The sequence below is a fragment of the Xenopus tropicalis genome, chromosome 5 (genome assembly GCF_000004195.4).
Source record: "Xenopus tropicalis strain Nigerian chromosome 5, UCB_Xtro_10.0, whole genome shotgun sequence".
Lineage (NCBI taxonomy): Eukaryota > Metazoa > Chordata > Amphibia > Anura > Pipidae > Xenopus > Xenopus tropicalis.
Window position 1 is genome coordinate 40,643,054 of NC_030681.2, and position 144,179 is coordinate 40,787,232.

Sequence of the window (144,179 nt, forward strand, 5' to 3'; positions counted from 1 at the left end):
GATTCCCAGACTGACCAATCTCCGCAGAACATGGATATCGGTCAGGATTGGTTGGCTGCTATATATGTACCAATAATTGTACAAAACATACTGTATATACTCGAGTATAAGCCTAGTTTTTCAGCACCCAAAATGTGCTGAAAAAGTCGCCCTTGGCTTATACTCGAGTCGGGTGCCATGGGTCCCTCTAGACTAGCACCCACTCTCCTTTGTGTGCAAATTAGGCCACCTGCGACCAGACCCTCCAGTGCGCTGGCCTAGGCTCCCACTAGCAATACAATAATTTCCCCTTACATCTCCTCCGGGACTGGGTCTGCTGCCAGTTTGCCAATGTGCAATGAGCGTGGGGTAGTACTCATATTGTTTTTGTTGACCCTCTTCTCCACTTACAGAGCTAGTTTACTGTTTTTCTTTGAAATAAATATTGAAAAACATATACCCCACTGATGCCTCAATTAATGTAATTTTATTGGTATTTATTTTGATTATTAAAACTTAGCAGTAGCTGCTGCAATTCGCACCCTAGGCTTATACATGAGTCAATAAGTTTTTCCAGTTTTCTTAGGTAAAATTAGGTACCTCGACCTCGGTATTGGTAAATGTGTGGACAACTATAGTTATACTGGCGAGAGATTTAATAGAGCTGCTGGAGAGACACAGCTGTAGAATGGATTTACTAGTATGTTCAGTGCTATTATCCTGCTTCCTAACCTGATGCCCTTTTGCTAGGATTGCCACCTGGACTTTATTTTACTGGCAACGTAGTAGCCATTTTGCAATACCCTTAAGATAAGTCCCTGGCTTGCCCCCAATCCTTCCCTGAACCACCGCATTCTGCCCAGATCTCACCTTATTTTTTATGGATGCACTTAATTATCCTCCCTCCATCAGTCTCAACATCATAGCTCAGCCCAAATCATCATTCCATCCATTTTACTTTATCACCCCACCCCCTTTTGTGTCTGCCCCCACCAACTGATAAAACACTTTCTAGAAATTTGGCATCCCTACCTCTAGCAACAACCCCAAGTAGCTGAGAGAATTGGGCCTGTTTCACTTTACCAAAAAATTTGTGATACTGTCAAAAATTCATAAAAAAATTATATATTTTTTTCTTGTTAAAAATGCATTGAGGTCAAGTTTTTCTCACTCCGAATGCATTAAAGTGAATGGTGAAAAAAATTTTGAAGCAATTTTTATGCCTGGCAATAAAATCTGCTCATCACTAACCACAAGCAGTTCAAACAAACAAGCTTAAAACAACAGTAGCAACACCATGTGGTGGTGATAGGAATACTGTACCAGTGGCCCACTATAAACTGTTAGTTATACACAGACAGTGGGGGCCATTTATAAATACTGGACACATTTGCACCTGAGCAGTAATTCATGGTAACCAATCAGATGTTCAACCTGCAGCTGGCTGGAGATATCTAACCACTGATTGGTTCCTATGAGTTACTGCCCGGGTGCAAACTTGCCCAGTGTATATAAATGAGCCCCAGTGTGTTTACACTATTAAAAATGTAGAAGAAATATTTAGTTCAGTACCCTGTCTGGTGCCCCAAATTACTGGTGATGTGAAACCACACAACTTTGCTTTCTGTCTAAACTCTACTTGGCTCATTGGTATGTACCTGTAAGGGCAACACTAGAAGGCTTCCTATGGCTGAGTATAAGTTGAGTAGATCTTCCTTATACAAACAGTTTCACGCTAAATTCCGCTTTATGTGCCTGCACACTGGCCGGCACATAGCCTCTGGGTACAGGCACAACAGCTTCAGCCTAAGGGAACAGAAGTGCTTAACCAAACAGATACTAGTGTCAAAACCTGGGGATAAACGAATGCAAAACCGATGCACTAGCCAGGATCAAAATCAGAATACTAACTGTTCAGTTTCAGAGATGCAGGAGACCGGTTTCCTTGGGGCCAATTCACTAAAGGTCGTTAGCGCTTAATGCATAGTTTTATGCGTTAAAAAGTGTTTGTTAATTAAGTACCGATTCATCAAAGTAATTTCGCATGCGTTACTAATCATATCGCATGCGCACTAACCCCAATTATCGCAAAGCATTATCTCCATCGCATTGTGGTGATTATCTAATAGAAATATTACTAAAGCATAATTCATTGACATATTTAAAACATTAAAAGCATAAAATGTGGCGATAATTACTGTGAAACTTAATGCCTCCCAGGAGTAGGCGTTACTAAACAAAATTGCAGCTGGTGATTGTCTGTGGTGACAAGATGGAGTTTGCAGTCAGATTTTTTCAGGAATCTGAAGAAGAGAATCAAGTTATGTGTTCGGTACAGTGATGCATCATCCAGTTTTGAGGGAAATGGTAATTTTTAGAACGATAGTTTTCAGAAAGTAACGGTTACGTGCGTAATAGCATGCGCTAATATCGTGTGCTACGAAATAACGCATAAATACATTGCATGGTTTAAAATAACACTTAAAAATAAGTCATCGCAACATGACATATGTACTGTAGTAGGTCTGGTGGGTGAGCACAGTGGTGCACAGGCAGCAAAGCTATACTGTGACAAAGAACTGAGACATGGCACAGCGATGTGCATTGGCAGCATAATCAGCTGGGGCAAGGGGGCCCTGAGAAGTAGTTTGGCTGAATGCCCTGTGATAAGAAACATAGACCCCCAAAGGAAAATCACTGTAAGTCGGAAACCTTATCTTAACTACCTCTCCCAGGACACTCCAACACATGTTTAATGGTTAGCAGTAAGATGAAATGTAAAACATTCTTTCTGTATGTTAGGTTACAGCAAGATGACTAATGTAGTGCGATCAGAGATGTTTTTCCTTGGACAGTTGTTTGGTGTCTGTAACCAAACTTGGAACACCTACATTGAGACCCAGGAGAAAGGTTTTAAAAGGCTTAGTTCCACTTTAAATCCATGGGTGTTATTGTGAATCTACTTGTTCGGGCACTCCTTTAAAAACATGCGCATTCTATGTTTTTATTTTATTTCTGTTGCTTTGTTTTCTTTGGCAAAAGTTGTTTTTATACCTACTAAATACTTTCTTTTCTGGTAGCACAACTCTGTTTATTTTCTAGGGTTTGTATATTTACAAGCTGCCGGGTTCTCTTAGAGAAGCACCTGTGGACTTCTGTAGTATCTCTTTGCCACACCTTGTCCTCCTCCCTTCTTCTCTTTAGCACTTGTTACAGCACATGACACTATTAGGTGCAAAGGGGTAATGCTGATCTTAGAATGTTGAAAAACAGCATTAACTATTTATCACACTGTCAATCTATCTTCCTATACATCTCATCTTATACAACCAACGGATATCTCAATTTGCAAGCCTTTTCAAATCCTGTACTAAGTAGAGAAAACAATATGATTGATTACTCCATAGAGATAAAAGGCAGCAATCAATAACTGGCAAGGTGTGTTGTTACCAGGTGGAGAAATAAGGAGAAGGTGAGACAGAGATATGGATAAATGAGGTTGGGAGGGAAGGAAGGAGAAAAAACTAATGTACAGTATAAGTGAGAAAGGAAGGTGAAAAAAGGGAAGGTACTTGGGTATACGAAATACTATAGCACAGGTTATCAAATTTTAAGCATTATTAGTTAAGACCCTCAAGGTGCATCTTATTTGAATATTGAGTTGCTTAGTTGAATGAATTGTGGCTTTTTTGAAACATAAAGACAATAGGCTATTGGGTAATAATCAACTGATTGTAGATATGCGCTCACCTACCATAGGAATTCAAGCTCATATTACAAACTGAGGTGGAGCAAAGTCAACATCAGCTTTAGAAAAAAAAGGTCTTTTCAGCGAGGTATGCACCAGAAACAGCAGGATTTGGGAGGAAGATCACAACCTGTGCTTTTCCTCAGCCTTGAGGGAAGAAGAGGGAATAGACCAATATATCTAAATCACCAGATCTGCAGTAATTGACATGGCAGCCACAACTCCTAATGCCCCAGTATATGAAGATACATCTTCTTTGCCATCTGGTTTCAGAGTTTTGGCAACATTTCCTGATGTGCTGATGATACCAGATTTAGTAAGTATCTGCCTTTCTTGTGCTTTAAGTTTTATATTACAGATAATTTCAGAATATGCAGCTTATCTGGTGAATTGTTTGATAAGTGCTATTAATGATGAGTTGAACGCATGCCTATATCATAACATTCTGGAAGTAATTTACGGTAAAATGTGATTTTCTTGCTGACAATACTTTGTATCAAATAATATTCTGCCATAGGCAGATCAATACTTTGACAAAAGAACCACTGCAGCAAATTCAATATCAGATCAAGAGGTCACTATGTATTGGTTCCAGTAGGTAATAAGGTGTGATAAATACAGTAACTGACACGTGCATAGGCACAATACTAATGAAAATCATTATATGGCAGTATATCACAGCTAACAGTTAGGTTTTTCAGACCTTTCAATTAAAGTGACGATGATCACAGTAAAAAAAAAAGTCAAGGCAAGACCAAGTCATGGACAATTTTATAGGTAGAACCTAAAATCTCAGATATCCGAGATATCTCAAATATTTAGCCTGTTACCAGTATTATATTTATATATTCTATACATTCTTTATATACATAATTGTTAATGGCACTTGTTCATTTATCTAAGAGACTGAGTTATATTTAATGGTTTTTAATAATTTTGATGGTCCCATTTTACATTATTAATATTAATAAGCAACAATTTTAGTTTAGTTACTGTGAACTGACTTGTTGACAGTTATTCTTTAGAAAGATTTATTTTTTGGCAACTTTTTTACTTAAACCTTTTAGAATATAGCTGTTTTACTAGTGACTTGCAGGTAGCTGTTGTGGTTTCGAAATAACTGTCCTATGGGCAAGATAGTCTTAGGAAACAAAGGAAGCATGATTTTTTTTTTTTTTTAAAAAAGAGATTTTTTTATTGGTTTATTACATTACACAAAATCAATCCTGCCACAGGATGATGTTGTTGACGATGTGGTTGGTAATAACTAAACACTACAATGTTCGGAACAAAATCCTAGAGCGCTTTTTGGGGATTGGGAAAACTAAATATTTCTCTAAAATACTCCAAAGCACAGCAAGCCAGAAGTTTTAAATTGATAGGCTACACTGAAGTAAATGAATGTCATGTGCTCCACCTGCCCCCATCTCCCATACTGGTCTCAAAGTACACACATCCTATATAATTTGACTGGAGTAAATTAGAGTAAATTGTGTAGATTAGGAAGGGATAAAGATTATCAGTGCCTTAATCCCATTATTACATCATCATCCAAGATCAGAATCTTCTCCCTCCATTTTAATTAAAAATGCAAGTCCAATACTATAGCTGAAGTAGAAATGGGTGCCACCTCTCAATAGCTATAATGTTTCCTCTAAGCTGTGCCCTCCACTGCACCACAAATTCTGAAGGGCACAGGAAAGTTTGCAGGAGAGCACACAATTCCATACTTGCCCTTACAAATGAAATACTTTGAACACCATGTTTTTAATGAGAACATGGTCTATAAGGAATTGTATCCAATTTCTATAGGTAGTCTGCAAGCAGTACAGCTAGATTTGCCCTCCTAATACTGTCCCCTTGTGAGCTTCTTTTCCTTGACACAGCACTGTCTCTTATTAAGGCAAATAGCTAGAGGAAAACAGGACTCTATAGAAAATTGAGACCAAATTGATTCCTAAATCCTTGCATAGTGTATTGTGAAGCATTTCACCAAATCTCAGCAAAATGTACTTTTGACCAAAAATGTGCATATTATTTATAGAGGCAATATCAGAAATGTAACATACAACATTAGAGTTGTATAATAATAATAAAAAAATATGTTCTTCCAGCTAAAATGTATACTGGTTTCTTGGCAGATGCCTCCAGTTGACAACCCATCAGCTGTTGTTAAACCATAATAATTTGTAGTCAAATTATTCCATGTAAAATACCTACATGACAAATAATATTTCTATAAATGTCTGTACATAATAGCCTTTGTATTGCTTATCTGTGGCATCAGCAGTAGACAATAACATTTCAGTGGCAGTAGTTTAGTCCCTGACCTACACGTTATTCAACTTTCTAACAGTAATGAAGTAAGCATGTGAATCTGCGACGTGCCAGGGCATGGCTTATAATCTAATGAGGTACTGGGTCACTTTACAATAAGACACTGAGGATGAATGGTAATATATGGTATTATTAGTATAGGTGTTAGGTCAGCAAACAATAGCGATTGATTCTTTAAAAGGGAACCTGGTCAACCCTGCATTACCTAATTGTTGCAGGGCTGCAAACTCTACTTTAAGGCATACTTTAACATATTATCAAGGTTAAGGCATGCTGGGAGCTATAGTCCAGCAATATCAGAATTGTATCATTAATGTAATAGAGCTTTTCCCCAACTATCCAGACACAAAAGCTGCATTAAAATGCAAATCAACCCTTCAATGAAAATCCCACCTGCTCTGTGTAAATCTGGCTCGGTGTTCTTTGTTTCTCCAATTAGAGTTGGAATAATAAAGCTCATTTTTCACAGAACGGAATGAATATGTCTGTTTATCCCTGTGTTTTATTACAGTGTAATATAATGATGCCAAAATAACACAATAATCGCTGGGTTTATGATAACAGCAAGATACGGCTGGTCATCAGCATTCCCATTGGTGAATGCTCTGAGATTTGTCAGTAGAATTCTCATTGGTGAACTGGAAAAAATATATTTGTTTGTTTTTCTAAGTAAACTCCAGTAGAGAACTGGGGGGGGGGGGCAGTGGGGCAGCATACTAATAGGGTTAAGACTCTGTTTAAAGAAACACAGCACAATCAAACGAGCCACGTGCTTTATGGCAGGTGACCCAATGTACGCATAAAGGGGCCCCAAAAAGCTAGGGGGATAAAGAAGCACCAGAAGCAGGGTACTGTGGTGGGTTGATGGGAATTGTAGTTTGAGTAAGGAAGGTAGGAAAGTGATGAGTATAAAGAATGAGAGGAAGTGAGGTCATTACCTTATGAAGGGTAGACATTCAGGCACCTTCCTGAGGGCATTCAGGCACCTTCCCACCCCTTAAAGCAAGGGGGCAGGAAAAGTGCGTCAGTATTTGATTTTTATATCACGGCTAATAGCCGGGTGGGGCTGCCCTAGTGTGTAATTAAAAGGAGGGTGGGGGATGATCAAGGTGCAGGTGTTTTTGGTATTTGCAGGTCTGGGGCTAGGCTTTGGAAGCAATGGGGCACAGTAGGCAGAGGAGTAGAAGTTTTGTTCAAATCTTTAATGTATTGAGAATCCTTGCTGCTTCATTTATACCTGACACTTTGTTTCTATATGATCATCAGAAAAGCCATTCAACATTTGTTCAGCTCTAAACACCTACATTTCTACATCTGCAATATCTTAATCTCAGTAAGTTAGATAACAGTAAGATGAGGATGTTGTAGGACTGGCTGGGAAAATTCTCTTGTTTATTTTTTAAAATTAAGTTTAAAATAGAGGCATCCATACAAGTCCAGCTTTTCTCCCTGTAGCATGCTATACTGGTAGTTCAAGGTAAGGAACCTGTTACCAACAATGAGCCTTCTGGGAAACGCCTGTTTCACATTTAGACCTAATCTGAGGAACACCCATACTCATATCAATATAGTTACACAACAAACTGGGCTTGTTGTTGGTTCAGTTCATGGACAGATCTGACAAAAACTCCAGCTCTGTGAGTTATCCCATGTAACAACTTCTGTCATCACAATAAAGTCAATTTATTTCTGCCTTAAAGTACTCCAGTGCCATTTTACTATCTTCGGGATCTTTTTACAAGCAGTACTGCTTGTTACAAGATACCAACCTTTTTAGTATTAACTTATTTTATGAGCTAGAATGTTTTGCTTCAGTGAGGATAACAATTATTTAAAACCTTTCTCCCTGCATGTTGTTTGCTTGGGGGAGCAAGCATCAGGAAAGCTGCTGAAAGGCAATGGTACTACCACTCCACAGGGCAGAATTGCTTGTGACAGAACACAGCAGTTAAACATACTGTATAGCAAATTGTTGGTTAATGAGCCCCATTGTCTCCTCATCTAATTTCTGTGCAAGTCAGTTATTACAATAATTGCTCAATCCCCTTAAAAAGGACTTTGTTCTTAAAGGGTGATTGCACGTGGAGACATTTGTCGCCCCCGAAGGAAACTACAAGCGACTTTGAGAACAAAGTGCCACGATTCACTTTATTGCCAGTGGGAAAGCATTTCAGGAAGATTAGTAACAAGCAGTAACCCAGATTTAACCAGGGGCAGGTAATTTCCCCATGTACATAAGCCTAAATGCCAGGGCATTCCCATACTTGCCACATATCTATTTAGTAGCATGTATATGGAGTTTTATGGAATGTTTCTGTATCTGTGTCACTGTTATGTATAATATAGGACAGTTTTAACCATAGCTCATTTGCCAAATGTTTATTTCTTCCTCTTGGGTGTGCATTGGAATGTTTATTACTATTTTATGATCACAATTATCCCTCTTGGTTAATTTGCTTTCTTCATTCTTTGTTAACATCCTGTAATACCTTAGGCCAGTACCACATGAGGTGGATTTTCAGCCTGTGGATAAAAGCAGGCCGTTAATCCATCTCTACACTCAAAACAGCTTTTGGTAGTGTCTGCACCCTGGAGCCATTATGTGGGCCCGGACACAGACACACACAGCGGAATCTTGCGCAAAACTCCTTATGCAAGTGGTTTTATACCAAACCTCTGTGTTCCTGCACCCTGGCCAACAGGTGCAGGAACAACCAAAAGCTTTTTTGAGTGTAGGGACAGATTCTCACCCTGTGTTTATCTGCAGCCAAGAGTCTGCCTTGTGTGGCATTAGCCTTAAGATCCCAGAGTTAACTTTTGAGAAATTAAAGGAAAACTATACCCCCAGAATGAATACTTAACCAACAGATAGTTTATATTATGTTAAGTGACCCATTAACGAGTCTCGGCAAACTAGAATATACATAATCAATAAATATTGCCCTTTTACACCCTTTCCTTTGATTTACCATTTTTAGATGGGCTGTATGCTCCCTTAGAGATCACCTGACAGGAAATAATAACTCTAACTGTAATAGGAAGAAATATGGAAGCAAAAGGCAGAACTCTGTCTATTAATTGGCTGATGTGGCCTAGCATGTATGTGTGCCTGGGCTTCTTTGTGTGCACTGTGAATCCTATGATCACAGGAGGCGGCCCTTAATTTTTAAAATTTTCTATTTAGGAGTACCAATGGCCCATACTACTAATAAAGTATATTTTTATGAAAATGGTTTATTTAGATGAAGCAGGGTCGGAACTAGGGGTAGGCAGAAGAGGCAGCTGCCTAGGGCGTAATGATTGAGGGGCGCCAGGCAGAAGCCTCTCCTGCCTACCCCTAGTGCTACTTTGTCATTGCCTCCGCCGCTTGTCATTAGCGGCGGAGGCAATGACCGATCTAATCGCCCCCCCCCCCTGCACCTCCTCCTGTGCTTTGGCACGCATGCGCCGTTCGGGGAGGTGGGCGGAGTTGGCCGACCGGGTTGCCTAGGGCGCCCGGTCGGCTTGGCCCGCCCCTGCTTACATTCCAGCAAGATGTGGGCGTGCTTAGGGCACATCACCTATGTGCCACTCGTCCTATATGGAGAACAGCAGGGTGCAGGAAGCACTACATACAGAAATAAGTGCAATTTTTTTTAGCTACAAAGAGTTGTAAAAAAACGTTGTACATTTGATCATTAGCAACTCCTTGGGGCACATTTACTAACCCACGAACGGGCCGAATGCGTCCGATTGCGTTTTTTTCGTAATGATCGGTATTTTGCGATTTTTCGGAAAATTGTCGCAACTTTTTCGTAGCCATTCTGAAACTTGCGCAAAATCTGGCGATTTTTGTCGTAGCGTTAAAACTTGCGCGAAAAGTCGCGCCTTTTAAGTTTTAACGCTACGAAAAAATCGCCAGATTTTGCGCAACTTTCAGAATGGCTACGAAAAAGGCGCGTTTTTTCGCGCAAGTCGTAATGGCTACGAAAAACTCGCGTTTTTTCGCGCATGGGTAACGAAAAAGTTGCGACAATTTCCGAAAAGTCGTAAAGGCGCTGAAAAAATCGCAAAAAATACGAAAAAGTCGCAAAATGTTCGTTTTCCAATCGGAATTTTTCCAATTCGGATTCGGATTCGTGGGTTAGTAAATGTGCCCCCTAGGGTAACTCCTAGGCTACATTAGCCCACTCAATTTTGATTAGTGTACTTTTTTGGCTACGAGATAGAGGTCCAGGTTGCCATTTTTTTATGGGGAAGTGTACCTTCATACAGAGATTCTTTTGCAGTCCTAGCTCATCAGTACAGGCCTATCATGCAGATGCATTCTGATTATCCAATGATAATTATGCCCGCTCGCTCTTTGTTACTCATCTTGCTGATATCTAACATATTGAGATGTTCACTGTGCAGTGTTGCTTTAAACAACCACATCTATGGTTGCTGGACTATAGCTCCCATCATGCTTTAATCCTGTACTTTAGACTGTTCTACCTTAATGTGGACTACATACGTGTAAGTTTATTCCATCACAGTGGTGTAACTATAGCGGAAGCAGACCCCACTAGTGATGAGCGAATTTTTTCACTAGGCATGGATTTGCAGCGAATTTCCACATTTCGCCATTGGCAAATTGTTTGGCAAAACCTCAGAAAAAATTCATTGTGTGTCAAAAAAGTTGCGGCCTTATCAAATTGGGTGTGACCGCGTCAAAATGGGTGCAACCATTTTTAAGCAACTGCGCCTATTGTGACGCAGGCGACAAACAGGTTTTGCAGATTTTCTGCCGTTTCACTAATTTTCTGGTTGTTTGGCAAATTTGTAATGGGACAGATTTGCTCATAACTAGACTCCGCAGTTGTGAGGGACCTGGGGGACAGGGGGCCTGGACTGCTATAAAGTAGTCCCAGCCGATCTCTTACCCCCCCACTCGATGCAAGCAGCTGGAGCAGGGGATAAAAGCAGGAGGCAGCTGTGCGTGCTGGGCCCCTCTGAAGATTTTTTTGGGGGAGGCAGTGCTCTTGTCACACCACTTGCTCCAACATACTCTTAAGGGTTAAAGCACACAGAAAAGTGTTGTCAGGGCTGGTTTCTTAAAGCAACAGCACTTGATAAAACGCTTCTCCAACTCTCCAGGTTCAATGAAAATCCCACCTGGCTCTCTGTTCCTTGGTCATGTATTGCTAGAGGCAATAAACATATTTAATCTAGTCTTAACCACCTCAGCTGTACTATATCTGTATTTAGGCTGTTTTATTGCACTGTAATTTTGTCAGGCAAAAATAGCTTCATCATCTCCCATAAAGTCTATTAACTTCTTGTTTTCAAAAAGGATCCCAGACACCGTACAGCAGAGCCACGGATCTCTGAGGTGACTGCAGGGAGTTGCATTTGTTATAATACAGCAGCAGTAGACACATTGGCTATAACCTGCTGTCTTAGTAAAATGCAAAACCACAAAAATGTGTTTGTAATTCCAACAAAAAGTTAGGGTGCTTGCAAATAAGAACTGACAAAGCAGCACTCAGCCAGCATTGTTCCCTTCCATTGTATTCAGTCTGGGTGTGTTTCCTTTCTATCATGTTAGGTTTTACTGCTGGTATTTTTACAGACCCAAAGTGGAATGACAGGTTTTGCTCCAGGTATAATGCCATTAAGGAAGCATATTTACAGAGGGACATGCTGGCTTGTGAGCATATACAGTAATTTGAAATGGCATGTGTGAATACATATTTTAGTTTGCATGCTTGTAGTCTCAACACTTAGGAATTATCAGCTGGACAAAAGGTAAAGTACAAACACTGATATTAGTGTACACTAGATGAATACTTTAGCCAACACTTTATAAAGCAGACAATTAGGCATTTCCAGTTTTTAGCTGCTGTTGAGTTATGATTGGCTGCCTCAAGGAGATAGACACCTATTATATAAGGCTATGTCATTGTACTCCTCATATCTCATTATTCATTATTCTGACCTTAGAAGAGATATAAAACGTGCCCCAAGTGCTTCAGTTTAGATGCCTTTACATGTATCCCATACTTAATTGCAAACTGCATTGGTCATATAAGTTCTGTATCGAATCCAGAGTACCTGGGGGCTGGGCTCACGAGGTATGCAATTCAAGGGTCCACCACCCAGCCACCACTGCTCCCCGATTCCACTCTGCCCTCAGCCACCGCTGTGCTGCGTGCATACATCCATCTTTAATTTTTAACAACAAAGCAGAGCAGGGAGCGGTGGTGGCTGGGGCGGCTGGCTTGCAGGCAGGTTGCACGGCTCAACAAGATTAGGGCCCACTGGGATTTTTCCCGGTATCCCAGTTCAACCCTGACTATTATGCTAGCATTGCCTGGCCGTATGACAGGTATGAGATCCCTTATCCAGAAAGATCTAAATTATGGAACATCCACCTCCCATGGAGAATTTAATTCTTTTAAAATTGATTTCATTTTTCTCAGTAAAAATAAGATAATACCATTTACTTTATCCCAACTTAGATATAATAATAAAAAGATCCTTTATCCAGAAAACCTAAGGTCCTGAGCATTCTAAATAAACAATGCAATTGTTTTTTTTTTAAATGTTTAAATGATTTTTTTATAGACAAAGTATGAAGATACAAATTACGGATAGATCCTTTATCCAGAAAACCTAAGGTCCTGAGCATCCTAAAGGCATTATATTTAATGGAAGTTGGCCATAAATAGCACACAGACCCCTCACACCTCCTGCCATATGTGTAACAAACATCGTGCAAATACAGTACAAATGTAAAAGCTCATATAATTAAAATGAAAGGCAGAGACCACTACACACATAGTAGTTTAAGTGAATAATATACACATGCACGTCTATATATACACATATATGGAATGAGTTAGTTCTATAAATTCCTAGAATTCCTAGAATCAGGAATAAGGAAGGATAAGGATAAAGTACGTCCATAGCTGGACCCCAAGCATGTGTTCCTACTGCACCCCTGTATCCCAAGAAGAGCACAATAAAACAGTAATGTAGCAATAGGCATGCCGGGAACTATCTCACCACATAATCCAATGCAGGCATCACAGGAGACAATAAATACAATAGGGCTTATTTAACAGTGAAGAAACAGGGTGCAAAAACAGGTACAGGCCGCCATGTTCTCATACTTTGCACCCTTTGCGGCTGTAATCTCCTGGGGGCACAGATCTTTGTGCTACAAAATAGGGCGGAATCAGGGACAGAGTGCAGAAACCCCCCCCCCAAGACGCAAGTCCTGGGTATATGAGGAGTGCAGTTTCATACCCCTTAGTGTTAGTGCTGTACAGCAGAACAGTAAATTAATACAACAAACAGGGGTTCATGACAAATACAAATAAATTCAAATTACAGTTGCATTAAGGATTTCACAGAGTTAAGTGTCAAAGAGACAAAAGGATGGAGGTCCCTGCCCCCTAGAGCTTACATTCTAAATGACTGTGTATACAGTGTCATAGCCTTGCCGTCCACTTTGCACACTTACCCGCACATTTACCCACACACATACCCATAGTCTGCTGTACTAACTTTTTTTGTGTTTTTGACTCCTTACAGGTTTTTGGAAGTCTTGTATGGATTTTGGTGGCTTCTTCAAGAGTGCCATTTCCCATTGTACAAGGATGGGTTATGTATGTCTCCGTATCCCTTTTTTTCTTCAGTGTGCTCCTCATGCTGCTGTATTGCGCTCGTGCACATGGAGGAAAGTCATCCTGGACAGCAGTTGTGAGTAACTTTATTTATAAAACGTTTGCTGCACCTAGTTTTCTGTTGTATGCCACTGAAGGACAATATGCCCTATGTGTAATGGCCCTTAAGGCTTGCTGAGCTCTAAGGATTCTTGCTCCTGGGTGCTCCAATGTTACCCTGCCCTGTAGAGTGTATATGTTTATATTTTTCTTTAAAACTGCTAGTCACATTCACATCAAGGGATAGTGAACCATTCCAAGTTTTTACAGTTGTGCCCATCACTAATCCCACCTTATAAAAGTGCCCCTATACAAAGTGGCACATTCCTGTTGAATCCAGGAAGATATTACTATCTTCTAAAAATGATGGAAAAGCACAAAAGATACTGACAGCAAGGGAGACGTACTGCACCATGGGAAGGCATAGGTACAAAAAGATGCGTAGGAGTCAAAAGCCAATGCACAACCCCAACATGGGATGTAACAATGAATGCTAAGTTTGCCCAGGTAGAGTAAACCATAGCAGCCAATCAGCAGTTAGCATTACTGGTCACCTGTTTAAAAGAAAACATCTTATTGGTTGCTAAGGGTTAGTGAACAGGGACAAACTTTGTGGCTTTTATTACATATAGGGGTTACTGTTCGGAGAATGACCCCCAAGCACAAAGTAAAAACTTGCCCCGCCCTTTTTTTTTTTTATACCAACCTTTCCTCTTTTTGGCAAATGCTTGATCGGTTCTGATCTCCTTATTATGTGTATGTGTGTATATATTCTTTTTTCTTCTTCTTGTCTTTGACCTATAAATGATATATGGGTGTTCTTTCTCAACCAACCATTTGTTTTGATTGCCATTACCCATGCCTAAATACTGTTCTTTAATTTAGGATGCTTTTTATCACTGCGTTGCTGCTTACTTCTACTTGAGTGCCTCTGTCCTAGAAAGCTACAGCACCATTGCACTGAGTAATGTGACCATATATCAGCTTTATCAAGAGAATATTGCAGCTGTGGTATGTATAGGAAATCAATTCAGTGGCCTGCAAGACATTTAATATTTTGAAGCCTGTATATATGACTATTGATATTATACTGCATGCCTGAGATGAGTAAATAGGAGTAGGCATCTTTACTTGTCACCACAATTAGTCTTATACATATGTTCTAAAATTATATAATTAAATTATATCATTATTTCTTATCTGTTATACATCTCACCATCTTGAAACTTGAACTACTTTTTGGCTACAACCAGTAGGTGGCCCCTGGCCCATGCAAACTTAACTTCCCATTCTTTGTTCCCATTCTAAAAGCAGTAACCCTGTCTTGACTCTTAAGACCTATCCACATCATAGAGGTAATTTACAAAGCAGAATCCAGTGACTGCATGTGTTAGTAAGTGCTCTATCAAATGAGCAGTTGGGCAGGGGGAGGCACATTGGTGTACCCCATCCCACCCCCACCCATTCCCTACCTTACACATCACTGAGACGAGCAACTTAGGGTGCGGCAAGAGTCACAGGCCCCAATGGAGCCCTGTCCTTACCCATTGCCCTTAGTGCGCTTGTGCCACCGGGGATCGGTAAATGACCCCTCGTGTGTTTTAAATCGTTGCACAAACCAAGAAAAAACCTTTAGAAAAAAGTTGAAACGGATGAAAAATGACGCCCACCTAGCTTGTCTTGCATTTAATCGTTCCACAGATTCAATATTTATTTATTTCACATGCTTAGCTCACTCACTTTCTCAAAAATCCACTTAATTGCCAGCAACTACCTGTTACTAATATCATTTGCTAAATTTCCTAATAAAGATGGGTGAATGTACCTGTAACAGAGTGTCATTGTCACAAAACTGCTCGAGCTTCAGTTTCAGAAGCATCTACCTCAACAAGAAAAGGAATAGCAGAATCCGGGTTGCGAAAAACCGGAGCAGAGGTTAATGCCGCTTAAAGGCCCTCACAGCTTCATCAGGCCACATACTCAGATCTGCTCCTTATTTGAAAAGAGCAGTGATCGGGGCCACCAAGGCGGAAAAACCTTTGATAAATTGTCATTAATAACTAGCAAACCCCAAAAATCATCAATCAAAATATATCAAAATATTGTCCAAATATTCTACCATGTAGCGTCCCAGAAGATCATGAAAAATATAATAAGCAAATTCTTGGAAGACAGCTGGAGCATTACAAAGCCCATCAGAAGGTATTCATAGTGCCCATCACAAGTATTAAAAGCTGTCTTCCATTCATCCCCTTCCCTGATCCAGATTAAATTATATGTCCCTTTGAGGTCAAGTTTAGTGAAAATCCAGGCCTGAATCCAGCAATTGAGTTTTGGGACTATCTAAAGGCAATTGCACACTCAAAGTAGGCCAGCGCCAATGTGAATTCAGTGTAGCAGATGCAGAACCAGCAGTATGTATTTAATATATGTTAACTCCAACACCAATGTCCACACAGCACAGCATGTAATGGAAAGAGGATTTATTTAGAAATCACATAACAATTGAGTATTAAAGGCATTATAGGCCACCCCTTTTCAGGGCAGTCATGCAAGCAGACAAATATAACGTAGAAACAAAATGTATCATATGTGGGTGTGATGTACTGTACAGGTTGTCATGGGAACCAGAGTACTGTAAGCAAAGAAATACACCTGGAAATCTTTCAACTATTTTGGCCCCTGTTTGGTATGTGGATCACGTCATCGAGGGTGCAGAAATGAATCTCATTTAGTAGCATTCCAACTCTGGGCACAGTCGAGACATTTACAGTATGTATAAAAGTTTAGTCTAATATGGTTACACTAAGCCACAGATTATTGCCTACTAGCCCCTCTACTGGAATCATTTTAGGCTTATCCTCTATAAATAGAAGTATTTTAGATCTCAATATACCATGTTATAAATTCTATCCAATAACTCATTTTGCAAAGTAAGTAAATATTGATAGACCCTAAATGGTAGTGATTCCAGAGAGGGTCCAACACAGAAATTCTGCAGATACAGAAATTCTGATATTCCAACACAAAAGTATGTAAATACAATGGAAATCAGTCAGTGTCCAGGCCTACATGCAGAGGGGAATAGTGAATATGGGGTAAGTGAAGGCAAAGATTTTGCTGTGGATATGTCTGTGAAGGTTCTCATTCATTCTGGTTATGGTATCTATATTAGGGCAAATCAACTGGTTTGATCTGACTGGTTTTCTTAGTTCAGAATGACTTGTACAAAGAACTTTCTGGAGTTAAATACCCTGAAAAACCCTGAATTCTGTAAAAGTCGTTCTGAATTGAAAAGCCAGTTAGATGACTTATGAAATGTCTTCAACAGAAAAACAATACAGCAAGTCCAGTTGATTTGACATATTGACGAAAGCTCCTGTGTGGAGCTGAAACGTTGGAACTAATAAACCTCTGATGTAATCAACTTTCGTTTGATCCAGTGACTTCTATTAACAAATCCTGAGTGTGCCGTCATTTGAGCCTGTATACTGTTTTTTCGCACAGGCACCCAGGTATTATCTTTACCTTATGGTGTGCTGCTGACTAGCACTCTATCTATATATATATATATATATATAATATATATACATATACTGTGGATACAGATTCAGAGACAGCACAGATGACTAAAAAGACAAACAGGATAAGTACAAAATAACGTGCCACATTGGGTCTCAGCATAAGTGATTATCCCAACTGGCCTTTCAGTTGCCTTTCCAGCATTCTGAGCTTTTACCAACTGAATTGCCTGGGGAGATGGATGAAGAGAATGGCAGGGCTAATAGCTGGGAAGGAGAGCAGACAGTAGATGTATAGACTGGAGGTGCATGGATAAAAATAGAAGGTTTGAGAGTATAGAAGTATAGAGGGAAGAGGATTTCATTTGGGAAGGATGAACAGGCACAATGCCTCTGCCCTTCTGGCAGCTCAGTGGTGTGTCTCAGTGGTGGAACCTACACAAAGTTTCTTTTCTACGTGTTTTTGCCAGAAAAAGTCTTTGGTTTTATAGTGCCCCACTCTACCTTAGATTACAGAGCAGGGTCGGACTGGGGGGTGAAGGGCCCACTGGGGCTCCCGCCCCACGGGCCCTGCAGGCGCCGCCCCCCCTCACAGGGCCCCCCACCCGACATCCTCCCCCGAGCGCATACATTTAACATGTCAGGGGAGGAGCGTTCGGGCAGGGGGAGCGCAGGCAAGGGTCGGGTCTGGACCGGTGTCCCGGCAGCCCAGTCCAACCCTGTTTCAGAGCAGGTCTCAACAGGGTTATGGCAAAAAGGAGTAAAAAAAGTAAGAAAAAAATATAAAAGTAGGAGGAAATGAAAATAAAAAACAAAACAGACAAGGATATTATGGTCTAGTATTTTTTATACAGTTTCTACTCCTACAGTAAAAACCCCTCCTTTTACGCCCCTTCAGTTGCAGGTAGGAATAGCACTGCGCTGGACCTTCTCTAACACCTTTGTGTCATGTTCTCTTTCAGGTGTTTGCCTATCTTGCCACACTTTCCTATACAATTCATGCTATTTTCTCACTGATACGGTGGAAAGGATCATCCTAATACTGAAACATGTGGTAACGATTCGGAGTCGCACAATCTACTTGAAATAAAAACTAAACTACAATATGGACTGGCAGAGACACTAGCAAAATACTTGTCCCATGTGTACGTACTATGTTAGGAATATATTCGGATTTAGCATCAGATTGCACAGATAGTTACACGCCCGAGCCCCTGCGCCGATCAAAGTGAACACATCACTAAAGATACATCTACCAATGTCTTCCCTTCAGTTACAAATGTTTGTGTTTTTATTTGTGTTTTATAGGTATTTTTTCCTGTAACAGTTTGAGCAAATGTATTTAATGTTAATGTGTGTTTACAGTTTACAGAATGTGATTTAATCTCTTATTTGAATTGTAAATATGCAGCCAAAAATTAGTCACATACAAATCAATTTTAGAGAACAAATAATAAAATAAATGTAATTTTCACTTAAAGAAATACTGTCCTGGGAAAACAAGATTTTTTTTTACAAAATACATCAGTTAATAGAGCTTCTCCAGCAGAATCCTGAATTGAAATCCATTTTTAAAAGCATATATATCATATTTAATTTTGAGATTTCACGTGGGGCTAGCCATATTGTTCATTTCCCAGGGTGCCACAGCAATGTGACCTGTGCTCTGGTAAACTTCAGTCACACTTTACTGCTGAGTTGCAAGTTGGAGTGATATCACCCCACTCCCAGCACCTGATCAGAAGAACAATGGGAAGGGAGCAAGATAGCAGCTCCCAGTAGATATCAGAATAGCACTCAATAGTAAGGAATCCAAGTCCAGCTTAGAACTCCTCCAGTTACATGGGAGCAGGAGAAACAATATGTTACCTGAAAGCAGTTCTAATGTGTAGCGCTGGGGGTATTTATCTTATGTTTAGATTTTTTCAGATGTTTTGTTTTTCTGGCACCAGTGCCAGACTGGCCCATTAGGATACCAGTAAAGTTTCACAAGGCACAGCTGTCAGAGGTAAAGTAAATCATAACAAGAGGAATGCAGGCTGTCAGGGGAGGACTGCATCAATTCACAGACATGGTCCTTATCCTACAGCAAAATCAAACCTGCCCAATTGATATATCCCCAATGTTCAGGTAAATATCAGGCCAAGTTGACCGGTGTGGCAGGACTGTGAGACGGCATCATACACTGGCTAATTAACTTCCGACTTGCCACGGAAAGGACCGTGTTGACGGCTTTTATTGGCCCATATATGACTGCCTCTCTTGCTGGGAAAAAAGTGCTCGACTTATATCTCCCAGCTCCATCTGAATTATAGACTGAATCAGGTAAATCATTTGCTTGTTAGAACCAACATATCTTTTGGCCTATGGCCCACCTCTGTCCCCCAAAGTTATTTCTCATTCACTTGTGAATTAGCAGATCCCTTGGCAACTGTAGCAATATTATTATGAAATAAAAGGAAAGCAGACGGCCTTGCCATGGGACAGGTTCCTAGGGAGAACTGGTATCAGTCATACTGCACTCAGTTTAAAGGAGAAGGAAAGGCTAGTAAAGAGTTAATCTCAAGCTGCAGGCATACCTTCAGTTGTCTCAATAGTGCCCTTAAGTCTCCCCATATTTCACCTGTTCAGATGATCAGAAGCCAAACAGGAAGAAAAAATGCTTAGCTGTGAAAAGAAAGTTCCCATAATGCCTCCTGCACCGAGACTAACAGACCAAGTGAATATGCTCAGTTAGTTAGACCTTGGAGCCGATTCATTAAAACGCGAGCTCGAATCCCAAATGGGAAAAATTCGGATTGGATACGATAATTTCTGATAATCGGAAATATCACAAATATGCTTACAAAAAAATCGTATTTGACACGATAATATCGTATTGGCGATCCGAAAGTCACAAAATTTTCGTATCCGAATGATCGTAAAATGCAGGAAAACCTTTCCGACTTCTGTGCATGATTTTGGAAGCCTCCCATAGGAATCAATGGCACTCTGCTGCTCCAACCTGGCCCAAGGAAAGTCTCCCATAGGGCTCAATGGCACTCTGCAGCTCCAACCCGGCCCAAGGAAAATCTCCCATAGGGCTCAATGGCACTCTGCAGCTCCAACCCGGCCCAAGGAAAGTCTCCCATAGGGCTCAATGGCACTCTGCAGCTCCAACCTGACCCAAGGAAAGTCTCCCATAGGGCTCAATGGCACTCTGCAGCTCCAACCTGGCCCAAGGAAAGTCTCCCATAGGGCTCAATGGCACTCTGTAGCTCCAACCTGGCCCAAGGAAAGTCTCCCATAGGACTCAATGGCACTCTGCAGCTCCAACCTGGCCCAAGGAAAGTCTCCCATAGGGCTCAATGGCACTCTGCAGCTCCAACCCGGCCCAAGGAAAGTCTCCCATAGGACTCAATGGCACTCTGCAGCTCCAACCTGGCCCAAGGAAAGTCTCCCATAGGGCTCAATGGCACTCTGCAGCTCCAACCCGGCCCAAGGAAAGTCTCCCCCATAGGGCTCAATGGCACTCTGCAGCTCCAACCTGGCCCAAGGAAAGTCTCCCATAGGGCTCAATGGCACTCTGCAGCTCCAACCCGGCCCAAGGAAAGTCTCCCATAGGACTCAATGGCACTCTGCAGCTCCAACCCGGCCCAAGGAAAGTCTCCCCCATAGGGCTCAATGGCACTCTGCAGCTCCAACCCGGCCCAAGGAAAGTCTCCCATAGGACTCAATGGCACTCTGCAGCTCCAACCTGGCCCAAGGAAAGTCTCCCATAGGGCTCAATGGCACTCTGCAGCTCCAACCCGGCCCAAGGAAAGTCTCCCCCATAGGGCTCAATGGCACTCTGCAGCTCCAACCTGGCCCAAGGAAAGTCTCCCATAGGGCTCAATGGCACTCTGCAGCTCCAACCCGGCCCAAGGAAAGTCTCCCCCATAGGGCTCAATGGCACTCTGCAGCTCCAACCTGGCCCAAGGAAAGTCTCCCATAGGGCTCAATGGCACTCTGCAGCTCCAACCCGGCCCAAAGAAAGTCTCCCATAGGGCTCAATGGCACTCTGCAGCTCCAACCTGGCCCAAGGAAAGTCTCCCATAGGGCTCAATGGCACTCTGCAGCTCCAACCCGGCCCAAGGAAAGCCTCCCATAGGGCTCAATGGCACTCTGCAGCTCCAACCCGGCCCAAGGAAAGTCTCCCATAGGGCTCAATGGCACTCTGCAGCTCCAACCTGACCCAAGGAAAGTCTCCCATAGGGCTCAATGGCACTCTGCAGCTCCAACCCGGCCCAAGGAAAGTCTCCCATAGGGCTCAATGGCACTCTGCAGCTCCAACCTGGCCCAAGGAAAGTCACAATAACGAAGTTTGAATGAATGAAACTCGTTGCGACAATACGATTTTGTCACTTTTTTTTTACGCACAGTACGAAAAAGTTGTGCTAAATAACGAAAAAATCAGCGAAAATACGCAAGGTACGAAAAAGTCACATGAGTCAGCTTTCTGCTGATTGGCTCGGATCCACATTCCTAAGGGGGGGGAGTGAGTTCTTAGCATTCTTGAGGGAGGGGGAGCAGAGAGATGGGTGTCTGTGGCGCATGAATTACAGACAGAAGAAATCTTTTGACAGAGAAGTCAGTGCAGCGTTTCTGTGAGTGCTTATGGCTGTATTTACATAGACCTTTCTGATAAAGCTTTCTTAATTTTTACCTTTCCTTCTCCTTTAAGGGATAAAACTCAGTTTAATGTCTTTTTTTTGGTTTAAGTCTGTTAATAAAGATAATATATAACCTTTCCTATGAACTTTTGCTGTTATCTCAGTAGTTCTCCTAAATATTGAGTATCAGCATACAATATTCTGACTTGCCATTAAACACCCATAACATAAATGTGAACCATCTACTCTGCCTACAAACCCCACCCTTACATTTCACACCTTGTTCAGTCATTTCATGAATTTCAATAATTTTAAAGATTTTCAAATTCTTTATTCAAGGAGTTATAAGATGCAGGAAAACCATTGTGTATATATCCAGACTTCTGCCTCTAACATTATTGGCAGTAATTACATATGTCTTTCTCTTAGAAACCAATTTTGCCAGCCAGTGGTGCAACTTTCAATCTGCCACTATGCTATGCAAAAATGTTTATCATGACATCTGCAGGTCACACCCCACCATACGTGAGACCTGTAACTCCCCCATACCTTCCATGTCAACTCAATTGTGGACCCGAAAAAAGAGTCCACACCAGACCCACGTTTCACCTGGGCTTTACCATAATTGTGGGGTCTACTCCCCATCATTACACCTACTCCCCACCATAACACCAACATTTATCGTTTTGTTCCTTATCCAGGTATCCAAGACCAGGTTTGGTAGCATACTTTAGGCTACTCTCATGCTTTGGAAAACCCTGTTTCCACAATGATTCTCAAAACAAGCAATGCTCCTACAGCACTTTTATTTGTTTTTGTCATTGTCCTTTGATGGATATTTTCATAGATGCCACTGCCAATGAGAAACACGTATACTCCCCCTAGCTATCTAAAGTAGGAAAAACTACATCAATGTTTTAGTCCCTCCTCCTCTGCCAGGATTCCAAATGATGCAGAAAGAGAATAACTATTTTGCAGCCAGATTTCAGCATATAAAATGGTATTTATTCATACATTCTGAAGTGATAGGTATATTAGGGGTTTCTGGGTTGTGTGGGGTTCTTTAACACATTTTGATTCAGAAACTATAGCTTCCCTTTAATATCAAAAAATGTCAAATAATTCTTCTACATTAACTTATCATTTACAGTAAAGAATACATTACCCCTTATACAGCACAATAATGGGGTGGTACTCAGGAAAATGATGGTCTTTAAAAAAAGTGACATTTTTAAATGAAAAGCTAGTGTGAGGGACAAATGAACAAAGTAGCACCAAAACAAAATCAAATCAGAATGTATGGAACTTGGGGTTAGACTTTCTCACTCCAGTATCACTTTGCTAAAGCTTGGCATGCAACACCCAATGCCTACATTAAAATTGCTGAAACAAGTGTACAACATGTAGTTCCATTTGTTTCGCCTGCTTTAGGATATGTTGTTAATGAACTAATGCCCTTTTTATCAGATAGAAATAATGAAGGTTAATTAATTATTTACAGAAAATGGGTAATGCAATCTGCTCTGTAGTAGGCTAATGCTGTAGCCCGTAAATGAAATGTAATATAAGTACAAACACTAACAATACAAGCCCTGCCTGTGCACAGAATTGCTCACAGAATTTTGCAATTGCCTAGGCCAACTACCTGCAATCTGAGTGGAATTTAATTAGTAAGTAATTACACCATTTGCCTTCGGGGTCACTCTCCAATTTCCACACAGGGCTACTGCATCATTAGTTTACAAACCACTAAACTAGTGCAAGAGTAGAACATTGCTCTGGTGACACCAGGGTCCATTATAACAGAAGGCTGGCCAGTCCTGTATAGCAGAATAGAAATCACTGTTGCTCTTGGCCCATCTATCACACAGTCTGAACATTCTTTCTAAAGCTGGTGCCCCCTTTTAGGGCTTCTTTATGATCTTTATATTTGACTCAAAATGTGTACACCTGATTGTGGTAAATGTAGTTATATACTGCATGGTTCTGCTCTGGGACTTACCCAACTGCTGCCAATAGCCTCATTGTACCAGGCATTGTGTGCCTCTTCTGCTCTGGCCAATGCTCCAACCAAAGCATGCTGCAAATCATCCTTTGGGCCCAGCTTTCCACAGCACTACATACGCCTTCTGATCTCCACCACACTGCTGCTACTTCTTCTTCTAAGCACCAGTGCAATGTATGCTGTATGATTTCTATCTCCACTCACTGGCCACAAAACCTGATGCCATAATGAGGTCCATAAAAGTGAGGCAAGTAGGGCACTTAGGACAAGCTCCCAATGTAATGGCTTTTCCTGGTTCTTAGCCTTCTTAGTACCAATAACACAGTAGTATCCAGCGGGAATAAAAACCACAGAATGTCCCTGGGCCACCACGCCCTAATAATTAATCTCTCATTTCCGAATTTTTTAAAATTGCATTCCAGCATTCATTACTTCTTTACAAAGGCTTATCTAATAATGTTTGTGGTGATCACCGCAGGGGGCAAATATAATACTATTTTGCAGCCTCTGCTACTTCCAGCAAGACAACTCTTTTCATCAGCTGGGAACTTTCTGGGGACAATCATTTTGGTCTCAATAATGAATTTGGCCACAAATAGTTTTTAAAAGGTTCTTAAAGCACCTTTGCTCACAGATGGAGCAATAAATTGCTTCTCACATTTTACAAGAACAGTCAGGAAGTAGCTGAGGCCCTCACAGTTATTCTTCAAAGCTATTCTCTCAAGCCTAAAACTATCTGTCTTATGGTGGTGGTTCATGATTGGTGTACAAATCCTTCTGTTTTGTTAGGTGGAGCCTCTGAATGTTCTCATATCTACCACAAGCCCGACTCTCATTCCTACAATGAGGTACAACTATAATTTAGCAACTGCAACAGAGCTGGAAAAACTCTCTATAATTTAGGCTTATGGCCACAAAATAGGCAGGAACATTACTGGGTTAAACATACCCTTTAGCAAGTGTACATATAGGAGCTAGCCATCAATGTAGCTATTTCTTATTCACCAGGTCCTCTTACTTCCCCAAAGGCAGGGATCCCCAACCTTTTTTAACAGTAAGCCACATTCAAATGTAAAAAGAGTTGGAGAGCAACACGAGCATGACAAATGTTCCAGGGGTTACAAATAGTGGCTCTGATTGGCAGTAAACCTGGTTTTTATGCAACCAAAACTGCCCATAAGCCAGGAATTCAAAAATAAGCACCTGCGTTGAGGTAACTGGGAGCCACATGCAAGGCATTGGTGAGCAACATGTTCCTCCTGAGCCACTGGTTAAGAATCACTGCCCAAAGGTCTTACCTCAGTGTTATCTCTTATTCTGCTAATGCCTCCCTTGCCTCAAGGTGCCAGTAACATCCATCATGATCAACCTTTTATAACCTAAGGAAACCCATGTAACATACCTGGGTTAAGTCATGTGAAATTTCCCTCTTCCTACAGAGCATGTCAATACCTGGATGGGGAACACCTCCCACCATACCTCTACAGACCTCAGCTAGGACTATAACTAATATATTAAGGGAGGAACATAATTTTCTACTCCTCTACACACACAAATAAAGGCATTCCTACCTATTTTGAAGTCTACAAAATCTCTGCTTAAAATGCTGGCAGTGAAAGCCACCATATGTGCACCAAAGACCCAACTGGCCTCCCACCACCCCATGAAGAGGTTGGCATATGTTGGTGCAAATGCCACACCCCTTTGTTGTAGGTAGAATTTATGATGAAAGTGAAAAAGTCGCGATAATTTCCGAAAAGTCGTAAAGACACCGAAAAAATCGCAAAAAATACGAAAAAGTTGCAAAATGTTCGTTTTCCAATCGGAATTTTTACAATTCGGATTCGAATTCGTGTCTTAGTAAATCAGCCCCTAAAGGTTGCAAAAAAAAAAAGTTCTGACTTCTCAGATATTTACTATGTGTTAAAATGGTTAAAAATCCAAACCTGACAAGTTGCCATCTAAAACTTGCAGAGATCATGTAGAAGTCTGGAGGATCCTTCTTTTTCTTTGAAACCTTAGAGTTTCTCGATTTTTTATGCTGCTTCTTTGTGCGACAATTTGAAAAAGTCACAGTTTTCATGCAACAAGTCCAAAAATTCAGAATTTTCGCAACTTTTCTGTGACTTTTCCCGTACATGCTTTTTTCATTTCAGATTTTTAAAAAAATTAGAAATACAGGTATAGGACACATATGGGGTCTTTCCGTAATTTGGATCTCCATACCTTAAGTCTACTAAAAAATCAATAAAACCCAATAGGATTGTTTAGCCTCCAATAAGGATTAATTATACCTTAGTTGGGATCAGTTACAAGGTACTGTTTTATTATTACAGAGAAAAAGGAAATCAGTTTTAAAATTCTGAACTATTTGATTAAAATGGAGTCTATGGGAGACAGACTTTCCGTAATTCGGAGCTTTCTGGATAATGGGTTTCCGGATAAGGGATCCCATACCTGTACTACAATCTGCCACTTAGTGTTTACTTTAAACTAATTTTAAGGGAGAATGCTCAATAGGGGCAACTAATCTATTAAGGGGTGATTTATCAGTGTTTGAATTAAGAGTTGTTTGCGCTATAATTTGAGTTATGGTTCAAAAAATCAAATGTCTGTTATTTATAAAGTGCAAAAAATTCCAAAGACTCGACTGTAAACATTTGGCAGCAAAAAGCTTGCGAGTTCATGTAGAAGCCAATGGGAGTTGTCCTAGGCAATGTCAAGCCATATTCAATTCAAGATATTCTAGTTCTATTCAAGTTTTTTTTATTCATATGAGTTTACTATTTTAATAAATAGGAAAGCATTTGAGTTTTCTTAAAATGTGAGTTTATTCGAATTAGAAAAAAACTCTTGAAAAGAAAATTGATAAATCAGCCCATAAATGTCCATATTAAACATATAATGTAATAGTTTAGGGACTGATTTACTAACCCACGAATCCGACCCGAATTGGTAAAGTTCCGACTTGAAAACGAACATTTTGCGACTTTTTCGTATTTTTTGCGATTTTTTCGGCGTCTTTACGAATTTTTCGTTACCAATACGATTTTTGCGTAAAAACGCGAGTTTTTCGTAGCCATTCCGAAAGTTGCGTAAAATCGCCCAATTTTTTCGTAGCGTTAAAACTTACGTGAAAAGTTGCGCCTTTTTCGTAGCGTTAAAACTTAAAAGGTGCGAAGTTTCGCGTAAGTTTTAACGCTACGAAAAAAGCGCAACTTTTTGCGCAAGTTTTAACGCTACGAAAAATCGCCAGATTTTACGCAACTTTCGTAATGGCTACGAAAAACTCGCGTTTTTACGCAAAAATCGTATTGGTAACGAAAAATTCGTAAAGACGCCGAAAAAATCGCAAAAAATACGAAAAAAATCGCAAAATACCGATCATTACGAAAAAAACGCAATCGGACTCATTTCGACCCGTTCGTGGGTTAGTAAATGTGCCCCTTAGAGTGACAGCAAGTGGAGCTGCTACTGGAGGGAAAAATGGGGAAACAAAATTCTTTTAGAATATAAAAATGTCATAAAGATGAAATATTTATTTGGTCCTTTTGGTTTGGATCCTGCAAAGCAAAAATGCTTGAAAAAGATCTTTTCTCATCAGTTGAGCCGCTGGCCTGGAGGACTTGGACAAGCTTTATTGTATAGTGCTCCTTTAAGAACCCACCTCTGTAGGCCTCTATACATGTGCTTCCAGAAGTGACATCAGGTGCATGCGCAAATACCCAGTTGTAGCCGAAAAATTGCTACCCGCACATGCACAAATGCTTTGGACGCTGTAACTAGTGATGGAACAGCAGGTTTAACCATGAAAAAATGCCTCTAGACTCCAATGGCTTGAAAAAAAATGTTGCACAGTAAAAAATAAATTGTCCCCATTGACTTTGGTGAAATTTCTACATTTTGCATACTTTTTGGTGAATTGAAATGGAAAAGATTCCCCCATCACTAGATGTCACTGATCGCTTACTGCCCATGTGTGCGAGATTTGACACAAACTTCAGGGGATGGCCCAAAAATCGTCAGAATATTACTGGGTGACGGGAGACTGGGAGAGAGCAGGAAAAATAGGGGAACTCCTGAAAATACAGGGGGTGTTGAAAGCTCTGTAAAAGTGTGCTAGGAAATATCTCTTCTGTTGCATATGGGCCTTGTGACAGCTCTCTGCACTAGAAGAGCCGAAATTTTGATTAAAAATTTTGAATTTTGTCTCTTTAAGCTACCAGGATCAGCTTTTTTTCTGCCCCTTGTAATTTGTTTGGTGCTGCTGCCATGAGGCGAGTTGAGACACTCAGAAAAATTGCACATCAGGTCACCGGTATTTTTGTTGCTTAAAGTTTATATATACCTTGTTTTTTTAAACTAGTTACAAACTGGAAAACCTTGACTGGGAACAAAAGACTGTATAAGAAATGACTTCCCAGCGCTGGGCACACCCAGTATCTAATATCATCACAAACACAAATTCTCAAACCCATGCATAATTCTATAACATGCTAATAGGTTATTGTGAAGGGAGTGTTCCAGCTATACTACTGAATATCTTCTAGTTGTCACTTGAGGCTAAGTAGTCTAAAGCCGGACACGTTCAGATTTTAGTTTTCTTCCGACGAACATTCAGATATCGGTCGCACGTTTAAATGCAATGATCTAAAACCAACATTCAAACTGAAATTGTAGGATAAAGCCGAATCGGAGCATGTTTGAACATGAAATAGTTGGCAGACACCAATTATAAAAAAGTGACTTCCAGAAAATGCACTGTAGGTCCCAAAGATATTGCAATATATGCACAGATTTTGTGCGATATTATTGGTGCGTGTATGGCCAGGGGACAATAGTGTACTTTTGGATGGGAACTTAAGTCATGCATTAACCTTGTTTTATCTATGGGATATAAGACTGTGCTGTCCCACAGATATTGTCTGTGCATATAGTCCCAATTAGTGATGAGCAAATCTGTCCTGAGTGAAAAATGTGCAAAACAAACGTTTGTCGCATGCAACTTTTTTTTTACATGACCACACCCAATTAGACGCAACTACGCTCATTTTGACGTGACTGCTACTTTTTTTTAAGCAAATTTTCGTGGAAGTTTAATGGAACAATTTGCCATGCCTGCCAAAAAAAATTCCCTCATCACTAGTACTAATTGTAACCTTTGTGTTAAAAACTGCCATGATCTAAATTAAAATCTGTTTAACAGCATTGGCTACAACTTCCGGACACATTGGTTTTTTTTAACAACATAAAAGCTAAACTACATGGAAGATTTTCATCAGAGTTTGTGGGTCAGACTTTATCACACAGCAGCCCAAGATTTTGTAGGATCCTACAAAACCTGATCTCCATAGGCTGTAAAGTAGTCTGAGACATAAGGGGCCCCTGCAGTATGGAGAAGAAGGATTTATGGAGCAGTCTTTAGATATTGTGTAATCCATTGGGTGACATGGCAAATACACGTCTATAGCCAGTATTTCACTGAATTATTATTGATGTCCCAGAAGGTTTGGCTGCCATACAGAACCAAATAAGTATATTTTATATACTGGTTATGCAGTGCAAACCTAAGTGCTATTTGTTTATACAACTTTATAATGGAAATACAATATAAGTAACTTTGCAACAAAGATGATTGGATAAGGTTCCCTCACAGGACCTACACTGGTCATTGGTGAGAGTAATTTTCAAAAAAGTGTTTGTATCCCGGGCTACATTCCCTGTACAGAGATTGTTGAACTATAACTTTATGCAGAGGCTACACAGTCCAGTAATGGTGTTTATCTAATGCCACTGATCTTGAAAATCACTGAATATTGGTATAACTGAGCACCACAGTTGATTACCCTTTTGTGCTTTTGAATCCAGCACTGTTGTTGAAAATTGTGCTTGCACAATACCCTATTTCTTCTATTTTATTACTAATTTGTAGCACATTGTCAGCAGTAGAAATGGGCAGCTTGTTCTATTCACCTGTTCATGTTTTTATGGTAAAGATAAAGATTTTTAAAGATTAAAGATATTTAAATAAAATTTGATATGTGGTCTTATCTATAAATTTTTTTCATGCAATGTCTGATAGTGGCCTTTTAACTACCAGGGAAACGGTTTAACTGATATCATAAAGGTTATATCATTTGGTTGATTATTGATCGGGAAACCAACATTTCCTGGTAGTTAGGGTATTGTTTGATGAAGACACAGCATGCAGACGTGTCGGATGGCAAACTTTCATGTAGTTTACACATCTGATATTTCAATCAGTCCCATTATATTTTGACCGATGCAACTATATCTGACTTGTAGGATGCGTTTTATTGATCCGACGCCATCAGACAAAAGTGCCTGTGGAGTTTAGCCCTAAGAGAAGAATAATGTATCTGAGCCATGAAAGCCGACACATACATACTTTCAGTTGCCTCTGCAGGAAAACTAGTTGGACAACCAAGGAATGAATTCTGTAGTTCATTGTTGCCACCTAGTGACCATTATAGGCAAATGTCATGTAAACATCACAAGCCCTTGAGCTGAACACTTTACCCCCCTACACCCTCTATTCCTTGTGGCCCTTTACTGTGCCTAGAATGCCGTTGGCCAGTTCACTATACGATCATTATAAATAATAATTGCTTTAAATCAACAAGTATTTGGTAATAGACTAGTTCCACAGTGTTTATTCCCCCCTCTCAACATTCAAGTTTTATTTGATACAAACATAAAACCACACTTTAATGGAAAAGTAAAACTTATAAACAAATAAAATGCTGTAGCTCAGTGTTGTTTCTAAGCACGTTTGCAATCTACATTATTTTTCCGATTTTGAGATATTAGCAATTTTTGTAAGAATAGGAAATCTATAACATACAAAAAGTTCAAGTTGAACGACTCCCTTTCAAAAACCATACCCTACAAAAGTCAAAATTCAATTATTTATCCAAAGCATCATAGTAGAGCTGAGCTTGAGAACTGAAACATCTCAAGTGAATTCATCATGTCCCAGATCTCAAGGATCAGCTTTGAAAAAGGGAAACTAAAAGGTTTTGATAGCCTGCAGTGATTATCATCATAGTCAGCCAATAAAGGTTTTGCTTTATATTAAAAGCTTTACCCTATAACTTATACACTATAACCTGGCTACTGTGGAACAAAACTTTACCTGGATTTTGGGATCATAATACATTGACCACACGTCATTTATAAATCCAGGGGAAACTTAATAAGACTACATAAGCCTTATGAAACATCTATGTCCAGCCTCCGCCTTTGATAAATATGCCCTAGTGGCCAGTATTTGGTGACGTCTGGGTGCGCGATTGGGCCAGCACCTGGTCCTAATCAGTTTAACTTACCTCGGTCGCTATACAATGAGTCAATTGCATCAGCTGAGAAGTTAATATTCAAATCCCAAAGTTCCATAGCAGAACAAAACATTATGTGACAGCAAAAGATACCTGAGTTTTTATGTGATTGTACAGCCTGCCCAGTAGATCTGGCTGATTTTCATCCAGACTTGGTCTGGAGATAAGGCTGCCACTACTGACGTGTGGGTTGACCCACAACCCGTGAGACCTGCAGGCTTACCCTTAGGTCTGCTCCTGAATTTTTCCTGTCTTGTAACCTAAGGTGTGCACAAAAGTGTGTGTGGGTCCTACAATAGCATCATTTTGCGGGTTAAGGTCAGGTGCAGGCAAAGGTTGGGGGTGGGTTGCATTTTTCCTGAACGGCACATCACTACTTGCCACCAGTCTGGTTTTCAGCCACACAGCCCTTCTGAAAAGCACTGTCCCGATGAAAACAGGACAGGTAGCAACTAGTGATGCGCACATCAGGCAAAACTCAGGAAATCCAGCCACTACTTACATTGAAATGAATGACATGGCTATCAGATAATTGCTGATTACTACATCGTAACCCCGTCCCTGACACCACAGAACCGACCTGAAACATCTTCATTTTTACATACACAGTATGTGTTAGCCATAGTGGTTGCTCTGTTAAGGTAACATGAAATATCCTTGACAATTGTTCCCCGGTAGCCTTGGAAAGAGGCATTATTCAAACATTTCCTAACTAGGAGAAGTAAGGAAGAGCAATGAGTTAAACCCCCCCACTTGCAATTGTTTAACTGTTAGTAGCAAAATCATTATACAACAAACATTATACAACAAACCAAAAAAAAAATTCTGAAATACACAAAAACTTGCTGTTGTCTGGAAATAATAATAATGGATCCACGCTGATGTTACAAACGAAGCTCCAAATTTCCTAAAAATGCTTCGCAGCTAAAATGCCCAAATACAATATTATAATTCTGGGTTATTAGGCAAGATGGGCACTTCCCTCAGAGCCTTGCTTCCAGTACTAGTACTGCAGAACGAATGTAATTACAGCCAATAAATGACAATTTCTCATCTGCAGAAACCAGTCAGCACACTGCATGCACCAAGTTTAATTTACAGTTTTGGAAACTATTTTTCCAGACTCATTCACTTTAATAATGTACCCACATTCATTTTGATGCTGAAAATGCAACAGCAGCAATTTACAAACCACAATTGTTCATCAGTACTTGTAATTTAAGATGCAGTTTCTAATTTGTCCCCTTTGAATTCATCTAAAAAGTGTCAGGAAATTTGTGTTTTATGTTATGAACCTGATTTTTCCACAGCAAAAGTAAACGATGGCCAATGGCTCCCTATTAGTGATGTGTCGACCCGCAACCAACCCTGAACCGTGGCCAACCCAGCACGGCACCTCTATTTATAGACCCACTTCTGTCCCATCTCTGACTTCGCAAAAGGGGTGGTGCAGGGCAGGCGTGCATCAATAAAAAGAGGCTGCCATAGGCAGAAGCTGGACAAAGTAAGTTCACGGGTGGGGAGGGCAGAAAGGAGAGCTCAGCCCAAACCTGTACTGGGTTTCAGGCCAGACCACACATCACTACTTCTTAAATCTTAAAGAAACTCAACATACTCTAACTACTAGAGATTAGAAGAGGTAGTTAACCTTTAAATGAGCAGTCAGTATAATGCTGATAGGTCTTTTTTATTTCTGTTTTTTTAACTTAATTATTTTTGGGTAAGCAGTTCTCTGATTTGGAATTTTACCAGCTATCTGGTTGCTAGGGTCTAATGTATCCTAGTAACCAGGCAGTGACTTGAATAAGACTGGAATTTGAATAGGAAAGGGCTTGAATATAAACAACAATAGTTTATGTTTCTAAAAATATTACAGTCGAGCTGAATTGTTTCTAAAAATATTACAGTCGAGCTGAATTGTGTGTGCTAATAACAAACCATAACATTCCTTAGCATTTGTATGAAAACATAACTAATATCTACAGTTAGTATTAGTGGTTGTATATATAGTTTATGTATGTGAGTGTATAGATTGGTAAGTTGGTAAATAGGTTGTGTGCGCTGGGTTTACTTGGATGGGTTGAACTTGATGGACTCTGGTCTTTTTTCAACCCTATGTAACTATGTAACAATGTAACTATATAACAGTAGCTCTAAAATACTTAAATTACTTAAATAACTTCAAGTAGTTTTTAGGATGTGGTGCAAAACATTTAATGGCACACCACTGGTCTTAGTGCTGGTCACTCATCCTGCAGAAATGCCCAACTCTGTATTTCCTGAGCTTTAAGCTTAGATTTTTTACAGGCACACAGAGCACACAGAGCATGCGTGGTGTCACCAACACTAATGTGATGGCCTAACAAGATCCAAGATGACGGGGCTCCTGTGGAAAACCTTAAATGCTTAAACCTTATTACTGCTGATCCACTGGCCTGGCAGAGTCAGTTCAGTATATAAAATACAGTATTTCTAAACCATATATATTTTTAGACTTTAGTTCTCCTAAAACAGGGCTGTCCAACTTTTGTGGTACCAAGGGCTGTAATTTTTTGTCTGGCCTACATGGTGGATGGCTGATAATGGAAGCCACTTCTGACAACTCCCCCTTTTAAAACCACACAAATGTTACAACAAGAGCTTTTAAGACCATACCCACATTAATGGTGATAGCGCAGCAAAAACCCAAATGGTTGATGATCACTGTAGGGATATCACAGTTCATTCATATGTGTAATAATTATATTATGTGATATTAAGACACACCCTCAAATCCATATGCCTCCTGCTCATCTATGGATAGTACAGCAACCCCGAGCATATAATTGCACACCTTAGGGACCATATAATGACTATTTCCAAATGCTATCTATCTCCCAGAACAAAACCCTGCCAGGTTCACCTCCCACAGGCAGCATAGGGCAGGCAGAGTATGGCACACACAGGCAGGGTTTGTGTGTGCCATACTCTGCCTGCCCTACCCTGCCTGTGTGCGCCATACTCTGCCTGTCCTGTGCTGCCTGTGTGTGCCATACTCTGCCTGCTCTATTCTGCCTGTGTGTGCCATACACACAAGCAACATATGGCAGGCAGTACATACAGTGACACAATGCTGGCACTGCTCCTACAGTCTGTCTGAGGGCTTACAGTCTGAGCCCGAGGTGTGAACAATGTAGGGGGTGAACAATGCGGGCACTACAAGGTTTGAACAGTACAGGGGACTACATGTTTAAACAATACAGGGGTTTACAGCCTGAATCTGAGGTGTGAACCATGCAGGGGGCCAGTTAATCTTGGTACAGATACCATTTAAATCTTACACAAAGGTAAGCAGCCACAGCAGCCAGACAGGTGGGGGGGGGCACATAGAGGGGAGCCGTGGGCCACCAGTTGGACAGCACTGATTTACTGTTTTCAATCTGGACAAGGACAGAGGACATGGAGTCCAATTCAGTGCAGCAAGGCTGCGCCTCAACTCAGCAGTCTGGACTGCAACTTCCAGAAGCTCTAGAACCCAAACTATATAATAGGGTGCTAAATCATCCTTCACCCTTAGATGTATTGTTTTCTAAGCTGTGCATAAGAGCAAGGGAGACAAATGGGGAATGGAACCAAAAAAATTACCCTGGGATTGAATTGTGTGCCCTCTAATGCAGAGGATTGGAAAACTATTGGTACCATATTTCTCTTTTCTTTATTTGTAAGTCTTAGGATTGAAATTTAAAGACCAAGAGAGCCTTCATATCTATAGGTATGGCTTCGGTTAACCAGAACACTTGGCGTATGAGTGGCACCATGCCTTAAGGCAGTGATCCCCAACGCATGGCTCGGGGGCAACATGTTGCTCACCAACCCCTTGCATGGTGCTCCCATGCAGGTGCAGGTGCTTATTTTTACTGTCAAACAGCACCTTCTGTAGGCTGCCCCCACCCACCCCCTCGTTCACACATGCCCACACCCACCCACCCCCTCGCTCACACATGCCCCAACCTCCCACCCCCTCACTCACACATGCCCCCACCCCCTCACTCACACATGCCCCCACCCCCTCACTCACACATGCCCCCACCCCTCACTCACACATGCCCCCACCCTCCCACCCCCTCACACATGCCCCCACCCTCCCACCCCCTCACACATGCCCCCACCCCCTCACTCACACATGCCCCCACCCTCCCACCCCCTCACTCACACATGCCCCCACCCTCCCACCCCTTCACACATGCCCCCACCCTCCCACGCCCTCACTCACACATGCCCCCACCCTCCCACCCCCTCACTCACACATGCCCCCACCCCCTCACTCACACATGCCCCACCCTCCCTCCCCCTCACTCACACATGCCCCCATGAGGGGGTGGGAGGGTGGGGGCATGTGTGAGTGAGGGGGTGGCAGGGTGGGGGCATGTGTGAGTGAGCGGGTGGGGGCATGTGTGAGTGAGCGGGTGGGGGCATGTGTGAGTGAGCGGGTGGGGGCATGTGTGAGTGAGGGGGTGGGAGGGTGGGGGCATGTGTGAGTGAGGGGGTGGGAGGGTGGGGGCATGTGTGAGTGAGGGGGTGGGAGGGTGGGGGCATGTGTGAGTGAGGGGGTGGGAGGGTGGGGGCATGTGTGAGTGAGGGGGTGGGAGGGTGGGGGCATGTGTGAGTGAGGGGGTGGGAGGGTGGGGGCATGTGTGAGTGAGGGGGTGGGAGGGTGGGGGCATGTGTGAGTGAGGGGGTGGGAGGGTGGGGGCATGTGTGAGTGAGGGGGTGGGGGCATGTGTGAGTGAGGGGGTGGGGGCATGTGTGAGTGAGCGGGTGGGGGCATGTGTGAGTGAGCGGGTGGGGGCATGTGTGAGTGAGGGGGTGGGGGCATGTGTGAGTGAGGGGGTGGGAGGGTGGGGGCATGTGTGAGGGGGTGGGAGGGTGGGGGCATGTGTGAGTGAGGGGGTGGGAGGGTGGGGCATGTGTGAGTGAGGGGGTGGGAGGGTGGGGGCATGTGTGAGTGAGGGGGTGGGAGGGTGGGGGCATGTGTGAGTGAGGGGGTGGGACATGTGTGAGTGAGTGGGTGGGAGGGTGGGGGCATGTGTGAGTGAGGGGGTGGGAGGGTGGGGGCATGTGTGAGTGAGGGGGTGGGAGGGTGGGGGCATGTGTGAGTGAGGGGGTGGGAGGGTGGGGGCATGTGTGAGTGAGGGGGTGGGAGGGTGGGGGCATGTGTGAGTGAGGGGGTGGGAGGGTGGGGGCATGTGTGAGTGAGGGGGTGGGAGGGTGGGGGCATGTGTGAGTGAGGGGGTGGGAGGGTGGGGCATGTGTGAGTGAGGGGGTGGGAGGGTGGGGCATGTGTGAGTGAGGGGGTGGGAGGGTGGGGCATGTGTGAGTGAGGGGGTGGGAGGGTGGGGGCATGTGTGAGCGAGGGGGTGGCAGGGTGGGGGCATGTGTGAGCGAGGGGGTGGCAGGGTGGGGGCATGTGTGAGTGAGCGGGTGGGGGCATGTGTGAGTGAGGGGTGGGAGGGTGGGGGCATGTGTGAGTGAGGGGTGGGAGGGTGGGGGCATGTGTGAGTGAGGGGTGGGAGGGTGGGGGCATGTGTGAGTGAGGGGGTGGGAGGGTGGGGGCATGTGTGAGTGAGGGGGTGGGAGGGTGGGGGCATGTGTGAGTGAGGGGGTGGGAGGGTGGGGGCATGTGTGAGTGAGGGGGTGGGAGGGTGGGGGCATGTGTGAGTGAGGGGGTGGGAGGGTGGGGCATGTGTGAGTGAGGGGGTGGGAGGGTGGGGCATGTGTGAGTGAGGGGGTGGGAGGGTGGGGCATGTGTGAGTGAGGGGGTGGGAGGGTGGGGCATGTGTGAGTGAGGGGGTGGGAGGGTGGGGGCATGTGTGAGTGAGGGGGTGGGAGGGTGGGGGCATGTGTGAGTGAGGGGGTGGGAGGGTGGGGGCATGTGTGAGTGAGCATTGGTACAATTAAAATGAGGACAGGGCATGGTGCGCCCATCTTTAGTGCATTCATTTTATTCTCTTAGGAAACCATTCTAAAATTAACAATAATTTGCTAGATAATAAAGCTTGGTTTCATGTTGCCAGGGCTAATGACTATAGCAACCAGTTAATATTTTATATTTATGCACCAAAGACACCTTAGCACTTAGCTTTAATCAGTCGTCTAAGGGGCATCACCATAATTCTGATCCACTGATTAGACCCTGTGTCTATAATAAGTAAAAGTGCCTTGTTGGAGGCAGAAAGGGAAAATACAGTTGGGCTCATTTATCAACACTGGGCATGATTGCCCCTGGGCAGAAGGTAGAACTATACAAATTTTACTAGTCACCAAGCATTACTGCCCAGTGTTGACAATCTGAAATTGGTCTTCATTTTACTTTTTGCTCAGCAGCTTTTCAGTTTGGTATGTCAGCAGATGTCTGGTTGTTAGGGTCTTTGTTACCCTAGCAACCAAGCAGTGGATTGAACAAGAGGCAGGAATATAAAAAGGAGACGGCCTGCATACAAATTTCAGTATTAAAAGGTAATAATAACAATAAAATTATAGCCCTTAACCCTTTCCCTGCCAAGCACGTAGCTCCTACATGCTGGCATAAAGACATTAGTGTTGATTCACTAAAGTGCAATAAGTGTTATCGCATGCTTTTTTGTGTTAAAACTGACGCAAAAAAACCGCGTGATTCACTAAAGTATTATCGCATTCGTTAAGTCCCATATCACGTGCGTTAAATAGCGTGCGGAAATAATACTAACGCATGATTCACAAACACTTAGATGCGCTAATTATCACATTAGTCTGTGCGAAAATGAACACCTACTTGGGGCAGGCGGTAATTATAGAAAAGTACAGTTCCTGAGCTTTTGGCAATAAAATATGGACTTTGCAGTGTGATTTATTCAAGTCTGTGTTGGCCCTAGAGTTATGCAGCCGCCAGTTTGCAGGGAAATGGTCATTTTCAGAAAAGTAGTTTTAAGAACGTAATGGTGTGTATGGCTAATATGGCGTGCGCGCAATAAGTAGCGCACGTGCGTTAATTAGCGCATGCGACAGGTAGCGTGCTGCGTTAATTAACGCGTGTTGCGTCAAATACCGCACAAAAATAGTCTTCACGACTTAAATAGCGCAAATAGCATTGTGTCTAAATTAACGCAAGTATCCTTTTAGTGAATCGTGCGTTAAGACGCGAAAAATAAGACGCAAAAATTTTTTTAACGCATGCTATAAATAGCGCTTGTTTTATCACACTTTAGTGAATCAACCTTATTAAGTGCCAAACACGTAGCAGCTAAGTTTTCTTTATCTTCCGCTCGTTCTCTGTGCTCGGCGCTTAATCCGAGTGCAGAGAACGAGCGCAAGGTAAAGAACCCCTATAGAACGCACAGGGGGTAAGTAGTGGCCCCTGGGGCGCGATCCCATTTTCTGCTCTCTCCCTCCCTGCCGCCCACTCACGGGATCCTTCACTGCAGCTGCTGTCCCTGTGTCTCCTGTCTCCCTCATGCAATCTCCAGCTTCTTGACCCCAGGTAAGTGCCAGACACACACACAAACACACACACACACACATATTACACCAATACACACTTATACTTACACACACATGTTTTTGGGGGTTTCACACATTCACAGCACTCACACTTACTTGCACACAAACACATATGCACACAAAACACATTTTGCCATGTGTACACACACACTTACACACTTATGTAATTTTGCAATTTTTTTTTATCACATAGTTTTTAATCTTGCCTGAAAAAAAAGTTTTATTGCCATTGCAGATAGTGTAGTCGCTAACCGCACTGCGCAATACCTTTTGTGTATTATTTTGGTGTTTTTATTACATTTTCTGTGATTTTGGTGCTTTTTTTAGTCATTTTATTGCGTTTTTAGCCATTTTATTGCATTTTCAGTTATTATTATTAACATTTATTTATAAAGCGCCAACATATTCCGCAGCGCTGTACAATAATTTATGCATAGTTGTTCGCTTGACTTTGCCCAAGCCCAAATACTCAAACTGTGATTCTGATTGCAGATATCAAAAGGAAAAAAAACCCATTGATTTTAGTTTTTTTTTTTATTTTAGCAATTTTATTGCATTGCATATTGTTCTTTGTTACTTGTCTTGCACATGGACATTTTTGTCTGCTGTATTTCAATTTGGCTTCCTCTGTACCCCGCGTAGTTTGGTAAATCTATGCATATTGGGCATCAAACTGTTCAGTAGACCCCTGGCGTTCATATTTAGTGTTTTATGTTGGTACGTTATGAAATGTGGGGGTACATAATGGGGCAAAATGCAAGCTTTGTGACGATTTTCAGAAACGTTATAAAAACCGTTGTTTAGCATAGCTTTGTAGTTTGGTAGTTTGCAGTAGAAAGATGTATTTACCCATTGTTTTGCCTTTGTATGTGTAGCCCACTTTCTAGACAGTGCTGCTACGGCTGCTATTATTGGCGCTAACAGGAGCCCTGATCCTCGCTTACTATGGGGGTGACAGGGATTATTCATCTTAATGGCGTACCTCCACCGAGGGTAGGCGTAGTGTGACTATAACTCCCTGCCCTGGGAACTTGATATTATGCAGGCTCCTTGATGGGGACTCCACACAACCCACGGTACCTTCCCCCTCCTTTGGGGTATTTGCTTACCGGCCAGCTGTTGATCCCTTGATAGGAAGAAGCCAGGCACAGGTGGTTATAGTGAACCAGGTGAATCTCTTTATTTAGGGCAGACCACTCCAGGAGTGAGACGTATCAATCAGAGCACAGTCTCCTTAACTTCACACTTAGAGAACCTCTCTCCTTGGGTTACCCACGGTAATCCCGCCAGATAATCCTCCTTGGGAGCCCCCCCTGGTACTCTCGCCGGGAGACCCTCTCATAGGGCTCTCTTCCCAGTACTCTCGCCAGGCTGACCCTCCCGTGAGACCTCACCCCAGTACTCTCGATTGCAGTACCCTTGGATTAGGAATCTCCCTCTAGCAGGGGCTTACTCCACCTGACTAGACACTTTGGGCCCTGATCTCCAGCTGATGGATTGCTGGGGGGTCTTAACCCCAATCTATTACTTGAACTGCTATCTATTACCCAGGCCTGTTGGTCACCTCTTTCCAAGAGGGAGGTCCCAGGCTTAAAACCTACTGAACCAGGAGGCTTCCCTTTTTTATATTCTAACACACCACCCAGTGGCTGCTGCCTGAACTCCCCTTTAACTGCTAACATCCCAGACCACTTTATGTGTCCCAATGCCATAGTACTACCCTCTGGGGCTGCTCTAGGGGTATCCATTCTACGGGGCCCAATCTTTTTTTTTTTTTAGACACATACATATGCAAGAAATTATGTGAGATAAATGCGGCAAATTTTAACATTTTTAGGCGAATTTCTGAAATTTCATAAAAACCACTAACTTTAGGAAAGCTTTGCAGATTGGTACTTTGGTGTAGAAAGGACTCTTTACCCATGTTGGATTTGTCAGAACGTGTACTTTCCAAAAATATATGGTTTTCAGGGGTCACACTAAAATTCTGCAGTTTCTGTCCCACATAAAACTGCCACGTATTTATGAATTAGGTAAAGGTAAGCCATGAAATTAGTGTGCACAAGGTATATTTTGGGATTCTAATGCCATGTGCTTTGATAAACCTACATACAGTGGGCATCAAACTGTTCAGTAGACCTCTGGGGTTCATATTTAGGGTGTTTTATCTTGGTACCTAATGACCTGTAGAAAATAATTGCTGCAAACTGGAAGCTTTGAGAGGATTTTTGGAAATATTATCAAAACTGCCAACTTTAGGATAGCTTTGCGGCTTGGTACTTTAGAGTAGAAAGACATGGGTACCCATTTTAGATTTCGGGGAATGTGTACTTTCCAAAAATATATGGCTTTCTGGGGTGAGTATACTTTTTACTAGCTTTATCCCACATATAATGATGTAAATGTGTTGATTTAGCAGAAGCTGAAATGACAGAAATGGTAGATCCTATGGGGGTATGTTCATATTGGGCCCCTACATGCCACATACTTAGGTAAACCTATACATATTGGGCATCAAACTGTTCAGTGGCCCTCTGGTGTTCAAATTCAGGGTGTTTTATCTTAGTACCTAATGATACATGGGAGATAAGATACTGCAAACTGGAAGCTTTGAGAGGATTTTTGGAAATATTATCAAAACTGCCAACTTTAGGATAGCTTTGCAGCTTGGTACTTTGGAGTAGAAAGACATGGGTAACCATTTTATATTCGGGGGAATGTGTACTTTCTAAAAATATATGGCTTTCTGGGGTGAGCGTACTTTTTTTGTAGCGTTGTTTCACACAAAATGATGTAAATATGTTGATTTCGCAGAAGCTGAAATGACAGAAATGATAGATCATATGGGGGTATGTTCACATTGGGGCCCCTACATGCCACATACTTAGGTAAACCTATACATATTGGGCATCATATTGTTCAGTGGGCCCCTGGCGTTCAAATTCAAGGTGTTTTATCTGGTTACTTTATGACCTGTAGGAGATACTATAGACTGGAAGCTTTGAAGCGATTAAGAAATTTCACAAATTTTGATAAAAACCAATAACTTTAGGAAAGCATTGCAACTTGATAGTTTGGAGTAGACAGACAGTTGTGCCTATTCTGGATTCCACAGAATCTTTTCTTTCTAAAAATGTATCATTTTCTGGGATACACCTTCTGTTAGTGGAATTTTTTACCTTGAAATCTAAAGTATGCAGCTTTGTGAAGCAGTGCTTTGGGAATTTGGAAGTGTACTGCTGGGAGTTTTTGACCTATACAAGTGAGAAATCTCCATAAAACTATATATATTTGGTATTGGAACGTTCAGACGCCATGGGATTTTCCAAATCAGTTGTATTTTCATGCATAAAATAATTTTTGTTTCTGGTGTATGTTATGTGTATATTATGTTATGTTATGTATATTATGTTATTATATTATGTTATTATATATTATGTTATGGTGTATATTATGGAAAATATATATATTTTTTTAAAATTTTTTAGCCTATATCATATTACAGAATTGGAATTACACAAAAATTCCACCATATTTTGAAAGCTTAGGTTGTCCTGAAAAAAATGATATATATATAGTTTTCCTGGGTAAACTAAAAGACGCCCAGAGGAAAAGCCCCTAAAGTGAAACAGTGCAAAATGTTCAAAAACTGTCTGGCAGTAGAAGTTCTACTTTGTTCAAAACAACTGGCAGTGAAAGGGTTAAAAGGAATACTTTTGGGCATCACAAGCATGCAGTAGGGGGTCAAAAACTAATGACTGCAGCCGTCTGCTTATATATCCCACTAGCAAGGTTGCAGCACTGGATCCACTACTGGTCAGAAATGCTCACATTGTTACCAATTAAGCCACACATGTGGCTGGCCAAATTGTACTGAAATGATTATTCAGCATGTTGGCCAGTCCTTATGCAGTGGTAGCTGGTGTGATGGAGTATGATCTACCAAGTTGCTCAATGGCCCATGATTGTACAGCCTGGATACAAACCAAACTGTATAAAGAAGTAGTTGATGGGGTCCTCTCATTGCAATCCAATTGTCCTATCTGCACAAACATGGAACTTCCCATTGTAGATAAGGGCCTGTGTGTGCCTTACTCAGCCTGCCCTGCCTGTGTGCCATACTCTGCCTGTCCTATGCTGCCTGTGTGTGCCTTCCTCTGCCTCTGTGTGCCATACTCTGCCTGCCCTATGCTGCCTGTGCGTGCCATGCAGTGACACAATGCTGGCACTGCTCCTACAGTTTACAGGCAAAGCCTGAGGTGTGAACAATGCAGGGGGTGAACAATACAGGGACTAAAAGGTGTGAACAGTACAGTGGATTACATTTTTAAACAATACAGGGGTTTACAGTCTGAATCTGAGGTGTAAACAATGCAAGGGGGCAGTTAATCTCAGTACTGATACCATTTAAAATGTGCACAAAGTTAAGAAGTCACAGCAGCCAGTTAGATGGGGGCCACACAGAGGGGGCCGTGGGCTGCCAGTTGGACAGCATTGTCCTAAAAGGAGTGGAGGGCCACTTAGCTTCACCTACAAATAAAGGTACGTAAACCAGCATTACGTTGCACTAGGTTTGTTAAAAGGTGGGGCTCTCTGCATATCACAGATGGATTATCAGCATGAGTGACCTAAAATGCTGCAATGCTCACTACAATGCAGGTTCAGGTTGGCAATCGATAGTTACTGTAAGATGCCATAGTAACTATTTAGTGGGCTAGTGGGGGCTGTTCAGGCCTATCTTTACTGAAATGCCAGGGTCTAGTTAAAATTCCAGTCAAGGACTGACACAATGATACATAACTAAGGGGAAGTTAACCAAAATATAACATGTTACAAAATGAAAACCAATATGATTCTAAGCAAATTTTCAATATACTCAAATTAAAAATTTCATTGAATTTAAAGTTACTTCTATATGCAAATGATACTGACTGCAGTATCTCTATGTGCTATTTCCAGAGCTGCTGGTCCTGAATAACATTGGTCAGCTCCCCTCCAGCCACACACTGCCTTGTACAATTTGGCGATTCTTTCACATATTTAAACAGAAAATAATTTAACCTCTTCTGGAATTTATAAGGCAATAAATAGCCACCAAGGAGTTCTGTGCTTTTATACAAATCACGGCGACTTGCTAGCCTTATACATTTTAGTAGGGGGCACTAGGTCCTGGACAATCTTCAGCTGTTTAATGTTAGTAGCTATCTGGGCTTCTGTGAGCACTGTGGGAGAGAGTAGTAAGCCATCTTGATTTACATTCTTCCTTTTATACTACCTCCCCTAACTGGCGTATCTCCCTTTACTGCAATGGCACACAAGAGTGATTTCTAGCTTTTTTCCTCTGCACAATTTTCAGTTTGGTAGGCAGGCAGAAAATCATTAATTTGTCCAGACCTTGCCAACATTAAGATTAAAGTTAATGGAGGGTCAATTGCAAGCATTTTGCCACCTGCCAAGCTGGTTATAATGGTAATGTAGCACCATGCCATCTTGAAGTGGAGGTCTGTGAACTGATCTCTAGACAAGTCCATTCAATAGCTGGGGCAGGCACATTAACCTGCCCATCCCTGTATCCCAGGAGAATGTGGAAGCAGGTAGGCACTGATGTAGGGCATGAAGGAGGATGGCTCTGGCCATGGCATCTATCCTGTGGGCACAGCTGTAAGAGCAATTTCCATAGTAAAGCTGTAGAACTGCACCAGATGCCATGTTGGTGTAGGTCAACTTTGGTACAGGTATAGCTTCCTAAGTGCCATCATTTATTTATTAAAAAAGCATTAATTCACAGGAAAAACACTATCAATCATTTAACATCTCTATATATACAACAGTTTCACTATGAGGGATGGGGCATGCATCAGAGTGCCACTAGCTAGTCCTGAATACCATAAAAATTGCTTTCATGCTTGTAAGATTAAACCAGTTTTAGTTTTTAAACCAGTTCAAGGCGACTTTCTATTAAATGTGTAATTTGAAAAAAATCTTTATTTCTTTCAGAGTGGCTCTTACCTGTGCCACTTGTACATACAGTACTACATTACAAAGAATGTGGTGTCCCAGTGGATTATTACAGATCTCCAGATACAGATGATGTACAAAAGAGTGGCTAAATGATTGGATTGTACCTACATTTCTTAACTGTATTGTAACCTTTAATAAATGTATTGCTCTAACCCTCTGCTATATTTGAGCAGCATGGCAGACAAAGCTGTAATATCACATCCAATTGCTTTTGCAGGTATATGAGGAGCCAAATGATAAAGGTAAGCAGTAAAAATGTAGTTCGTGACAGCAGGACATTTTACACCATGTGTTGTGCAGGTTGTTGTCAATTTGCTTACTGTCCATGTTATATTGACATTTCACCAAGATGTCCTCTTGACATTTGCCCAAATAGAACGCTTCATTCCTTGAGCTGCTTTCACATCGTCCCAGTCCAGTTTGGTGTCAGGAACCTCTCCTTCAAGCTCTGGTTCTTTTCGGAGGGCTCCCTTGGGAGAGGCTACGATGACAGGCAAGGGGCCCCGCTCCTCTCTAAATTCAACCACGTGAAGACCCTTATTGTCTGCAAGTTCCTGGTGTGTCTCCTATTATGTATAAAAAAAAAAAAGGCAAATGTATGTCCAGCATATATACCGTAAGAAATTGTTGCAATACAGGTACATTAGACATAGATATCCTGTGTTCACAGACAGTGCTAGTATTAAAGGAGAACTAAAACATAACAAAACAATCACTGGATTTTCATCCACTATAAAAGCAACAACAGCGTTCCAAGTTTCATTATGGCCTTGTTTCATGCCCATTTATTCATTACACTCAGTGTCTCTAAGGGCTTCCGTAAATTGTATTTTTATTTTCTCAATTAATTTGTCTAATGGAAATATTGAGAGATGCAGGAGTGTTTATTTCCTTAATCCCTGACTTAGTTTGCACTGTCAAGTTTGTGGCCAAAGCTCTGTCCATAACAATCAGAGGCAGAATAGCCTTACGCTGAATAACTGATGAGTGGTAAGTACAGAACCATTCTGTACTGGTTACTCAGACACCAATGCAGTTTTATGCATGTAGGGTAGTAAGGGCTTCTCTGAAGCACTGCTGGGCACAGAAAAAAAACATTGTTTCACTGAGTAATATTTAAAGCTCTCTTGCAGCTTAGTACCTGTATTAACATAACAGAAAGGACGGTATAACTCCTACCTGCTTTGCAAAACCAAGGAAAAGTGCCCTTGTAAGATTCAGCAGATTGATCGATCCAGAAACCTTTGCATACATGTCTGTGATGCCAATTAATTTGCAGATAGTGATTATTGCCCTATGGCAATGAAGACCATATCCTAGAAAGACAAAATCAGAAATTGTCACTTCTTAAGGTGGTTATAATATCTGAAAGAAAAAGGAAACATTATGCAAAAACAAATGAATGTAGTTTTTTTTAGCTGCTACTGGTAAAAAGTTTGTAACCCTACTGTCATTATCCCTCCCTCTTTTCTTTCTGTAGATTGGTCTGTGCTTGACTATGAGTACATATTACATTTATAAAGCAGTGTATATGCACTAATAGTTTGAAGTTTGTTTTTAAAATGTGTGATTTCATTCCAGTTAGCCTGCAGCATGGTTTGTACAGAGGCAATGGAAGTTAGCTGATCTGGGGACTTGTCCTAATGCCCTCTTGGAGTCAGGAAAGGAAAGGCTGATCTGAGGACTAACACAAACGCCCTTTTGGAGTCAGGAAATGAAAAGGCAAATTGGAGAAGCTTCAGTGGGGTTTTCCCTCTTCCTCTGAATCAGCTACCCGTAAGGCAGGTTTCATTTGATGCCTCTTTTTGAATCAATATGATGCCTCTTTTTAAATTTCATCTACAGATATGGGACCTGTTCTACAGAATGCTTGGGACCTGGGCTTTCCCAGATATCCCAATAGAATTGTTTTGCCTCCAGTTAGGATTAATTGTATCATAGTTTCAAGTGCAAGCTACTGTTTTATTATTAAATAGAAAAAGGAAATGATATTTAACATTTTTAATTATTTGGTTAAAATGAAGTCTATGGGAGATGCCGTTCCCATAATTTGGAACTTTCTGGATAATCGATTTCCTGATAACTGATCCCATACCTGTGCTGAATGAGGATTCCCTGTATCACACAAAAAAACAAATAGCTCTCAGTCTTTAACCACAGAAAGCTACCTGATCAAGTCAGCACAAGCTCCACTAGCAAGCAGAGCATCTGATGTATTCCACACAGTGCAAAATGACAATATTTCTGTGTCTTCTATTATCCTAGGGAGCATTTCAACGCAGCGGTATGCTACTTAAGACACATCTTCCAACATTATCTCAGGATGTGGGGTTATAATCCCACTGTGCACTTACTTGCCTGGCGCAGAGAGATCCATGCTCCAAGAGCAAACTAATATTGCAGAACATGAAATTTTAAATGAGCAATTTACACCCAATCACAATTTTCAAATTAATAAGCCTTGTTTCATGTTGACACAAATTTACAACTGCTTTTCTGGCTCATCTCTGCCGTTTCCTCCTGGAATGTGCTCAGGCACCTTGTTGTACTGAGTAAATGCTATCCATTATGCTCAGAGTGATTACCAGCCAAGGGAAAGAAAACACAAACTGCCTTGTTTTTCTTGTACAACAGATGATATCCTGTCACGTGAGGCAGCTGAATGGCTGTTGCATCTGTCCCCCTGTTTTTCAATGTGGCAGCCCATATACTCCTACCTATTTTGTCTTGGAATGCCACCTAGCTGCTAAATTGCACTTTGCTTGGTAAGAGAAGAAAAGAAACTTTAGAGCAGCATCTGAAATTAAACCTATCAGCCATCCAGTAAATTAAATCAGGATGAATAGCGCTATAAAGGCCATTCAAATGAAAAGGTGCCTAAAAGGCTTCCCTCTGCTTGCAGTGGGGACAATCAATACATCCTTCAGTTTGGCAAAAATTGCTTCTCTTACTTATAGTTTGTTTTCTTCAATTATACTTTAGAAGAAAAAAAGAATATTAGTGCAGTAAAGCATGTTCTGTGCTAATAGAATTTCTCCCATTTTCTTGGAACAGAATAGCTTCACAGGCCAGTGCGGTTATACTGCAGTATTAGCATTTTGTATACTGTGTCTCTAGCCAGGCTCAACAAGCCCTGCTCCATTACTTCTGCCTTCTGATTAAAGGCAATGTGCCAAAGCTTGCACTACAGAAGGGGTGTTTCTGTGCCAGAATGTTTTACTGTTACTTTGGTACTTAAAGGAATAGGCACACGTTACTGGTTTTAACAGGAACATGTCACCATGCCTACTCCTGGGGGGGGGGGGGGGGGGGGGGAGGCAGAAGGGCACATCAGTTAGAAAAGCACACAGGCACTATGTATTGTCACACATTCTGGTTATGATTGGAACATGTCACTACCCCTTTAAAGTGGAAACATTTCCTTTAGGTGACATACAGGTATGTAAGACACTAGATGGGGCATTTACTTTTCCTTTAGGCAGCAGTACAGTAACAGTAAGGGGTGCACTAAGAAACACTAAGGGGTTCGCTAAGAATGCACCATCCAGTGCTTATTAGCTTATGTGCTTCCAACTCCTGCTGATCTTAAATACAGCACTGCTAAATGCAGCAATGTACTAAAAAGGGGTGCATTAGTCCATGCACTTTGTCCATGTTTTCAAGCTTTGTTTCAAAGCACTGAGACCTACAGCAGACCCCTTAAAGGAGAAGGAAAGGCTAAGTCACTGGAGGGTGCCAAAAATGTTAGGCACTCCCCCCCCCAGAGACTTTAATTGGTTACCTTTCACCCCAGGCTGGTGCTCCTGTGAGAAGAAACCGTACCAGCCCGGGGTAGCTGTGAGTGAGTGTTACCTCCTGCTTCTATCTTCGTACATGCGCAGTACAGTGAAAAGTTGAGCTTTAAAAAAACATTTTCACTCTACTGCGCATGCGCCAGCCAGGGATTCAGAAGACAAAAGAAAGAAGGAAGAGGACACACTAGCAGCAGCTACTCCGGGCTGGTGCGGTTTTCTCCAACAGGAGCACCATCACGGGGTAAAAGGTAAGCCATTACTATCACTGGTCAGTGATTTTTACCTTTTCTTCTCCTTTAAAGGGATTCTGTTATGAATTTATGGAATACTTTTTATTTTTAAATTACACTGTTTACATAGCAAATAATTCCCTCTGCCATTTAAAATTTTATTTTTAAATCAACAAATGTATTTTTTATAGTTGTAATATTGGTGTGTAGGCGCCATCTCACTGCATTGTACCAAATTCTGAGCTTTCAGAAGAAACCAGCACTACAATGGTACTGCTTTCAGGTAACCTATTGTTTCTCCTACTCCCATGTAACTGGAGGAGTCCCAGGCCAGACTTGGATTTTTTACTACTGAGTGCTATTCTGATATCTACTGGGAGCTTCTATCTTGCTACCATTCAATTGTTCTCCTGATCAGCTGCTGGGTGGAAAAGAAGGGGGTGATATCACTCCAACTTGCAGCAGAGCAGTAAAGCATGACTGAAGTGTTTTTGGAGTACAGGTCAAATGGATGTGACACCCTGGGAAATGAAGAATATGGCTATGGCTAGCCCCAAGTGAAATTGTGTTCTTGAAAAACAGATTTCAATGCAGACTTCTGCTGGAGAAGCTCTATTAACTGATGTGTAAACATGTTAGATACATGTTTTCCCATGACAGTACTGCTTTAAATAGAGCACTGCCAGCACTGTATGCAAGAGATGGAGGTGTGGAGAGGCACATAGGCATCCCTACATGCCTGCCCCTATATCCCTATAAATAAAATATTGCTTGGCCACTGTCACAATAAGTTCATATGGCTAAGAATTCACAGAGATGTTTCAGGAAAATTGAATCAAAAGTTTGTTTTATAAAGTAATTACACAATTCGATCAGGAGATACAAAATTATACAGAAATCAAAAGACATTTATTCAACTGGAACCACTTGAGAGTTGTTTAATGCAGGTTACATTTTCATTTTATATTAACTAGTGCTGGGCGGTATGACCAAAAATTTATATCACGGTATTTTTCAAAATTATATCGGTATCACGGTATTTGACGGTATTTTTTTTCCCCCATGCATGATTAGGTGACCACCCCAAACACCCGCCACCCGCACCCCCCCTGCCACCCCAAACACCCCCCCTGCCACCCCAAACACCCCCCCATCCGCACGCAGCCCCCCCACCCCCCCGCACGCATCCCCCCACCCCACCCCACCCCAAACACCCCCCCATCCGCACGCACGCACCCCCCCCACCCCAAACACCCCCCCATCCGCACACCCCCCCACCCCACCCCACCCCAAACACCCCCCCATCCGCACACATCCCCCCCCACCCCACCTCACCCCAAACACCCCCCCATCCGCACACACCCCCCCATCCCCTTCACATAAATATAACCCCCCACCCCACCCCATCCCACCCCCCCCAAACACAACCCCATCCCCTTCACATAAGTATAACCCACCCACCCCCACCCCAAACACCCCCCCATCCCCTTCACATAAATAACACCCCCCCATCCCCTTCACATAAAATATAATTACTGGCCAGGCACCCCCCGACAGCTCACATTGGTATCCGACTCTGAATGCGTCCTAGCGATGGCGCTTTTGTAGAGTGTGCGCGCTGACGTCGTGTGCGCGCTGACGTCACGCGCGCGCTGACGTCACGCGCGCGCTGACGTCACGCGCGCGCTGACGTCACGCGCGCGCTGACGTCACGCGCGCGCTGACGTCACGCGCGCACCCGGAAGTATTCACGCACACCGGTATGGGGGTATGTAGAAAATTCATATCGGTTTCAAAAAAAAAAAAAACGGTGATCGGTTTTTACCGGTATACCGCCCAGCACTAATATTAACTTTAATCCTCTAAGTAGTAGAAAGAAAAAAAAAAAGTCATCAAATTCAGATATCTATGGCAAGTCCATTTATCAAGCTAAAGCAAGATTTGGATAAAGATCCACTCAAGACAAACAATCACCAGTGCCGAAAATCTTTGTCCATTATTGTTTTGTCTAGCCAGGAAATGAGTTTAATGTGTACAAGATCAGAGACCTTGGATCTATATTAGTTTAAACTAAAGGCAGATTTACAGAGTGGATTATAATAAAGTTGTTGTTTTAATATTATATTTCAAAAATATGCCCTTGTGCAATGACATGCTCTAATGCTCTAAAGGGAACATATTAATCCTCATAAGGTTCACTTTTCTGAAACTGTCAGTACTAAAGAGAAACCTGACAAACAGCATAAGACATCAGCTGATAAGAACGATAAGAGTAACATATTGGAATAGCCAGCATAAAAGAGACTTAAAAGTCATTATATATGCCATTCACTTCAAACAACCATCTGTTCCTGCAAACCCTCAAGAACCTCAGTTAAATCGTTAGGCCAGAGTCACACACATTGAATCATCTGCTTTTCTCAGCCTGCATTTCATCCCACTGTACCTGTTATCCTGCAGCCACCGTCCTTTCCCAGGGGCTATTATCCCCCCACTGCTACTATAGGCACCATCTCTCCCTACTATACCTGCTATCCCACAGCCACAGTCCCTTCCCAGAGGCTATTATCTCCCCACTGCTACTATAGGCACCATCTCTCCCTACTATACCTGCTATCCCACAGCCACAGTCCCTTCCCAGGGGCTATTATCCCCCACTGCTACTATAGGCACCATCTCTCCCTACTATACCTGCTATCCCACAGCCACACCCCCTTCCCAGAGGCCATTTGCTCATTGCTGTTGCTACTGAGTGGAGGTGCTCTGAGTGCTCTGTGGAGTTGTGACTTTCTCCCAGGCCCGGCTGGGTCTGGGGGTTAGTTTTTGTGGGTATTTTTTCTTTGTTTTTTGCTGTTTTTCCCTGCTCAATGGGGAAGAAAGCGATTAAACCGTTTAGCTGGGTAGTGAAAACCCGTTTGAGAAGCAGCAAGAAGGCCACTGGGTCCAACATCATGGTGACAGTGGAGCGCACTGCAGAGGGCAATGTTTCCTGCTCTCTTAAAGGGAAGGAAAAGAAAAGCAAAAGCTGTTCCCAAAGCGGCATGGAGAGTGACTCTGAGGACCTGGGCGCCGGTGTTGGAGTAACTGCAGGGAGCTGCGGAGCTACAACAGAGGCAGACCAGGAGGTGAGAGGAGAGTCTGATGGCTGCAAAATGGCTGCTGGCAGTGAGGAGCTTGGAAGCCATGTGGCCCTGGAGGTTGCAGAAAGTGCTCTGGCCAACCAGGAAATGGCTGCTGCCTGTGAGGAACATGGAAGCCGTGTGGCCCTAAAAGTTGCAGAAAGCGCTCGGAGTGACCAGGAGATGGCTGCTGCCTGTGAGGTGCAGGGAAGCCGTGTGGCCCTGGAGAGTGAACAGGTAATGGCTGCCGGGAAGGCTGGGGAAGTGCACAAAGGTACTGAGACTGTAATACAGTATGATACAATAATTAATGCTTTGAAGGAGCTGCGGTGTTTGGAGGAGAAGCAAAACAATTTAAACAGAGACATTGACAGACTGATAAAGAATCAGAAGTTGCTGAGAGGAGAGAGAGGAGAACTCAGTACATCAGGGAGTTGGCTTTCCTCAATAAGGAGCTGGAAGAGACTGAAATTAACATTAAAGACATTCTGGCTGTTATAGAGCCATGGAAGGAGCTGTATGACAACAAACAGAGATTTGAGCAGATGAAGGAGGGCAATGTGACTGCTGAGAGACTGCTAAAAGTTGCTGAACTGCTCAAAGAGACTGAGGTTTCAAAAACTTTTACTGAATGTAGCGTTGCTACTAACATTGTGCATAGTAACGGTCTTTCCCATACTGATAGTGTGTGTGCAGCTGCCGTGAGTGGGGTGAGTGCTGGGGGCAGTGTGGGGCAAGCAGCTGAGGTGCAGGTGATTGCAGGTAATGCAATGTGTGTGACTGAGGGGGGTGGGGCAGTGAGTGCTGGGGCAGCTGAGGTGCAAGCGGCTGGGAGTGGTGCAGCTGAGGTGCAGGTGATTGCAGGTAATGCAACATGTGTGAGTGAGGGGGGAGGGGAAGGAAAAAATGTTGTTTATTCTGCTGGGGAAAGCAATGTGCATGGGGGGACTGAGAGTGTTGCTGGGGCTGCGGGGGGCAGTGTTTGGGAGGGAAGGAGATTCTTTGCACGTGAGCAGGATGAGGAGTTTGATGATGAGTTTGATAAGAGGAAGAATGTTGTGAAAATTAAGTGGGAGAAAGAGAGGGAGGATTTCCCGGGGCGCAGGTTTGTGGGCAGAAATATCATTAAACAGTTGCTGGGTTTTACCCCACAGGATGTTTATGCCTTGCTGAGTGTCACAGACACAGAGTTTGATTTAAAGGAGAAGGAAAGGCTAAGTCACTTGGGGGTGCCAAAATGTTAGGCACCCCCAAGTGACTTAGAGCGCCTACCTTGTACCCCGGGCTGGTGCCCCTGTACGGAGGGAACAGCACCAGCCCGGGGCACCTGTAGACACCGCTTCCTCCTTCCTTTGCGCGCTGCCGGCGAAATCCGCCGGCCGGCGCATGCGAGGAGGAAGGAGGAAGCGCCGGCAGCTACCCCGGGCTGGTGCTGTTCCCTCCGTACAGGGGCACCAGCCCGGGGTAAAAGGTAGGCGTTCTAAGTCACTTGGGGGTGCCTAACATTTTGGCACCCCCAAGTGACTTAGCCTTTCCTTCTCCTTTAAGCTATAAGTTATCCCAAGGGTTAGAGGAGTTCTGGAGGCGGTACCATCTGAGTAAAGAGGCCAAGGAGTGGGAGGGGTTTAGGGTAATACCGATGTCCAAACCCGAAACCAAACTGGTCACCATTATCATGAAGAGAGAGACAGTGCATGAGCAGGACATCCTCATATGGCTCCGGCGCCAGTGCACTGTCCTATCCCCCCTGGAGCCAGTGTTTGATGAGGAGGGATTCTGGGTAGGGGGGTATAAAGTCCAAGTGAAACTGCATGTGGATCAGAATGTTCAGAAACATCTCCCAAATTCCTTTTTCATTGGGAAAGCAAGGGGTGTCTGTTTCTATGTGGGCCAGCCCAGGCTATGCTATAAATGTGGGTCCAACAGGCATTATGCTGTAAAGTGCAACATACAGAAATGTGCTTTGTGTGGGGAGACTGGGCACCCAAGCAAGGAGTGTGTAAAGGCCATAAAGTGTAACCTGTGTATGCAATCCGGCCATGCTTATAGGGCCTGCCCCGACGCCTGGCGCAACATTAGGAAGGCTTGTCCCAATCTGGAAAAAGTAATGAGTACCCCAATGCCAGGGGAGAACTTGCCCCAGACTGAGGGAAGGGGGGAGGAGAGGGCAGGTGGGGCAAGAGAGACAGACAGGGGGCAAAGGTACAGGTAGCGGTACAGGCAGCCCAAGAGGAGGGAGGTGGAGGGGATGGTTGGATAGTGGTGGGCAGCAAATCTAATAAAGCTAAGGAGGCTCAGTGCCCAGGTGTAATTACCCTCCCAACTGAAAATAGGTTTGTTTTGCCAGGAGGGAAGTCGTGGGGGGATTTAGCAGAGGAACAGGTAGAGATGGAGAGAATGGAGGAGGAGGAGAAAAGGAAAAGTCTCTCATCTGATATCATCTCCAGCAGGAAGAAGAGCAAAAGCGAAGGGGCTTTTCAGTCTCAGGGGGCAGAAAAGGAGTCACTGGAGGAAGGGGAGTTGGGGGAGCAAGATGTGATGGAGAGGCAGGGGGCAGGTGTGCGGGTACAGGTTAAACGATCTGCTGGGAAATGTTTGGACAATTCTCAAAAAAAGAAACATAAAGATGCCTCTTGATATGTGTTTTATAATGATCTCTAAGAAATAAGATGCTTTGCAGGAAGGTACGTTTTGTTTTTGATGTAATATTGATTTATGTTTTTTTTTTTTTTTTTTGCTTGATTGAAATGTAATTATTGTTTTATTGTATTTGTTAAATATATTTTAATAAAATTCTCTCCCTACTATACCTGCTATCCCACAGCCACAGTCCCTTCCCAGAGGCTATTATCTCCCCACTGCTACTATAGGCACCATCTCTCCCTACTATACCTGCTATCCCACAGCCACAGTCCCTTCCCAGAGGCTATTATCCCACTGCTACTATAGGCACCATCTCTCCCTACTATACCTGATATCCCACAGCCACAGTCCCTTCCCAGAGGCTATTATCTCCCCACTGCTACTATAGGCACCATCTCTCCCTACTATACCTGCTATCCCACAGCCACAGTCCCTTCCCAGGGGCTATTATCCCCCACTGCTACTATAGGCACCATCTCTCCCTACTATACCTGCTATCCCACAGCCACAGTCCCTTCCCAGAGGCTATTATCTCCCCACTGCTACTATAGGCACCCTCTCTCCCTACTATACCTGCTATCCCACAGCCACAGTCCCTTCCCAGAGGCTATTATCTCCCCACTGCTACTATAGGCACCATCTCTCCCTACTATACCTGCTATCCCACAGCCACAGTCCCTTCCCAGGGGCTATTATCCCACTGCTACTATAGGCACCCTCTCTCCCTACTATACCTGCTATCCCACAGTCACAGTCCCTTCCCAAAGGCTATTATCCCACTGCTACTATAGGCAGCATCTCTCCCCACTATACCTGCTATCCCACAGCCACAGTCCCTTCCCAGAGGCTATTATCCCCCCCCCCTCACTGCTACTATAGGCACCCTCTCTCCCTACTATACCTGCTATCCCACAGCCACAGTCCCTTCCCAGAGGCTATTATCCCACTGATACTATAGGCACCATCTCTCCTTACTATACCTTCTATCTAACAGCCACAGTCCCTTCCCAGAGGCTATTATCCCACTGCTACTATAGGTACCATCTCTTCCTACTATACCTGCTATCCCAACAGCCACAGTCCCTTCCCAGAGGCTATAATCCCCACTGCTACTATAGGCACCATCTCTCCCTACTATACCTGCTATCCCACAGCCACAGTCCCTTCCCAGAGGCTATTATCCCACTGCTACTATAGGCACCATCTCCCCCTACTATACCTGCTATCCCACAGCCACAGTCCCTTCCCAGAGGCTATTATCCCACTGCTACTATAGGCACCATCTCTGCATACTATACCTGCTATCCCACAGCCCCAGTCCCTTCCCAGAGGCTTTTATCCCACTGCTACTATAGGCACCATCTCTCCCTACTATACATGCTATCTCACAGCCCCAGTCCCTTCTCAGAGACTATGATGTCACTGCTACTTTAGGCACCATCTCTCCCTACTTTATACTGTATTACTTATTTTATTATGATGTTAAAATATATACACAGTCAGTGTTTCACTGAACTTTTTAAAACAATTGCTCTGGGGCCACATTATGTGCAAGGTTTAGGATAACTGTTCCTGCCTCAACCCCTACAGACCGCTCTGGTCCTAATATTCGCATGACATTTTTTTAACTTCCTATACTAATATTCTCTGTCGAAAAGAGTTTTTTTCACCGCAAAGAAACTGTAAAATCACTACAAACATTAAAAATTATCTCAGACACATTTATTAAAGGTGTGATGATAAAGATGGCAGCCAGTGACACTCCTTTCTGTGCTTTCTCAGTCAGCCACTCGTATTAATACGAACAGCCTAATTAATTCCAGGATTGGCACCGACTAGTATCTTTTGTTGTTTAAGAATAATGCTCCATTATGCCACCTCACCCTAAAATTTCTTAATTCTTAACATTTCAGGATGTCAATCATTATAAGATATTCCTGGTCAGAAAAGTATAAGTAAATACTAATCATGAGAACCTCTCATTCCATCATTTTTCTTTTCTCTTTTAAAATATTTCAACTTCAATTTATATGGGGCATATGCTGTGTAAAATTCTTCCTGTTACAAAATGGTTTAAAAGTTGGTGTATTTATAATGGAGTTTTTGTCTTTAAATGTCAGCACAGCATGCAGCACAGCAACAGATGCAATCCACTATAAACTGCTAGGCAGTCTATTCATAAGGAGTTTGATTAATTTACCACTCTAGACCAGGTATAATGCACTAAATGAATGGGACAAATTCTGAATTTTGGTTTTAATAAGTGGTGTTAATGCTGTATAAGTGGTGCCATACAATGCCACCTCTATTTTGTCACACATTTGATTACTATGAAGATTTAGGCCAGGGATCCACAACATTTTTTACTTGTAAGCCACACTCAGATGTAAAAAGCTTTGGTGAGCCACACAAGCATGAAAAAAACAAAAAGTTCTTTGGGGATGCCAAATAAGGACTGTGATTGGCTATTTGGTAGTCCCATGTGGACTGCTAGCCTGCAGAATGCTCTGCTTGGAGTAAAACTGTGTCTCTGTACTTCCAAAACTTGTCTCCAAATCAGAGATTTAAAAATGGGCACCGGGAGCAACTTCAAAGGTGGTAGGGAGCAACATGCTGTTCACTGGTTGGGAATCACTGCTTTAGGCTAATTTCCAATGGAGCGATTAAGTCGCGCACAATAGATCTCTGCTACCGCAGATGACTTATAGTTCCGAAATGCCTTTCCACCGGCAACAAAGGCAATCGCCATTGGAAAGGTCTACTCATTGCTTCATCACTTCGCTGCCTGCAGGAGGAAAGCACAACTTCGAAAAAATTGAAGCAGTGCGTAGGCCTTTTCACTGGCGATTGCGCTTGTTGCTGGTAGAAAGGCATTTTGAAGCAATTAGTCACCCGCGGTAGCAGAGATCTATTACGGGCAACTAAATCCCTCCATGGGACATTAGCCTTAAAGACAAACTGTGCCAATTAATACTTCCTTTTCTGTTGGCACCTGCCTGTGCTTTATTCAAATGTGCCTATGTCAGATAAATGTGCCAGTAGGCTATCCCTTGGAATCTGGTAAGGGAGCATTCCTAAGCAACATCCACCTTCACAAGTGATTGCCACAGACAGTTCCTTTCTGTCTTACAGGACGAGGAATTAATTTATATAATGTAGGGCCCTCCAGAGGTAATAGAAACACAGTATTGCAGCAGGGTTGGAGACCTTCATCAATTTGCATCTGTGCACACTCCTGGGTTGGTGACTGTCGCCAGAGAGCTGGAATGGAGGCTTTTGAAGGAGGCCTTCATTATATAAATGGTTTCCTTGTCCTTCAAGTAAACAGCAGGCATGTGCCAACACAGGACAGTATTTTGCTCAGCTCTCTTACATAAAAACAGCATTTCTGATAAAAAGCTTGACTGCTGTTTAGCAGAAACAAAACTATTAGTTTTTAAAAATGTAAGTAAATTTAGATGCATTTTCCAAACGTGACTATTTTAAAGCACAGATATAAACTCTATGTTTCAACCACAGTGTGATACTAACAGTTTGGTGTTCAGCCCACACAGGCAAAACACAATAGACAGTATTAACCCCTACAGAGTTATAAAACTACGTATTATGAGAGACAAAATGAGCCCAAATATAAATAATAAAACTACTTATATCAAGGGCCACCCCAAGCACCCCAAGCACCCCCACCCCAGTCGTGCATCAGGTTTCTACTTGCTGCGGGGCAACGCTTTCCCAGGCATCCGCGCAAGTACATCCTCCCCCCATGTATGCCTACACACTGCATTAATTATTTTTGTGGTATAGGGAGGGAGTGGCAGGAAGTGGTCCTAGGCCAGCGGGGCCCACTAGGGCTGAGGCCCACCAGGTTTTTTCCCAGTGTCCTGCCAGCCCAGTCCGACCCTGGTAATATTTGCATCTTTGCATGTGGTACGGGACCTGTTAAGTAGAATGCTTGGGATCTGGCGTTTTCTGGATTTCGATCTTCACACCATAAGTCTAGTGAAAAATAATTGAGAAAATAATGAAACCCAAGCAGGAGTTTTTAAAGAAGAAGAGCCACTGGGGAGGAAGAATTTCTTTGCTGAAGAGAAAGTTGACCCCGCAGTCTCGGGCGGGGTCTGCTTCCTCTATAGTTACACAACTGAAAACAGCACAGATTTTTACATTTATTTTCATTTGGAAAATAAAAGTTACTTTTTCCTTTAATTCATAGCCTTGAACACAAATTACATTATTCACTGGCAAAAAGAACAAGGTCGCTTGTTTGTAAAAGGAAGGCCATGGTCTGAACATAACATTCCTTTTAAAGTACATTTAATAAAAAGCTCAATGTGCTTCCTCTCCTAAAGGTTACGCTAACACAAGCTGACATTATCATTACAAATGATACACACTGCATAACTTACCTAAGTTTTGTTTCTTCATTCTTATTGATGTCCTCTTAAAAGAAGAAGTTACGTCATGGTATACTAAAGTGAGCAAAAAAAATTGAAAAATTATAATCTGACTGCAGATTCACAGTGTCACCAAATCTAATGCAGACTGACTTAAAAAGCCCACTTAGAGTGGAATTACTGCACTTTAGGTGCAATATATAATTATGGTGGGTGTCAAAAGTGGCAGTAAATGCCATTTCCTTAATAACAGAGGCAGGGATTTCCGTTTATGGGTGCGAACATATTGTTCTTTGTAAAAGAACATTTAGCTTTTCAGTTAGACTGATGGCTGGGCATTTGAAGGGAACAAGGTAAGGGGAGGGGGGAGCTTAATACAGTAGGTAGGGAGCTGAAGCAAGAGAGGGCAGGCAAGAAAGCAGGGTATGGAGATGGTAAGGTAGATGTAAAATTACATTATTATAATATTTTCTTTTAAAAGCAAGTTATACTTGGACATTTTTGTTGCAACAAAAGCATTTACTTAGTGATATCTCAATAATCTATATATATTTTAAGCATTATTGCTTTTTCAATACCTGCTATTCTGCTAAATATTTACAATATTTTGTGGCTCAGAGCCAATACATTGTACATTTAGCATTTAGTCCTTTCTGCCAACATAATGCAAAAAATGTATAAGAGAACTTTTTATAAAACCGCCTGGCGAATTTATTTTAAGCTAAAACTGCAATAACTGCAAGTCATCAATAAACATAAGGGTCAATAAGAATGGAGAGTTTGGCTCCAAGATAAAAATGTTTGTCATTTCCAAATGAATCACTGAAGCTTTCATGGATTCAGAAAACATATAATTATATAATACTGCAAGTCTTGCAAGTCTTTGGGTTTCGCTGAATAAAGCGTATTTGTCTACGCTGAGAAGATGTGTTATATTGCAATATTGATCTGAAAAGTCACCATTATTCTCTGCAGGCTAAAATAGTTTTTAATGGGACAACATATCAGTCTAGCAGTTATTATTTTCCAAATACAGATTGGAGACATCAATAAAGACATAATGGGCAAGCAGTGCTTAAAATGAATCTGATGCCTATAATTAATCTGAACCATCACAGACCTTTCCAAGTTGTCTGTACCTTGTGTTTTTTAAGAGCTTTCCTGAAACACTTCTGCTTGGTTTCAGTTAGCATTAAAAAAACCAACAGCATGGAACAACGGTACAAAATGTTTGCAAGTACGGCATTCACTTTAACCCTCTAAGCCAGTGGCAGATAGACTGTTTTAAGTTGAAGACCCCATGGAGGTTTAGCTTTTATTCAGCGACCCCCTAAGCTCATAACATGGTTACAGATACAGGAAAACACTTCATCAGTAATTTTTCCAGAGTTTCAATGAAATCTCAGACAAATATGTTTTCACCCTATATCTCACCTTCAAGCTGGGTTCAGCATTTTTCCAAAACTCACCCTAACTGGATTTCACCCTGACCCCCCCCTACCCATGCCACTGCTCCAAGGGGTGAGACCCACAATTTGGGAACCGCTGCTTCAAGCACTCTATTACATGCTGGAGGAATAGCAGAAAAACTTCTCCTTTAGTACCCTATGGAAATAGCTCAATCTATGTAGGTTGCTGTAAGAAAAACCTGTCCTCCAAAAGTCTTGACCACAAAAGTCTATATACTACTGCAGCAGCATGGGAATATGCTTTTATGGTTGTGAAAAATGCATTAGTTGAATGGTTTATTTTAATATTTCTTACAGAGAGTTTCACGTAGCCAACAGGTAAAAAGCCAGTAGGAAGGTGGTGTTAGGCTATCTGTGAATGGGGAATTTACTATCGGGGAATTCAGTAACTAGCGTTTTATCATTTTTTGACCAATATATTATGGATTCAGTGTTGAATTCAGTTATCCCTGAAGTAAGTCAGATTCTCCCCTGGTTTATGTTTCATGGTTCTAGTAGAACTGCCATCTCATGAAATCCATTAGCCCCCAGAATGGGTCTGGCTGAAAAGTTGCATGCCTGCAAAGAGGGGACGTTGGGGCAAACAGAATTGTAACTACCTATAGAGGTCTGCTGTATCGTAGTCCTCCCACCCTGGTCCCTCACCTACCTTTAACATAGCTGGCTGGGAGGTTTAGCAGACTTGGGGAGTTGGGACTGTTTGCACCAGGCCCCATTAGAAAATTGTTTGGTGGGTGGAACCAGCTCACCTAGGTTATACTGGCTGCAAAGAGGGAATGCTGCTGCAAACAGCACTAAAGTTGGAGTACACCTCAACTCTGGTGTGGATGGCACTTGTTACACAAAGTCACATGTTGCATGACTCAAAGTACAGTAACTCTACAATGCACATTCCTTGTGCCCCTGCAAGCCCTGCAAAGACCTACATTTGGAATCATGTATAAAAGGTCATACATAAGGTCCTAACCAAGGTGGTAACACTTTTATGGGCTTTTATGTCAATAAATTGTTTATATCACATTAGGTTAAAATATTAGCTTTCACATTTTAGAAAAACCCACTGGAATAAGAAAAAGTTGGTCTTATATTATTTTTATAAAACTTACAAATGTTTGAAAACAAAGAAAAAATGCATTTACAACTTCAATTTTCTACTGGGAATGCAAAGTCACAAATATTATAGCAGATCTTTGACAAGCAAATGCTTTTCTGGCAAAAAGTAATTTTCTGTTATCATTTGAGCAAAATAAGCTTGAACTTGGTTGATTATACTTACTAGTATGATCGTTATATCGCTCTATATAGTGCAGATAGTGAACAGCTCTGTTTTTTGCCTGTACATACAGAAAATGAATTGCAATTTACCAAGTGTGAATGACAAATTTACTTGTTAGGGATGCTAAAAAGGCAAAACTGAATACAAAAACAATTTAAATTTGCTAAATTGAAGCTGAACCCCCCCACCTTGCAGTGAGTGATTCTGCAGCATCAGCAATGACCTCCAGAGGGGCTCACCCCCACAGCCCACCCTCAGTGTAGACTCCCAGAGTTGAAAGGTTTTTGAAGCAAAGCAATTAATTTACAGCAAATATTATATGAATTTTATCTATTATAACTAACAAACCACATTTCTAAACAAAGCAAACATGAGCCAAGGTCACAACATATTGTGACTCTTATGTACTACACTATAGGAGAAAGAAGAAAAAAAAATAACTGGGTCCTACAGTATGTGTGACTATAATTTCACAAATGTAAAAAATGAAAGGGATACTTACTTTTCTTAAAGCTATCATTCTGTCACTGGCCTTACCAAGAGCAAATCCTGAAGGAAAGACAAAAAGGGGTTAAGGCCTCTTTATTATTGAGTTCACTTGGGTGTTGCTTATCCAACAGCTTTCAGTTTGAAGTAATTTTTATCACTGCTCTCCTTTGACAGAGAAATTTAAAGATAGTAACTTAATCATGCCCAACAAGGATTCGATAAATAGTAATTGCATTACATATTCATTCTGCTTTTTCTATACAAGAAATATCTATAGGCAATGACAAACAGAGGGTTCATTTATCAAATTTGCCTGTGGGCAGTAACTCGTGGCAACCAATCAAATTGTTGCATTCATTGTTATACTTGCACTAATGAATCACTGATTGGTTGCTATGGGTTACTGCCCATGGGCACATTTGCCCAGTGTTAATAAATGAGCCCCACTGACTTTGTTTTGCTCAATGTATTGTTTAATAGCTCAAACACACATGGTCAAAATCTACCTTCAAAAAGCACCAGCCCCCATCAGGCAATTCCTTCCTGAAAACACAGAAGTGCACAGGAATTAGCTAATACCTTCTAGGGACAATGGAGAGTGATTTCCAGGGTTCTTGCCCTGACTATGCTACTTAAACATTCAGTAGCAAACATTTGAAACTCACCCCTTTTGTCACTGCTTTAAAGGAAAACTATAGCCTCCAGAATGAATATGTAACAAACAGATAGGTCACTAAACATAATATAAACTATTAAAGAATCTCACCAAACTGGAAAATATATATATCAGTAAATATTGTTATTCTACATTCTTTCCCTTGATACACCCAGGGTCGGTCTGGGCCGCCAGGACACATCTAGGATTATGTGCCTTCAGACACGAAACACGCCAGGCTATAATGTTTAAAAGCTGATGAAATAAAATCGAGTTTTAACCTCACAATTGGTTGACGGAGTGCTTGCTGGCTTTATCCTTCATTGCACAACCCCTTTAACTACGGCTTGGGGCAACGCACCTAAGCCACTTGGAAAGTTAGGCGAGTTTGCTTCTGTCTGGGCCTGGGGTATAATGGCGGTCGATGACTGGAGTGTTGAGCCTGGGGTAATTTGTACCCAGGCTATGGATTGAATACAGTCAGCGTTAGTTTAATGTTCATGAACATAGCTGCAGCTTTTGTGTCTTGACTTAAGGCTTAATCCCCTGGAGCCAAGGAAAGGGTTGTAAGTAGTTAGGGTAATAAGGATACAAAAAAAATGATCAATTATCAAATAATTATACACCATTTACAATAAAAAATAAATTAATTTTTACTGGGCAAGGGAGGGACATGATTCATGCTTTACAGAAATTGTGTGCACTGGTTCACTTGCTAAAGCAGTGATTACAGTCATATGCAAAAGTTTGGGAACCCCTCTTAATACTTTGAGTTTTGTTTATCATTGACTGAGCATTCAAAGTAGCAAATTCCTTTTAATATATAACATGCCTTATAGATACAGTAGGATTTCAGCAGTGACATAAAATGTATTAACAGAAAATATGCAATATGCATCATAACAAAATTAGACAGGTGCATAAATGTGTGCACCCCAACAGAGATATTACATGAATACTTAGTTGAGCCTCCTTTTGCAAATGTAACAGTCTCTAGACGTCTCTTTAGCCTTCGATAAGTGTCTGGATTCTGGATGGCGGTATTTTTGACCATTCATCCATACAAAATCTCTCCAGTTCAGTTAAATTTCATGGCTGCTAAACATGGACAGCCTGCTTCAAATCATCCTATAGATTTTAGATGATATTCAAGTCGGGGGACTGTGATGGCCATTCTAGAATATTGACCCTCTGCATAAATGCCTTTGTAGATTTCCAACTGTGTTTAGGGTCATTGTCTTGTTGGAATATCTAACACCTGCATAACTTCAACTTTGTGACGGATACTTGAACATTATCCAGAAGAATTTGTTGATATTGGGTTGAATTCATCCGACCCTCGACTTTAACAAGGGCCCCAGTCCCTGACACTAGGCAGCAGGTGTTTTTCTTGCAATGTGTTGTTGTTCTTCCACCATGCAAAGCGCTTTTTGTTGCAACCAAAAACTACATTTTTGTCTCATCAGTCCAAAGCACTTGTCTACATTTGTCTAAATGAGCTTTTGCATACAATAAGCAACTCTATTTGTGGCGTGAGTGCAGAAAGGGCTTCTTTCTCATCACCCTGCCATACAAATGTTCTTTGTGCAAGTTGAGCTGAATTGTAGAACGATGTACAGATACACCATCTGCAGCAAAATGTTCTTGTAGGTCTTTGGAGGTGATCTTTGGATTGTGTGTAACCAAATTACAGGAAAGCCCTAAAATGATTTAATATTTCGCTGTAATTATAAAACAGTACCTTGTACTTGATCCCAACTAAGATATAATTAATCCTTATTGGAGGCAAAGCAATACTATTGGGTTTATTTCATGCTTAAATAATCTTTTAGTAGACTTAAGGTATGGAGGTCCAGAGACCCCTTATCCGGAAACCCCCAGGTCCCAAGCATTCTGGATAATGGGTACCATCCCTGTATATAAATATTAGGATATTAGAAAAACATTTTGTTTTTGGCCCACTGCCATTATATGGTCATGGAACTCCTGACTCCGTGACTTCTAATACGTTTCTACATTTTATAATACAGATGTACATCTTTGGATTTTTATCTTTATTTAAAAAACACTGAAGCAAAGATATTTTCAATACCAAACTAAACTGCTAGCAACAAGGCTTCTTGCACACTAAAGAGAACCTTATGTGTCCTTTGGTACCAGAAGACTATTGCTATTTCTATTTCATATTGTGTAATATAATGCTATAATTATAGTGACCTCCAAGTATGTGATTTTTCAGTGTCTGTATGTGATTTTTTTAATGTCCGAGAAGGAATACAATAATTTTAAGCCTATTTAGAATGTGTTATATCCAGGGTTTGGACAAATCCCAGCACTTCTTGATGAATTCGGAATCAGACAATTCCTAATACTAAAAGTCACAACTAACACCTAAACAAGTGTTTGTTAACTAATGGGAATTTGAATTAGGTTAAAGATTCAGTTCAATATTCAGCCGAAACTTTTTGTTCAGTATTCGGTACAATACAAAAGAAGCAACAGATTCCAGGCATCAATAATTCAAAGCATGAATGTTTTGTTGCATGCGAGGGAGAGTTGTATCAGAACCCATTTTAATTCCATCCATTTTTAAACTTGAATTTGCTTTTCTTGAATGGAAAAAGGACAAGTTTTTAACGGCTTAATCTGTTCTCAAATAAATGAATTCACATAGAGGTAAAATTTTCCTGCTTTACCTTTTCAAATACATTAGCATTACAGCCATTTACCTATAACAACCCCAACAGATAGCCATGAGGAAAGCAGACTGATGGTGACCTAAAATGATAGCCTACTATAAATGTGGATTCATTTGGGGAAATAATTTGAAGCAAATATTAGCATTACAGATTACTTTAAGTGCGCAAGCATTTACAGAATGTACAAAATGGACTACTTAGAAATGTGAAAATTATTACAGTTTAAATAAATGCTAACATTAAATATAAAAGGTTTTTTGTTATTAACAAAAATGACTTCTATAAAAAGAAGTCCTTTAAATGTCAGACTGATGTATAGGTCTTCTTAGGTTCTTATAAAAGTTAGCAGCTGCAGAGTTCGATTAAACAGCATTTCCTACCCTTCACAGGTTTGCACAGTGAGTTTTAAGGTGGCCATACACGCACCGATAATATCGTATGAAACCTCGTTTCGTACGATATTCGGTGCGTGTATGGTATGACGGCGAGTCGACCAATATCGCAGGAGGCTGCTGATATCGGCCGACTCGCCGATCGGACCAGTTTGAAAATTTTGATCGGGCGCCATAGAAGGCGCCTGACCAAAATCTCCCTTCAGCGCTGAATCGGCAGAAGGAGGTAGAAATCCTATTGTTTCTACTTCCTTACCTGCCGATTCAGCCCTGAATGGTGTGTGGCGGATCTGACGATGTATGGCCAGCTTTAGTCATTTGTGTGTAATATACTCCTTTGTGACTGGTTGAGACAGTGCTGTCTCTGGGGTCAGTTGATGTTGACCCAGTAGCCACATTGCTAGCACAGAAATTCAGGTTTTCGAAAATGAAATTTCTGTTTTTTTTCATTACGAGAAGTGTTTTTTGCCACCTAAGGTGAGTTTCTCAAATAAAAGCCTCTAAAAAATAAACATTTTTTTAACTGCTGTTTTTTTTTTTTTTATAGATAGGAGCTTTCTTAAAACACATGTACAAAGTATTGGTCTGTTTTTCCATTTAAATACGCATGATTTTGAGAATTATATTTTAATCTAATACAGGTATGGGATCCATTGTCTGGAAACTCGTTATCCAGAAAGCCCTGAATTGCGGGAAGGCCATATTTAATTTATGAAATTAAATAAAGAGGTGAGCAAACATTATAATAATCACTGACCTGCCACTCCATTTCCATTCCCAACAACAACCAAGGCACTCACAGATTTCTTTCTCCCTTCTTTAGCAGTCATGTTGAAAACATTTTTAACCTGAAATAGAAAAAAAAGGTTTGTAGAGTGCATTTAAAAAATGGAAATGTTTACTATACAATGGTATTTAAAATGTTAAGGCGCATACAATCTTTACCGGAACCTTCTGCTACAAAAAGGATTTTTTTTAAAATCTTACATCTACATAGTGTAACAGATAGAACAATAGACACTAAAGAGGGCTTTGTAGTAACAACATCTAATCAGTTAACATTTAAGTAGCAATGTTTGAGTTGAACATACAGGGGTGTTATTTTTATTAACACTGGAGATCTTTGCTTTTGTTTTTTAACTTTTAGGGCCGTGACAGACGGGGAGATTAGACGCCCGTGACAAATCTCCCTTGTCGCGGGTGACTAATCTCCCTGATATGCCATCCCACCGGCTAGAATGTAAATCGCCGGTGGGATGGCATAGGCGGCGCCAAAATCGCTGAAGTTGCCTCTCAAGGCAGCTTCCGAGATTTCGGGAAATCGCAGCGCCGCATATGCCATCCCACCGGCCATTTACATTCTAGCCGGTGGGATGGCATATAGGGGAGATTAGTCGCCCGAAACAAGGGAGATTTATCGCGCGACGACTAATCTCCCCATCTGCCACGACCCTTAGGTGATCCTTAAAATCTAATTGGTGAGTAGTTGCTATGGGTGACATCACTGGTGATATTTGTCTCCAGTGTTTTAATAAGTACACCCCAAAGTGTCAAATCAGATCAGTAGATGGCAAGCTTCATGTACACACTGCATGTTAAAGGAGCTAAAGAATGGCATTTAAATAATATATTGCTAAGTTCAATTATGGAGGTCAGACTAAGGAGACTGGCTAGGTTAGCTAGGTTCATAAGTAAGTTTTTTTAGTAGCCATTTATCATGTGCCTGCCCCTAAAGGGGCTGCTGTCTAGCTTTCTAATGGCAAGTAATCACAAGATTTCAGAATACCAGAGCATCTGACATTACATTATTACATTTATTCCCTGCAGTATTCAATGAGCTAATAGCTATTCTGTCACAAAAACAAAATAAAATTACCTAATTCTGTGGGAACGTATTGCACACTAATCTCATTTCATAAGCCTTCATAAAGCAGCAATGAGTCTATGCTACAACAATTATTTTGATTTAATCCACTAGGCACCCAATGCATTTTATTCTTTACTCACACACCCATTATTTGACTGCATTAAAGCATCATATTCTACAACACACACATTCTGAAAGCAGGCTTTTAGAAATGATCTTTCATCCTTTAGTGTTTGATGTTATTTATTTTAATAGGCAAAAGTTTTCCTGCTAAGCTATTGAAACCTGCAGTTAAATTCACTTTCTATATTTTGTACTCTAGTTTAGGTACAAAAGCATTCTCTAAAAAAATGTATTCTTAGATACTGATGTTCCCCTGTTGTAGCCAAAATAAAATCTGCCATATTCTTCATATTCATATTGAAACGTGCAGTTAAATTCACTTTCTATATTTCGTAGTCTAGTTTAGGTACAAAAGCATTTTCTAAAAAAATGTATTCTTAGTTACTGATGTTTCCCTAATGTAGACAAAATAAAATCTGTTGGGTCAGCCATATTCTTCATTTCCAGGGAGCCACAGCCATGTGACCTGTACTCTGATAAAATTCAGTCACACTTTACTGCTGTGTTGCAAGTTGGAGTGATACCACCCAACTCCTAGCAGCCGATCAGCAGAACAATGGGAAGGTAGCAAGATAGCAGCTAGCAGCATCAGAATAGCACTCAATAGTAAGAAATCCAAGTCCAGCTTGGGACTCCTCCAGTTACATGAAAGTAGGAGAAACAATAGGTTACCTGAAAGCAGTTCTAATGTGTAGCGCTGGCTCTTTGTGAAAGTTCAAAATCAGGCACAATGCACTGAGATGGGGCCTACACACCAATATTACAACTAAAAAAAATACATTTGTTGATTCAAGAATAACATTTTAAATAGCAGAGTGAATTATTTGCTATGTAAACAGTGTAATTTAGAAATAAAAAGTATACCATAAAAATAATGACAGTATACCTTCAAGTATACCTTGGGTGCATACTTGGTACTTCCTACAAAGGCAGGCTAAGACATCAGCATAGGATACAGCAAAAAGAGCAAACCTACATAACCAAGTATAGGGAAACAAAAGATATAGTGAATAGATAAAGAATGTAAAAATGTTGCTAATCCAAAAATTCAGATACAGAGGACTGGGTGCATTCAATATGACGGCTGCAAAGTCCAGCTTTGTTATGAGAAAATTACATATTATTTCCCTCTGAAATGAAATAACCTAAAAATATACATAACCTGCTTGTACGCAGACAGATACTATTTATCCAGCAGGTGGCAATCTTTGCACACAGGAAGAAATTGGTTTTGTTATAGAAATATGGTCCATCACATAACAATGACAAATGCTGCAGTTCTCTTTACCTCCGGTACAGCAAATAATGTTTCCCTGTATATCACTATTCTTTCTTCAATGCACAAAACAAAATGCACAAAATGTCTCCTAACTATGCAGCATCTCATTATTCATTTGATACTATGTAAGCAGCCTGATGAAGATCAGATATATGATATATATATACACATGAACATCTACCCAACTGCCACCTTTGCCCAGTGACCCACTGTCAGTTAATATGCATAAACTGCAGGTAAGGAAAGTAGATATTAAATCTAGTTAATAGCTACAAAGCAAAACACACATGCTTTACAGTGGCAGGAAAAAAGTGTTTGAGCTTCGGTTTAGCAACAAAAACCTCTGACCAGGAATTTACTCTAATGTGTCCCATGTACCATATATGACATGCTTTATTTTTATAACTATGGAATACAGCTAGAGTAGGCAAGAAAAATGGATTAGTAGTAACAATTCTAAAATACAGAGTTAAAGATTACCAGGGACAAACATTTACAAGGATTCCCCCAGTATATTAGGGGCAGTTGACATGAGACATCTTTCCATTTGCTGCTACTTTATGTGTAGGGAGCTGCTGGCGTCACTTTAAAGACCATCATTACATGACATAATTTCTACAAACTACCTTGTACTGGGACTTATTACGAATATGAATTTTGAATAAAATCGATTCTAGGTTGTCTCTGGTTTGCTTTTACCCATGAAATCATACATTATAATAACATTTGGCTTATAACATTTAGTAATAAAAACTACACAATAAAAATCATGTCAGAATCCATTTAATGTGTTATTGGTGAACAGAAAGGTCTTTTCAATTCTCAAACAACACAAACTATTTTTATATCACCACTTCCTCTGTCTGCCTAGCATGGCACATTTAGTAAGCTTAAAACCCCAAAAGACTTAATCTTAGTCTAGATCCCTAAAAATATGCTTATGAACCTTTCATTTTACATTATTACCAACAAATACCATAATGTGCCCACAAAATCCAAAATAAGTTGAATCTGAATACCCTGACAGACAATTATGAATCTGGTGAGAGATTACACAGTCCCTTAACTACAGAGCAATTTAGTTTTAGGCTAAGAACCCACGAAGCGGTTGTCATTGGTTCCTTATGTAACTCTTCTTCGCACTTCACTTTGCAGCTAATGGCATGAATTAGAAATGATACTAGTTATGCTACAATAGCAAAAAACAAGAACTTATTTATAAAAGCCTGTTTCATTTTAATTCAGAACTAAAAAGGGTTTCTGCTGTAGGGATGCATTGTATGAATGTCTGCAAGTATGTGGGGTTAGGTAAAGACAGTTAGAAGAGCTGGAGAGTTGCCATACTACATTTTAGCATTTGAGTCAATGAGATGTTAGAGCACCTTATTATCCTCAGTCTCTGGCTAGGCTGTGAAAAATAGGTTAGACTGTAAACACTGTTACGCTTGTAACATGGGGTTTTCTGGATAAGAAGTATTTTCGTAATTTGGATCTCCATACTTTTAGTCTGCTAAAAAAAAATAATTTAAACATTAAATAAACCCAATGGGATTGTTTTGCCTCCAATAAGCATTAATCATATCTTAGTTGGGATCAGGTACAAGGTACTGTTTTGTTATTAGAGGGAACAAGGAAATCATTTTTTCAAATTTGAATTATTTGATTAAAATGGAGTCTATGAGAGATGGCCTTCCTGTAATTCGGAGCTTTCTGTATAACGGGTTCCTGAATAACAGATCCTATACCTATACATCAATAAAGAGAATATGGGATGGGCACAAACTATACTCACATAGAAAGAATACCTTAGACAAGCACATACATTAAAGGAGAAGGAAAGGCTAATAAAGAGTTAATCTCAAGCTGCAGGCATACCTTTAGTTCTCTCAATAGTGCCCTTAAGTCTCCCCATATTTCTCCCGTTCAGATGATCAGAAGCTAAACAGGAAGAAAAAACGCTGAGCTGTGTAAAGAAAGTTCCCATAATGCCTCACTCCTGCACCGAAACCAAGTGTACATGCTCAGTTTGTAAGACTATGAGGAAGCTTCCTCCTGATTGGCTCAGATCCACATTCCTAAGGGGGGGTGGAGTGAGTTCCTAACATTCTTGAGGGAGGGGGGAACAGAAGAGGGGAGAGAGCTGCATGTCTCTAGCAGAGGAAAACAGACACAAGAAATCTTTTGACAGAAAACTCGGTGCAGCGTTTCTGTGAGTGCTTATGGCTGTATTTACATAGACCTTTTTGATAAAGCTTACCGTATATACTCGAGTATAAGCCGAGTTTTTCAGCACTGAAAATGTGCTTAAAAAGTGAACCTGGGCTTATACTCGCGCTTATACTCGCATATATACGGTAATACAACCGATGCGCACCCCTGTGGACGACCTAACGTGCGTGCTGCCGCGTCATCGCTCCTTGGATACAGGTATGCCTCATCGGCTGCATAGGCTTCTCGACAGGGCACCGATGTGATGCGCACCGGCGGCGGCATCGTACGCCGCTTCGGCGCCGCCATCTTAAGCGCCGCTTCGGCTGCAACGGCTTCTATGGGTATGAGCATCGCCAGGGCACCGGCGGCATCTTACGCTTCAAGGGGTATGTGTGTGTATACACAACAAGGGTTTGTCTGTATATTTGAGAGAGTTCCCATTTTATTAAAGATAAGATTCCAATAAAAATTGTCCCCATTGGCACTATGTTAGAGGTTGTGTTAACTTGTGTAATCTGCACCCCTTTCCATGTTATCCAGGCCACGGGCTTCAGATATGTCCTTCACTTGTGGCCAATCACAGGGCAAAGTTGACACAAAGGAAAGGAAACCATGATACCTGCACAATGGGAAGCTGGGAACAGGCTGGGTGGAACAATATAAAGCATATTATTGGCTTGCACTTAGGGTTAGCTGCGGATATATATGGATTCGCTGTGAAATGCAACCGATGCACGCGCTCCTACTCCCATGTAACTGGGGGAGTCCCAAGCCGGACTTGGATTTCTTACTATTGAGTGCTATTCTGATATATACTGGGAGCTGCTATCTTGATGCTTTCACATTGTTCTGCTAATTGGCTGCTGGGAGGGGGGTGACATCACTTCAACTTGCAGTAACAGCTGCATTTCCCTCGGCTTATACTCGAGTCAATAAGTTTTTCCAGTTTTCTTAGGTAAAATTAGGTACCTCGGCTTATATTCGGATCGGCTTATACTCGAGTATATACGGTACTTAGTTTTTACCTTTCCTTCTCCTTTAAGCACTCTGAATTCAGTTAGGTATATACAACAGTGCTATTAGAGGGGCCTGGATGTGTTCTTGAACAATCAGAATATCCAAGGCTATTGTGATACTAATATCTACAGTTAGTATTAGTGGTTGTATATATAGTTTATGTATGTGAGTGTATAGATTGGTAGGTGTGGGTTGTGTGTGCTGGGTTTACTCGGATGGGTTGAACTTGATGGACTCTGGTCTTTTTTCAACCCTATGTAACTATGTAACTATTAGGAAGGAGACCTCACCATCAGTAAAAATATATTTATTATTTAAATAAACAAGTCTTCATTTTATTACAGTAGTTAAACATGTTCTTGGTAATCAAGATTTATTGTAAAAACTCCTCAAACTGCTTATTCGTGTAGCTACATGGCTAATGTTTCTATGACAGGGGTGGGATTTACTCTGGGCATCAATAATAAGTTTCATTAAACTCTCCACGTCTCACTTTTAGCTTATTAATTGCCCATTTTAGTCAGTGGGGGGAAATTTCTTGATCAATGGCATTAAGCACAGACCACAGGCCTACAGAGGTTTCTAGAGCAGATACTTTAATTGGTTTCATAAATGTGTAAAAGTTTAGGTAAATATTAGATATTAAATTGTATTGTAGCCATGTGATGCTATGAATAAAAAAATCTTATATATGGTGATTTATCATAAAGAAAACAGGTCTCAAACAATAACACTGTACATTTAAAGAAAATGGACCTACAGATGCTTAAAATGTAAAAATTAAAACAGTTAATGGAACATAGAAAATAGAGGAAATATTATGGGAGAGTCATTTGAAGCATTCACACATATCTATGTCTAGATTTGTGGAAACTTCAATGTATGTTTATGTTTTCTAGGTTTCTCAGAGCTAAACATATCTGAGATAAGGTTCTGATCATTAATTCAGTTATATTTTCCAGTCCCAAATCTAATTAAATAAACAGGGAACCTCTCTAAGAGAGGACTATCGGGAAGAAGATAACAAGGTTACAAGTCAAAAAATGTTTGTCAAAACTTTTGCCCATAAAGAAATTGTTTACAGCAGCGCTGTCCAACTTCTATGGTGCCGAGGGCTGGAATTTGTTAAGACCATGCCCACACTAATGGTGGTAGCCTAGCAAAAGCAAAAACCCAAATACTTGGTGCTCACTGCTGGTATATCAACCATCATTCATATGTGAAAGAATTATATTATATGTCATATTAAAGGACAATTAAAGGTTAATAAAAATAAAAAATCTAAAGGCATTCTTTTAAGTACTTAATGCATATCTAAATTCCCAGATCCCGGCTTGCTTGCTGAGATATGGTGCTGGCAGGCTGAAATCTCTCTCCCCTTCCTGTAGGTGCCAGTGGCAGCCTTCCTATTCTCTGAGCATGTGTGTAACTTGATCCTGTCTCCTGTTCTGAGCTACACATGCCCACCAGCCAATCAGAAGCGGATCTGGCACAGGTGAGGGGGGGGAGGGAATGAAACACATGTGCAGTATGAAGCAAGAAGGGAAAGGAAGGGAGAATACCTTTTTAGAGATGGCTGCCTGTTCTAGAAAATGTGAAGTAAGTGTGACTGAGTAAATATTTGATTAGGTGAGCCAAAAGTGTGGCGTTTTTACTAAACAATAGGAGGACTATTGGGCAGTATGCTTTTTAAATTTTGACTTGCATTCTCCTTTAAGACACACCCTTAAATCCATATGCCTCCTCTGCTGTGGATAGCACTGCAACCCCCAACACATAATTACACACCTTAGGGACCATTTAATGGCTATTTCCAACTGCTAACAAACTCCCAGAACAAACCCCTTCCAGATTCACCTTCCACAGGCAGCATAGGGCAGACAGATTAAGGCACACACAGGCAGGGTAGGGCAGATAGATTATGGCACACACAGGCAACATAGGGAAGTCAGAGTATGGCACACACAGGCAGCATAGGGCAGACAGAGTACTGCCTGTGTGTGTCATACTTTGCCTGCCCTATGCTGCCTGTGTGTGCCATACTCTGCCTGCCCTATGCTGCCTGTGTGTGCCATACCCTGCCTGCCCTATGCTGCCTGTGTGTGCCATACTCTGCCTGCCCTATGCTGCCTGTGTGTGCCAAATGCTGTCTGCCCTATGCTGGCTGAGTCTGCCATACTCTGCTTGCCCTATGCTGCCTGATTCTGCCATACTCTGCCTGCCCTATGCTGCCTGTGTGCCATACTCTGCCTGCCCTTAGCTGCCTGTGTGTGCCATACACACAGGCAGTACGTACAGTGACACAATGCTGGCACTGCTCCTACAGTCTGAGGTGTGAAGAGGTAAACAATGTGGGTGATTAGTCTGAGCCTGAGGTGTGAACAATGCAGGGGGTGAACAATACAGGGATTAAAAGGTGTGAACAGTACAGGAGATTACATGTTTAAACAATACAGGGGAATTAAAGCCTGAATCTGAGGTGTGAACCATGCAGGGGGCCAGTTAATCTCAGTGTTGATACCATTTAAATCTTACACAAAGGTAAACCATCAAAGCAGCCAGACAGGTGGAAGGGCACACAGAGGGGGCCCGCGGGCCACCAGTTGCACAGCACTGGTTTACAGCATCTTGTGTGGAGGAACTTGACTAACCTGCCCAAATACCGGACCTAAACTCCATTGAACATATTTGAAATGAACAGTTGAATGTTTTTTTTAAATGAAATATTCAACAAGCATCTATGCATGTGGTGTTTGTGTGTCCACTTACTTTTGAACTTGCTATAGTTCCACTGCAGACTTTTCCTGTCTTATTTGATTTGCCTGCTAAATTTCTGCTTGGCGATACCTTACTGATCGAAGATGATCCCCTTGTGCCTTGATACAAAGCTCAATAATGCTCATTTTTGACATGGTGTAAAATTTCAAGATTAGGCCACCAGATCTAAGTGAACTATAGGCATGCACTATGTTTGTTTCTTTAAGAACATTAAAATATCTTATTATATTACTTAATATTTTGTAAAAGAATCTTTGGAACTCTAACATACGCGCTTTTCCATTGACACGCACATGCAGAAGATATAAATATATGACTAACCAAAACTGATATTTTTGTGATCTAAAGTGCCTAAGACTTGCACAGGATTCAGCATTGTGCAAGAGTTTTAGGCACTTGTGAAAAGATGCTGTAAAACAGGAACGCTTAAAAAAAAAAAAATGCAATTTTACAGCACTGTATAGGACATTTGTTGAATAATATAAATTTGGCCAGACGGGGACCACATTTGCAATCAATGATTGACTTTGGCTGGCCAAATCAGGAACCATACAGCTTGTTTGGCAACATCAATAAACGAGCAGATGTCAAAGGGTAAAGCCAGCATAAGTCCTCCTTTAAATCAACACAGATTTCTAGAAGTAAATGTCTTACAGAATCCATTAAAAAAATGCCACAAAAAAAACCCTTTCATTCGCTACAGTCAGCTATTGTAGCTTTTTAACAAGAATGGAGGCGGAATACTAATTACTCATTTATAATCTGGTGTTTTCCTTAATTCTGCAGAAACTGAAAGGAAAATTAGGGAAGTTATATAGGATTGTTACTTCCCATCTTCAAACCATTTATTATAATAAAATCAACTCTAATTTAAATGTAATCTTAATTAATGGTCTGCAATAATCTAATTACAGTATGTAAATAATGCAATAAAAAAAGGCAGAGGAAGATTATGCATGCAGTTATTTTGTGATAAATGGCTACATGAACATCTTAAGACACAGTTTAGAAAAAAAACAAAAAGGATAGAAAGTTTATCATTTAATGTCAGTATCTCTGAAATAAATAACTAAAATTGGATGCCAATTGGCAAATAAAGTAGGCCTATATCAACCAACCGGACTGACCTTTGCCACTGCATTTGCCTCAAAAAATCATATTCCTGTAAATTCATCTGTCTTATAATTGCCTGGCAAATGTCATCTGGTCATTAAGGCAGTTTCTGAATCTGGGCCTTTATTAGCCAATAATGTGTACAGCCAAATTGTCCAGTTGATCAGTGATCAACTCAACCTCATGATCCAACAGCAGTGTGTTTTCTGGGTTTCCGCTCATCAATACAGGTGAATCAGTATGTGAATGGCACCAAAGCTGGAGAAACCCTGTTTCTGCTATTATGTGACTTGGGTCCTATTGAAAGTACGGTATATTGAGCAGTAGAAACAATAGCTTATCTGAAAGCAGTTTAGTTGCTGGCTCCTTTTGAAAGCTCAGGATCAGGCACAATGAACGGAGATGGCGCCTACACACCAATATTACAACTAAAAAAATACATTTGTTGGTTCAAGAATACAATTTTAAATGGTAGAGTGAATTATTTGCTATGTAAACAGTGTAATTTAGATATAAAAGTACATCATAAAAATCATGACAGAATCCCTTTAAGTTTTAGCTGGTGTATGAAATGCAAGTCCCTAGGCCAGTGCTACATAATTGTTAGTAAAAATGTATATTTGCTAAATGATAGATAAATAAAGAAGACACTAGTTGGCTTTTAGTGTTGGAGTTTTGTAAGAAACTGCATGATGCATATTTATAAACTGCAAAAACTAGGCAACATGCCAGTTCTAAACTGAACAAAACCACCAGATACTGTTTGATACGGTCTAATTATTTTGTACCTGAATAATTATTGACAAAATGCCCCATGTGAATTTGAAAAAAAAATCAATACCTAAAAAACTTTACTGTGAAACAGCAATTAATCAAACTGCTGAGAATTATTATTGTTTAAAATAAATAAAGGCATTTAAAATCATTTTCCAAGAATATAAATACATCATCTCTAATTACAGCAAAGCTGAGGGAAGAATTTGCGTTCCAGCAGTCATCTTATAAAGCAAAATGTTGTTCAGGGTTATCGTAATTCTACTGTTGAGGCCTTAATATTTAAGCAAGATATATTTTATACAGAGGTCTTCATGTCAGGACCTCCATTCTGCTAGGTTTAAACAGGTCTAGTATAGTGACCAATGAAAAAATAGCATGCACTTTTAAACTGTCTGAAAGTTAGAATATTACTGGGTGCTACAGATTGCTAGACCTGATGCAAATGTAATCTTTTTGTCTCCTGCCAAACAGTTACCAAAGCTATCAGTTTCTTTAGCACATCAACACAGGATCTATGGGAAGTAGTAATTCCACAATCTAGTAGTGATTAATCTCAAGAAACTTTGAAGATTACTCTGCAAGTCCAGTTGCCTCAGACAAGATATTGTATATCATAGAAAAGTAATTACAGTATTTCTTCTGCACATAGTGCGATATCGGGTATGATTTAGAATTATAGCAAAGTCAATACCCAGGAAGAACTCTCAAGGAAACCCAGGATCTACCAAGATTTCAGTACCAAATTGAGGCATATGTTTTTCCACTTGCCATTTACATTCTTCCTGATTGGAAAAAAATTTCAGAGGGGTAGTCACACACAATAAAGGAGATTTACTGCTGGTGGCTAATCTCCTAAACTAAAAGCCTAAAAGAGTCAAATAGCATGATATTTGGCCCTGGGCCTTCCCTGATGGGATATTCTAACCTAACCTATAGATATCTGACTGATATTCTAGGTCTGAAGGGGCCCAATCAGCAGCTGTTACAAGCTGGCAAGTGAAATTAAGAAGTTCCCATTGCTAGCAGCTTCAGTAACTTAGTAATCCCTTTTAGAAGGCCTGCCCAGTTTAAGAAAATCATGACCGAATCAATTTAAAGGTTAGGTTTAAATACTACCAAGGATCACCAGTTCTTATTTTAAAAGGGCTGGCTCAAAGTAGATTTTAAAAAACATCAGGAAAAAGTGATTTTCAAGCTTTGAAATTTTGGGGATTTTTTTTCAATAAATAGTAAAACACAAATCACAATTTTAAGCAATTTTACTTAAAATTGTGGATATCTTTTACCAAAATTATTGAGAAATTGGGCCCCTAAGGTAAAAGTCATAATCCTTGCTTCCATAAATTATATGCGATAAAACGTTGAAACAGATGCAATATACTTTGCATACAAACATATTGCACATTCAAAAGATAAAAATATACAATGAATATAGGACACCATTCCTGTTACAGTCTGTATGCTTAGGAGCCCGGTAACTGCCCGGAATAACCCCTTAGATAAGCAGGAGAGCCCGGCCGACCCCGGTGTTCACCGACGCCCTTTTGGGGCCCCGGACTTTCTGCGGCGGGAGAGGCAGGGATCCTACTTACGGCCAAGGTTATTCAACGCGGTACCAAGGGTAAAGCTGAAATCGGAGTCGTGGTCAGGCAAGGGTCAGTGGCAGGCAGCAAGGATCGTGGTAGAGAGTCAGGCAAGGTCAGTGGCAGGCGGCAAGGATCGTAGTCAAAAATCAGGCAGGGAGTCAAAAACCAGAGAATCAGATATAATATAGCTTAGCAAGGCACCAGGAAATCAGGACCAGCTTGGGCAATGAAAACAAGCAAGGAACCGCTTTTTAAGTTTGAATTTGGCGCCAAGGTGACGTCAGCGCGTCCACTGACGTCATCGCGCAGCGCCGGGAGGAACTAAAGCTACTGCGCATGCGCGCGCGCGCCCTTTGCCATTGCGCGTCGGGACGCGCCAAAGAGAGGTGCGCGCAGGAGCGCGCTGTACCGGAGGAGCCCGGGGACCGGCGCGCTTGAAGGTAGGAATGCGCGCCGGTCTCCCGGTGCTCCTTACAGTACCCCCCCTCTCAGGAGCACCCACTGGGGGCTCCCAAGGTTTCCCGGGAAACTTTTTGTGGAATAGCTTTACCAATCGTGGAGCATGAGTATCCTTAGCTGCCACCCAACATCTCTCCTCAGGACCAAACCCCGTCCAGTGAATAAGATATTGAATGTTACCTCTATTCTTGCGGGAGTCTACAATCTCCTGAACCTCAAATTCTTGACGCCCATCAACCAAAACCGGAGTAGGGGAAGGAGAAGCAGAAGAAAAGGCATTACACACCACAGGCTTGAGGAGGGAGACATGGAAGGAGTTCGAAATATTCATACTGGGAGGAAGTTCGAGCTTAACACAAACAGGATTGATGACCTCCTTGACCTTGAAAGGACCAATGTAACGAGGACCTAACTTAGGACAAGGAACACGAAGCTTGATATTCTTAGAAGACAGCCAGACGGAATCTCCAACTGAGAAACAGGGGGCCGGTCTGCGGCGTTTATCTGCTGCCTTCTTTTGACGGAGAGCTGCTTTTACCAGAGCTTGATGAGCAGATGACCAAACGGACTTGAAGTCATGAACGGCAGCCTCAGCAGCGGGCACATCCACCTTGAGTACAGAAGGAGGTAGGGACAGAGGATTCCGTCCATAGACACAAGCAAACGGAGAGGAACCTAAGGCTTCATGCTGGAGATTATTATGAGCGAATTCAGCCCAAGGGAGAAGTTCGGCCCAGTTGTCATGGTTTTGTGAAATAAAACAGCGAAGAAACTGCTCGAAGACTTGGTTGGTTCTCTCAGTTTGACCATTACTCTGGGGATGATATGCAGAAGAAAAATTTAGCCCAATTCCTAACAATTTGCAAAAGGCTCGCCAAAAGCGGGAGACAAATTGAACCCCACGATCAGAAACAATAGATGACGGGAAACCATGGAGTCGGAAAATCTCCTTTATAAAGATACTTGCCAGGAGAACTGCAGACGGGAGCTTTCTTAGAGGAATGAAGTGGGCCATTTTGGAAAATCGGTCTACAACTACCAGGATGGTAGTAAACTCTGCCGATCTAGGAAGATCTACAATGAAGTCCATTGATATATCTGTCCAGGGTTGGCTTGGAACAGGCAGTGGATGAAGAAGGCCACAGGGGAGACACCGAGGAATCTTCTGCTGGGCACAGACAGAACATGCGGAAACAAACTGGTAAACATCCTTAACAAGGGAAGGCCACCAGAAGTATCTGGAAATTAGATCAAGTGTCTTTTTAACCCCTGGGTGGCCTGCAATCTTAGAGGAATGACCCCACCAGAGAATTTGAGAAATTTTAGCCTGAGGGACGAAAGTCTTACCAGGTGGGCACACAGGTGTAGCTTCAGTAGCCGGCAGAGCTAAGGATATCGGAGCCAACACTCGGTCAGGGGGAATAATAGAACAAGGGGGAACTGAAGGAGACTCTTCTGGAGACAAGGATCTGGATAGGGCATCAGCTTTGACATTCTTGGATCCAGGTCTGTAAGAAATAAAGAAGTTGAACCTCGAAAAAAATAACGCCCATCTGGCTTGTCGTGGATTCAGTCTCTTAGCGGAGGAAATATATTCAAGATTCTTGTGGTCAGTAAGAATTGTGACTGGCTGAGAAGCACCTTCTAGGAGATGACGCCATTCCTCCAAAGCTAGCTTAATGGCCAATAGTTCACGGTTGCCAATATCATAATTTCTCTCGGCGGATGATAACTTCCGGGAGAAAAAGGCACAGGGGTGAAAAGGGCCTTGGAAACCCACTCGCTGGGATAAAATAGCACCTACCCCAGTATCAGAGGCGTCAACCTCCAAAGTGAACGGCCGCGAAGTATCCGGATGGATCAGAACCGGAGCAGAGACAAAGGCCGACTTTAGAGATGCAAAGGCCTTCTGGGCCACAGGAGACCAAAGTGACTTGGAGTCCTTACGAGTGAGGGCAGTGATGGGAGCAACGACCTGGGAAAAATTTCTTATAAACCTTCTGTAGAAGTTGGCAAAGCCTAAAAAACGTTGAATGGCTTTTAGGCCTACAGGGGTAGGCCACTCAGTCACTGCAGAGACCTTGGCAGGATCCATCTCAAAACCGGAGGAAGAGACAATATACCCAAGGAAGGAAATTTTAGATTTATGGAACTCGCACTTTTCCAGTTTAGCGTAGAGATTATTTTCTCTGAGATGTTGAAGCACAGATTTGACTTGAGGAATGTGTTCCGACCATGAAGAAGAGAACACCAGGATGTCATCGAGGTAAACCACGACACAGGATTGCAGCATATCACGAAAGATGTCATTGATGAAGTCTTGGAAGACAGCAGGAGCATTGCATAGGCCGAAGGGCATGACAAGATACTCATAGTGGCCATCACGGGTATTAAATGCAGTTTTCCACTCATCCCCCTGACGGATGCGGATCAGATTGTAGGCACCTCGCAGATCAAGTTTGGAGAAAACCTTTGCGTCTTTTAATCTGTCAAAGAGTTCAGGAATTAAGGGGAGTGGATAACGGTTTTTAACAGTGATCTTGTTAAGACCCCGGTGTTCGATGCATGGTCTGAGACTCCCATCCTTCTTCTGGACGAAGAAAAAGCCAGCGCCCGCAGGAGAACTGGATTTCCTGATGAAGCCCCTGGAGAGATTCTCCTGGATATATTCCTTCATGGCCTGCGTTTCCGGGACAGATAATGGATACGTTCTGCCCCTCGGAGGCATGGTGCCAGGAATCAGTTCAACAGGGCAATCATAAGGCCTATGTGGAGGGAGAGTCTCAGCATTCTTCTTCTCGAAGACATCACGGAAGCTATCATAGCATTTAGGCAAAGGAGAAGGGTCTGGCATGACGGATGAGACATGGAGTGGCACGACGGGAGCTGGCAAACACTTAGAACGGCAGGAGGAACCCCAAGCAGTGAGATCACCGGTGGCCCAATTGATAGTAGGATTGTGTAGTCTGAGCCACGGAAGACCAAGGATAAGTGGGGTATTGGGACACTCAATAATTAGGAAGGAGATTTCTTCAGAGTGTAACCAACCCACTCGAAGTTGCAACAGTTCAGTGGAGGAAGTTAATAACCCAGGAGACACTGGGCGACCGTCAACCGCTTGAGCAGAGAGTGGCACCTGGAGAGACACAACAGGAAAGCGAGACTTCTTGACGAAGGAGGAATCAATGAAGTTTCCTGCTGCCCCGGAGTCCAGGAATGCTTTATACAGGAAAGACTCAGTGCCATAAGACAGAGTAGCAGGGACGAAAATTCTAGCAGCTTGAGCATCTGGGAGTGAAACGATTCTGCCTAGGGGAGACTCCCCACTCGAACCTAGGCGGGTGCGTTTCCCTGACGTTGTGGCTTCACGGGATAGGCTTTGACCGCAATAGAAGCAGAGTCCGGCAGATCGTCTTCGGGTTCTCTCCTCTGGAGACAAACGAGTGGCCCCCAGTTGCATGGGCTCCTCAGCCTGAAGACTTGGGGTAGATGAAGATTCTGGAAGCAGCACGGAGGAAACTGGTGATCTGCGGACCCGTGACTTCTGGGACTGCCTCTCCTTGATCCTGGAGTCAATGCGAATGACGAGAGACACCAACTGCTCAAACTGTGTGGGCAAATCTCTGGCGGCCAATTCATCCTTGATGCCTTCATTAAGACCTTGCCAGAAGGCTGCGACTAGGGCATCATTGTTCCAAGCAACCTCGGCCGCCAAGGTACGGAAGTCAATGGCGTATTCAGCAGCAGACAAGGTGCCCTGAGTTATCTTTAGAAGGCGGGTAGAGGCGTTGATCTTTCGGCCAGGGGCATCGAAGATCTCGCGAAACGTAGCAATAAAAGCCGAGGAGTTGTGGACTAAAGGGTCGTCTCGTTCCCACAGCGGTGATGCCCAGGCCAGTGCTTTACCCTGGAGCAATGCAATGATGTATGCCACCTTGGATTTCTCAGAGGGGAATCTGAGGGGAGACAGTTCAAACTGAATGAGACACTGGTTCAAGAAACCACGGCAAACCTCAGGATCCCCTGCGTAGCGCATAGGAACAGGAATCTTAGGTTCGGAGTGCGGTACCACAGCCGAGGGTGCAACAGAGACAGGAACCTGTGGAGGCGAAGCAGAACCACCTTGCGCTCCTTGGAGGGAATCCAGACAGGCGGCGAAGTGCTGGAGAGACTGGGAGAGATGGGCCTGTTGAGCCTCTTGAAATTCCAAGCGCTTGAGGAGTGCTTCCAGGACATTCTCCAGGGAACCAGTAGGGGCAGCGTGAGAGGGCTCCATGTTGGCCCAAGCTAACTGTTACAATCTGTATGCTTAGGAGCCCGGTAACTGCCCGGAATAACCCCTTAGATAAGCAGGAGAGCCCGGCCGACCCCGGTGTTCACCGACGCCCTTTTGGGGCCCCGGACTTTCTGCGGCGGGAGAGGCAGGGATCCTACTTACGGCCAAGGTTATTCAACGCGGTACCAAGGGTAAAGCTGAAATCGGAGTCGTGGTCAGGCAAGGGTCAGTGGCAGGCAGCAAGGATCGTGGTAGAGAGTCAGGCAAGGTCAGTGGCAGGCGGCAAGGATCGTAGTCAAAAATCAGGCAGGGAGTCAAAAACCAGAGAATCAGATATAATATAGCTTAGCAAGGCACCAGGAAATCAGGACCAGCTTGGGCAATGAAAACAAGCAAGGAACCGCTTTTTAAGTTTGAATTTGGCGCCAAGGTGACGTCAGCGCGTCCACTGACGTCATCGCGCAGCGCCGGGAGGAACTAAAGCTACTGCGCATGCGCGCGCGCGCCCTTTGCCATTGCGCGTCGGGACGCGCCGAAGAGAGGTGCGCGCAGGAGCGCGCTGTACCGGAGGAGCCCGTGGAACGGCGCGCTTGAAGGTAGGAATGCGCGCCGGTCTCCCGGTGCTCCTTACAATTCCATTATATTTTAAAGAGGACAGAGCATCCCATTTTATCTGATTCAAATCTATTTTGTTTCTGCATCAGTGGATTAGCTAGCTAATCCATAAAAATGAAGGGAAGAAAAATTTGCATCTCCTTTGAAGTAAATATTCAACTTAATTAAAGTCTTACATTTGAACAGTACTCTACTACACTACAGTATAATATAAAAAAAAATGACATTTTCCTTCTATTTTACTGGTCCTAGTCAAAGCAACATAAATATGAGAAATGCAACATAACAACAGAAAACTATTTCCACAAATGTCCTTACCACATCAGAACTTTAACTCAACTCATTGCTTGTAAATGCCAACACTACTATGCAACTGAATTTGGAACAATTATTGGTAAAAAAGGACAAGTGAAGAATTACTTTATCTGTTGAGTCTGTCCCAAAGGACACAGCCCCTTGCCTTTATATAGTCAAATAAGTCTTGGTGTTTTTAGGGATACTCAATACCTGAGGTTTTCCAGGTAAGGGAACTTTCCATAATTCGGATTTCCATATCTTAAGCCTAGTAAAAAATAATTTAAACATTAAATTAAGCCAGTATAACTGCTTTGACTCAAATATGGATTTATGCAGCTAAGTTACAATTAAGTACAAGCTACTGTTTTATTATTACAGAGAAAATGATCATTTTTAAAAATTATTAATCACTAAAAATGGACTCTGGGAATTTTAGGTTTTCTATCAAAATTCGACCTAATTCTTTCCTAATATGAGTTGAATTTGTGACGAGTGTATTTTTAGATTTTTTTCTTGAAATTATATTTTGCACTTTTAACATTGATAGCCTAGGGCAGGTCCAAAACATATGAAGCAGAGTACCCACGTCTAACCTCAAGCGAAAACTGGGAAGAGCTAGGACAGTAATGATGGTATGGGATACCAAAGAGTATTTCATATTTATATAGTCCCTTTTGTAATAAAAAGCACAAAGTTAGCCTAGGAGCAGTAACCCATAGCAACCAATATAGATAGGTTAGTATAGGTTTGTGTGTGTTGGATTTACTTGGAAGGGTTGAACCTGATGGACTTTTTAACCCAATGTAACTATGTAACCAATAACATGTATGATTCTACCTGCTAATTGGTTGCTATGGGTTACTGCTCCTGGGCAAACTTAGTGCCTTTTACTACATAACTCCCATATTCTCCTTCAGAATTATGCAAAGGAGCATTTTTCTTGCATTACGCTAGATTACAGCATTTTCTAAAAAATATTAACTTGAAAAGTTGGCAAATATATTTTGACACTAATTACAGTTGCAGTTCAAAGGAAAGCTTATTTTTTTTTAGGTTTTACTCAAAGTACACTGTTCACTATAAAGAAAGAATTACAGTTTTCTCTGGGAAAAAAGTTGGCAAAAGGCTGTGAATTTTTTTCACATTAGCAAATCTGACCCAGAGTCAGCTAAGAATGTACAAGTTAAGCGGTGCAGAAGTGGTTAAAAAGAAAGACTTGAAGGCAAATATTGTAATTAATCATTTGCCAGCTTTAAATATCAACATCCCACCACAAAATGCTGGTATACATGCAAATAAGATGCTTGGGATGCTGCCAGCAGGGATGTTTATGTTTAAGATCAAAGTCTTTGCACAAATTAATTGTTTTCAGTACTATCTGAAGTAATTCATTTATGAATAATGTATGCACGCAATGTTTTTTGAAGGAGCCTGCTTAAGTATTAGTTTCACTCACAAAGCAGATATCATATTAAGGTATGGGGCAAGCTTGTGTTTGTGCTTTTTTACATCTTTTTTTAACAATTTTTCTAATTTAATATCCTTAGAGAGCCATTCATTTTATAAGCGACGATCCTACAGCGTAGGGGCAAATTAAATATACATAAACTAAAAGTATAAATTAAAGTTATGCTTCTTAAATTAATAATCTTTAAAAATCTCTGATAGAGGACCTAATAGTGGTAATTCTATGAATTTTGTTTCCAGGTACTTGTAGCAGCAATAAAAATACCTTGGGGCCCATTCATTAAAACTCGATGACCACGATTGCGAAAAATTTGTATTTTTTTCTATGACCATGATAATATCGGTAAGATTACATGACTTTTCGCGTTTTGCACAAAAAAATCTTATTTTTTCCAATGACTACGAACATTTTGAAATTCATTTAAGCTTTGGTATCGTGACTATCTTTTGGCCAGGTAGGAGCTGCAGAGTGCCATTAAGTCCCATGGAAGGCTTCCAAAATCATGCATTGAAGTTTCAAAGTCAGAAAGGTTTTTGCACCATTTACGATCGTTCGGATACAAAAATTTCATAACTTTCAGATTGCTTGCATTACATGTAAGCACTTGTGAGCAGGTCCCTCTCTCTATTGTCTCCTAATAATATGCAGTTGTAAGGGTGCATCATTTTCTGGTGAAATGTTTGCCTGTATTAATCTTTTATTACTCCTATTTACAGAGTTGTCAACCTGGGAGATGATTGAGGGACACTGTGGCATATTTCCGTAAGTGCGCAGTTGAGAATTTCTGCCAAACACAGGAATAACGTCACGCAAGTGCACGCCCCCGGAAGTGTGTGTGCTCTATTGTGTGTTCAAGCAAAATATAGACTTCATTTGCACTATATACATTATTTTAATCTTATTTTCTTCAGCTTTGGAATTCACAATTGCAGCAAGCAGGCAGGTGCCATTTGTGGACACTGTTACTAAGGCAAGCTTTGCATCCTGCAAAAACCTTGTTTCTGTGCCAGTATGGGGGGACATGATACCCATGTCCATGCATTGGTTGCAAAAATTAGATGGTGAAGAGGGAGGGGGAATGTGGGGAGAGCAGTGACATCTAAGAAATTCTGAATTGGAAGTGAAAGTAACTGACTGCAGTTAATAATTGACTGACAGCCGGGATGTTAAAATGCTTTTATAATGGGTATGGATTTGTAAATAAAAAATTAGTTTGGGATCCATGTTTAATTTGAAAAGGAATTTTTATTATACAGCTTTTTATGCCTGGGTGACAGGTCCACTTTAAGATGACATCACTGCGCACGCACACATGCTATGGGGTGGCGGGAGACCGGGTAGGTGAGGCCCCAATATCAGATAAGTTCAAAAAAAATATGGGGGGGGGGTGACAACTATATTAATAATTACATGCACTGTGGGTTGTCAGCAGGGCCAGAAATAGTATTTGAAATGCAAGGTGCATACTTTGAGTGTATCGATTGCAAGAGCATCTGGTGGTGTCCATTTGGACCCCTCAAAATACAAAAAGAAAACAAAAGTGTCAGGGGAAAGTGAACAACTATTGAGGCTAGGCCCACATAGATAACTAGGCCATTAGTTTAGTCAGGGCCAAATCTGTTGTACGTTGTGGACAGGAGAGGTGAAACCCATCAGTGTCACCAGTTGGAAGCTTACAGTGATTGTCAGAAATCTTTTTTGTGTGCCCAGGCTTCAGGGGCTCATTTATCACTTGTCAATAACTGTTACTGAGTGTTAGAGATAGTTTCTGCTCTGCTAAACGTTACAGATCCTAAAGTATTTTCTTTCACTATGTGAATTATACCCCATGAGATTTACACTGAGGAATGATTCCCATGGGTGCTAGTGCTCAGTGCTGCTGCTGAGCTACGTGAGCACTAAAACCCCCAGTGCCAATTTGTCAAAAACCTCCTGTCAGGAAAGATAATACATTTCAAAAGGATAGAACTGCTATGAATGCTTCTGGAGTTTTATGTTAAATAAATCTGCTTGACAGTGTTTCTGAGACTAGCAAACTTGGGACTGCAGTCTCTCATCTGACACCAGCCTTGAAGTGTGTGTGTCGGTGCTAGTCATGTAGCTTGCGCAGTATTAAATCTCTTTAGGAAAAAACTTTTCGAAGTTACTGAAGGTGCCACACTGTGGTTAATGCACTTGGCATATCAACTGTTACCCAACCCCCAGCATAGAATGGCAGGCTTAAAGTGTTGAGACATAATGGTTCACATATTAATATACTTTTTTAAAATTATCTGCACAGATGACTAATGCCTCACTTTTGCTGGTCCTAATTGATGTATTTCTGTGTTTTGTATTAAATATATATATGTAGCCGGAATTCTGTCATAATTTTTATGGCACAGTTTTTATTTGTAAATTACACGTGCACATTGCAAATAATTCACTCTACCATTTGAAATTTTATTCTTGAACCAATAAATGTATTGGTTGATTCTGAGCTTTCAGAAAAAGTCAGCACTTAACAATAGAACTATTTTGAGATAACCTATTGTTTCTCCTACTCAGTGTAACTGGAGGTGTCATGGCCGGACTTGGGTGTTTTACTATTAAGTGCTATTCTCATATCTACCACTAGGTAGGACATGGGAGCATTTTTGGCAAAGTGGGTTTTAGGGAGCTGATTTCTTGTTAACTGTCTGTTGTTCTGCTGATTGGCTGCTAGTTGGGGGAGGGAGGGGGTGACATTGCTCCAGCTTGCAATGCAACAGTAAAGATAGACTGGTCACATGGCTGTGGGCACCTGGGAAAGTAAGAAGATGTCTTGCCCTGTGTCAAATTTAAAAATTGAATTTTAAAAAAAAATCTGTTTGCTCTTTTGGATTCAATGCAGGATTCTGCTGGATGAGCAATATTAACTGATGCATTTTATAAATGAAAGATGATGCATTTCCTGTGAAAGAATCCCTTTAAAATAAGAATTACATTATTACATGAAATTCAGTAACATGACACAAACAACATGAAAAACACCTTTTATAGGATATATTATACAGGCTATTCATGGCTTGTGTCTTTTTATATGTTATTACCTTTCTGAAAAAGCTAAAGCAAGCATATGTAACTGTAGCTGGTAATCTGGATAGTCTACCACAAAGAAGGAGGAATGACATTTTCTTTATAGCTCAACAGACTAAAGCAGTATATCTCTCTTGTGGAAACAGAAAAGCATACTTAACTGTATGACATTGCTGATTTTGTTGCAAAGTAGAAAACTGCATATAACAAATCAATTTGTCAGCCACCCTTAACTGCTATGTACATATAAAAGTATGAGCCCACACTGGTCTTGGAAAAAGCTGAAAGTTGCAACATCCCTGTGAAACACACTCACTATTGGCAAAATGAAAGACTGCTGAAGAAAAAAAAGAGTGTGGGTGAAAAGAAATCACTTTCACCATGTTCAAAACCTTACATGTTTTGTTACTTTATCATTAGAAATAGTCTGCCAGGGTAGCATTTTTTTTGCTTTCTCGCTAGCTTTGTGCACTCAGCAAAAAAATGTTGAGAAAGAGGGTCTCCTAACTACACCGAATGCATACTGTTGCATATCGCCAATATAAAAAAAAATTGCTATGCCCTACAAAGTATATGGGGTGAATTCATTAAAGAGACTTACACTGTGAGCAAAAAGCAGAGCTGAAATTCACAGTGCCTTTCAATCTGTCTTCAAGAAGCAGCAAGAATAACAAAATTCATAGCTGACAATGCCTGTGTTTTTCCCTATGGACAAACCAAAGACAATATATTGCCCACAGAAAGATGATGATCAGGGTAAGAGAAGTTTTGTAGTGATGTGTGCGGCATTAATAGAAACAGGTAAGACCCAAGATTGATACGAAGGACAAGCCAGAACTCATCAAAAATAACCCTCCTAATTACAAGCTCAATAAAATGTTCTTTGCCCTTCAGAAAGTCACCCAGAGCTGCCTCAGTTTGGTATTATGTATGATATGGAGCTTAAAAGTTATCTAGTACCATGGAAAATTCTCTGCCTTGCTGTTCACAGCTTCTGAATGGCCTCGCTCAACACTATTCTACCACCATAAACTTGATATATGAAATTAATGGAAATGGAAAGTCACCACTATATCAAATCTGCAATCACAAAAGTGAAATTGTTGGAAGGAAGGGGGGGGGGGTAAAAAAACAACTTACCTCAATTACTCTGCAGTCAAAATCTTCATAGGTTTCTGATGAGAAAAGGAAAAACATATTTTACATATTTATAAAGCAGTGCCAAACATGCCATAGTGATTGTATTCATTAAAATGAAGTTTGCATAAAAAGACTGAGATTGCTTGCAGATATGTTCTCCTAGGTATATTATTTCTTCCTATTTTGATGTTATTTTCTGCTGCAAACTGCTTCATTGACTTGGCAGAGAAGGAAAAGCAAAGGGCAAACTATTAAGGAACAACATTACAATCATCCATGCGGTTATACACTGTGTAGCTGATATTTAAATAGGATGCACCCTAAAGTATTTTTAATTTAAACACCTTAATGTTATTATTTGTAAATTACCATTCCCTTTCTCTATATGAATCGCAGCAGTACAGATGCCTTTCCACACCAAAGTGTCAAAAATTCTGAAAATTGCCTAAAAATGTTACAATCTGCTGCATTTATCTCACACGATTTCTTACATACAAAGGTAAATCACCCCAAGTAAACAAATACATTTTCGATTTTATTTTAATTAGAAAACTTCACGAATTTGAATTTTGCCTCCTTAGGCAAGATAGATATATTTCAATACACAGTTTCAGTCTAGCTAAAGAGCATATTTTAGGCAAAAGTGAAGATTTTTTTGTCTGACCTTTCCATCGAAAGACACTGCTAAAACAACTCAGTGGTATAGGATCCAAGGGAAAAGATTCTGACTGATTATTTTCTTATTATTTTAGACAGATGGAAGGAAAGTACATCAGCAAACGAAGCCGGTGACTGCCTAAAGGTCTTCTTTATCCCCTATGATTTATCCCAAAACATAAAATTATTGAAAGTCCAAAAGTGAAAGTCCAAAGTTCATTAGAAATAGGTAAAAAAAGATTTTACTCACAAGACACTTCTTTATATACAAAGGTTAAGAACACACTGAGCAATAAAACACGGCACTTGACGCCCAAGTGCGATTATACACAGCAAGAGAACATTTCTCTGCACTGCAGTGCCTGCAAGACCGCAGAGAAAGGAAATATACAGCTACAGATGCAAGCTTGGGTCAAAACTAATATAGTACTTGTCTACACTGGCAATTACAATGCCTGACAAGCCACAATAATGTAACTGCAGCTCCAAAAAGGACTGTGATTTCACATTTAGACATGATGGGTCGGCATTGACACAAAGGACCTGACTGCTAACCTCCCAGGAGAAGCCCTTTGTGACTGGTTGCTGAAATGAGAATTGGAATGACTAGATTTCTTGATGAAAGCCTGCCCTTGACTCTTCATGGTTTTCAGGGCAAATGAAACAGAGCTAAGAGTTATGTGTAAAACTAACATGCAGACTAATTTTGCTGGAACACAAGCCCAAAGCCAACTACTGTATAGTTACACTGCATGTACTGTTACTTTTAATAATCTACAATATGTTACAAAATACAAGAAATTAGGAGAAGCAGCTTTGCCATATATTAAGCCACAGGCTGACCTGTGCAGTAAACTGAGTTTCGGTGGGACAAACCCTTTCACCGAAACTCAGTTTACTGCACTGGTCAGCCTGTGGCTTAATATATGGCAAAGCTGCTGCTCCTAATTTCTTGTATTTTGGTATATGGCGATGTCCAGTGAGGCATCCAGGAAACCCAGCCACCACTGAAGTGCAAATAAAAAAAACTGCATGTGAGAACTATATATACAAATAGCCAGTGCCAGGAACAAAGGGTTTGTGCCATCTGAAAAGCTGATAAGTAATATTAGTCAAAGTACATTTTTGATCAACAGTTTTTTGATCAACAGGTAATACCATAGGGCTGCAAGAATTTTGCCAAGTCCACATCTGCATTGCAGATAGGGATGATATCTCACCCTGGACACATAGCCATTAAGGAATCTCAGTAGCCTGACAGGACTGCAGTTCCCATCTTCCAAGGCATAACATCAGCAAGTGTTGGAGGTCATCTGCTGCCCTTTCTGTCTTCTATGTAATCATTCTTTTGGACTGTAGCCAAGGCTACAGATCAGGTCTGTGCAAGCTATGTTTGAACTTGAATTGCATTTAATCAGATAACTAAATCTACGGAAGATAAATCAAATTTCACAGGAATTTGCTCTTGTGTGGCAGTTTTGTGATTTTTACTTTTTAGTGCTAAAATTGTGTATTTTACTAATTACTGGAAAACACATTTTTTTGTAATTTCTGAAGTTTAAAAACACTAAACCAAAACACTAAAATATACCATCTAAAAGCTGGCAAGGTCACATAGAAGTAAATAGGCATTGTCCTAGGCCAATTGTTTCCTCTCAAGGCAACTTCCGCGATTTCACTGAAATCGTGCCGCGGCGTATGCCATCCCACCAGCAATTTACATTTTCACTGATGTCGCAGGCAACTAATCTCCCCGTCTGCCAGAGCCCTAATTTGTGGTTATAAAGGTTTGTAAGCACACGGAAATTCTTACTAAAACAAGGATTTTTAGGTTTTTGGATTTGGATTCTTCTCTGTGTTTTTGGTTGGTGCTTATTGTATTCAGATTTTTTAATACATTCGTGCTTTTTTTAAAGTAAGATTAGTCATGGTAGAAAAAAACTCATAAAAATTACAAAATTACACAAATTCTGCAACAGCAATCTTGCTGAGAGTAAAATATAACAGTCAATAAGCTTTCAGTTACCCATAAGCACATCAAATAGTGATTCAGCATTCACTCAAAGACCAGAAGAAGTGAGTTAGTTGGGAGATATTTTGAGAGGAAAAGAAAAATGAATAGGAGGGAACAAAATATAAAAGAGGGAAAAAAAGAATTCTGCAAACGTGTATGGAATTAGGGGATCAAAATAAAGGAGAGATCAAATTAAAAGGGAGCAGAAAAATGGACTGGTATTATAAGAAGAGGAGACATGCAAGACATGCTTCAAGGCCAGTCCAAATACTACCCCCTTGAAGTAATAGCTCTGCCTCCTTGATATGCCACCAGTATTTTTGATACAACATTTTCTACAGAGCTAAGGGTGTCTGAATATAAAATGTTTGAAAACCTCTGCTTTAGACATCTAAAGTTAAAGATTACAGTCATTGCGACGCCTTTTCCTATGTAAAGTTTGCATCACAAAATGGTTATAAAAAATATATAACTTACCTCCATTAGGCCCTGGATCTGGGACTCCAATGCTAACACCACCCCAACTGTTCCCAGTCCAGCCTCTCTCTCGTTTGATTCTCATTTTCCTCTTTTTGTCCCATTCGTCTCGTTGCTTTATGATTTCTGCTTGCATTTCCTCCTGCTGTGCCTGATCCCTCTTTGCAATGGTCTGTACTGAGCCACTCTTTACAATAGGTGCATTCAACCCAGGCCATAGATATCCAGATCTCCCTGTAACAAATTAAAAAAAAAACTGTAAAGCTGCTGGCTTTGCAATTTCTTTACCGTCTAACATTCTGTAACAAAAGAACCAAAATATACATTTTTGCCTAATAAATTAAACAAAATTCTAAGCAACTTTGCAATATACATTCATTACAAATTTGTAATGGTTTTTGAGTTATTTGTATATATGATTGCTATTAAAAGCAGTATTTGTCTGTCCTTTTCTATTCTCTGCCCTGGTGGCTGACTTTTGAAACAATGTAACACAAGGCAGCAGATTGACAGACTCTTCTTGCCTTGCACCATTGTTTAAGTAACAACCATGATTCCGGCAAATGCTGCTTTCAACGCCAATTACATTTGCAAATAACTTTTAAAGCACTAAAAATTTTTAATAAATTATTATCATTGGAAAAGGTGCTTAGTATTATATTTTCTTTTATTAGGCAAAAAATTATTTTTGGGGTTGACATGTCCTTTAAAAAGGCTGCTTAAATATTTGTAAAAAGTACTTGCAACTCCTCCTCTTAAATATTTGTAAAAAATACTTATAACACTGTACAGTACCTTCTCCAAGGATCTGTCCGCGGTTGAGATCTTTCTTAAGCTTTTTCTTTGTTCTTTTGCCTCTTCCCTTCCGTGCACCTGTCCCACTTTCTGCCAAAACTCCTCTCCATAGTTCATTTGCAGTCACTGCAACAAGAGAAAAGTAAGACTTTAAATTCACGGGGCACTGAGCACAGCAGAGAACAAGATGCAAAGGTATATTTTAGTTCATAGAATAAAATGAAGCCTCCACAGGATACAACGATAAAGTATCCCTGGCTACCTTTCCTGTATTTGAATATCTGTACATTTATAATTTTTAAAAAAAAGTAGCATTTGTTTTTTCAAATAAAGCATAGCTTAGTATTAACCAGGGACTTCTCTACTCCCCAACCCAATATATAGCCAGTAACTGCTTTTATCTCATAATGGTATTACATATGGGAGCATCTACACAGACTTACAACCAAAGCAGTTTAAATATTCAAAGCAGAGGGGTTTTTCTTAGTATTTTTAACAGTAGTTTCTTTTAATGTTCACTCCATCATGTCTCCAAATATCTATATATATATAGAAAAAGGCTGAGGCACACACTTATAGGGATAACAACCTGGGTGCAAATCAGATAAACAATGTAAATACGTAAAAAATGCTGATGCACACCAGCACTCCTGGTGTGCATCAGCATTTTTTACATATATATATATATATATATATAGATAATCATCTGTGGCCAGCACACCCTTCAATGTTTCATCAAAAAATTTTTTATTGTAGATATAGTTAAAACCAACGTTTCGGTCCTTATTAGGGCCTTTCTCAAGGATAAAAAACAATAGTGCATCACATCACATCTAAATACCAGTGTACCCTAGCATGTGAAAATAGGTGCCCAATCACCATTCTCTGACCATTATGTAATGGTCAGAGACCATTATGTAATGGATTGATATATATATATAAATATTCAAAGATAAGGCAATGTCCCAAGGAAAGTGTTAGTCGCCCGTGATCTCTGCTATAGCAGGTAAATAATAAGCATAGTAAAAAATAAGTAGAAATTTACTAAGATTATAAAACCTACAATCTAAGCGTGTCTATACCAGTTAATCTGGAATTTATGGCAATGCAAACACCTTAAATTCATAGGAAAATAATTGTCTTCCCTTTGTAGCCCTGTAACACTGCCAAAACTGTTATGACACTTGTTTCTCGGGGTAGTGTTGTCCTTTCCCTGGGTTGGGTAAAGGGATTGGCAGCTATTGGCATAAATTTTACAGGGGTACCTCAAAAAAGGTCAAATGCATATCCTAAGATGTGTGTAGCACACATCACTTGTTGCAAAGGGACAGTATACTGGGATTAATGTGCCTGTGGCATACTATGCTGGGGACAGCCCAATTAACCAGTCTGGGTGGAGGGTTAGGAAAGTGTTAGTTCAACATTTGTAGCCTTGTTTCATAAAGCTTTTCTGCTCGGCAGCTGTGTATGCCTGCTTTTAGGCTGATGCCACACGTGGCGTTTTTACGCTGCGTATTTTCTCAGCCTAAAAACGCTGCACAAGCCACACAGCCCCCCACTATGGTGTTTTTCAGCCTAGTACTGGTGACGTAGCAAATCCCGTTTCCCATGGTGCTAATAGTGCGAAATAGTAAAAAACGCTGCGTATTTCCGCTAGGTCTGGCATCTGCCTTTGTATATACATAGGAATAGGTTGGTGTGCAAATAACGGTGTATTTCGGCAAACGCTTGCAAAATCCGTGGTAAGGTGTTTTCTAGCGTACTTATGCATTGTGTGGTTTCCTTTGAGTCTTTTCAAGTTATTTCTATGGATGATGATATTGTGCGTTTTTCAGCCGCCGAGAGAATTAGAAAATACGCAGCGTAAAAACGCCACGTGTGGCATCAGCCTTATACTCCTCTCCCTTGCAGAAAAAGAGAGTGTGGATGGCGGGGGAAGGGAGGTCCTGTGTGCTGGTATTTTCCAGTCAACTGGGAATAGGCTTCAATCAGACTAATCTACTCTCACTCTTATAACATAAAGGAAGAATACAAACAATGTGACAATCAAAAACAAACCAAGCACAATTTACTGCCAAACCAGGAGACGAGGCTTGGGTTCCTGTCGGTGACAGCTTATATTATATTTGTTTATGAGGTATTCCCTTCCAGCATAATAGATCAAACACTATGGGGCACATTCATCAATGTACGATTAAGTCCGAATTCTAAAAATGCGTTTTTTTCTAAGTTTTAGAACTGTGCGTATTTTCTACAATATTTTCGTTAATTTGCACAACTTTTTCATACAATTTGTGTGATAAAATTGTATTTGTTGCAACGGGCACGAAACATTCAGAATTCATTCAAGCTTCGGTATCGTGACTTTCCTTGGGCCAGGTTGGAGCTGCAGAGTGCCATTGAGCCCTATGGGAGACTTTCCTTGGGCCAGGTTGGAGCTGCAGAGTGCCATTGAGCCCTATGGGAGACTTTCCTTGGGCCAGGTTGGAGCTGCAGAGTGCCATTGAGCCCTATGGGAGACTTTCCTTGGGCCGGGTTGGAGCTGCAGAGTGCCATTGAGCCCTATGGGAGACTTTCCTTGGGCCGGGTTGGAGCTGCAGAGTGCCATTGAGTCCTATGGGAGGCTTTCCTTGGGCCGGGTTGGAGCTGCAGAGTGCCATTGAGCCCTATGGGAGACTTTCCTTGGGCCGGGTTGGAGCTGCAGAATGCCATTGAGTCCTATGGGAGACTTTCCTTGGGCCAGGTTGCAGCTGCAGAGTGCCATTGAGCCCTATGGGAGACTTTCCTTGGGCCGGGTTGGAGCTGCAGAGTGCCATTGAGCCCTATGGGAGACTTTCCTTGGGCCAGGTTGGAGCTGCAGAGTGCCATTGAGCCCTATGGGAGACTTTCCTTGGGCCGGGATGGAGCTGCAGAGTGCCATTGAGCCCTATGGGAGACTTTCCTTGGGCCAGGTTGGAGCTGCAAAGTGCCATTGAGCCCTATGGGTGACTTTCCTTGGGCCGGGTTGGAGCTGCAGATTGCCATTGAGCCCTATGGGAGACTTTCCTTGGGCCAGGTTGGAGCTGCAGAGTGCCATTGAGCCCTATGGGAGACTTTCCTTGGGCCAGGTTGGAGCTGCAGAGTGCCATTGAGCCCTATGGGAGACTTTCCTTGGGCCGGGTTGGAGCTGCAGAGTGCCATTGAGTCCTATGGGAGGCTTTCCTTGGGCCGGGTTGGAGCTGCAGAGTGCCATTGAGCCCTATGGGAGACTTTCCTTGGGCCGGGTTGGAGCTGCAGAATGCCATTGAGTCCTATGGGAGACTTTCCTTGGGCCAGGTTGGAGCTGCAGAGTGCCATTGAGCCCTATGGGAGACTTTCCTTGGGCCAGGTTGGAGCTGCAGAGTGCCATTGAGCCCTATGGGAGACTTTCCTTGGGCCAGGTTGGAGCTGCAGAGTGCCATTGAGTCCTATGGGAGGCTTCCAAAATCATGCACTGAAGGATAAAGTCAGTTTTTCGTGCTGTTTATTGATCGTTCGGATGCAAACATTTCATAACTTTCGGATCACAACGATACGTTTTTTCATAACATTTACGCACATCAGAAATTTTCGTTAATAATAAAAAAATTTTCTCCTCGTAAATTCGGACTTTGCTAAATGTGCCCCTATATGTTGAGATTGAGAGATTTATTTAGCTTTGCTTGCTTTCTTCAACACAATGACTCCTGCAATCGTATATCTGTTTCTTGAGCTGTGTTTTTGGGATCAAACACTCATAGTAAATCTTCATACCATGGAAGCGATAAACATATCAGATATGACCACTTAGGTGTTTTTCTCCTTCAGTTGAGAAACCGGAAGGTAAAAAAAAAAAAACACCTATGAAATTATTTCTGCAATAAACAACCAAAAAGCTATGATTTTAGCTTGAAAAACTAATTTAGTCTAATATCTCCAGATGCTAAATCCTTCGGTAACAGATTGCAACAGCAGGGTTTCCAAGAGACTAATGCTGTTTACACAGAAAAATGTGTTTGTGAGACAGCTATTAACAGCTTTATGTTTTTAATGTAATTTTACCGTACAAAAACTGACCTCGGTAGCTTAACAGCTTCAGCCATCTTACTGTAAAAAGTGGATGTAATTAAGGTGAAGTGACAAAATGGTAATTTTACATTAACGCACTACTGGGGTTTAAGCATCCCTGTACTCTGAGATGTTAATAAGGGTACAAGTGTACTTTTTAACTAAAGAATCGTATGTGACTTGGCTGCTATTTCTAAAAAAAAGTTTATGGGGTGAAAGAGCTATGTGGTAACACAGGCAAAATCCATTGCAGCCAATCAGCAGTTAGTTCTGACTGCATTAGTATAAGAATGCTGCAAATAAATATCTTATTCATTCCCATTGATTAAGGAACACTGGTCATTTGGCCTTGCCACTGGTTAATGGACAGGGCCAGCAAGGACCAGCAAGACTCCCCCCCCGCCCTAGCCCTTTGTAATTGTGACAGCCAAACTCCCTGAAACTGCATTGTGTTCGGCCTTGCATTTGAAGTCTTAACAAGAACCCCCATCAGTTGCTTTTGGGAATGTTTTTTTGTCCCCTGGCTGTCAAAACAAAGTGCATTACAAAAAGTCACACTCCAGCCTTGCTTGAACTTCCAAGACAAGGTATAACAAAACGAATTGTCAGTCGCCATATTTATTGGTACTCAACCACAAAATTATTTAAAGGTCACATTTGGTACAAAATGGGCAGATTTTTATCAAAATGTGATATTAGAACTCAGCACAGAAACATTTCCACACTTTATATTCACTCCTACAGAATTTTTAGAAGCATATTTATCAAATGAACTCTAACTTGCACACATTGATAAATATGCTTCTAAACATCCCATAGGAATCGGGAGAATTTTTCTGTGGTGGGAAACCCCTGAAAAAGATGAAAAACAAGGCAGGTCTTCTAGGGATTACACTGATGTTTATCGTGTCAATTTAGTTATTTGATTCTGATTAAATTTCACAAGTACCAGATCATATCTTTATGAATAAATAATATTTTTCACAATGGAGTGATCTTTCTGCTTTTTTTCCCACATAAGACATAACAGCTAGCTGGCCATATTTTATTTACTTGCTTATCATCCAGAGAGAACAATTTTTTTTTTTTTTTTTTTTTAGCGGCAAGACTAGAACTAAAATGAGAACATAATGATCCTTACTGTTATTTTCCTAATCAATGGCACTAAAATAAATATTTAATATATCAAAATCCACTAAGTGGCAGCAATGAACAATCAGAGGAAAATTTTAATACCGTATTATTCTGGTTATAGTGCATATCATAAAACAGAAAATTAATATGAATCTGTAAAAGGATAAACAGATTAAAAGCAATATATGAGACCAAAGTTCCAAGGGGAAATAGGCAATAAAAATAAAATCCTTAAAGGGATGTCCATTAATGTTTATTTATTTTCTCAGATTAGCCAGAGTTTTGATGTATGTTTTTTCACAAAAAAAATAATTTTTTTGTAATTATTCCTTTGTTTTTTTCAAGAAGATAAAATAGCTTTCAATAGATAATGTCTTTGACATGTCATAAAACACATAAGAAGTAAAATTGGATAAATGTATCTTTATATATAAAGTTTTCTTGCGAGTGCTGGTTACATATTGGATTGCTCAGGCCAAAGCACCCCAATATAATCATTTTTTGCAAACAATGAAACATATGAAACCTATGTGCTATGCTTGTTCTAATGCACCAGTGAATGGGGAGAAAGGCAGTTCATTACACTAATATAGACAGACACGGCCTAAAATGAATTTAACTTACCAGCTACTTTTATACTAAATACTATACTGATTTTTTTTAAAAATGCGGTAGGGACTGTTTAGTAAATTTGTTTAACAAATGTTTTTTTTCACAGTTTTTGGGATAACTGCTTCAGGAACATGAGCCGAGCAAGGACTCTACAAGGAACAATTTGTTATACCATGATAAAACAAGCTTCTTTACAGGACTATTATCACCTGGCTTCTGCAACACTGCTTCAAAAGTCTAAACTACCAGTCTACATAACAGGATGGTCAGACACTGCTTTTAATGGCAATTACTAATAACCTTAAGACCATTAAACATGTTTTAATTTCCGTATATTGAAGTTGCTTAGAACTACATATTCCTTTCTTAGGAAAAATGGTGTTCATAGTTTACATCCCCTTTATTTAAATGTAGGTATTCAGGATATCCTCTTCTCCAAGAACTTATGTTGTCCTGTGGTACTTTCCTTGAGCATGCCATTATTTTTTATTCACTCCCAGGTATTATTTGCATTGATTTATACTGGGTAAACCCAGAAACCCGTTATCCAGAAAGCTCCGAATTACGGAAAGCATGTCTCCCATTGACTCCATTTTAATCAAATAATTTAGGATGGTTAAAAATGATTTCCTTTTTCTCTATAATAATAAAACAGCACATTGTACTTGATTCCAACTAAGGTATAATTAATCCTCATTGGACGCAAAACAAACCTATTGGTTCTAGTTAATGTTTTATTGATTTTTATCAATATATTTTTTTTATTAGACTTAAGGTATGAAGATCCAAATAACAGAAAGACCCCTTATCCGGAAAACCCTTGGTCCCAAGCATTCTGGATAATGGGTCCTATACCTGTACAGTATTTAAGTTGGAATTCATCCTACAGCTACAGTATTTGAGCTGACTAATAGTTTACAGTTGCTCAAACTAGAATATTAGTTCACTGTGTGATTTATTGTATAAAGAACCATACTGACACAGTGTAGTGTAACTGTTTTTCCACTTGAGTGTTTCAGAGAGTTTCTATGTGTGCAAACAGCCTGGTGTGCCATCAGCCTTCAGGTTTACCTTTAAGGACATGCCAACCCCAAAAATAATTTTTTGTCTAATAAAAGAAAACACAATTCTAAGCAACTTTCCATTATCGATTTATTAAAAATTATAAGTGCTTTAAAAGTTATTTGTAAATGTTATTGCTATTGGAAGCAGCATTTGCTGAACTCCTGGTTGTTACTTTTTCTTTAAGGTTTCACAACTGCTACCACAACCAGCAAGTGATGCAATTCATAAAGATAACAGGCTTTATTTTACTTTATTTTGAAAGTAAAAGAAGTGGTATAAATTTACTATTTGCATTACAAAGAAAACAAAAATATAATGAGAAAAACATATACTGGATATTCTGTGAAAATATTAATGTGCATTACAAAAAGCTATCAATGCCTTATAAATGATAAAAGTGCCATTGGTGTATGTGTATGCTAAAAATTGGGATACTGTATATTAATTGCAGGATCAGATTTATGATGTGGATGTTTACTACTGGAAGAGTGGCACTGTATTGTATAATATAGGGGAAGGTACCAGTAAGATTTTTAAAGTTTATTTATGCTTTTGCTATTCCAAAATAGTGAGAGACCAGTCTGAGATGCACAATCACAAATGCAAGACAGGAATAGAAAGAGAGGACATTTAAGTATAAAGCTAAAAATGAGCACAACAGTCATTATTGAGGGCAGCCAATTGAAACACAAATAAACAGCTAATTTAAATACAAACTGCATGCAGCTCAAAATGCTGAATTTATCTACCAATGAGGAATCACTAAACCCCACCGCAATAACTGAGTAGAAAATGCTTTATATTTAAAATTCTACTACTCCAATTTTTCTAAAGAATCGTGCTTACTTCATTGTACTTACATTGGCACGTACCCCCAGTGACATCATATCACAACCTCAGTACCAGGCCATAGGGTTGAAAAAAGAAAAAAAGTTGAAAAAGACCGGAGTCCAAGTAAACCCAGCACACACAACCTATACTTACCAATCTATACTATTACATACATAAACTATATATACAAACATTAATACTAACTGTATATTAGTAGTAGTAGTCTTGGATACTATGCTTGTTCAAGATCTCATCCAGGCCCCTCTTATAGGCATTAACAGAATCTGCCATTACAACATCACTAGGAAGGGCATTCCCCAACCTCACTGCCCTCACCGTGAAAAACCACCTACGCTGTTTCAAATGGAAGCTCTGTTCCTCTAATCTAAAGGGGTGACCTCTGGTGCGTTGATTGTTTTTATGGGAAAAAAGAACAACCCCTATCTGCCTATAATCCCCTCTAATGTACTTGTACAGTGTAATCATGTCCCCTCGCAAGCGCCTCTTTTCCAGAGAAAACAACCCCAACCTCAACAGTCTCACCTCATAGTTTAAATCTTCCATCCCCTTAACCAGTTTAGTTGCAGTCTCTGCACTTTCTCCAGCTCATTAATATCCTTCTTAAGGACTGGAGCCCAAAACTGCACTGCATACTCAAGGTGAGGCCTTACCAGGGACCTATAAAGAGGCAAAATTATGTTTTCATCCCATGAGTCAATGCCTTTTTTATGCTGCTTATAATGCTGATGGCAAAAACACTGGAATTACCTAATCTCTCAAAAGTACAGGAAGGCAAGCTAACATAACTGCACCAAAATAAATCAACATTTCAGTACGAAGATAAGTAAATCCAGATAAAAGAGGCTCAATTTCCAATATCCAGCACTGATTTTGGAAAATACACTTACACATTGGTTTGACTGCAACCTCAGCAAACTTGAGCTCAAAACTTCATCCCAGAAGAGGAACACAATTACAGATACAAGATCCATCATCCGAAACCCATTATCCAAAATGCTTTGAATTATGGGAAGGCCATCTCCCACAGACTCCATTTTAAGTAAATAATTTGAAATTTGTATTTGCTTTTTCTCTGTAATATTAAAACAGAACCTTGATCCCAACTAAGATATAAGTACTCTGTGTTGGTGGCAAAAAAATTGAGGTTACTTACTGTTTAAATAATTTTTAGAACACTTAAGGTAAGGTGACCCAATTAAGGAAAGATTCCTTATGTGGAAAAACCCTGGTCCCATACCTGTATAATATTTTACCAACAATATAATTAAAGGAACACAATCTTCAAACAATAAACTGTTTGCCTTTGCCTGAAAACAATGAGTATAGTTCAATAAATGAGAATATTGTTAGAAATTGCTGATATTACATTTTAATTTTTAAAAAACATATTGCCACTTTTTTGCTTGCATATTTCCTTAGAGTCATTGGCTTCCAGTAATTGTTATTGTAGGATAATGTCACACAGCACCCGGGTACTAATACAAAGGCCTCACATCCCACTTGCGCCCACCATGTGTCTGATCATTTAGAAATCAGACAAGATGTGGCCAACTACTAATGTGTACTATGTGCAGGCATTCCAATACTATGAGGTTTTTTTTGAGAACATAAAACAAGAGACAAAAATCCCAGGCCAGACTAGAACTGTGTGTGCAAGGTTTTTCAAACACTTTTTAAACTTCCCAGAAAAAACACAAAGATGTCAAGAAAGTAAATGCTATTCTGTATGTTTCCTTATGTTTTGCACAGAAGTTGCATGACTTCTCTTAAAGAGCTATTAACAATGTAAAGGAAGAGGAAAGCAATAACCAGCCAGTCATTTAAAGCAGCAGATGGGTTTCAAAATATCTTTAGAGGAAAGTAAAGCTGAGCATGCATTTAACTTAGAGCTGCATTTGACAGCAAATGAGTGGTACTTACACTTGTTAAAGAAGCTGCTTTGCCTGTTTTGTTGAATAGTAACACTGTGAAGTACAGAAACACATGGGTGCACTTGAAGTATGTTGGCCAAGTGACTGTTCTGGCAGCTGCTTCGTACTGTTGGCAAGAAGATTCCTCCTGTGAAGATATATAGAAAAACCCAGTCAAGCTTTGCATTCAATTTATACAATAAAATAGGAAGGATAACAATCCACATGCTATTAGGCTATGACCTAATAGACTCAGGCTGTAAATTAGCCCCTTTGCTTGCCTTAACCTACTGTTGCGACTGCACCCAGGGCCACTGCGTTGGCCTGTGACCAGGCACACGGAGCAGATTATTGAGTTTATATGCATACTCACACGTTTTGACACAAAATCTGCTCCATGTTCCTGCAGCCGGACCAATGCAGTGGCTCCAAGAGCAATCATATTGGTAGGATGTACTTGTAAATTAACTTTAACCTGTTTTTTTTTTACCCGTATATTCAATCACTGATTATAACAACATAGGCCCTAGCATTTAGTGCACTACCCAAATTCACACATCCTTTTAGAATTTTCATCCATCCATTCATAATACCCAGGGCTATCCTCACATTGCAAAAGGAAAACAATTTGTTCCACTTCTATGAAAGTGGAAACTTGCCAGGGGGTGCATTATGCAGCAGACTCTGTGGCCCCATACAGTTGCTATGTGGTCCCATACAAGCTGCTATATGGCAAAGCAAAACTAATGCTAGGCTGACAGTAATGTCCAACATATCTGATAAAATTCATATTCCAGTTATGTTTAAAGCAACAACATAATATTAGCAATAGTAATTAACACTGTAATGTTGCTTTAAATATTATTCACAAGATTTATAGAACAAATGCAAAGGCTGTAAACCAGCACAGAAAGGCCACAAATCTCTAATGGGATTCTTGACAGGCTGCTAATTGGTTAAGGCAGCCATAGCTTTGGGTCACTCTGGGGCTCTCAGCCACTACACTATTTAATTTCACTGTAACCAACCAACAAGCAAAGTAACACACTGAGTTAGGTAGCTTTACTTCTAGCCTCTTGTGTGAACAGAATTAAAACTTAGTGTTTCAAGTTTTTGTATGCGTGCATCACCATCTGTGGTGCCGATTTAAAGGAGACATATTGGATAAATGAAAAAAACCCTAATTTTGTAGGCAATTATGAATAATATATGGTGCTGGTTTCACTTTGGCCTAAAAATGAACCCTATCTGTAAAAATGGCCTGCTTATTGAAGTGCCCTATAGATCATATCAGTTCTTGCTCCCTGTTTCAAATGAAAGGTGGGCATGCCCTAACAGTCCCTGCCAGAAGCACAGTAGGAGGGGGAGAGACAAGCAAATACAGGCTTCAGTTCCCTATCAGGTCAGGCTAGCTGCTGAATGGTTCCTTTCCTACAGTGCCTTTCCTACAGTGCCATCACTGAGAGCCGCCAGCTCCTGTGCACATCCTGAGAACTCAGCCAGCAGGAAGTGGAACAGATGGGCGGGACTAGTAGGGCTTTGGTGGAATTTCTCAATAAATCAGTTGGAAACACAACTTTTTTAAGCACAATCCGTCTATATCTAGAGGAGTATAATTCACCGGTACATTCATAATTTTTATATAATATGTCTCCTTTAAGTTTGCACTCCCTGTAAGGAAATTAGACGTTTTATATTGGGACTGAATTAAAGAACATCTTGAAAGCTGAAAGCTAAAATATAAATTATTATGGCACAGAAATAAATCTTGCATAGGTAAATATATACAGTCAGTTTTACTAATAATACACAACTATGGATGTTGTTTAAATTAATTATTTTAAGGCTCATATCTTACATCACACAAAATTATTTGTTATACTGCATACTAAATCAATCTGTCTCTGGGTCCTTCCAGGAGCCTCAAAACAATGCATCACTGTCTGTTCTGATACAACCCATTAACTTGGCCTGAATAGTAGGATAACTGAACAGAAATGAAAATAACTGACCAAATGTAAACTGATTTTACAAACGCTAATTACACTATTTATCATAGTAACAGTGCATTACACAGAGCATGGTGCTGCCTGTAGTAAAGGTACAGAAGATATAATGAAACTATTAATGCACCATAAAAGCTTAAAGGCCAAGTAACACCCATTACCCAAGGTATAAAAGCAGAATACTGTATTAAAAGGGAACAGACCCTATGTTTATTGTGCTTTTACGGTGTAGACAGCTCTACACAATATATTAATGTTAATCACATATTTGTCAAGATACCTCACAGCAATAGAGATCAACCTGCAGGCCTGAAGGTCAGATATTGAATAGTACCACCTATTACAGGCTACCGTTAGCTAATTAACATTAACTAAACATAATGTATGTATCTCTGTAATAAAATGTTTCCTAAGACCCTTGTGAAAGACAAAAAAAACGGACAGGATGATTTTACATTACAATGCAGATGTTAAACAATCTCTGAAAAATGTTTACCTGGGGTTTTACGGTGTATGAAATTCACTTCCCACAAAATATTGAACTTGGGCATAATATAGTCACTTTTAACTTTTACGTTCTACTGATGATTAGACTGTCATGTCATTATTCCATGATTTAGTGAGACTAAATGTAATCAAATTCAATAAGGCGCATATGGATTCCTGCATTAACTACTTGTGACCTTTGGAAAGACAAGTCATTTCTCACTTGGAGTCGAAACATGTTGTTTAACTAATAAACTCAGTTTACAGTAAATTTGTTCTAGTTCTCCTCAATGATTTGTAATTATTCTAAGTTCTTTTTCTGTACTGTATTGAGCATGTCTGGTAAATCTAATGTGCATTTTCCTAAAAACTAATATTAGAAAAAATGTATGCACCAGTAACTGGACCAACAAAGGTAAGGATGGGGGGATTGGAAGGGGTTCCTCCTAATACTGAAACAATATAAACCTGTACACAGACTTCAGTTTCCTTTTATGGTATTCTATGGTCATTTTATAACAAGAAACAATGGACATTGCATCAAGAATGCCACTGTCTAATGAACACTGCTAGGGGCTTACTAGGTGAGTTAGATGAAATATTTACAATAGATGAATGTTATACTGATTCATGCTGCTCTCCAAGCATTACACAATACCATAATTTATGTTCTAGTATGCATAAATAAAAGAATAATTATGCTGTTACTTAACTATTTTTAATCCAAAACTTAAAAAGCAATGGGCCCTACATGTTCTGACCAGAAAGCTCTAGACTATCAGGTAAATAAAATAGGTCAAAGCATCTTTTTATTTTTGTCTACTAGTCTTTCAGTATTTGCTTACAGAGTGCACTTTACTAGTACTATACCTTACTAATAACTAGATGAACTTTGTCTAACAATTTAAATTTTTCATTAGTTGTTTTTCAAAATTGTAATGAATAAATATATCTTTACATTGATTCCCTGCATACAGTGAGCCTTAGTATTCTTCTCTCCTTTAGGAATGTTCTATTCTTCTTTCTTGCCTACAGTATTGTCTCCTGGAGTGCTCCTCCACACCCACTTTTATCTATTGTATTAATTCTGTTTAGACACTTTTCTCGGAGTAAATTTCCTTTTAAGTATCTTAGCCATTCAGCCCATTATAATGAAGTACATAATGATACCCATACACAGACACAGAACTAGAGTAATTATAAGTGCAATCAGAACAGAGATGCAACCATGGTTAAATGCTGACCTCTTAAAATACAATAAGAAGACATGCCCCACCGAGAAGTAGATATGAGAATAGCACTGAATAGTAAAAACCCAAGTCATGACTCCTCTAGTTAGTAGGAGAAACAATAGCTGAAAGCAGTTCTAATATGTAGCGCTAGCACCTTCTGAAAGCTCAGAGTCAAGCACAATGTGATGGCTGCCTACACACCAATATTATAGCTAAAATATACATTTATTGTTTTAAGAATAAAAATTTAAATGGTAGAATTAATTTGCAATGTGAACAGTGTAATATACTAATAAAAACTATACCATAAAAATCATGACAGATTTCCTTTAAAATCTGCTTTTAACTAGGACCCTACAGGAACAGATAATCAGGCAGAGTTTCAATCAGGTAGGAATGATTCAGTGCCAGTCAACAGACACACATTTTTTATTCATCTTCAAATGTAAAACTAATCCAAAGTATGCACTCATAAAGGATGTTTCCACAGCCATGACAAGTTACTTGAATGTAGCATACTTGCAAACCAAAGATTAGATGCAGCTAACCAAATTTAATTAGTGATCTCAATGCAAAGGAGCATGGGTGCAAATAATGTCTTACAGAGCCTTGTACTAGGCTGCTGTAAGATGCCATAGATCAGTGCTGTCCAACTGGCGACCCCCCTCTGTGTGGCCCCCCACCTGTCTGGCTGCTTTGATGGCTTACTCTTGTGTAAGCTTTAAATGGTATCAGTACTGAGATTAACTGCCCCCCCTGCATGGTTCTCACCTCAGATTCAGGCTGTAATCCCCTGTATTGTTTAAATATGTAATCCCCTGTGTTGTTCACACCTTTTAATCTCTGTATTGTTCTACCCCTGCAGTGTTCACACCTCAGGCTCAGGCTGTAATCACCCCCATTGTTCCCCTGTTCACACCTCAGGAGCAGTAGAAACCCACAAATAATCCCTGCACACTACAAAAAGAACTGAGGTGGTACTGCAATTAAAAAGTTTTTTAATATATAGTTATTGTGCAGACTGTATGAGCAGTGCCAGCATTGTGTCACTGTAGGCTGTGTGTGCCATACACACAGGCAGCATAGGGAAAGCAGAGTATGGCACACACAGGCAGAGTATGGCACACACAGGCAGAGTATGGCACACACAGGCCGAGTATGGCACAAACCAGCCAAGAATGGCAAACACAGTGAAAGTATGACACACGCAGGCAGGGTAGGGAAGGCAGAGTATGGCACACACAGGCAGGGTAGGGCAGGCAGAGTATGGCACACACAGGCCAAGTATGGCACAAACCAGCCAAGAATGGCACACACAGTGAAAGTATGGCACACAGGCAGGGTAGGGAAGGCAGAGTATGGCACACACAGGCAGGGTAGGGCAGGCAGAGTATGGCAGGTTTTTGCTGTACTACAACCATTAATATGGGTATGGTCATGTGATAACATGGGTGTGGTTTCAAGTGGGTGCGGTTTCAAAAAGGGGAGTGGTCAAAACTGGCTTCCATTATCGGCCCTCCACCACATAGGTCGGAAAAATTCCGGCCCTCGGTACAACAGAAGTTGGACAGCACTGCCATAGATCAAGGAGCAACATCATGTTGCTCAAGAGCTGCTGGTTGTGGAGTCACTGCCATAGACAGTCACTATTTATTGGGCCTATGGGCTTTTTGGACCTCTGTGTTCCAAGCCCTATTTTGTATCCCAGTCCAGGCCAGATTTACATCATGTAATCATTGCATCATGGCATAATATGGTGCTACCACATGACTTATCACTGAGAGTCATCATGTGAAAATCTTTTAACTGGAAGAAATATTTTTAGATTTACAATTCTTTTTATTGCTTCTGCAATAAAGTTTAGAACAGTGTTTTTCAACCTTTTTTGGGCAAAGGCACACTTGTTTCATGAAAAAAATCACGAGGCACACCACCATTAGAAAATGTTAAAAAATTTAACTCTGTGCCCAGCAGCAGTGCCCCCCTAGTACATTGGTGCCCAGCAGCAGTGCCCCCTAGTACATTGGTGCCAAGAGCAGTGCCCCCCTAGTACATTGGTGCCCAGCAGCAGTGCCCCCCTAGTACATTGGCGCCAAGAGCAGTGCCCCCCTAGTACATTGGTGCCCTGCCTACGGCACACCAGGCAACATCTCGGAACAGTGGTTGAAAAACGCTGGTTTAGAAGATAATGCTTCTAAAAGTTTCTCTTTCTAAACAGTATGTAACTTAATTTTCATTTATAAATGTGCCCAAGTAGAATGTTCCTCAAAATAACTACCTACAGCATTCCCATGGATGCATCTCAGCATAAAGCCAGTAGCTACAGTCAGTCCAATGTGGCACTGAACGTCTTAATTCTGCTTTTGCCCTTTAAAGGACAAGTCAAACCAGAATATATTTTTCTCGAATAAAAGAAAACAAAATTCTAAGCAACTTTGCGATATACTTTCATTACCAAATTTTTGTCCTTTTTTATTTTCTGCCCTGGCAGCTCAGACACAATGTAACACAAGGCAGCAGACTGACAGACCTGCCTTGCTGGAGGAGACTGACCTTTGCAACATTGTTTAAAAAGTAACAACCAGAAGTTCAGCAAATGCTGCTTTCAGTAGCAATTACATTTACCAATAACTTTAAAAGCACTGAAGATGTTTAATAAACTCGTAATGGAAAGTTGCTTACAATTATGTTCTCTTTTTTTAGGCAAAAACATTTTTGGGGTTGACACGTCCTTTAAACCATATGCCCAGCAATATTCAGTGTTCCCCTAATTCAGTGTACCCCAAATGTCAATAATTATTCGCTGCATGTGTACAAATACCACATGCCATATAAAACAATATTTATATCAATAGAAAAGAAAAATACATTTTGAGTTAAAGTGACTAATAATTTGGGGCTTCTGTCAGGTTAAACCAGCGGTGTGCTATAAAAGAGGTACAGTTACAAGTTTTAAACTTAGCATAGTAAATCGTAGGTAAAAGTCCCTGCATAAAATAATACTAACATACTGAAACTGTAAAATAATCAAGTACTTTTTTTTAGAATAATATTTGTCAGGTTATCAGGCATGAACTAAGACACATTTAATCTGCCGAACTCATGGTACGCTCCCGACACACCTAAACGCACAATTACTAAAGGAATCGCAATTCCTTACAGGCACCTAAAACCCAAGTACAATACTGTGACATAGTACAAGAAAACTCACCTCTACATGCTGTACGGAGGACACTACTGCACCACCTCAGCGCCGCCATCTCTGTACAAGGCTGCCCGTAGCGCTGCCTTTTTAAATTCACTATAACTTCTTTTTCACAACATAAAATACATAACGGTAAAATAAATGGTAGTTTTTTTGTAAAAGCATGCCAATGTTACACGCCTAACAAAATAAAAGGGAAATAAATGAGGTTGTCTTCATGTGATACTTTTTCAGGCATATTACAGGACAGGCAAATAACGGGTCCTCTATCTGACAGGACCTGTAAATACTGTCAGGGAGATTCAAGTTCTGGTATAGAACCTGAGGTGCAGTGCAGCGTGACTGCAGAGCGGAAACAATTTACGAGCTTTGTAGCCATTTTTGTAGTGGGCAGAATTTCTTTTAAACGCTGCCAACATGAAGCTAAATATTAGGGTTTAGTTATTTTAGAATGCAGTGTTCGTGCTCTCGGATTTTACAAGCTTATTAGCGGAAACCTTTTATATATTAGTGTAAAACATGTATTTAGTAAAAGGGACAGGATGAGACTATGATTAGTAACAGGGAGATTTAATAACAGGATTTAAAGAATTAATGAATATTATTTTCATTGTCATTATTTGTCTTCAAATAAGCACCTGCATATTCTTTTAGGGGCCAGTTATAAATTGTAACATAAATCCTATTGCAGAACTTCAATTTCTGAAAGGTTGCCAGGAGCTATCTGATATATTAAAGGGGCTGGATGCACAGAATAGTTTTTTGGTACTGCTAGCAGTGGCCAACACTAAGGGGCTGATTTACTAACCCACGAACGGTCCGATTGCGTTTTTTTCGTAATGATCGGTATTTTGCGATTTTTTCGTTACTAATACGATTTGTGCGAAAAACGCGGGTTTTTCGTAGCCATTCCGAAAGTTGCGCAAAATCTGGCGATTTTTCGTAGCGTTAAAACTTGCGCAAAAAGTTGCGATTTTTTTCGTAGCATTAAAACTTGCGCGAAACGTCGCACCTTTTAAGTTTTAACGCTACGAAAAAGGCGCAACTTTTCGCGCAAGTTTTAACGCTACAAAAAAATCGCCAGATTTTGCGCAACTTTCGGAATGGCTACAAAAAACTCGCGTTTTTTCACGCAAATCGTATTGGTAACGAAAAAGTCGCGTCAATTTCCGAAAAGTCGTAAAGAGGCCGAAAAAATCGCAAAAAATACGAAAAAGTCGCAAAATTTTCGTTTTCAAATCAGAATTTTTCCAATTCGGTTCAGATTCGTGTCTTAGTAAATCTGCCCCTAAGGGGCAGATTTACTAATCCACGAACGGACCGAAAGCGTCCGCACGCGTTTTTTTGTAATGATCGGTATTTTTGCGACTTTTTCGTATGTCCCGCGATTTTTCCGTCGCCGTTACGACTTTATCGTATATTTTCCGTGACTTTTACGTCGCCGTTGCGAAAAAATCGGATTGGTTTTTCCGGCGTTTACAATTGCTCAATACGAAAAAATATACGCAAAATACGATCAAGTCGTGACGGCGACGAAAAAATCTCACAAAGTACGAAAAAAACGTTACGGCGACGAAAAAGTCGCAAAATTTTCATTTCCAATCCCATTTTTTCCCATTCGGGATTCGGATTCGTGGATTAGTAAATGTGCCCCTAAGGGTACACTAACAGGCAGCTGGAAAGCTATCTATTGATATGCGTGCTGTCTTTACAAAATGAAAATAATGCATATTTCATCTAATTTTTTAAAACGCAAGTGCATTTCTTTGCATCCAGATCTATATTTAATTATGCTGTGAATGCATGCTGAGCACTTAAAAATGTATGTTATGTATAAAAAAGAAAAGGAGTGTGCTAAAACACAGATTTGAATTCAGGAGGGTGCAGAGTATGGAATAAGTTAGCTTATGCGCTTAGGTGCACTCAAATCTCACAAACACACAAATACATGCAGTGTGTAAAAGTCCTTAAGCAACTCTTTTAAAACCCTTCTTTGAAGGAAGTGGTAGTAACGGGAGAACCAAACAAAGATTAGTACAGGTATGGTATCCGTTATCCAGAAACCCATTATCCAGAAAGTTCCAAATTACAGGAAGGCCATCTCCCATAGACTCCATTATAAGCAAATAATTTTAGTTTTTAAAAATGATTTCCATTTTTCTCTGCAATAATAAAACAGTAACTTCTACTTGATCCCAACTAAGATACAATTAGTCCTTATTGGAGGTAAACCAATACTATTGAAGATATAAGAAAAATGGAAGAAATCACTCATATTTTACATAAAACAAATGCGCAGTATTGGAGAATCTGGGAACCTTGCCTCAATTTCATTAAATTAAACCCCCCTCAACAAACAGTCTAAGACGGGTAGAGAAGTCACTATGTATGCTAGATATACACTTGTTGTTATGACTTGTTGCTAATGTAACTGCCTACGGTTTATGCCAATTTTTTTATTTCCCGTTCCCCCTCTTGCCTTCTGTATCCCCCATTTCAGTGTTGAAAATGAAAAATAAAGAATATTTAAAAAAAAAAAATTATCTTGGTTTCAACTTCACATCATGGGGACATTATCATTATATGTGTGTGTAGAGGAAGGCTCTTTTACCCCTGCCTGGCAAAATATAACAAGCTGTTCACTGGAAATTGCAATCAGTGTAACTTTGTAACTTGTGCACAAATATTTTAATCTGTATAAAAACCCCAGAAACCAATGCATAGTTATGAAACAAATAGCAGTATATGTTTATCCAAGAAAGTTGGGAAACATGCTTTTAGAACCCAAAAGGCAGTAGGGTCTATTTATGAATATAGATGCTAAAGAGCACAGTTGCAATTGCCCAAAGTAAAAGTTGGTCTTGGCAGGCCCTAGCCATCCTTCCTTGTCAGATTCCAAAAGCAGAATATTTATTTTATATATCTGTTGCCAAGCCTATGTGCACACGGCATTGACCAGATATCATTTTAAAATCCAGGCTGAGGTAGGGCAGAATTAAAAGGCAAATAGTCCAAAAACTGCACAAAATGGTACATGAAGAACAACTGAATATCAGGGTACTGCCTCTTTAGGGAAATGGTGGGTGCTGGAGACTTGCATAGGGCACGTCAATGTTTATTCCCTTCTTTAAAGGTGTTTTTTATACAGAGATGAGGTTTAAGTAAGCAGTAGACAATGTCATTTTAATATTCAATTGTGAGCTCATCCCTTTACTTAACATATACACCAAATCCATCATTCCATTTGGTTTCAAGATTCAAACTCCATCTTTAACTTCATCTCACCTCAAGTTTGAGTGTATCCAAATTCATCAGCTATTTTCCATTATATTCTGTCTCTTTGTATTGCATGTGGTTAGAATTGCAGTTTATTGCAGTCAAGTTTCATTCATCACAACATGCTGAATTTTGCAATCATAACACAAGCATAGAGGGTTTTCTTTGGAACTCACAGAAACACACAGTTGCATATAAATATGCTTGTAAATGCATGTAAAAGTAAGGCTGATGCCACACGTGGCGTAGGGCTGATTTTTTCGGCAAGCCGAAAATTCAGCCCTACGCCTGCTACTTCTGCCTGCACCCAAATGAATGGAATACGCTCAGGTGCAGGCACATGTAGCCGATATACGCATGAAAACACGAGACTTTGCATTCTCTCGCGTTTTCATGCGTATATCGGCTACATGTTCCTGCGCCCGAGCGTATTCCATTCATTCGGGTGCAGGCACAAGTAGCAGGCGTAGGGCTGAATTTTCAGCAAGCGTTTTTCCGTTTGCTGAAAAAATCAGCCCTACGCCACGTGTGGCATCAGCCTAATATGTGCGTCTTGATGCACTCAAATTCTTTCACCTGAGGACAGTTGACTACTATTGCATTTTTTTGAGCCTCAAAGTAGTCAGCAAGATCAACAGGAGAACAGTGAACCAGCCTTAGGTAACTGATCCAAACCATATTATTACATTTCTTAGGATTTCTTATGTTTATGAATATGTTTGGTATGGTAGCCAGAAGCCCATTATCCAGAAAGCTTCAAACTACAGGAAGACCATCTCCAGACCTATAGAGTTCATTTTAAGAAAATTATTCTAATTCTTTAAAATGATTACCTTTTTTTCTCTGTGATAAAACAGTACCTTGTACTTAATGTTAACTAGGCTGCAAAAATCCATATTGGTGGCAAAACAATCCTGTTGGGATTATTTAAAAGGGATCTCTACCCAAACAAAACTTAAGTTTTTTGAAAAGTTAACATAATTTCAAGCAACTTTGCAATATACATCATTTTAAAAAATATACAGCCTTTTCATGATTTTTAATGTGATTAAATGGTTTGGAACAGTTACCTAAGCCTGGCCCCATGTTCTGCTGATCTGGCTGACTACTTTGAGACTCAAAAAATGCAATAGTAGTCAACTGCCGTCAGCCTGCATCCTCCAAGTCCCACAATACCCTGTGATGTCAATAAGGAAAGGGGCATCACAGTGCAATTCATGTGGTTTATGTAGTTCCTGCATGCTGTCTGTAAGCTGTGGAGTTGTTAACATTTGTAACATCAGTGTTTTAGTCAGTCTTCCCCTGCCAGGATTTGAAATGATGCAGAAAGAGAACTGTTTTGTAACTGGATTTCAGCATTCTGTAAAGCGCTGTGTAAACTGATGGCGCTATATAAATAATAATAATATAAAATGTTATTTATATTTTAAAGGATCAGATGACATCATGGTCGCCATTTACTAACATTCATTTTTGTTTTCGCGATTTGTGGTTTTTGTTCTAAAACTTTTTTTGGGGGGGTTAAAAAAATGCTATATTTTCGCCATTGTGTTCAAAACCACGAAAAATACAAATGTAAAAAAACACCATGTTAAAGCTTTTAAGGTCAAGTAGAAGTCAATGGCAGCTGTCCTAGGCATATTGTAATAATCTTTATTTAATTTGTGGTTTTAAGGGTTTTTTTTATTTGTAAGATTTGTAGGAAAACATAAAAACCACGAAAGATGGGAGGTTATCATGTTCATTTCATTTTTGTTCTGCATTTTAATTCATTCATGCTTTTTTAATTTGTATCTTTTAATAAATGACTAGACATTTGTGGTTTTAGTGGAAATTAGTTTATTCGTGGTTTTAAAAAACCTTAAAACCACTAAAATCCAAATGTTGATAAATCTGACTCCACGTCTTTAGGTTTAGGTCTGATACCTTCCAGCTTCTGCTTTTATTTTTTACCCATTTGTTTTAATCAGGTTGTAAGCACTATATTTGCAAATGACTATATAAATTACTCACCCACCTGCTGACTTCATTAGAGTTATAGTTATAGCTATGTTTGATTAACATGGAGCTCTAATTCTATGAAAATATTGCTTTCACAGTAGGCAAATATTTTGCCAACATTAAGAAATCTGAAACAAATTCACCCAGCTCAGCAATAAAGGGTAGGGAGTCATAAGACACAGATGTTATGCTGAAAATTCTGCAAATTAATCTTTATTTAAAAAACTGCAGTTTTTTTCACACAATTCAGTCATATAAATCGCAGATGTTTATCACAGCAAAGGTTGTGAAAACTTTTGTTTTTATGTTGCATGTGTAACTTAGCATTTATGTGTTTGTCATCGGTGGTGCTAGTCCATTTAGTTGTATGGGGCCCCAAGATTGTGAGGCAGATTTTTCAAAATGTAAGTTTAGAGCTTAGTGCATAAAAACTCACCCACGTATTTATCAAATAGTAAACTCCAATTTCACCCACTGGTACATACGCTTATAAAAATCCCATAGGAATGAAGAGAACATGTTTTTTTATGTGTTAAGCTCTAAACTCATTTTCTGATAAATCTGCCCCAAGGCTATTAAACAATTAGCAACCAAGAGATCACTACGTTATTTAGCGCAGACTAAAGGAATACTGTTTGTAAATTATTTCCATGCCTTGTACTTTTTTAATATTGAAAACAAAATGTTTACTTTGTCTCTGAAACAGTTACAAGGGGTCATTAACATATGCACCAAACACTTTTAACCCTTTAAAGGACAATGAAAGGTTAATATAAATTAAAAGTAAGTCTAAAGGCATTCTTTTTAAGTACTTACTGCATATCTAAATTCCCAGATCCCTGCTTGCTTCTCTGAGATATGGTGCTGGCAGCCAACAGCAGTGTGAAGCCTACAGTGACATCACTGAAATCTCTCTCCCCTTCCTGTAGGTGCCAGCGGCAGCCTTCCTATTCTCTTAGCATGTGTGTAACTTGATCCTGTCTCCTGTTCTGAGCTACACATGCCCACCAGCCAATCAGAAGCGGATCTGGCAGAATGGAGGGGGGGGAGGGAATGAAACACATGTGCAGTATGAAGCAAGGAGGGAAAGGAAGGGAGAATACCTTTTTAGAGATGGCTGCCTGTTCTAGAAAATGTGAAGTAAGTGTGACTAAGTAAATATTTGATTAGGTGAGCCAAAAGTGTGGCGTTTTTACTAAACAATAGGAGGACTATTGGGCAGTATGCTTTTTACATTTTGACTTGCATTCTCCTTTAAGTGCCACAGGACGTAGAATCTACGTCCTGCAGCACTTTTGGGTTTACAAGCGCTGCGCTCGCTTTTAAAGCAGCGCATGTAAACCCCCCACATCCCCCTAGGCAACAAGCATTGAAGGACATACTCACTGATTGGCTCCCCGATCTGCGCCGATCCGGTCCCCCAGCCAATGACAGCAGTGGGCACGCTTTAAATAGTGCCCCCTAATGTCGCCTCCTCCACTCCTGCTGCGCACGTTTGACTGCTGGACCCCTTCCTGCCGGATTTGGTCGCCCTGATCGCCTGCCTGCCTTGGGTGAGCTGAACTACAACTCTACACCACTGTTTATTTTGCTTATTTCTATCTAAAATGTCCAAAAAATTTTTTCTATTTCTTCTTCTGTCTTTCTCATTATCACACTTTTGCGCACACACACTTACACTTTTTTTTTTCTTTATTTCTTTTCTTTTCTTTCTTTCTTTGCTTTCTTTGGCAGTCTTTTTTTCACTAAAACTTTATTTCAGATCTTGTTCTATAATTATTTGATTTATTTGGTTGCATTTTTGGTTTTTTTTGGTGTTTTCATAATTGATTTCTGTTTTTTAATTATTTTATTGCATTTTAACTTTTATATTGCTATTGGGTGAAGTTGGTGGATCCAGTGCTCTGACCACTGATTTCATTGCAATTATTGTTCTTTAATTACTTTTAGTGGCGATTTGATTTTATTACATTTGCATTGTTTTCAATGAAAGCAAACATTTCATTGTCTGCCATGGGTAACTGCCCAGGGGCAAGTTTGCCCAGTGTTTATAAATGAGCCCCACTTGCTTCTCATAAATATTTTTAAAAATTCAGTGAAGAGCACTGTGCTGGCAGGTACTAGACAAGGCAGTAAGGACAATAAGGGCAGGGCTCCATATTAATCTGCACCCATTGGTTCTCCCAAACCTGTGCATGTGAATGAAATGCAAGATAGGGGGTGGGTAGGGTAGAAGAGTTACCGTTTAAGTGCCTCCCCCAACCTGGGAAAGTAGAGGGAATTGAGGGAAGAATAACAGGGGATCGAATAGCAGTCATGAGCAGCCCAGTACACCACTGTCTGACACTGATAAAAAGGCTTTTTTTTAAAAGAGGTTAAGGGATTTAGATTTTGCTGGCTGTAAATCAACAATTATTGTACCTTCTTATGTGAAAATAACATACTATATATTAACTTTTTATGGTGCTGCAGTATGTGTAATGGCTTTTAGGGCTGTGACAGACGCGCATCGATTTACCGAAGTCGCGGAATTTGCCTTGAGAGAAATCTTCAGCGACCGTGTATGCCATCCCCAATCTCCCTTGTCGTGCGACTACTAATCTCCCCGTGTGTCACAGCCCTTAAACACAAAATATGTATGGTTGTATGTAGAGTCATTTCAGACCTCTTCTTCATAATGCAGGTAGTCTAAACTTTGAATTCCCATCTCAATTTTGCTCTTACAAACCAAAGCTATACTGCTGGAGTAATTGCTTTGTATGATCTATTCTTTCTATCTGTTCTGATAGCAATATCAGAAGTAAGCAATTTGGGTCCATTTAATGAACATGGAATCCAGCTCCATAATCTTTGTGTTTAGTGCATAATACACAGAAATGTAGCGCAGACTGATTCATTGGTAGTGTCAGTGTGCACTGTTTAATGATTTAATATGGCTTTTAGCCTGATATTTCTTAGTGACCTAGATGTTATTTATGTAACTAGCACTCTCAAAAGAATTTTGTATTTCATATTGTATTTCTTGCTAAACGTAATTTACTAGGCAAATAAAGGATAAATATAGTTAAAGAGGATATAGCACTAGAAATAAATGAAAAACTAAGCACAATTTACAAGTAATAATAACATTATAGCTAATAATCTGGCCAGATAATACTGTGGCAGTTGTTAATACACTTTTATCATCCAAGTGCTTATCTGATCTGCTGCTTCGTATCCTGTTTTTAGATTAGTGGTTCCCAAACTGTAGGGCTGGTTTGTCTGGGTGAGGCTTGTACGGTGGCACTGGGAGCTCATTCTGGATGCCTGTGACCTATTTTCCATAAATCGCATTCTATTTGCTCTCCGAGATTTACATGAAAACCCAACTTGATCTTCAGTTAGGGGAAAATTTAGGGCAAAACATATTTGCTTTCTAGTTATTCTTGAAAATCTGGATGATTAACTAATGTTTTCCTGTATCTGAAACTTTGCTATGAGCTATAGAAGGCCTTGACCTAAGGTTGTACCTCAAAGTGGGGCCTGCAATGAGAAAGTCTAACAACCACTGCTTTAAAACAAAGCTTGACCAATTCTGACTGTATATCGAGACCCAAGCCTCAGTCTGAAATATAAATTAGTGCTACAATTTAGCTATTATTCTTTTACAGTATTGCTATTTGTATAAGTAATGGTTGATCTATTAACCATTTAACCTGCTCTGTAAGTGCAGTTCTGCTGGACTTAAGGTGGCCATACACGCACCGATATTATCGTACGAAACCTCGTTTCGTACGATAATCGGTGCGTGTATGGTATGTCGGTGAGTCGACCGATATCACAGGAAGCTGCTGATATCGGCCGACTCGCCGATCGGCCAGGTTAGAAAATTTTGATCGGGCGCCATAGAAGGCGCCTGACCAAAATTCTCCCTTCAGAGCTGAATCGGCAGAAGGAGGTAGAAATCCTATTGTTTCTACCTCCTTACCTGCCGATTCAGCCCTGAATGGTGTGTGGCGGATCTGACGATGTTTCGTGCGACCGATGGTCGTACGAAACATCGTCGGATCGCCACGTGTATGGCCAGCTTTAAAGAGCTTATACATCATTTAAATCAGTCCCTGCTCCTGTGGAGCGTAAAATCTAAAGTCCCTATAATATTCACAGTAGAGTCAGTTAACCTGGCTGTATGGTTTGTAGTGTAACTGGAGGAAACTGGAGAATCTGAAGGAAACCCAGGTAGACAAGGGGAGAACATACAAAACGTCTTGCAGATAGTGCCCAAGCTGGACTTGAACTGAGGACCCCAGTGTTGCCAGGCAGAAGTGCTACCAGTGCTGCCAGACTAATTTAGTCGCCTTTTATGAGGAGGCGAGCAGGAACCTCGATGCTGGAATGGCAGTTGATTTACTTGGACTTTGCTAAAGCGTTTGATACAGTACCTCACAGAAGGTTAATAATCAAATTAAAGAATATTGGCCTAGAACATAATATTTGTGTAATAAAATATCGCTTACTGGCGCAGCGGGGACGCCCGTAATTTATACGCGCTTTTGTGCTGGCGTGATGACGTCAGCGCGCAATGGCGCAAAATTTAAAATATTTAAAGGGACTTTGTTTACTTTTCATTGCCCGTGATAGGAATTGTTTCCTGGTGCCTTCCTGAGCCTTTGTGCGTTTTGTCCTTGGTATTCCTGTGTTTGACCCGGCCTGCTTCCTGACTATTCTGATATCCGTAACCTGACCCCAGCTTGTACTTTGACTTCGATTCTGTCTCACCCTTCTGATTGATTAACCGGTTTTGACCCTTGCCTGTCTGACGATCATATATATCTGCCTGCCTCGACCCAGCCTACCTGACTTCGAACTTGCCTAACCCTTTTGTACCGTGATCTTCGGCCTAACTGACTTTTACTACAGTCGTGCCCCTTTGCTTGCCAGAACTCCTCGCCTTGTTCCTCTTGTTAAGTCCAGGTGGCATCTGAGTAGCTGAGGGCTCCTCCCGAAGCCAAAGGCGGTCACACTACTGGTGAAACCGAGCCGAGACCAGAGAACTTGGCATCTGTTCTGGTTTAGGGTGCCGACCGTGACAATTTGTAACTGGATAGAGAACTGGCTGAAGGATAGATTACAAAAAGTGGTGGTAAATGGAACATTTCCTAATTGGACCAGTGTTGTTAGTGGAGTACCGCAGGGGTCAGTCCTTGGTCCTTTGCTTTTTAACTTGTTTATTAATGACCTTGAGGTGGGCAGAGAGAGTACTGTTTCTATTTTTGCTGACGACACTATATTGTGCAAAACTATAAGTTCCATGCAGGATGCTGCCGCTTTGCAGAGAGATTTGACAAAATTGGAAAACTGGGCAGCAAACTAGAAAATGAGGTTCAATGTGGACAAGTGCAAAGTTATGCACTTTGGTAGAAATAATATAAACGCGAACTATCTACTGAATGGTAGTTTGTTGGGGGGTATTTTTTTAATGGAGAAGGATCTAGGGGTTTTTGTAGATAACAAGTTGTCTAATTCCAGGCAGTGTCATTCTGTGGCTACTAAAGCAAATAAAGTGCAGTCTTGTATAAAAAAGGGCATTGACTCAAGGGATGAGAACATAATTTTGCCCCTTTATAGGTCTCTGGTAAGGCCTCACCTTGAGTATGCAGTGCAGTTTTGGGCTCCAGTCCTTAAGAAGGATATTATTGAGCTGGAGAGAGTGCAGAGACTGCAACTAAACTGGTCAAGGGGATGGAAGCTTTAAGCTATGAGGTTAGACTTTCGAGGCTGGGGTTGTTTTCTATGGAAAAGAGGCACTTGCAAGGGGACATAATTACTCTGTACAAATACATTAGAGGGGATTATAGGCAGATAGGGGGTGCTGTTTTTTCCCATAAAAGTGATCAATGCAGCAGAGACCATCCCTTTAGATAAGAGGAACCAAGCTTCCATTTGAAGCAGCGTAGGTGGTTTTTCACGGTGAGGGCAGTGAGGTTGGGGAATGCCCTTTCTAGTGATGTTGTAATGGCAGATTCTGTTAATGCCTTTCAGAGGGGCCTGCATGAGTTCTTGAACAAACATAGCATCCAAGGCTATTGTGATACTAATATCTACAGTTAGTATTAATGTTTTTATATATAGTTTATGTATGTGAGTGTATAGATTGGTAAGTATAGGTTGTGTGTGCTGGGTTTCCTTGAAAGGGTTGAACTTTATGGACTCTGGTCTTTTTTCAACCCTATGTAACAATGTACCCACTGACACAAAAAGGGAAAGTTGTGCTCAACCACTAAATTGTAAACCATTAAGCGGGGGTGCAATGAGGCTGTGACCATAAAATACATATAAACAACCGCAAAAAATCCTCTGCACTCACCCATTATCAATATGTAGAAATTGGACACTAGGGCATTTCACTACTAAGAAATGCCTTCCCTCCCCACCTCAAAAAGAGGGATTGTTTGTCCGTACATTGCAATATACTTCAAGCTGGCCAACTACGTCAAAGTCATCCCTTCTGGCCAGTCCTACCCTAACTGACCTATATAAGTAATTTAAGATTAGTACTGAGCAAAGGGACTAAGTTTTACCTGCAACATGCTTGCGTATAAGGTTAAAACTCCCATATGGTTGCCCTTTTATTAGCTCCATTGGGATCACCTGACTGTAGCTGGGAATAGTGGGGGCTACAACATGGAGCTGGCCACTGCTCCTGTATAAACAATAACACAAAAAGGGAAAGTTGTGCTCAACCACTAAATTGTAAACCATTAAGCGGGGGTGCAATGAGGCTGTGACCATAAAATACATATAAACAACCGCAAAAAATCCTCTGCACTCACCCATTATCAATATGTAGAAATTGGACACTAGGGCATTTCACTACTAAGAAATGCCTTCCCTCCCCACCTCAAAAAGAGGGATTGTTTGTCCGTACATTGCAATATACTTCAAGCTGGCCAACTACGTCAAAGTCATCCCTTCTGGCCAGTCCTACCCTAACTGACCTATATAAGTAATTTAAGATTAGTACTGAGCAAAGGGACTAAGTTTTACCTGCAACATGCTTGCGTATAAGGTTAAAACTCCCATATGGTTGCCCTTTTATTAGCTCCATTGGGATCACCTGACTGTAGCTGGGAATAGTGGGGGCTACAACATGGAGCTGGCCACTGCTCCTGTATAAACAATAACACAAAAAGGGAAAGTTGTGCTCAACCACTAAATTGTAAACCATTAAGCGGGGGTGCAATGAGGCTGTGACCATAAAATACATATAAACAACCGCAAAAAATCCTCTGCACTCACCCATTATCAATATGTAGAAATTGGACACTAGGGCATTTCACTACTAAGAAATGTACCCACTGAGCCTAGAAATATACTAGATAAAGCATGCAACTTCAAAAGGTTTCTAAGTGTATTAATTCTGTAGTCTTAGTGGCAAAATGTATTTTTTAAAATGTATTTATTAGCAAGAGGATTATTTATCCATTTATTGTATACATCATGATTAGTCATAAAAAAAAGCTTTATTTTCCAAACTGTGTCTTAATCTGCCTTAAAATTAGTTTTTTTAAAATGTGGAGCACCGTTCTATAAGCTTTCAGAAAACATTTTATTTTTACAATATTCATACAATAGTGTTGTCGTGCAGTCAATAAAGATTTATATTTGCATATAACATGAACTACAGAGATATTATTACATTGAGTATTCAAAAATATAAAAATAGTTATGTTAAAAAGGACACTTTGGAATATTGCATTGATATTCCTCTAGAGCTTTCTGGATATTGATTGTTGGTCTTTAAAATATATATATGAAGGTTAAACCCGGTGCTACACTCCTATTTTTTCAGGATGAATGCTGTTTCTAAAATACTTTTTTTCAGACAAATACTATTTATGATGTTTTACTATAGATGATGCCCTCTAGTAACATGCAGCTCTTGGGAGTAGTTACTGTACTTATTTCTCTTACTGGGTCAGGCCAAGTGGGAAAAAGACAAGGGAAGCTGATGTTGCTTACAGAAATACTTTTTGAAGACCTGTTGCTGATATTAGGAATTATCATCATGACCAGATGATCCTGTTTCCAACACCTGTCTACTTAATGGCCCGATATAAAATGCAAAAAATAACCTATGTGTATTTTTTGACTTCTATTGACAAGTGTGACTTTAAAGCCTGTGCAAGTATGCACAGTTATTTGATATCTTTTTTATGTGGTTGGAGTTTTGGAGATATATAGTAAGTATATTGTGTCTATATTTGAGTAAAAAAAAAAAATCACTGTTGCAGAGTGGAAAATAACATATAAATTTACTTACTGATATAAATATTTAAATAGGAAATATTTAATAATCATACTGTAATAAACTGCACAACAATATGTTTTAAGAGCTACAATATTATCTGGTTTTTGATTGGCATTGGATTTTTAGGATTTAAATAAAAAGGGGAGTCCCTCTGGGTTATGTAAGATGCACATGCCAGGGTACAAAGTCCAAAAATTGGCACAATCCCCCAGCATAGAGACCTGTAGCTGTCCCTGTGAAAACAGTAGTACTGTACCTATATTCATAAGGGACAGGAGGCACATAGGCATCCCCTACCTATCCCCTGACATGCATATGATTCAGACATGCAGTTTAGGTATTGGAAGTGGACTTAGGTGGCTTTTATTTACTTTCTGCTCTATGACTGGCAGTAAGGACATGGGTGGCTTCTGTTTACTTAATGGTGCAGCCAGGTAGACATACATTGTGAATAAGAACTAAAGAGAAATGGGAAATTACTGTTTCTAAATTTTTGAAAGACAGCAAAAGAGGAAGAACTATTTGCATGGTTTGCTATCAGAAGTATATTAGGGTCTAGGGCCACATAAATGTCATCATAGGTCCACTCTTATATAAAAGAATAACTTAACCCTCCCCATCTCAAAGATGACACATAATGACAGAGAATTTAGCAGTAAGGAAGCTGCTTTACTCCTTGATACTGTAGTTCAGCATAGTTATATCACATTTCTTTGTATAAATCTTAACGTTTTCCAATTACGGATGTTGAGCTGTTGGTTTGATCCGTTTGCTACATGTGGAAAGAAAATGCTGCTACAGGGTTACAATTATATCAGCTGCTCTAGAAACACAGGAGTGATGCGGTCAGCTTATTCCTTATACTCCTGCTGGATGAGTTATTCATTTATATGCATAATGCAATCTGCATTGGTTTTGCTGCAGCCATGTGGAATGCGCAGAATGCATATTTTACTAGTGTCAAGTGGAAACCAATGATCTAGCAAACCTATACATTTTTAGAAGCCTACAAAGAGCCTATATATAAATGCAATACAATATCACAGCTATATTATGATCATGCAAGCATTTTATAAAATTTGGGCTGGTATGGTTGTTATATCTGCTTTACAGGTACTTATAAATTGGTATGCATTTGTTTTACTATCTGTTCAAGGCTAAATATATCAACCAAAGCTTGCAGCTTATATCACATGAGAGACTAGTTGTCAACGCTTTTCCCAGAATATGGTAACAAAATGTATGGAAATGTCTTCAGGCATAGCATTTTATGGCTGTGACTGTCTGTAGAATAGTTGTGCTGACAGGTCCCCTTGTATGAAATAAGACTTACAGTACCTTTAAAAAATCTAGGTAGATTGCTGAGACACAGCAGGTAAAGAAATATTTTTTTCAACCTGTATTTAAAACAGATGCTATGTACAGATTCAGCCAGCAAGTTTTTACATTTTATCTCACCATGTCCAGACACCATTTTTGAGTGTTAAATCCTGCCTTTAGATGGTGCTGGAGTGCAAAGACTTGCCATCAAAACACAATAAAAAACACCATAGACCATGCACCACTTGGTGGCAAATTTGGGGATTTTTTTCCCTGTGATAACTGAGACATAAATGCAACAACATGGTAAAAAAACTTGGCTGCATCTGTATGTACATGCAGTTAGCTAATTATTATCAGTTACATTCTCATCTTTCCAAACTATACATTTGTCTCCCGCAGGGTAAGTCTGGAGAGTTCCTCAAATAATATAGATAAAAACATAGACACATTGTGGTATCATGGATTTAGAGGTGTTCCCTATAAACTATGCTATCTAATGTTTGCTCTTAAGGCATAAAGGATACAAGAGAAAGTCACTTCAGTGAAGTGTTTAAGCCCACAAAGTTATTCTTTTGTATGGTGAAGACTTAAGTTTGCAGAATATGCTATTATCTCAAGTAACATTGTTGGGGGGAAGCCATGTTTTTAGGCTCCCCTCAGTGATTCTACACCCTTACATCCTACCCAAAGCTGATGCTTCCCTTTTTTAAAAAGTTACTAGTCCAGGGTACATTTCCTGTACGTGTCACTCTGCCATGTTTTTTCAGTGTCCCTGCACCTGGTAAATCTGGGCACATGACACCGAAGTGTGAAAGTATTTTAAAAGTGCATTGCTGATGCAGATGAATTGGAGATTCAGGAGGAGTATTAATTAACAATACTAAAAGCACACACATATTGGGAAAGTTCAAACACTGAGATTTCCTTAGACATTCCAAGTATTTATTATGAACAAGTCAATGTCTCAGCCTGCTTCTAAAACTAATATTGAACTTTTTGTGTAGCATTTATGTTTCTATAATATCTACACTTTATAAATTATACTCTTTGGTACTTCAGGTCAAACCTGAGTGGTTTCAAATGTTAAGCTGGAGTGTGGGATCCTCTGCATTCTCCCATCAAGTATGTTAGACCAATATTTCTTCTAAGCTTGAGAAAAGTGTAACAAACTGTTAAAATAAACTTTTTGACCATGGTGGGACCTGTGAGTGTAAATTGCCCTCAATACATGGACATATGTTATTATGTGGCTTGCACCCAGGCAAAATGCATTCTTAGGCTAATGCCACACTTGGCCTGCATATAAGCACAGGCTGAGAAACATCTCTTTTGCTCATATCTGCTCTCTTTTATTTCTAGCCTTATGTTTTATTTGTAATTTATTTTCCATACAATGATGCCACACAAGATAAACCAACATGGTGGGCCTAACTATTTACCTTGGGTCTTATTCTTCATATCCTGGAATCTACCTGTTTGATTGAATTTCTCTGGAAAGTGTCTTCATCCAAGCACTGGTCTAACGGCTGATTGTCCCTGCTTTTTATGGAGGAAAGATCTCCAGTATCAACACCCATTTTTAAAGGCATATTACTGCAGGTTTGGCAGTGCTGCAAGCACATGGAAGTTTGGACATTCTACCTGCAGAATAACTTAATACTAAGGTACAAAAGATGTTGTAGGAGCCTTTCAAGGCCAAGTAATTATAACTGGAAGTGCCACTATTAGTTATTTTGGATTTGGTCTAGATTTCCCAGCTCTTCAGAAACATTAATTTCCTGATACTCCATTCCCCTGATGTGCAAATATTGCAGTGTTTCTCAGTGTTTGTAAATTGTAGTGAATTTGTTTAAATCTACGCTTTGGATTAGCTGGTTCTCTTGCCATTATTCTTACTTATTACCTGGTTGACCCTGTCTGGCTATGAACTTTGAATCATCCACATTTTCCCATCCCTTTTCTCCACTACCAATACCAGCCTTGCAAAGTGTTCTGCTTCCAGCTCTGATATAATCTCCTGCTTGTCTTTCTTAACAGTCTCTCTCTTCCAGCAATCATTATTATCAGCATGCATAGTTCCTCATTACTTTTCAAATGCCAAGCAAATGTGCTTCTCCGCCATATTGGCTGAGTACACACTTAGCACACAGTAAGTCTTGTTAGTGACACCTGATCAGTGTGTTCCTCCAAAAAGGCTGATCCTCCAGGTACCTGAAAAGGAGAATAGAAGATAGCATTAATACAGAGACTCACAATCACTATCAACTATTATATCTAAAAGCTACTAATGACTTTTGATTGATCAATGGGAGTCCAAAAGGGAGAAATCTACAGTTGAAATATAAATACCTGGAATAGCACTCAACAGGGTGTGGTAAAATATATAAAGTGTTTTTTTAACTGGTAAAACCAATAATACCACTAAATAAACAAGTAATTTATTAACTTATTTAGTGGTATTATTATATTATGCTCTCCATATGCATTATCTTCTCTGGATAGATTAGCATATATTTTTGTCCAGTGATGTGGTTTTCTGCCATACAAAACCCTCTCTATAATGCTCCATTTAACCAGGTTTGTTACTGTAAAGACATCAGAAAAATAGCATCTTATCATGCTTGTGTCAGCTAGTATTTAGGCATTCTGAAACAGAGGGCAATACGCTTGTGTCTGTGTTTTTTCCATTTATTAGACATAATGAGATGCAGTTCAGTGTGACAAAGCAATAAAACATGCCAAACTAAACAATGCTCCCTGGAAAGGACTGTTGTACTGTGGGGAATCATCTCACTGCAACTGTCTGTTCAAAAAACCTGAAAAACAGACATTGTGAAAATAAACATAAAATATGCATAAGCAGAAATATGACTTTGGCTTTGCATCCAATAAGAGTTGATTATATCTTTGTTAGAATCAGGTACATGGTACTATTATATTATTACAGAGAAAATGGAAATATGTTTCAAAATGTTACATTATTTGTATAATGTATAATGGATGGCCTTGGCGATTTCTGGATAACTGGTTTCTGGATAACAGATCCCATACCTGTAAACCTGGTTATGATTAAACCAGTTCCTGATTAAATGTTTTCTGCAGAGGCAATGGAAAAATTAATACTACATGAATCCTGTCCTGTCTTGCTTTGGCAAAAAATTCATAAAACAGCAAAAATTTGCAAAATGTATTGGTGAACGGCTGTTTTTTTATGGCGACTTTTTCCATTCCACTGCAACATTTTTTTTTGCAGTGACTTCCAAAATCCATGTCTGCTATGGTGTATCCTTCACTTTTCTTTTTTACTTCCCTTACAAAACTATATTTCAAAATAATCTATAAAAAATCATTATATTTATTGAGTCATTTTTGTTTTCTGTAAATGGAAACTCAACTAATTAACAAAAAAGGAAAACATCAAATAGAAACATGTTTGTATTAAACTGAAAAATAATACTTTCGACGTGGTTGATTGTCCACCTGTGTAATGAAATTATGTATACTACAGTATATTCTGTATATACAAAATCCATGTTCTGTATATCTGTTTTGCCATAGTGCCATAGGAAACACTGAGTTAGAATCATCCCTATACATACTACATAATACAGTATAAAAGCTACTATTTTTTACTGCAATGCAATAAATTAGCTTCTGTTCTTATGGGCATGTCCTCTGGATAAACAAGGCTTAAACTAATGTCAAAAAAATGTATTTTATTCTTTCATCTTGCACTTGCATACCCTTGCATCAAAACAAGACAGCTGAAAATCTTTTTGATGAAGAAAATAGACTTTTATTTCAGTAGCGCCTTTAGCAATACCAGCCCTGTACAGAAAAGAGCCACAACCTACGGACATTTCACAGCAATAAGAATTGAAAAGCAAATACCCTTCTTTCATAACAAAAGGATCTTTTGTATCAGAAGATTTGTCACTGTAGCAGATCTGAAAAGACTTTAGTGGTAACGCTATTGTAATATAAATCTTCAAGGGGAGTCTGCAAACAGAGCATGATGTTATGTAGTTTAAATTCATTGCTTTTACTGTGAAACATTCCTCTCCCCCTCATACTTGTATTGTTGTTAGGAAAACTAGAAATGCAAAGCAATTATACATACATATATATATATATATATATATATATATATATATATATATATATATATATATATATATGTACATTTCCATAATGTAGTTCAACTATTATTCAGGAGATTTACTTTTGACGTTTTGGTAATATATTTATATTCATTCTTAGTTACAGGTAAACTGAAACCTAGAAATTATTATGGTTAAAAATGCCATATTTTCAGTGTGGGACTGGCCCACCAGGATACCAATAAAACTCCCAGTGGGCCCAGGTGTAAGTGGGCCCTCCTGCTTCTGACCATTTGGCCTGCTTCATGGTCATTCCCTATTTCTGAATGGGAACAAAGAGGAGAAATAGATGGAAGAATAGATGCTAGCATGTAAATAAAAAAGACTAGAAGAATAAAGAGGTTGAGTGAGGAAAGGAGGAAAAATTGTTTAGAGAGTGGGCCTATGGTCTAAGGTTTTCTGTTGGGCCCCTGGGTTCCCAGTCCGATATTTTATATACTATACTTACTGCACCAACCTAAGTCAATTTAAGGTATGAAAAACAGAAAGATGTCTTGTGTGGAAAAACCCAGGTCCTGAGCATTCTGGATAACAGATCCTGTATAATCAAACCTCTACAGTGTTTACGCTTCAGTGTCTAATCCTGCGTAATACACTTATGAAAGACAAGCTTTTGGAATATTAAATTCTTATGCACAGAGAAAATCAACCAATTAAGAAAGAAATTGTGGCATTTCACAGTAAGCAACATACAGATATCTCATAATAACAATGCAGAGGCAACAGGAGGTACAATTACTGTATAAAGGCCTCATACACCCATGGCAGGAGGTCATTACAAGAATTTGTGGTCTGCCTCGCCTCTCTATTGGTAATCTCCTGTGTGGTATAATGCAAGTTCATTGCCTAGCTGACTGCACGGTAATTGGTGGCAGTGAGACCCATTGCTGCATAGTTTAGCTGATGTGCTTAGTATCATTTTATCTATGTAAAAGCTGATTAGAATTTGTGTATTTAAATGTACATTCTGGAACAAAGTAATTCATACAAGCAAATATAATGCACTACAATGGTAAGAAATAATCCACTTTAGCCATAAAAGTTAGCAATTTTTTTTTTTCTCTGTTCTCACAATATTATACTAGAATTAAATCTTCTGTTGAATAAATAGTGTCTAAACTATATAGACTGCAAGTTCATGGAAACATATGTAGTCAGGGCTGCCATCAGAAATCACAGGGCCCCCCAGAGGCCTAATGGTTAAAACACATATTGGCAGCCCCCTGGCACTGTGTAACCAACAAGAAGAACAGCAGTGCTAATGGCTATGGCACAAGAGGAGACCGGGGGAACTCTCTGCTTTGTGGGTGACGAATCTCACGATTTTTCAGCAATTATGCTGGATTGCCACAAGTAAGGTGTTTTATATGCTGTAATGTGAATGTTAGTGAAGGGCGTGGGTTTTTCAAAAGATCTGTCGCTTGCAGGTAATGCAAATTTTCCACGGCCAACAACTCTCGTCCTATGTCTTTTCGTCTTCCAGCATTTTAGCTCTTATGTACTTATTCTATTTTTCATTTCTCTTAAACTTTTTTTTGTCCATATTTTACCCACACTCTCACCTCTGCACCTCTCCTACCTTTCCTCACTTCTTTGGATTTCTCTACATACTTGTCGAGGCTGGCAGTGCAGCGAGGGTAAAGTAACAGCTCCCAGCTTTAGGTGCTGACAGCATGGGGGCCCGGCTAATATAAGTAAGCGCAGCACAACCGGGCCCCCCTTAAAGTGATACTGACACAAAAAAATGACTTTTCAAATTATGAATCTACATAAAAAGTTACCTATAGGTCATGTTGATCTTTTTTCACTGTTAGGGCTGGTTTTGTATGCAATTGTTGCTTGAAGTTCCTAAACCTGACTGTTTTGCCAACCTGACTGTCCCTTCTCAGCTTGTCAGTTATAGCTTCTAATGCTAACAGCCTACTGCTGCACAAATATGGCCGCCCCCTCATAGAAGAACATTGTGGATCAGATAAGAAATGGAAAAGCATCAGGAAATACTTTTTTGGCAAAATTATAAAGCTCATGCAAAGACAATGTTATGATAGATGTAAAAAAGGTTTAATTTCTGGCGTCAGTATCACTTTAAGAGCCAAAACTAACCAGACCTGGGACGATTGTCCCCCTTTAGGCGGCCCTGTATGTAGTTACTAGGAACTGCGCAGCCTTTGAAAGCATACAGTATTAGCCAGTGCACACTCTAAATTCAACATTTTAAGACATTATCCATTATACTTATTTACTGTGTAAACTGTGTAAATACACCTGAAAGCCCACCTTGTAGGTCATTATGGTGACATTTTTGGCGAAAACATATTTGCCATAGTGAAACTTTGACTATTTTTTTATATTTTCCTATACAGGTATAAGACATGATATCCTGAATGCTATGTTATACTGAGTCTTTCAAAGGAAAACTATGCACCTGAACAACTTATAAATGTACTGCAAACAATCATCTAAATAAACCTTTTTCATTAAAATACAGTTTTATAGTAGTATGTGCCATTGGGTAATCCTAAATCCTAAAAATTGAATCCCGAAAATTGCCATTTTAAGTACTAAAGACTGCCCCCTGGGCTCATATGATTCACAGTGCACACAAACCAATGGCACGTATACACGCTAGGTCACATAAGCCAATTAATAGACAAAGTTCTGCCTTTTACTCCCATACTTCTCCCTGTTACAGATAAGTTGCATTATTTCCTGTCAGCTAATCTCTGAGGGAGCACACAGCCCATCACTAAATGATGGTTTAAGGGAAAAGGTGTAAAAGGGCAATATTTACTGATATATATTTTAGTTTGATAAGATTTTTTAATAGGCTCCTTAATATGATATAAATTATGTTTTGGTTAAGTATTCATTCTGGGGGTATATTTATATTTCTTTTAAACGTTAAAAAAACCCAATAGGGTTTTTTTTTTGCTTCCAATAACTATTAATTATATTTTAGTTGGGATCAAGTATGAGGTACAGGTACTGTTTTATTATTACAGAGAAAAAGGAAATCTTTCTTAATCATTCTTGAAATTTTATATTATTTGATTAAAATGGACTGTATGGGAGATGGCTGTCCCATCATTTGGAACTTTATGAATAACAGGTTTCCCAATAATTGATCCAATATCTGTATAAATTTCTTGAGCTAAGGAGGGCCCTGATCAAAGGTTGAACCTTTAAGCAAGAATTGAACTTAAAATGTTTGGAACCACTGCCTTCAAAAGTGACTAAATCTCTAAAGTATGTTTCCACATGTACATAGAGCACATTCAATGTAATTACTGGTCCTTGTCACGACTAAGCAGGAAACGTCACTGGAAGAAGTCGTAGAGGAAGGACCTCTCCTACACCTCCCACTAAGGAACACAGCCGCTGGGGATGGAACAGGACTGGAGCCAAGTGAAGGAGTGGCAGGAGTGCCGAACCAGGTGTCTGAGGCAAAATCGGGAGGCAATCGGAAGGTCAGGCAGGCAATAGGTCGGTACAGGCAGCAGGATTCAGAGTCGGGAGTCAGGCCGGGTCAAAATAACAAATATCAATCAGGAAATAATGCTTGGCGTCTTTCACAAGGGAAATGATCACTTCGCAGTGATCCTAGGCCTCTGGCGTCTTTTTAAGCGCAAGGCGCATGCGCGGGCGTCAGAGCGCGCGCCGGCATCAGAATGCGCCCCCTTGTGACCAGGTGGACGACCACGACGAGCAGGTACCTTACAGTCCTACAGTATCTCTGCTTACCCATATACCTGCTATGTGTAGGCTCTTCGGTGTGTGTTTATCACAATATCAGAGATTAAATGCTTTTTTAATGAGAAGCCTGGCTAGAATGTGTGTCCAAGGAACACATGGCAAAAACTCTGGCCATGAGTGTTGTAATGACAAGTATAATAAATTGGGGTAATGGAATTGAAAAATAGAAAACAATGAATTTGTCAATAGCTGGTAGCATTTAGTTACAATTACTCCTTTGGCAGCTGTATAGGATGCATTGTAGGAATAATTGTTTTTCAGTTTAAAGAGAAAGTTTCCAGAGAAGGTTTTTCAATGTCAAAAAAGGGGTTTTTGCTTTTAATCTTAATCTTTTTTTCCCTGATTTTGCTGGGCTCTAGCTATATTTTAAATCACAGCATTGCCTGTATACAGTTGCGTGTCATCTCGGTTAGGCAATTTCATCAAATCTTCCACAAACTACCAGTTATTTCGCATCATATTACAGGTTCAATCCCTCATTGTATTTTACAGAAAAGAAAATACTAGAAATAATGGTTTGTTTTGTATTTATTATGATCCTCGCACATTTCTCGAAAAGTCAGTTGTCTGGCACTTTCTTGTATGCCATCAATTTTCTTGAAATTTCAATAGGAAAATGTACCTCCTTTCTGGTAAGAGCCTGAAAAATGTTCCGCGTAAATGACTTTGAGTAATGTAAACCAGGTAAGTACATATAATTACAAAAAGAAAGAAAACAATGTTGCTGGTAGAACAGTATGGATCTGAAATAGCCAAATAGAAACCTCACAAATCATAGTAGCACAGAAGAAAAGTATTTGTGCATGTCTTACATTATAAAACTCACTAATAGCTATTCAGTCAGAATAATTAATAAAAATAAGAGGGGTCATTTATGATTGCAAGCAAAGTTGTGAGGCCACTAATTGGTCACAGTCAGTTGTGAGAAAAATTCCATTCATTAAAGGCATTGAGCACAGTTCTTGCCTATTGACACAGGGGAACCCTAAAGCTACTGCCACCTCTGAACCAGGTGGCAGCTCCAGCGTTCCTATAGCAGCCTGCATCAATTGCCATGGTGCAGAAAGAATAGGGGGCCTGTGCCTCTCTTTTTCACCGAACGTTAGAAACATTTAGGGGGGCCTATTACTAAAAGTTAGATTTTTTTTTATTTGGATTTTCAGCACTAAGAGTTGCAGAAATAAGGCACTAGGCAACATACAATATTTATTTCAAAATCAATACTGTCTTTAGTAATTTCCACTGTTATTTATTAATCCACAGTACCTGTAGTTCTGTTCCAGACCCAAAAAAGCCAATCCCCTTTTTTATTCTGAAAGCGAGAAAAGAATATTTTTTCTTTGATCCATCTATACAGTACTTTGTGTGTGTGGATTCTATGATTGACAGTGAATTCACTTTTCCTGGCCCTTGTGCTTCTTGGTTAAATGTTTGAACATTTAATTCCTTCTAATAGAAAATTACATAAAAAACACATTAAAATGGTAATGCTGTAATGCTTCCAGTGGAAGACAGTTTATCATATATTGCAGAGTGCTACAACTGTGTAATCACCCAAAGTTGCAATTTTGTGTGATTTACTCAAAAACAATTGTGAAAAAAACAAAATCAAGCCTGCTCAAACCTGCCGAGATGTCAGTGAGAAGTATATCATCAGAAATTTGGCAAATAGATACCCATCAATTATTATCTGTGCATATAGCACCTGCAGAAATGTCTTTATAGAGTTTAGACATTACAAGCAAAATGCAATCAAATCTCACTAAATTAAAGTACAAATGAAAGCTCAGATTATTTCTGTGATATGAAAAACTGCAGGAAAATTTCCCTTCCAGCCTGTTAGGAAAGGTCAAGAATATAGAAAAGATGACTGCAAATGTTTCACAACTGATTAAGTTGTACAAATGTAATGTAATAAAACAGAAAATACTGGTATGTTACCGGGACTGAAACGCCATTTGTCTATAAATGCAGAATAAGTAAGTTTCATGAATAAAAATATTCTGCAAAATACTGTCAAAATCTTTCTCTATGGCAGACACAGGTTTATGATCCAGAAACCCGTTATCCAGAAAGTTCCAAATTACAGGAAAGGCCATCTCCCATAGACTCCAGTATAATTCAAATTTTTAAGGATAATGAATATTATTGGAGGATAAACAATCCTTTTGGGTTTAATTAATGTTTGAATTATTTTTTAGTAGACTTAAGGTATGAAGATCCAAATTACAGAACGGTCCCTTATTCCGTAAACCCCAGGTCCTGAGCATTCTGCATAACAGGTTCCATACCTGTATATAGGATGAGTTATTTATTATGTGCCACCCATCATACAGGGTGACCCAAACCATGAAAATACTAATCCCAAAGAAGATTATGTTATCACTTAAAGGGTCATTTAAAGCCATAAGTGCGGTTGCAATAAAATGGATGGCAATGTTGTCCATTTTGATGCCGTTCACTTGCATACAAATAAGCTTGTACTTCTGCATATTTGAGCTGAGCACATTTGCTTCCACCCTGCCTCTTTTGATGAATTGTTCGTAACTGTGGTGTACCCATAGAGTAAAAGACAATAGAGAGTGCAGTACAATTAAACCAGTTAATGTCACTGATCCTCATCCTCAACCCCAGTAGCATAATGCGACTCCCCAATGACCCGCAACCTCAGCACTACTAACCTCGTTAAAATATATCTTTATATATTTCCCTAATAAAGTCCCAGAATAATTGTATACATAGTCCTTCCTTTCTTCAACAGAAAAGCTGGAGCAAAAAGTTTGGAGGATGTGGAAGGAGGAAAGGGGGTCAAGTGATGGAAAAAAACTTCTTCATGTCCTTAAATACCAACAATTGGCTGGGGGTGGCTCTGTTGCCGAAGGGACAGCCTGAGACAGCTTTTAGAGGTGAGAATGCTTGCCAGGGTCAGTTTTCCATGGGGGCAGGGAACTTGAAACAGGGTTTGATGGTAACAGCACTTCTGTATTTGGGTAAGCTGTCTCCTCCACGTAGTGGTCAAAGGGGATGACATATACATGCTTTCTCCCACCTGCCCCTTACAACCAGTCAGCAATGCAGTCGGTGCTGAATTTTCTGTATTCCAAATTGAACCAAAAAAACTCGTAAAGTGCATGACGCAATATGCAGAGTCCAAAAAAATTCCAATTGCGCACTGTATGGTGCTTTGTAAATTTTGCTTTTGCCAAAATTGGAAAGATCCACCCATAATATGCATATTAATGTGTGAGTTTGGATTACATAATCAAGAAATGGAAATACTGCAAAGGCATCAATATATAGGGCATACCTAAACTGGCCTTAGATGGGCTAAGTTTGGTTACTGATTTGACTGTCCTACTGGCCTATAAATAAGTCCAAAACAATGGTTTTTGCTGATGAATATTTGTAGCTTTTTCAGATATTAAAAAAAATCAATACATCAACACTGAGGACAATATCAGCCCATAGATATAGTCCACAAGTCTGCAAATGCCACCCATATGATCTGATCACTAGCTGAGGTTTGGAGCACATGGGTGCCCAGGTTTGGCAAAGGGCCATTTATTTGGTCACCAAACAGGCAGATCTTTCTGTGTATGGCAAACCTCAGTTTGTATCATTTGCATCATTTCTAGAAAGCAGGTTATTTTTTAGAAAACAATAAAAATAACTATGTAACTCCCTCTTGCAGAAGTGTATCTAAGGCTGAATGAGTTGGAGTTTATTTATATGACAGATAAAAATGAAGTGGCCCATAAGCTGATACAATGAAATAATATCAGGGTCAAAGGAAACTGGATACAAAACAGCCTAACTATATCAATTCAAATAATGAATAATGAAGCCATCTACCACTGCCTGTGTTAGTGTATGGGTTTACACATGGGTCCTTTGATGTTCATCCCCCCCACAGCGGGATATTTATGGAAACAGCCTGTATAGGCAAGAGTTTTATCCATTTATGAATAGAGTGGAAACATGCTAGGGTACAGATTATGATGGCATAAAGTTCTGCATGAAACCTTTTGCACCCTGCTCTGTTATCTCGACAGTGCCAAGGAATCCTTTGAAAGAGATTAATGTGAACCTTTAAAGCTTTTGGAAGCTCTAAATCTTCTATATGGGCTTCAATTTTTCTTGCTAATGGACTGGCGAATGTAACATTAAGAAATGTGGCATATTTTAGAAATAAGCAATTTAAAGAAACTCTCTTGAAAAGGGCAAATCCTCTCAAGTCCCTGAAGAATATTGCTTTTTTATAGAAAGGCATACTGATTTTTATGAGAAAAAAAAGTAATAGAGAATAAAGTGGAGAACTTTGAATTATGGGTGATTAAAGAGAAATACATTCTGAGCCATTCAGAGTAGTTTTGTGTTTGTTAATCTGCTGAATTCATTTCTGTGCTTTCAGAAATATAGAAGACAATAGCATCCATAATGTACAGGCAGAGAACTGTGATACCCCACTGTAGTTAAACTATAAGTTACATCATATTCTCACACTGTAAAATAAAAGTTCAGTAAAACACAATACTAAAGTTATCTGGCACAAAAGCATAATTATCTCCTTATATACAGAATATGAAGATACAAATTTGCCCTTTTGTTTGTCTGTGTCCTCTTTATGCATTAGCACACAGTATGGCTAAATGTAACAAGCTTTTTAAAGGAACAGAAACAATAAAAATAAAAGTGCATCAAAGTAATTAAACTATAATATACTGTATAACTACAAAGCATATAGCAAAAGGCTACTATAGTTTATATAAATAAGCTGCTGTGTAGCCACGGGGGCAGCCATTCAAAAAGAGAAAAGACACAACTTACATAGCAGATAACCAATAAACTCTGTAGAATACAATGGTGTTTTATTTGTTATCTGATATATAACCTGGGTCCTTGCTCCTTTTTTCCACTTTGAATGGCTGTCCCCGTGGCTACATAGCAGGGTATATATATAAACTATAGTAGTGTTCCTGAAGCAAACACACCGGTGTTACCAGTACAGGGTAACAGTACATTATATTTTAATTACTTTAAACCATTTTCATTTTTTGGTGTTACTGTTCCTTTAAGAGATCATTCACTAACCCTTAGGGCGTCTCCCTCTATGTAGATCTGGCAGGATTTGTGGGTGCACGCTGTACTGCATTCAGAAACAGACATATTTATTTGCCCTGCAGTCCAGAGGAAAAAATATGTTGTGTACAGAAACTTGGAGCACCCCTACATTAAGAGGCCCATTAACTAATGTTTGTATTTTTTTTTAATTTCGTTTGCTAATTACATGAAAACTCCAAAAAATTGTGATTTATTAAACAAAAAAAAACAATAAAAAAATTCAAGGTTATGTAGAAGCCAATGGGAACTGTCCTAGGCAAATTGTAACAATCTTTATTTTATTTGTGGTTTTAGAGGTTTTCAGGGTTTTTTAGTTTGTAAGCATACAAAAATTCTTAAAAAAAAATTCCAGGTTTACGCGTTCTTTTAGTTTTCATTCCACATTTTCATTTGTATGTGCTTTTTACATTTGGATCTTGTAATTAATGACTAAACATTTGTGGTTTTAGTGGAAATAGGTTTATTCATGGTTTCAAAAAACTCTAAAACTCGAATGTTAATAAGTACTGATGTAAGCGTATCTGGAGATTATATTTTGTTAGCATGAGAAATACTGAAAGATTGGTTAGATGATTTCATATACCAAGTGCATGCAGAATTGGCATAATGAGGGAGTGGTCAGGCATATCGAGTGCAGATGATAGGTCAAGGAGGATTATGATTGAGAAATGGCTTGAAACCTGCAGTGAAGATCATTTGTAACTCTGCACAAATCAGTCTCAGTAGTGTGTGCAAGTCAAAAGTCAGATTGCAAAGGGTATATACTGTACATTAGAACATTAGAACAGATTCTAAACAATACAAAAGGTCTAAATATGTCTTTCTACTCCAAACCACCAAACTGCACAAAATTGCTAAATTTAGCAGTGTTTTAATTTTATAGGCATAGGCGTCCAGAACACTTTGATACACATAAAGCCTAACCATGAACATATGGGGCACATTTACTAATCCTCGAATCCGAATCCCGAATGGGAAAAAATCGGATTGGGAACGAAAATTTTGCGATTTTTTTCATCGCCGGCGCGATTGTTTCGTATTTTGCATGACTTTTTTGTCGCCGTCACAACTTTATCGTATTTTGTGCGATTTTTTCGTCACCGGCGCAATTTTTTCGTATTGAGCAATTGTAAACGGCGGAAAAACCAATCCGAATTTTTTGCGACGGCGACGAAAAAGTCGCGGAAAATATACGATAAAGTCGTAATGGTGCCGAAAAAGTCGCGCAAAATACGGAAAAAACGCAACAGAGACGAAAAAAATCGCAAAAGTACTGATCATTACGAAAAAACCACTTTCAGACGTTCGTGGATTAGTAAATGTGCCCCTATATGTATGTAGAGACCCCAAAATATTATTGTTACATATGTGTCATATCTGACATTTCAACCTCTGAACACAAAATGAAATGTCTGCAATTTTCTGTGTGTCAAAATCCCCTAAATTCCAAAAGCTGACTTACAGGTTGCACTTTAGCACCTTTTCTCCCTCTAACTCTTGTGTATAAAGTGAAAACATCATCAATATGAATGTTATGAGTTTCCTAAGTAGTTTGACACCACATAATGCCATGCAAGTACAGCGGCATGTACCAAACTTTAAATAAGGCTCTTATTTAATGATCACTTAAATAAAGTTCTCTTTCACTTACCTAAGGTATTTGCAACACAGAATTTGGGAAAGGTTCTATAGAAAAATGAATGTCTGAAAATATCCCATTGTTAATGGAGAACAAGAATTTCAGCAAAACCTAATGCCTTTGATTGCAAACCATATGTTTCAGCCACAACAGAATTCTAATTAAAAAGAAAGAACTGTACAAAGTATGCAAGGGAAGGACATATTATTTAAAGCTGCAACAACTTCTGAATACAGTACTTTAAGTTGTTTTGTTTTTTTTAATTATTTACAGTCAGAAGTCTTTTATATTTGTGGACAAGGGTTTTCTTTTAGTTTGAATTTAATTACAAGCTTTGGTTTGTATACAATTAAACTGATGATCTCCTGTTTGCCTGCTAAGCAGAATTAGTCAATACATTTGTAATGGCCAGTTTCTTCCCATTTGTATGGATAAGAAGTTAAATGATTTAGAACACGTTCTTCCAAAACTTGCGGGGCTTTCTCGATTAGAATTTTTTTGACGCAGTGAAGACTAAGCCAATTAATTGCTCAATTAATGATTATATTTCTGAATACTAAAAGAAAGCATAATTAATGCAGACAGAAGAAACATCAGCAAAACCCAAGACACTAATGAGAGTAGTAATTACAATGAAATGGATGTGTATGTATACATATGAAGGTTCGCTGATTTTTCCTAACAGACGCAGAAATTCCTATTTGTATGTATTTATTGATTTTTACAGTTGGACAGGGAAGAAATGATTTCTAATATTTTTTATGTAACTGTTTTTAAGCTTTGGTAACTAAAAAACAATTCAACATTTTCTGCAGCATAGTGCACAGTCATTTTGAAAATGATGCTAATTACTAAGTTATTAATAGTAATGAGTGAATTTTTTTAACAGCTATGGATCTGAGGCGAAATTCTGCATTTTGGCATTGGTGAATATTTTTCTGACACTGCCACAAAAATTTGCTGCAAAAATTTTAGCTGTGACCAAGTCGCTGCTTAAAGATGTCCATAGACCCCAATGTATTCTGCCCAAAAAAGGTTACCATGAAAAAAAAGTTGCCACAAACTCACCCCCATAAACTCCATAGTATTGAAGAAGGCACGGTGAGAACATCACCATGAAAACATGTATGTTGACTTCAATGTATTGCAAATTTTTGCGTATTCTCCCACGGTTTTTCCCATTTTTAAACAAAGCAAAACTAGACAGATTTGCCCATCACTATTACTTAAACAGATTTAAACTATAGGACTTATAAATACACAAAGGAAACCTTTTGGGCTTCCGAAAAAAGTGCCACTATTTTACTCTTACCAGGCATCCATATTGCTGACTGACACTGGCCTGTGTGCAGATTTGCATTTTTGGCTGTTTATACACAGACATGTATAAAAGTTCAATTTCAATAAAAAATCTGCTTATGGTTTGCCATACCCAGGGGAGGCTTCATGCAAAGATGATGTACAAAAAGGTCTGATGGCTCCTTGACCTCATGGCCCTGGGCAAATTTACACTTTTTATTTCTATGGAGTTCACCATTGGATATATATGTCTGTAAGAAATGATTTAAGGGCATTTTTCTGTGGTGAGCTCTAATTTCACACTTAAATCTGTTCCTAAGTTTGCCCAGGTACAGTTAGCATTTTAGACAGTTAGAAAATCAAATACCCATCTATGAATCATTTGTTTTGCAACAGTGCAAAACAGCACTAGGCAGGTACCTCTGTTGCCACCCTCCCTGCACAGCACTGTTGCACGCAACAATCCCTCCACTAACCGGTGTCACCGGTGCGTGCTTGCGTGCATGGGTGGGGGTTGGGGCAGGGTGAAGCGGTGGGGGCGAGGTGGTCAACCTCTGTTCTAGAGGTTCAGTTGCAAATATTTACTAATCTAAGAAGACATTCAAACTACCTTTTATGGGAACACCTAAACTTTGGACTGGTATCAACTGTACCAATTAGCATGCAAGACCAATGAGAGAAAGTAAAACCTCCAAACAAATGAATTACCTGTTGGTCAGTTCTGACAACCAGCCTGATAGTTGGGGGATGAAAAATAAATTTATGATGTTGCTTTACTTAGGAAAGAGCAGAGAAACATTTGATGACTCTTCTCTGCCAAAATATTTTGAAATCTAGAATGGCATGACAATGACAATTTTGTAAATTTGCTCTAGAATTTTGTCACAATGCCCAGTGACTCCAATGCATTTGGTGAAAAAAGTCCATTGACTTCAATGCATTTGAAAAGAATGTAGTGAAATAAATGCTCGTTGACTCCAATGCATTTGTCAAAATTTGAGTAAAATGTTGCCATTTTGTGAATTGTTTTGCAGTTTCACAAATTTTTCACCTAAGTAAAATGGGGCAAATTCACTAATCACTACTCACTAGTGTATAATGTTAAAAAAAGCAGATACATGACATATGCTTTCCTGGTGCTTAGTTGAAAGTAGCTGACCATGCTTACATTTATTTTCCTAATGCTGCAATCTTTGATTGAACACTACGGGGCATATTAAATTTTACTTTATCAGAAGAACAACTCCCATCTATTTTAATACATATAATTACTGTATGAAGACACATGAGCCACTCAGGCTGGAATAAGAAATGCCCATCTATTTTAATAACCATATAAATAAATATAAACTTAATCATAAACTCTTCTTATAAATAAGGTATATATTAGCTGTAAGAAATAGGATTCTGGATATATTAATGCATAATATACAGTATATCACTCATTCACTGACCACTCCTTGGCAACAGCTTTATTATTCTCTGCAAATGTTATACCTTCAAAAATATCAGTAATCACATTGAAATGCAAATCCATTTGTAATGGCTTCTGTGCATTATAAGCTATTCCTGGTACTTTAATCACTTGCTTGACTTTTTCATCAAACACTTTCCAACTCTTCTGCTTTTTCAGTCCCTTCACAACATGTATTTATCAGCACATTAAGCCCAGTAAAGGAATTTTCCTGCACTGATATCAGGCTCCAGATGATAAGACTTCAATATAAAGGGTACAGACTGTGATATCTTGATAGAACTATTAATAGGAGTTGCACCAAATGTTACACTTTGGATTGCAATCTTTAAGTCAGATCTCACCTTCCACTTCTTCATACTCAACTACCAAAAATCATATGCCATCTATTTTTAATCTGCTAAAATGTCAACATACCAGAACATTTCTTCCTAAAAGGTCAGTACTCTTGGTGGTTTGAAAAGGCAGACGTTAAGGTTTGGACATAATACATAAAGAAGAGCTGTGGAGAAAGAGACGGACTATGCATTGATGTAGGGAATCAGCTATTTTCAGGAATTGAACTCAAAATTAAGAATCAGTATTTCTACTGTAGTGACCTTAGAGTGTTGTCACATGTATTTTATTTTCTAAGCAGGGAGATAAAAAAGGTCTTGGCTAAAGACCAATAATCAAAATGACCTATTAGATGTTAGTATCAAAGTGATTTTTACAACATTATAAATTATATTTATGGCAGAAAAACTTCAAGTAATATTGGACTAGTTTAAAAATAAATTGAAAAAGCCCTCAAAGAGATGTCAAAATCTTATGGTGCCTATACACTGGCACAACTATTGAGGAAGCAGACCCTGCTGTTGGGTGAGGGGCAGACCATGGGGCCTGATTCCTCTATAGTTGCAAAATAAATCCCCCCTCCCCAGGAACTTTTCTATCAGTGGCCAGGGAATGGGTGGAAATAAGCGGGGGGGCCAGGTAGAAGTCATCGTGCCCATCCGAAGATTTGTTTTTGCAGGGTGAGCTCGGTTACACCACTGTGCCTATACAGAGATACAGGGCACCAATCATGTAATTCTTAAAAAATGATCAAGTTACTGATACTATATTATTTAGTTTATCCAAAAAATTACCCAAAAATCAGGCTTGGAATAAAATCTTTAGCTGAGGACTAAATCAAGCTATACATACAGTATGGAGCACAAACAGTAGCAGTTCACTGGTCCCCAATACTGCTCTGACCATTGGCCTCAGGGCTGAACATCTGGATTAGCCTGATATGTTTAAAATAGCAGATTTTCCTATGCATA

At 40.1% G+C, this 144,179-nt stretch overlaps 2 protein-coding genes across 3 annotated transcripts; one reads left to right on the forward strand and one right to left on the reverse strand.

Moving 5' to 3' along the window:
• Positions 1–3,821: 3,821 nt before the first annotated feature.
• mal (mal, T cell differentiation protein) lies at positions 3,822–18,757 on the forward strand. The gene is given in 4 exon segments (NM_001006928.2): positions 3,822–4,043; positions 13,622–13,789; positions 14,638–14,763; positions 18,236–18,757. Coding segments are annotated over 4 exon segments (480 nt in total). The 5' UTR covers positions 3,822–3,935; the 3' UTR covers positions 18,314–18,757.
• Positions 18,758–44,740: 25,983 nt separating this feature from the next.
• On the reverse strand, positions 44,741–110,637 carry mrps5 (mitochondrial ribosomal protein S5). 2 transcript variants are annotated; one of them, XM_031902288.1, is made up of 12 exons: positions 110,543–110,637; positions 103,618–103,755; positions 93,970–94,095; positions 93,175–93,408; positions 90,027–90,061; positions 66,721–66,811; positions 62,231–62,277; positions 61,729–61,786; positions 58,996–59,058; positions 58,526–58,585; positions 45,983–46,119; positions 44,741–45,369 (listed from the first exon to the last, which is right to left on the reverse strand). In XM_031902288.1, exons 1-12 carry the CDS (start codon positions 110,589–110,591, stop codon positions 45,145–45,147), a joined length of 1,263 nt encoding a protein of 420 aa, XP_031758148.1. In that variant the 5' UTR covers positions 110,592–110,637; the 3' UTR covers positions 44,741–45,144. The 2 variants fall into 2 exon arrangements, with proteins under 2 accessions (XP_031758148.1, XP_017949732.1); XM_018094243.2 differs by lacking the exon at positions 58,526–58,585.
• Positions 110,638–144,179: the final 33,542 nt, after the last annotated feature.

Bases quoted from the DNA above. Each gene is read 5' to 3' on its own strand.
- mrps5 (XM_031902288.1), bottom strand. From the start codon at position 110,591: ATGGCGGCGCTGAGGTGGTGCAGTAGTGTCCTCCGTACAGCATGTAGA. The intron at 103,756-110,542 runs GTGAGTTTTCTT...ATATCTTCACAG, and splicing joins CCTCCGTACAGCATGTAGAG to GAGGAATCTTCTTGCCAACA. The intron at 66,812-90,026 runs GTAAGTTGTTTT...TTTCTATTTCAG, and splicing joins TTGACTGCAGAGTAATTGAG to GTTAAAAATGTTTTCAACAT.